Genomic DNA, 123101 nt, shown 5'->3' on the forward strand with positions numbered 1-123101 from the left:
CCTGGCGAAGAGAAGCACACCCAGTGTTAACCTATTACACGCATACTGCGTATATCCAGACAGACCAGCTTTGGGATCAGTGGTTCAAGAAAGTGAGCCCCCTTTCTGACTATGCAGTTTACCATCTGGTTTGGCCCCTCTTCTAGCCAAGTGATTTCAAGCAAGCTACTTCTCTTTCCTAAGCCATTGGTTTCCTCACCTATGAATGAAACTAATAAATGTCTTATATCTGTGAGGATCGAATTAGGATGAGTGTGAGTAGACTGGCTAAGAGAGCCAGCCCTCAATGAAAATTAACTACTGTGATTATTAATAACCATTATGAACGAACATGTACAGAGAGCCTACTATTGCCAGGCCCTGTGCAAAGCCTCAGAAAGATCTATTCCTACATTGGTAAGACATGTAGCCTGGTCTTTTTAAAAAATGGGTTGCTGTGCTCGCTTCAGCAGCATGTATACTGAAAAATGGGTTGCCATGAAAAATGTAAGTTGGGGGAGAGATTGTTCTAAAATAAAACAGCTAAAAAGACATATTCAAATACAGTGTGTGGCCCTCAAATGGATCCCGGTGTGTGTGTGTGTGTGTGTGTGTGTGTGTGTGTGTTTTAGCCAGTAAATATTTTTCGACAACTGCAGAAATTTGAGCTAGTGTGGATATAATTGATTTTAGTGAATTATTGGTAATTTTCATAGTGTAATAATAGTATGTGCTCATGTGAGAGAATGTTCTTGTTGCTATGCTATGCATCTGAAGAACTTAGGGCAAGTGTCACAGCATCTATGAGTTACTGTTTTTAATGGTTCAACAAAAAACCACATAAACACAAATGTACATGAACAGAAAGCAAATAATGCAAAATTTTAACAACTGTTGGATCTAAGCGATACTATCAACTTTGCTGTGTGTTTGAAATTTTTATAACAGAAAGCTGGGGAAACTGAATATAATATTGTATCCATGTCATGGTTACAACCACAGAAACATTACGTCTGTACATGGATAAGCGCTGGGAGGGATCTGAAAGCCCACCGGTGACTTATGATGGCTGGTACCTGATTTTTAGTATAATGGTGCTTCAATCAAAAATAAACATTGTGATAAATAAGACCGAGTTCTAACTTTTAAATTACTAACAGATATTAACACATGGTTTCAATACAAGGAGATAAATGCATTTAAAAGGAAAATATGAACAAGGCTGTGGGCTCTGCAGTGCTGAGCAGGCCCTGGTGCTTCCAATGGGTCTAGGAACAGTAGAGAAATCCAGAGTCAAAAGAGATGTAAATTAAAATCCTGACTCCCCCACTCACGGACTGAGTGAACTTCATCAGGTTACTTGACCTTTCTGTGACTATATTGTAGAAGGAGATATGGTAGGCAAAATAATGGCACTATACCCCCCACACCCCCAAAATATCCACATCCAAATCCCAGGAATTTGTGAATATGTTAAAGGACATGGCAAAAGGGTCTTTGCAAGTATAATTAAATTAAAGATGTGGGGTTGGGGAAATTATCTTTGGATTATCTCTTGGGCCCCATGTATACACAAAGTCCTTATAAGAGGGAGACAGGAGAGTCAGACAATGAGACAAAAAGATGACAGCAGAAGCAGATGGGAGAGAGAGTAAGAGAGAGAAAGGGAGAAGGAGGAGAGAGGGAGGGGGAGGAGAAAGAACGAAATGAAAATGCTTTGCTGCTGGCTTTGTAGATGGAGGTAGGGTCTGTGAGCCAAGGAGTGCAAGCAGTCTCCAGAAGCTAGAAAAGGCAATGAAACAGATTTTCTCCTAGAGTTTACAAAAAGAACGTAGTGAATCTTAGGGCCTAAAGATCTGTAAAATAAATAATTTGGGCTGGTTTAAGCTGGGAAGTTTGTGATTGTTACAGTAGATGTAGGAAGTTAATACAGGGGTTAATATCGCCTACTCTGCAAGCATGTTGCCAGGAGGCTAGAGCACATGGAATATTGTGCCTGACACTTTTAACCACCATTTAACAAATGCTGAGAGATTTTTTATTATAGCCCAGGGAAGGTGTAAGATTTCCCCAAAAAGGTAACATTTGAGCTAAGTCCTGATGAGTTTGTCTTTGTCAGGAGGGATTCATCTAAATCTAGGGGTACATGATCTGACAAGCAGGAATTCATTCCCAGCGCCAAACAGGCAGAACATTTCAATTAGGCCTGTCTTACATGGACAATTCTTCTCTGGAACTCTGATAGTACAGCGGAATACCACTCACTGTGTAACCTTGGGCCCCTACCTAATCTCTTTGGACCTCTTTTTCCTCATCTGTAAATTAATACCTGGCAGAGATAGAGTGAAAACAAATATATGTAATAACAAGATAACATTATGTAAATCACTTAGCAAGCTGTTGAGCATACAGCAAGAGCTCACTAAATGGTAGAAATGATCATTATTATTCCCAGACTCCTTGGGAAGGAAGGTGATATTTGCACAGGAAGGGCTCAGAGCATTTGACAAAAGTTATTGTCCATGATAACATTCAAACTTTCAAACAAAAATTAGAATTCTGGGAAAATCACTTTCACCATTGTGATCTGGGCAGCTTCCCAACACTGAAAACTTTTCTGGTGAGGTTGGTGGTGATAGTAACAAAATAATTTTTTTAACAATAACAAATCATGCAATGTTTCAACATTTGGAAGATCTTCATAACTTAGTGAATCAATATTTTCCAAATGACCCATGTGGGATGTTATAAAATCATGTGTAAGTAAAAGATGCATTCAGAATACAAGATAGACCAATGCATTTTGATCAAACAAGGTACAAAAAGTTCATTGACATGATTTTACATTCCACTTGGCAATTTTCCTTTAAGAAATTTGTCTTCTTTTGGCAGAGCAACAAAGGGAAACATCCACAATTACCTAAAGAGGCCACTCCTTTTGAGGAATAAACAAAAAAATAAACACCTCCCTCCCTCCTTTCCCAACTATATTATCTGTGGGAAGCTGGATTTTCTTCACCTACTTCAAGTAAAACAACATATCACAACAGACTGGATTCAGTTGCCAATAGGAGGAACCAGCTGTTTTCCAGACATTCAAGAGCTTTCCCAAAACAATAACAACAATAACAACAACAATAATGAACACCACACTTCTCACCAAATTTTTGTTTAGGAAAATAGTTATTTTTATTAAAATATGTTTTATATGTTAACATATAGAATGAATTTATGATTAATAAATTATCATACATGTTCTTTAAATGTCTCAGTTTTCCTTCCTAAATGGTAAATTGCAAGGGATACCTCACAAAAACAAAACTTTTCGTGGGGGTAGTCAGGAATAATTTTGAAAAATATCAAGAGGCCCCAGACCAAGTAGTTTGAGAGTGACAGCTCTAAGGCTCCAGGCAGGCTCCCAAGCTGACTCTGCAGGTGCCTTTCCACCTGCCTGGAACTTTCTGTCCCCTCGCTGGCTCAGGTCTCTGATGGCCCTCTCCTCCAGAAGCACTTCCCTGACTGCTCTATCTGTGATGGCCACCCACCACCTTCCCTCCCGTTATCCGCTTTACTTTTCTCTGCAGAATGTGTCACTAGCTGATGGGCTGCAGGGTGGTTGCCTTACGTGGGCATTGCCTGTCTCCTCCACCAGACTCTAAGCTCCATGAAGCCAGGAGCTTGGCCTTTTTCACTGATATTTTTCCAGCACTTTTGACAGTTCCAGACATTTGGCAGCTGCTCAGTAAATAGTTGTTGAATGAATGGATGTATGAACAAATGACCTCACTGAATACTCACAAAACCCAGTCAGGTGGAGACTATTGGTTTCCACATCATAGGGCTGAGGAAACTGAAAGAAGATCACCTAAATCATGATTTGCCTGAAATTGCATCTCTTATAGTGAGGCAGCAGATTAGGGTTTTAAAGATTTTATTTATTTATTTATTTATTTATTTATTTATTTATTTATAGGGGCAGGAAGGAAAGGAGAGGGAGAGAAATAGCACACCCCCAAATGGGGGACCTGGCCTGCAAACCATGCATGTGCTCTGACCAGGAATCGAACTGGCAATCTTTCAGTTCACTGGCCAGCACTCAAGCCACCGAGCCACACCAGCCAGGGCCAGGTTGAGATTTTAAAAATAAGTTTGCCAAATGTAGAGTTGGGATCCTACTTGGAAATTGAGTCAAACCAAGTACCATAAAAAGACATTTTTAAAAACAATCTTGGAGTCTAGATAAGGTCTGGAGGATACCAAGGAATTTTTTACCAATAAGTGTGTTAGATGTGCTAGTAGCATTGTGGTTATGCTAGAAAATATTGTTTCTTGTTTTAAGAAAAGTATGCTGAAATACATAAAGGTAAAATGACATGCTGTACGGAATTTGCTTTAAAATATTTGAGGAAAAAAACAGGAAAAAAAAAGATAGGTGAAGCAAATGTGGGAAGATCTTGACAACCATTGAATCTGTCATATGGGGGTGTCAGTCCAAGTCCTCTGAGAAGCCGCTTCTTTCCACCTGGGCAGGAAATGGAGAGGCAGTGGGTGGAGCCTTAGAGTGGGGCATAGGGTTGTCCCCTGTGGAAGACGAGGCAAGGAACGAGGGCTGGATAAGAAGAGTCTTCAGATACACACAGCACAGTCTTTAAAAGTTTCAGTGGCCCTGGCTGGTGTAGTTCAGTGGATTGAGCACGGGCTGCGAAACAAAGTGTCGCAGGTTCGATTCCCAGTCAGGGCACATGCCTTGGTTGCAGGCCACAGCCCCCAGCAACCGCACATTGATGTTTCTCTCTCTCTCTCTCTCTCTCTCTCTCTCTCTCTCTCTCTCTCTCCCTCCCTCCCTTCCCTCTCTAAAAATAAATAAATAAAATATTTTTTAAAAGTTTCAGCATGGCTGTCTGGGGGTCCTTGAGCCAAACTTACCCATCAGAGAAGTCCCGTGTCTCTCAGGAAAGATTCTGCTGGATAAGTGTTCTGTGGCTGCTGTAACAAATGACCACAAACTGGGGGCCTGGGGCAGAGGGCTTAAGACAATGCACATTTATTCTCTCACAGCTCTAGACGCCAAAGGTCTGAAATCAAGGTGTCAGCGGCTTCTGGAAGCTCTGAGGAAGAACCTATTCCATGCCCGTCTCTAGCATCTGGGGTTACTGGCAGTCCACGGCGTTTCTCAGCTTGTAGCTTCGCCACTCTGATCTCTGCCCCCATTGTCATATGGACTTCTTCCCTGTGTGACTCTGTCTCTGGGTCATGCAATAAAAACAACAAGGAGGGTTTTTTCATCCAGAGCAGAATCAAATCTCCAGCTGCCCCGTCGAGCCCCTAATTATGGCTTGCTCTGTAGGGCATGTTATCTGAAGTGTTCATCGATGGGCATCCACATCAGACTCCAGCCAGCAGTGTGCCCTGGGAGAGAAGGGCGCAGGCAGGGGAGTACAGATCGCTGTGTCTCCTGTCGCCCTCACTGAAATGCTGCCTCTCTCTGAACAGTGAGTCGTGTGGGCTTGCTCGCCCTTTTATTTCTTCCTGTTTTCTTTTTTATTTTTGGTGGCAGAACTCATGTAGCTGAAGTCTCTTCTTAAGTCAAATGTCTTCACAAGGCAGTGCCTCACTGAGACATTGCACTTATCCCCTTGTCTCTGACCTGCCCAGGGTCTGGCACCGACCCCAAGTGGCTCAGCAGCATGCAGACGTGACCATCTCAGAGGACGTTGGCCCGGGAGAACAACTGCCAGAGAACGGGAATAAAGAAAGTGAAGGATGTACCATGGGGTTTTTTAAAACATCTTTAAAATTTTACTTTTCAATTTCAGTTGACGTTCAATATTATAGTAATTTCAGGTGTACAGCCTAGTGACTATACATTTATATACATCATGAAGTGATTACTCCAATAAGTTTAGAGCCTATCTGACACCACACATAATTATTAGAATATTGTTGACTATCCTCCCTATGCTGTACTTTACATGTCTACTTCCACAACTGTCAATTGAGAAGTACCTTGGGTCTTGATTTCTTTCATTCTTAATTCTGACTGCAAGTCACTCTGAGACCTTGGCAGACTCACTGATTTTCTGTCATTCGGCTTCTATATAGTGAGGAGAATCCAGCGTGCCCTGCCTGCCACACAGGGGAGACACCAAGACCAAGTGGGATGATGGATGTGACAGCAATTTAAACAACATAAAATGATCCATTGACTGCAATGCGTTCACATTGTTAATGAGTTACAATGACAACATCGCTCCTTAATGCCTTTGCATTTTTCTTGATCTAGTCACCCCTACCAACCCTTCTTTTTCTCATTCATCCAAGAATTTCTTATTTTTCACTGATGTTCATTTAATGTAGGTTTCTCCTTTGTGCCAGACAGCTCAGGGTGGGGGTGGGGTGAGAGCAGAAAGCATTCTTTTAATCATCTTTAGACTATAAAAACACATACCTTTACTATTCTAAAAGCAAGATTGATTATTATAACAAAATTAGGAGATTTTGAAGAAAAAAATAATCCATGACTCCAGCACTCTGTCAGGAACATGATTGTTTGAATCCCCACCTCCAAGCTTGTTAACACGGATGTGACTGGAATCGGCAAAATTGACTTTGAAGTCTGAGAGGTCCACGCTCAATTCTCAGCTCCCACACACAGCAGCTGGCGAACCTGGGCAAGTCCAGTGCTGGAAGCCTTGGTTTCCTCATAACCTCCCCTCAGGGTCTCCCAGTGCCTTGGGAGCCAGACAACGCATGGCCATACCTGAGGATAATGCTGTAGTAGTTTGGTGTGATGTTGAAGACCATTTGGTGTCCCCATTTGGGATAACTGTGTGCATTGGCATGGAAACTAGTGGTGGGAAGGTGGGAAGGTGATGAGGCTGAAGAAGCACAAAAAGAAAGGAGGACATGGCTAGTTAAGAGCCTGTGACTGAATCCCAAACTGGAGATAACTTGCAGACTCCTGGATACAGCCATGCCTGAAACCAAAGAAAATTCACAGACGTCCCAATGAAGTCATCCTGAATAGGACGCTGCAGAGGAAATGGTTAACAGGGAAAGAAGAAGATTTTGAGATAATGGAATTTGTCAGCTGATGTGAAAGGTTAGAGAGAGGCAATGTTAACCTAATGCCATATTTCTTCTGATTTGTCAAACGGGGTAGATGAGACGGTTCAGAAGGGGGTGTTTAACTACACACAGAACCTCCCTGGTTGCTCTCAATTTGATGACAGAGAGAAGCACAGCTGAGAGAATGGCAGTGCTTGTCATTCTCTTCGTTTGCACCAACACAGCTCTGTGAACATCACAGCAGAGCTTACAGACACTGCTCTGCCAGCAACGCAGCATGGCCACTCAGATCCTGCTTCTGAGTTCAATGCTCCCAGGCCTGAATTCTAGCTTTGCCCCCTTAACGTGTGACTTAATTTTTCTCAGTCTGTTTCTGCATCTGTCATCTGGTGGTAACAAGACAAACCTCTGGCACAGCAGCGAGGTATGCACACTGAGACATCAAACACAAAGCGCGTTGCAGGATGCCTGTACGTGGTAAGTGTTTTGTCAGGGGTGAGCGTGATGATGGTCATTCTGGGACTCCAAACAGACAGATAGTTTTTGACTAACTGGCTTGTGATATGGATTGTTTCTTTCCAATTTAAGATGCTTTCTTTTAATGGAAGTTTGAAAAATAATAAAAGCGTAATTACCATTTGATAGGTAATTACTATGCTGTGTGAACTCTACAATTAAATAAAAGTAATTTGCATAGAAGGTGATGTTGCTATTGATACATTAGTTATGCAGTAATTTCTAATTTAACTTCATCGGCAGGTTCTGGGGATGGTGGCCTTCCACGAGAGGGAGAGGGACACCTCACCACCTGTCACAGGCTGCCCTCATTAGTACCATGAACACAAACAAATTGGATGAAGAGTCAGAGGCAGGAGACAGAGGCACATCCTACTTTTAAAAATCCAGTTTGTTTAAATTTTTCCGAACCATAAAGGCAGTAGAAGCTCAGTGTGGTAAAGCAAAAAAGAAAGAAGAAAAATCTCAAAAACTCGGTTCTCTTCAAAGACAAACACAGTTGGGTTTTTGGTGTATAGTCTCCAAGCATAGACAAGGTCTTTCTGGAAAAAGTCCAACAATTGCTAATGTAAAAAGAATGGTTTGCAAGACATCCATGTAACTTGGCAGCCAAGGCTAGTGAACTGGAATGCGCATATCTGAACAGTGATGACTTCACTGTACTAGTCAGTAGGGGTGGTAGAGGCTGTTGAGTGAATGTGTGCACTGTGTGGCCATCACATTCAAAATGACTGAGCGAGTACAGCAATGAATCTGCATCAAATTTTGTGTTAAGCTTGAACATTCCTCCGCAGAAACTATTGGGATGATTCAGAAAGCCACAGCTATGGGCAACTGGTAGCTTCATCACGACAACACGCCCACTCATGCATCATGTTTAGTGCAGAGATTTTTGGCGAAACATCAAATCACCCAGGTGACTCAGTCCCCTCTGCAGCCCAGATCTGGTGCCCTGTGGCTTCTGGCTTTTCCCAAAACTAAAATCATCTTTGAAAAGGAAGAGATCTCAGATTGTCAGTGAGATTCAGAAAAATATGATGGGGCAGCTGATGGTGATTGAGAGAACTGTGTGAGGTCCCAAGATATCTACTTTGAAGGGGACTGAGCCATCATTGTCCTATGTACACTGTTTCTTGTATCTTGTATCTTCTTCAATAAATGCCTCCATTTTTCATAGTACATGACTGGATACCTTCTGGACAGACCTCGTAAACATTTAATGCTGAGAATTTCGTTTAGTTCAATGTTGCATATAAAACTGCCAAGGCAGTGTCTGGCACTAAGTTGCATGCTTAGGAATTGAGAGTGTTATTATTATTGATTTTACATTCTGGATTTTTCTATAACATTAATACCAGTGTTTTTCCATTTTATTAAATAGAAAAACTCATAAACATTATTTGTGTGACTGTATAATATTCTGTCCTGTGCATGTTTCATGTACATAAACTGTTTCTAATTGTTTATTTTTAAGAATGTTAATGAACATCTTTGTGCATAAGGTCTTCTTCACATTTGAGGTTATCACATTGTATTAGTCAGGGCTCTCCAGACAAACAGAGCTCATAGGATATGAGTATATATTGATACATTACAAGAAATTAGCTCACGTGCCCTGGCTGGTATGGCTCATTGGACTGAGCACTGGCCTGTGAACCAAGGGGTCGCTGGTTCGATTCCCAATCAGGGCACATGCCTGGGTTGAGGGCCAGGCCCTCAGTGGAGAATGTGTGAGAGGCAACCACACATTGATGTTTCTTTCCCTCTCTTTCTCCCTCCCTTCCCTTCTCTGAAAATAAGTAAATAAAATCTTTAAAAAGAAAAGAAATTAGCTCATGTGATTAGGGAGGCTGAGAAGCCCCGCTATCTGTCATCTGCAAGCTGGAGACCCAGGAGAGCCAAGCGTGCGTTCCAGTCCGAGCCTGAAGGCCTCATACCAGGGGAGCCTATGGCGCAAGTTCCGTCTGAGAGCAGACCGAAGTGGTGAATGTATATCCTGACGCTGTGGGCAGAAAAGGCAAACTCACACCTGGAATATTGTTGATTCCAGTTCAGATGAATTGTTGCTGAGTCTTCCGGGGTGGGAAGGGTCTAAGGTAACCAACTGGCCACCACATGTTAGATGGGTGTCCTTGATGGATGGTGCCATATTGGCAGCTCAGTGTTGGCCTATGTCACTGGCAGTGGCAGCAGCTAGATGAGCCTTGGTGAGTGGGGCCCATTCACAATCCCTGTCCCTGCCACCATAACTACTCTATTTGTGTGCCCATGTGCCAGTACCGAGGTGGCCGAGGACAAACTAGCTAGCATCTACTGGTGAAGACTTTCTGCTTACTTAGTTGGTTAATGCCTCTTGTGTTGTGAGTGCTCCTTAGTGACCATTACATGTGATACAAAGACCTGCACACTCTGTGCCCATGTACATACACCCACTCACGTGCCTAGTCAAGCCAGCTGCCACTGCCCATGACTCTGTACACATTCTTATCTCAGCCTACTCTTCTTTCTTCATAAAGTGATGAGCAGCTGTATCTGCCAAACTCTACCTCTTGGGAGGAGTTCTCCTGAATGCATTCAGAGTCTGGCTCTTGTGGTGACTCCCTGAGTCTGTTCTCTTGTGGATGCCCTATTAGTCAGGGTTCTCTATAGAAAGAAAGCCAATAGGGCGTGTATGCGTGTGTGTGTGTGTGTGTGTGTGAGAGAGAGAGAGAGAGAGAAAGAGACAGAGACAGAGACACAGAGATTTTAAGGAATTGCCTCATGCTATTATAGAGCCTGGCAAGCCCAAAATTCATAGGGTGGGCCAGCAGGCAGGGGACCCCAGGAAGAGATGATGTGGTTCAAGTATGAAGGCCATTTGCTGGAGAATTCCCTCTTGCTCAGGAAAGTTTACTCTTTGTTCTATTAAGGCCTTCACCTGATTGACTGAGGCCCACCCACATAACAGAGGGCAATCTGCTTTACGCAAAACCCACCAATTTAAATATTATTCTCATCCAAAAAACAGTTTCACAGACACACCCAGGGTACTGTTTGACCAAATGTCTGGGCACTGTGGCCCAGCCAAGTTAACACATGAAATTAACCATCACAGATGCATTAACCAAATCAGGAATCTTGATCTGCAAATTTGGAAGCCAGACCTTAAAACATAGTAACCATATCAAACCACTTTCCTTCACGGGGAACATATCCCCTAAAATCAGCTGACCATCTTACTTGATGTCATCGCGGCATCTTTCCCTGTGGGTGATGGGATAACCACTGTATCTTTGACTGTCAGGGTTGATGGGATACAGGGATCTTTTAGCCTCCCTTTTCCCAAATGGCATTGTGTCTCACACTCTCTCTGTAGTTATTCATAGAAGGAGAAGGGGAGGGACCAGGGACAAACAAGCTTGGGAAATATACATTTAAGCAAACTTCGACAGTTACTTTTGGCGTGGCTTTCCGAGGTTGCAATATACACATGTGTACCCTCATGTAAATCTCCAGAAGGGAGGACACTGCGTACAGAGTTCCCCAAACATTTCCTGACCAGAACTCCTGTAGGAAGCTGCTTAGTAGACGAAGGCTATGCAGGTCACACCCTGAGGGACACCAGTTGTCTCCAACCATCTCATTCCACAGCTTAAGAAACAGATTTAAGATGTGAGTGCCCTGCCCACGTGGTACGCAGCAAAGCCAAGGCTAAAATCCTTGTTCCCGACCCATAGCCCATGCTCTGTCCACGTCACAGAATTGTGATCCGGTCCCTGTTCTGAAAACAGGACACACTGAGCGAAGGTTTGGTCAAGGCAATTGGGCATGAACACGGATTGGAATCTGGGTCTCTTAAATCTCAGTCTGGAACCAAAAAGGCCCACAGCACCAGCACACTTCACAGTTCAGAACTGCGTATAGGAATTACATATTTTCAGCGCTTTTAGATAACTGAAGGCGTGGAGCCGAGACTCCCAGGGAGGATGAATCACTGCTGTGGCTTGCCTGGTAAAAATGATTCCTTTGAGCAGAGCACGAAGTTGCCCAACCAGCGGACGCTTGGGACAATTCAAAGGGTTGGGTCACGCCTTGAGGCTTCCTGCCCTGTCAACAGGAAGTCCACAGACATGGTTCACTTTCTCTGAGAAGCAGCAGGTGTGCGGCCCTGCAGAGATGGCTCCAAGGCCTTTCCTAGCCTTTTCAGGCTAGAAGTTTCAGCTTCCCCCTGGATTGGGTTGTGCTTAGCCAGAGAGAAGCCTGTAGTTCAGGTTTTGGCAAATGCAAACTGCAAACCCGGCACAGCTGTTTGGCAGACTCCTAGCCCAGGAAGGCCTGTGGGCGGAGGAAGAAGAACCCCCTAGTGAGCAGTGGTCCCTGATGGAGCATGCTTTACACTCACCGGGGGGCTCCTGAAAGCACATATTGCTTGGGGATGATTCAGCAGATCTGGGCGAGGCCTGCAAATCTGCTTGTCTGCCACGTTCCCTGTGGTGCTTATGCTGCTGGTTCTGGGACCACCTTTCAGGACCATTGCTCTAGGGCACCCGTGCAGGATCCCCTGCGGTCTGCAGGCACAGAATTGCCCCTGGAAGTGGGCCCAAATTTTTGTCCCCAGTTTTAGGAACCAAACAGGGAGATCCTGGCTCTCAGAGAATGGGGCGAATTATTGCTTTAATATTTTAGACAACTTTATTGAGGCATAATTCACATAACATACAGCTCACCCATTTAAAGTGTACAACTCCATGACTTTTTGTATAGTCACAGGTATTCGCACCCGTCACCACAGTCAAGGTTAGGACATATTCATCATCACGAAGAAAAGCCCCATACCCATTAGCCACCCCTCCTTATCTCTATCCCAGCCTAAGCAACTACTATTCTACTCTGTGTTCCTATAAATTTGCCTGTTCTGGCCATTGCGTGTAAATGGAAGTGTACAGTAGGCGGCCCTGTGTGTCTGGCATCTTTGACTTAGCGCAGTGTCCTCCAGGTTAGTCCGTGTCGTCATATGTGTCCGTGCTTCATTCCTGTGTGTGGCTGAGCAATGTTCTGTTGTAGGGATGGACCACACTTTGTTCCTCCATGCATCCATTGCTGGGCTTTTATTTTTGTAGTGAATAATGACCTGGCTATTTGTTAAATTTCATGCACATACACAGAGTATACTTCACTGTATGTTAATTTTTAGAAAAAGGACATAGGCAGCTTTCACTTCCTGTGTCTTGGACCATTGTCTTGGGTTGCCTTGAGCTGCCAACTGAGAAGCCCTCAGACTTCTCTCTGAGACCGCCGTGCGGGGAAGGCCAGGTGTCCACTCGGCCCCTGCGGGGGCCAGCCATCCCCCCACAGCAGGCCTTTGAGCAAAGCTGTACCACTGAGAGACCCTGGCCGGGGCAGTAGAATCTCCACCTCACCCTAACTGGGTCCCACCTCCTTAGTTAAATTGTTGTCGTTTTAAGCCACCAAGTCTGGGTGTAGTGTGTGACTGGGGCAGCTGTGGCGTGTTGCCTACAGAGATTCATCAGGAAAGTCCCTGCCCCTGGCCGGCTTCATCCAGGGGCAGATGGAGGCAGAGGCCTGCTGATGCCTCCTGACAACGAGGGTCCCCCTACCCTCCCCCCCCACCCTTTCCCCTCACTACCCCCTCTTCGCTGCAGACAGCACTTGCCTTGAAAGATGGGAATCAGGTCCCTTCCCTCCTTGAATTGTCCCCAGCTCTCATTTTTCACCACTTTCTTATCCAGTGACTTTTGTTCCTCTCGCCTGCTATGCACACTCCCCAAAGACTTTTTTTTTAAAAAGCTTGTTGAGATACAGCTCACATACATAAAATTCATCCATTGAAAGTGTGCAGCTGGATAGGTTTCAGTCCGTTTGCATCACCTGTGTCCCTACTTGCCCTGTGTCTGCGGGTCTCCCATGAGGGGTCAGCCCACAGGCAGGCACCTTGCTCCCTCGTTCCGCAGCGCATCCCCAGCACCTACAGCAGTGCCTGCCTGGCACACAGAGCAGACACTTGGTGAATATGTGTCACCTTCATAAACAGAAAGTTGGCAAGCTCCATGGAGAAGGTGATAGAGAGCTGGCCTTAATTCAAGGATATGGGCAGGTCCTTGGGACAAGGGCCCTGGTCTCAGCCAACATGTGTGAGGCCTTTGTCTGTTCAGGGCTCTGGAGAGATGAGTTTCGGTCCTCTCTGTGGACCCAAGCCCCCTGCAGACTTGCCTGTCTTGTACCTGCTGCCTCTTGGCCACCTCTGAGTTAGGGGACAGCAATCCTGGCTGATGGTTAAGGATGAGTGAAAGTGAAGGACTGCCCCAGTTAACCTCACATATTTGTATCCTATAGGGGGCCTTCTGGGGACACCATAACCCACATGGGGACTTTAAATGGTGGTCATTTCCCAGTAGCTTACAGACAGGGATCTGAGCTGGCAGACTTGTATTAAAATCCAGCTCCCCGCAGAGCAGGTGCCTCTGGTGTCTGATCCAGCCACAGCCACAGCCACAGCCACAGCAGCGGCTCAGGGCAGGCTCAGCTGGCTGGACAGCATCATCATTCTGCCCTGAGGCCGCTCAGACACTGACCAGCTGGCTGGGCACAGAGCAGCCCAGGAGCGGGGGCGCCCAGGCTTCTGGGAGAGCCGTGTCCAGGGAGTCAGGGGCCAGTAAATGCTTCCCCTCCTTCCTCTGGCAGACGACACAGGAACACACCAGCTGCCCCCATGCGTTGGCACTCCTCCAGCAAGAGGTGCCATCTGTCTCCCCCACCCTAAACTTGGGGTACCTGTGTGATGGCCCCAGGACTGGAATGCAGCAAGCACTGCGTGACTCCCCTGGCCGTGTTAGAAGAAGCCATGCGGCTGCTGCCAATCACACCTGCGACACTCGCTCTGGGAGAAGAGCTTACAAGTTTGGGTAAGGCCGCCATGTGAGACCAAAGGAGTCGGGCAGGGTGGGGGCGGGGTGGGGGCAGACGGAGGGAGAGGGATTGGGAGTGAGGGACAGAGGGACCCTGAGGGGCCCCAGCTGTTTCAGCACCCCACTCAGGAGTCATCTTGCCGTGAGCCTCCAGGAGCTGCCAGGAGCCGCCAGCTAGGCGTATGGAAGCCCCGGGTGAGAACTGCTTAGCTGACCCAGTGAACCCTCAGATTGTCAGCAAAAATAATTGAATATTAGGGTTTTAAGCTATTACTTGGGGATGGTTTATTATTTGGCAATAGATAAGGCACATTCGTATCAGCTTTTGCTTCTTCTCTGTCTCTCTCTGGTTTCCTGGGGACCACCTCCCCCCGCAAAACCACCTGCCTTCAAGTCTTTGTCTAAGGTATTGCATTCAAGGGAACCTGGAGCAACTGTAGCACGGACCAGCTGGGTAGGTAAGCTCATTCAGCATGGGCAAGATCATTAACCCTAGCCTTGCATTCATCATCTCGAAAATGGGAAAAGTATCATTTCTTTTTGTAAACAAATATTTATTTATTTATTTTTAGAGAGGGGAAGGGAGGAAGAAAGGGAGAGAAACATCAGTCAATTGCCTCTCATATGCGCCTGGCTCAGGGACCAAACCTGCAACTCAGGCAGGTGCCCTGACCAGGAACTGAACCTGCGATCTTTCTTTGTGCGTCGATGCTCAGCCAACTGAGTCATACCAGTCAGGGTGAAAAGTATCATTTCTAACCTAAGGTTCTTCTGAGGTTGCAATGAAAGAATCCCAGCGACTTTAGCATCTGGCAGCCAGTGTCCCATTTGGGGCAGCTCACTGGCTCAGATGCAAATTTGAACCCAGTTTCCAGGTGTGATGGGCACAGCAGGTACCCTCACCATCCTGCCGGGGCTGAACTGCTGGAGGTGCCCAGTTGTGACTGGGCCGGTCTGCCGGCCTTGGAAAACCACAGCAGGGCAGGCTGCCCTCTTCTTCCTGGGCCCCAAGGGAAGTAAAGTGAACTCTGTTCTTATAGAGATGATACTATATCCTTCTCATAAAGATAATAAATTGCTTGTCATAAACATGTTTCCCTGGCTTCTGGTTTTCTTTTCTTCTCAAATTACCCCCACTGACACAAATTTGAGCAAACAGTTTCATTTCAGGTCAAAGGACTAGTGCTGCAATCAAGGATCTGAATTAAATTCCTGGCAAAATACAGTAATTAGAAGCACAATGAAAGCAGAATCAAAATGTCCCAGCATCCCACAACACTAAAAGGCAGTCTGGTTAATTTCCAAATTATATTTGGTCTCAACATGCAAGGGGTTCTTTTTTTATTTGGGCAGAGAAAATAGGACTAAAGATCATTACAATAACCACACAAGACTAGGAATGTAATTATAAAATAAGCCATACCCTAGCAGGCAAATCATTTTAATGTGTTTCAAGAATTGAGTACTCTGTATAGAATTAAAGAAAAAAACATGCAGGAAATTAATTAAAAAGAAATAAGACACAGAAAAGCTTTGAGTGTCATAAAGTTACAAATACAAAGGCAGCAAATTAAAAAACAAAAACACAATTACAGATTTTGGTAACATTAGTAGCCAGAACATACCCAATGAATTACTTCTCAAATATCTTACTAATTTTGACAGAAGGCTGGTGGTGATGATTAACTTCAATCTATCCAAAGGACTTTATTCATCCTTCAATTGCAAGGAAACCTGTAAAATGGCTTTAGGTAACTTTGAAAGGGTGGAGTTCTTTTTCTCAAAGAAAACTGACGTGCAAGGTTCTCCCTGCTGCCCTCCCCCCACCCCCCACCAGATTTGCACATTCATTCAACTCTTTTAACTAAGGCAACCAAAAACCAATTTGAGATCCCCAGAACATCCTTAGAAGCCACCAATTATATCCATGTTAGGGGGAAAAAAAAAAAAGAAATGAACAGCCTCCAACGCTGAGGGCAACACTTCTATAAAGTGCAGGATGGCTCATTCTTACAGATTTTGTGGACTTCGAGTTAAAATTTCTTTAAGACAGGGTGGACGAGATTGGATCCGGACCCCAGCCATGCCCTGGGTTGAGAAATGACCCGTATGAGAAAGGTGATCTATGAATCTGTCCTCAGGCATCTTTTCAACTCTGCGTGCACTGCTGAGGTAGGAGCTTTGGAAGAAGTGCGGGACATCTATTTAGGGAGTAAGAGTGTCCTCTTGGCAAGTCAGTGTCCTCTTGCTCAGCTGGGAGCCCAAGACAGTCAAGGTCATATTCAGGGGCCATGTGTGGCCTTACAAAATTCAAGAGTTGTATGAGATCACAGCCACAGAGAGCAAGATCCCAGACAAAGCCACATGGCAATATGCCAGCACTGACCACAGGACATTTGCTGTCTAGTGCAAGCTCAAGGGGGAGCGGGTAGGGGTGAGGTGGAAAACCCCGGCAGGCAACCTACAAAACGGTTATTAGCAAATGGTATCAAAAAGTATCAAAACATTTCAAAAAACTTTAAAAACTGCCCTGCTTGGCAGATGCGCTCGGCAGGATCTCCAAGTACCTACAGAGCTGCCCTGTACTACAAAGGTTTGTCCTAAACTGTAGGACACCACGCCCTCCCCTCTGAAGACATTCAGAATCTGCAGGGACAGCGAGGATGTCCAGGCCACAGCTGGAACTGCCTGTCCAGGTTAGGGACCAGCAGTTTGAGAGTCTAGCCCAAAACTCCAAGAGCTAACGGGCCTGTGAGGTGCCGCTCAGGCTGGAGCTGGCCAAGTGCATGCCATGGAGGACCAGGGCAGAGAGAGGCTAGTAACTCTATAAGGGACCCTCTCCCATCCAACATTGCTCACATTACCAAAACGTCATTCACTCCCGGAGGTGGAGCCAGGTGCTTTGAACCACAGGTGAACTCACTTGAACTCACAGAGTGAGACCCTGGACCTCAGGGGAGGGACTCCACCCTCTTTTGGCATTTGGGTTCACACCCTAAACTGAACACCCCTCAGGACTGGCTTCTGGGGTCTGCACTAAGTCACACTGAGGCCAGGTCACCTTACCCGTCAGGGGCAGGGGTGGAACATTCAGTATATAATACACACATGAAGTTCTCTGCTCAGCTCAAGATCTAGAAGTCCTACCTGGTGGTCTATCTAAAAGGGCAGAATGTTAAAAATACTGACTGAGCCATCCGTGCAAGCAAGTTGCTGAGACAGTAGAGAGCCCACCGCGAGGGGTACGGGTTTCTCCAGCTTTTCTATCCCCGTCCATTACTCCATCTATGTCTTAAGCAATCAGGATTCTAACTGAGGATCAAACTCAAAACCTACAACTAATACGAAGTTAAAACTCTAGTACTTTAAAAGTGAGAGGGGAAAAAAAACCCCACCTGGATAAAAGTCCACCATCCTCATTTTGAAAGACTAAAAAACAAAACAAAACAACTGATCCAGATATTCTCAAAGTTCAGCTTGAAGCATCGACAGCTGGATGGGACAAGAGTGGCTGTTGCTGTTTTTGTCTCTAGACGGTGGCCTGCAAGAATCCGGGTCTTTGTTACTTCGGTTGGAAACAACACCTTCAAGATTACGCAGTTCAAACGGCCATCGGCCTGAGCACACCCCCAAGCTCTGCCAAACGGAGTGAAAAGCCATTTTCTTCCATTCTTAGTTGGGCTGCACAGTGGAGTGATTTCCATCTGGAAACATGGGCAACGAAAACCAGCACGGGGCCCGCCACGTGGCGTTCCCATGCCCAGGCTCATGGTCACGCCGCTCTTTTCCACTGACCCTGATGAGCTTGAAAATGTTTCTTAGTGTAAGTGGAGCCACCACCAATTATTTGATGTTGGTCCACAAGAGTCCACTTTTAAAGAAATGTCCCTTCAACCTCAATGTCAGCTTCTAAGCCACGTAGGTTACAAACTGCCTTCAGAGCAGAACGAGAGACATCAAAAAATACTCGGTGCAGGACACTGTGATTGACGAAGGCACAAGTCAGAAAAGAGGCCGGAGGCCTGCATCCTGGGACGTGTCCTGGCAGTCAGAAATGCAGCTGGCTTAAGCTAAAAACTGACGGCTGCCCTCTCCCCAAGGTCAAAGTCAGGTATCTCCACGAAACACAAACAGTCTTTCTATGAGCTCTTCCCCACCTGCCTCTGGGTTCTGGTTGACCACCACTTGGTTTATGACTTGGGCCGAGCAGGGGAGAAAAGACCGTATTTTTTATGCCTTGTAGAGTGTTTTCAAGTGATGAAACCGCTCCTGGAATAGGAAGGTGCTAAGCTACCCCAAAGTTGGTAGAAGTTCTGCAAAGCGTGTTTCGTGGAGGGCTGAGCCTAGGTACGGGACAAAAAAGGGTTTCAGGCTCAGTGAAGTCTGGAGGTGCTGGTTGATGGAAGGTTAGCAGTTAATGCAGGACTTCTCAGAACCTTTAATACACAGAAGGGTTGTCAAGCCACAAGAGTGTAGTTTTTTGGTTGGTTTGTATGCATGCCCTGCAGAACTTCTCAACAGTTTGTAAGCCTCCAAAGACTCCCACATACAAGGACTCAGCTAACTACGCAGACTGCTTGCCCAACTAGCAATGGAGGGCACTGATGTGGGTACTGGAGGTTTTAAATGCCCAGGCACTCTCAGCTCTCCTGGTTGTTCTCAAAATCACGGTAAACCTTGAAGGCAAGGAAAGGAAGTGCAGTAGAGGCAAAAAAAATAAAATAAAGGAAACTGAGATCCATAGTCTAATATCAATGTTAACCACACACCTTCAAATTTTCCCCTCTTTGCAGTCAGATCACTGCCAAGGTACAGGTCATTAATGCTTCCTCTGGCTTGTGATTAAACCTGATCACATTCCTCTCCTCCCATCACGTTATATTTGTTACACAGCATCTTGGGCATTAGTCTCAAACTCTCCTTAAAGGGCATATACTCTGGCTGTTCTGGTGACTGCAGAAACCCAGGCATGGCGGTCACACATCTCAAAAGGAGGTGCCAAATATTTTAACAGCTTATGTAGACTGACATAGCTTAAACTCTGGGAGGAGCCTGGCCACGATGTCATCCAACTCTGTCACTTAATGAGTGAGGAGACAGCTCAAGACTTGTTACAGAATTTGCCCAGCAGCACAAAACTGCTTGTACTTAGCAGCAGACAGCTGGGACCAGGGTCTGCCCCTTGAGTGGGTGAGTTGGGGAGACACTCAACCTTCTGAGGGATTAACATGCGCTCACTCATGTAAAAGCCTTCAATGCCTCTAGGAGCCAGAGTCACAGAGGACAATGGCATATTCAAGGGTGCCCCCTTTTCCTTTCCTGACAAATGAATGTAGACTGAGGGGCTCAGCACATCAGAAACAGTGGGTGCCAGGGAAAAGTTTTAAAAAGGGCAAATTACAGAATATTTATAAAGAGCTTCATGCCTTTTCCCCACTTCCTCCCTGATTACCTATACCCTTTCAGCATTCAGGAAGAGTACCGACCAGGAAAACAGAGTATTCAGAAACAAGTTACCTGACACCTCCCAGGTGAGAAGTTCCAAGTCTCACTTGTTGTCTGGTGAGCCGGTGACCCTTGGTCGCTTCTCCACCCTCTCGGGGTCCCTGTGTCCCCACTTGTAAAAATGACTACACTTGACTTTGCCAGTGATTCCCAAACAATGCTCAGTCATTCCAGGAACTGGTTAAAATAGTTTCCAGCCACTCCTCCCACCACTCCTGGTAGTTTTAGACCCAATTATTCTGAGGCAGGGCCCAGGAATTTGCATTTTTAAAAAATCAGCCAGGTTTGGGGAGGCAGAGACCAGAGGACCTGAAATGTCCCACCAAAGCCTCCAGTTTCACTCCAAAAATTTCTACGTAACCCCTGCCCTAGCTATTCTCAGGGGGACGGTTGGGAGAACCCCCAGAGACTTGTAATGTGGGGAGAAGCCCTGAGCAGACATAAGGGGATATTTCCTGCCTGGGCCCAGGTTTAATTATTCAAGCAAGATAATATGTAAAGTTACGTAGAATATTTAATTGGTTACGGTGATATAGAAATACCAAGAATCATAAAAGTAAAAAAAAAAGCTGCTAAGTGGTGCATAATGGTTCCAGGGTTCTAGGAAGTTGCTGCTGGTCTACAGACACTCGGGAGGTGGCGGTGGGGACACGGCCCCAGCAGGCACGGGCGGGATCACTGGCCCCGGTCCTGGTGCCTCTTGGCCTTGCCCTTCTTCTTCTTGTCCTCCAGCCGAGGCTTCAGGGCGCAGACGCAGGCAGACACCCCGGCAATGGCCTTGGGCAGGTCAGTGCCTTTGCTCCACTTGTCCTTCTCGCGGTCGTACACCTGGACCGTCTTGGAGAAGGCTGTGTTCTCCCAGCTGTAGCCGCCCAGGATGTAAATGCGGCCCTGCCACACGGCCACGCCGGACTCGCTGTTGGCGTGCAGCAGCGGGGCCACTCGGGTCCACTGGTTGCACTGCGGGCTGTAGGCCTCGACACCCAGCACGTCGAAGCGCTCCATGGACTCCACGCTGTCGTCGCTGCCCCCGATGCAGTAGATGCGGTCCTCCAGGCTGCACATGCTGTGCCAGCCCCGCGCGGTGGTCATGGGCCGGCGCTCCTCCCACACGTCCGTCCGGTGGTCGTAGCACAGCAGGTTCTTGCGGTAGGGGCCGATTTGGTAGTCGTGGCCCCCCGAGATGTACACGAAGTCTTTGTAGATGGTGCCCGCGTGGCCATATGTGAACCTGTGGAGAGATGGACACATGGGTGGACGGAGACAATGAGGGGTGCCGTGCCGCCCTGGGCTGGGCCTCCATTGCCAAGGCCTCAGTCTTTTCCTCTGCAAAAGGGGACAACCCGTCCTCTCAGGGGCCCGTGAGGATTTGAGGGGATAACACAGGGGCAGGCACCCTGTGATTACTCTGTGGATGGTAGCTGTCACGGCACAGGGAGTGGCAGAGCAGGGCGGGTAAACAGACAGCTTTGCAGCCAGACTGCCTGGGAGAGAATTCCCAGCTGTGCCCCCTCTCCACTTCCCCTCTGAGAAATGGGCACTAACTACAGACTGCTGGCCTTCTGGTAAGGGCCGAACACAGCAACAGCACGCCCTGGAGGCCACACACGCACCTGATCAACTACATAACAAACAGGGGAGGAAACAAAGTGCCAACCTTCAGGCACTCTGGAGGAGTCGAGATCACAGGGACAGAAAAGTGTCAGCGGTGGCCAGCAGCACGGGGGAAGGGGAGGGACGAGGGGGTGGAGCACAAGGGATCTCAGGGCAGGGAAGCTCTTCTGTGCGGCTCTACAGGGGCGGTGGCCTGTGCCGTGCACTCGGGAAGTGAACAGACTCAGACACTGAGGGATGTGTCTCAACAGCAGAGCCGACACTTGCACTCGAATGGCCTGGAACAGGAGCCCCAACCCGTCACCACCAAGCCTCCTGCCTCTCATGGTCTGCCCAGCTACTGACAAGCAAGGACATTCTCCCTGGAATTAGAGGCCAGAAAATCCAGAAAGTGAGGTGGACTGAATTGTAACCCCAAAGTCATCACCTATGAAGTCTGCCACAAAATCCCCAATCACCTGGGCAAGCCGGCCACGTAGGACCAGGAGTCAGTCTTGGGACTGTAAGTCTCTACTGACGAGAGAGCTCCATTCTCATTCCGGCCACCGACGGCCACTAGCATGTCTTCGATGGAGGCAAGGTAGAAATCCACACGACGCTGGTTCATGGAGGCCACCTGTGAAGGCACGACACCTGTACCTTCCCTTCCCCAAACCCTGGACAGAGTCCACATCTAGCATCACTTCCCACCGGTGTCCTATGGAACACTCAAGGCTAGGAAGGGGAGGCAGCGGCCAAGTGAGTTTGGGGGAAAGGGAGTCAAACGTCCAGAAGGAAGGTTCTTTTAAGAGGCACTTCTCGGAGTTCCCAAGGACCCCTGAGACACTGCAAATCCCCAAGAAGGGTTTGGAGGACATAGCTCCCCAAACTTGGTTGGCCATGTGTCCAGCCTCGTGTACTTGAATTCTGTAGGACATGCAGTTCACGATTGCTAATTTAGTGATTTCCTGAAATAAAAATTCACTTTTCCTCTTGCCACTCCCATCAGATAGTTTTTAAATTAATGCTGATCACCATCTGTGTTAACAGGCAAAAAGTGGCACTCAAGAGGAAATTAACAAGCAGAAGGCCCACCTTTTTTTTTTTTTAATAATCCAAGAAGAACACACAAATCAACACAGTCCCATGGAGCCCATGCATTCAGGCTGCCATGGCTACGAAGCTTCCGAGGGTGGGCTCCAAAGCTGAGAGCCTCTTTCTTGTGGCAGCACTTATACCTTGGTGGGTGGGTTTAGATTTCTGAGAATTAAATCAAAAGATCACCAGAGTCCATTCTGAGTTCTGAGCTCAGAAAAGCACCAAGGTAAGTAAAATCACTGAGGTGCAAGTATCAAGACTGAGACCAGCTTCAATGCATGTGGACTGGAGAGGCATTCGTGGAGCAAAAGAACACCTTCCCTCCACCAGGCACTTGCCAATCCACGTGAGCTACTACCCCTGACACTGGAGGGTCAATGTCCCTCCGCCCATTCCAGAGAGGGAGAAGCTGAAATTTGCAGAGGGCAAGGGACAAGTCTGAACTTCCCAGCTACGATTTAGCCAAACTGGGATGTGAACTCAGGTCTGACGCCAAGACCTGTGCTCTTCCTGGAGTTAGCCGCCACACCTGCCCAAGGTGTGAGCCCTCACGACCTACTTAAACCAGCTCCAAACCCTTTTGAAAGTGGAGCTTGGCTGAGATTCTGAGCCACAGGGAAGAGTGTTTGAACTATGGGTCAACTCTCTAGGTCGGTGCTATCTGATAAGGTTGCCACCAGCCTCCTGTGGCCATGTACACGCAAATGTAAATGAGTTAAAGTGAAATCCAATAGAAAGTTCAGTCCTTCAGTCCCACTGGCTACATTTCAAGAGCCCAGTTGCCACAAATTGTTTGTGGCTACTACATCAGATACTGCAGATGTAGAATGTTTCTACCGGTGCAGAAAGTTGTAGGCTGACCCTGCAAAAGGTCAGTCCTCATGCGGGCACAGGGGAGTGTAGGAACTAGGTGGCTCATCATCACTTTATCATCACACTTTATTCAGAAGCGGGAACTGGCCAAGGCCAGAGAGAAGGGAGGGGCAGTCAAGGCTAGGTTAGAGAGATCGAAAGTCCTCAAGAGTAAAGAAAGAATCTGGCTTTAATCTCACCTTGATCCACTGTTTACAGCGGGGGTCATACCTATAAAGAAGATTGGACGCTGCGTCCCCTCCATTGTCCCTCGAGAAGCTGCCACCAGCGATGAAGATGAACCCCCCCAGCACGGCAACACAGTGGTGGCTCCGCCGGGCTGGCAGGGGTGTCTCCTTGACCCACTGCTCACTCTTGGCATCCAGGTAGCAGGTGTCGTCACTGAGCTCCAGACACCGTTCGGAGACCTCGCCGCCCACAAACAGCAGGCACTCCTCGTTGGTGCGGAGTGCCGTGCGCTTGGTCTGCATGACTGGCTGGGCTGCCAGGCTGTTGTGGTAGCGCACGGCCTCCTCGATGAAGCCTTCACAGTTGGCCTCCCGGGGCAGCAGTGAGCACACAGCTGGCTTGACTCGGTGCAACAGGTCATTCTTGGGGATGAGCGGGAAGTGGATGTGCTCCAGCACCTGGTAGGCGTGGGCCTCGCGCTCCGGCTGCTGCGTCAGCCACTGCAGGGCAGCCTGCAGCAGGTCATGCTCACATTCCCGCTGCACCTCGCTGCTGCTCAGGTAGACGCACAGCTTCTGCATGGAGATGTTCTGCAGGAAGTCAGGTGTGAAGGACAGCGTGCCAAAGTGGCTCAGGATAAAGCCATCAATGAAGGCATCCAGCCGCTTGAGGCTGTAGATGGAGGCCAGCTCCTGCAGATACAGGTAGTTGTCCTCACTCACCTCCTGCTCCAGGTACTCACAGCAGAAATCCACCACAGTCCAGATCTGCAGCAGGTGGGCCGTCTCCAGGATGTAATCAATGTTGCCGCCGTCCAACGCCAACTCTCCGCCATACAAGAAGTCCACCACAGCCTTGAGGCCAATGTAGGAGGCACCAATCAGCTCCACTTCCTTCTGGAAGGCCTCACGCATGCCCAGGGTGAACATGGAATTGAAGTAGTCACTGCACACAGCCAGCAGGTTGCGGTGAGCTGGCACGCGCTGCTCGTCGGCCACCAGGACAATGTCACAGAAGAGGCCATGTAGACGCTGATCATTCAGCCGCTGCAGCACTGTCGTCGAGTGCTCAGCCCAGCGGTACACCTGTGGAAGAGCACCTGATTGCACCTGGGCCCAAAGGGAGGAGGTGCACCAACCGCAACCCACCCATAGCTGCAGGAGTCCACCTAGGGGGACACGAACAGCATTTTAAATACAGTGCACTGAAGGAGAACAAGAAACAAGAGTGCATTGCAGGAAATAGTGTGTGCGTATATTATACATATCCTTCCTTCCTTCTTCTCCTTCTTTATAATGAAAATTCCTAAAACCAACCTTCCTTCCTTCTTTCCTCTCTTCCTCATTTCTCTCTTTTCCTTCTTTATAAATAAGATTCCTAGAAGTTTTCTTTCTTCCTTCCCTCCCTCCCTTTCTTCCTGTGGGTCATGAGCAAACAGATTGGAAACATGCTGTCCTGTCAGGATGGAGAAGTGGCTCCAGACGTAGCCTCTAGAGTCAGACAGAATCACGGTTTGCACCCAGCCCTGCCCCTTCCTGCTGTGTGCTCTTGGTTGGGCCACGAGGAGGCTCTGAGCCTCCATTTCCTCATCTCACCAGTGAGGGTGAGGGGGAGTCACCACTCGGGTTCCGGGGGGGGCAGGGAGTTGTCAATGAGACAGTCATGGCAAAGAGCCTGCTCAAGGGAAGCTGTTGTGATTGTCAGCCCCCACCGAGGCTCTGTGCCGAAGGAAGACAGCTTTCTCTGTGCCTTAGAAAGGCACACACACGGTCATGCTACAGAGACCCCCATTTCTAGTGATCCAAACTAAGGTGCTCTGGAGATCCTACTTCCAGAAACATGGCCTCACTGGCCATTGCCAGGGTTAAAGAAATACAATGCACGTAAAATGCAAAAACACTGTATTTTCCTGAGGGCTTATATGCACCCTGCACTGTGCTGTGCACTTGACCTGCACTCTCATTCAAGCATCACAAAAACCCTCCAAGGGAACGTCTATTATTATAATGCCCATTTTCCGGATGAGGAAAAATGAGGTCAGAGACTGAGGAACTTGCCCAAAGCCCCACAGTGACTGCGGCAGGGCTGAGATTAGAACCTAGGTCTGATTCCAGAGGCCAAACCTGTAATTGCTATGCTACCCTGGAATTTAAAAAATCAATGAATATGACTAATATGAATTAACTCCATAAATTTAAGTTAGGAGGCATTTACTGGGTGCTATATGCTTGGCATGTGCTTTTGAGGATACAAAAATACGTCAGACCTAGACAATCGTTTCTAAATCCATGGAGGGCTAATTATGCTTTTGGCTTTCAGGATACTGAGCATTTCCTTATTTCCTCACTATAAAAACAACAAGAAAATTCGATATAGAGAAAAACAGGCCATTCAGAAATATCAACTAGGGAGCTGGTTGATTAGAGGGCAAGTGAGGCGAAGGGCTGGCTGGGCACTAAGCCTGACAAGGGGAGATGGTGGGAGAAAGGAATACGGGCGGAGGGCTTAGTGGCTGTGAGCAGCGGTGTGACTGGCTCACAAGCTGCTGAATTCTTACAGGTTACTTGTCCACACGTGTCCTAGGGCAATGGGTCTCATTTCTTTCTTCCCCTCCAAATCCGCTCCTTACTGCCTCCGACACATCTGCAGCTGAGGTCCTTCATTTCCCTGTGGCTCCGCCTCATCTGGCTAATTCCAACATCAATTGCTCCATCTGCATTACGGGAGCGGACGATGACCTCACGCTCTGATGAGGACACCAGACAGATAACGCCCGAAGCTTCCTCCCCAGCCAAGTTTGGAGAGCCAGACTCGACTGCTCTTCTGTTATAGGGTGCTTTCTCCTAGGTCCAATACATGGATAACTCCGTTTATTCTGCCTGGTAGCAGAGAAAGCCAGGCTACCCTGGTTTTGGCTTCTAATTAAGCAGAAATGGCCTGGGCTCCAACACACGCTGGCTTGGGGCCCCTCTTGGGTATGGATTGAAGAAAGGAAATTAAAAAGCACCGCAGCAGTGGGCTGTCCTAGAAAAAAGCTCAGTGTCCGGAAAGAAGTGAGTGAGGGGCATCAGGTGGGCTGTCTGCCCACCCTGGGCCCCTGGTTGTCTCTAAGCTGACGGGCGTGCTGGGACTCCACACTGAAATAGGGATACGCATGACCCCAGGCTGCTGTATAAAAAGAGAAACAGCCCCAAGGGGCGGGGATCAGGGAAAGCCCCGGATGACAGCTGCCAAGGGGAACCATCTGCTCCAGTGAGCCAGGGCAGGGAAAAGGGCAGGGCTGCTTCTAAAGCTGGGTCTCCATGCTAACTAGGCACACTTAATTCTGTACCTGGGTCTCGATTACAGCCTGTTTCTGATTATTTTAACGTAGCTGCAGAGATGAGAACTTTTCAAAAACAGACAAATACGATCTCCCAATTTTAAAGGGACATCAATAACAGATGCTCCTTTTACAGCAGCATTTCGCACAGTTTCAGAGCCCCTAGCCCCCAACATTCTCTGATGGCATTAACCCTGTTTGCTCCTTCACTTCCTAGGTCAGTGACTTTATCAAAGGCAAGGCAAGGTGGGTGAACATAGGTACTCAGGAGCTAACACTGGACAGATGCAGCAGGAAGAGGGTATTTCATATTAAAAAAGCACTCGGCATCTAAATGGATCAACACGTTTTAGAGCAGGTAAATGAACAGGGGTGGTCACACAACAGGACACTGCTGCACTGAGAAGGGACAATCGACCACGACACACAGCAACTGGGGCGAGTCTCTGATCATAATGTGGAGTGAAAAGACCCAGGCACACAGGAGACCCTGCCTTCTGACTCATTTACACAAAGTTCAAGGGCGAGCAGACCTGCAGTGTTGGAAGTTGGGAGAGTGGCAATGTACGGACTGGAGGGATATGGCAATTATTATTTTTATTTTTATTTTTATTCTGGGTACAGGCTACGTGAGTGTGTTGATGGCTAGAAAATCAAGGTACACTTATAGTTAGGAACATAAATACAGTCAACCAAGAGAACCCTGCTTCTAAAAGCTTCGATTCAGAAAGAGAGCAACTCAGAATCTGGCTTTCAGGAACAAAGATTCCTAGCGCTATCAAACTTAGAAAGCTACACTGTCTCCTCAGCCAAGCTCTGAAACAAAGCCCCTTTGAGACAGCAGCGAGACCTTCCTGGGTTTTCACAGTAGATAAAGCCAGGCTTGGCAGCGCCTTCTCAGTGAGTGCAAATGGAAATAGGAGACTGTTTCTCCAGAGAACCAACCTCTTCTGAAAATTACACCCTGTTTTTCTTTTATGCACATCTGTAGAACCTCTTCCATTTTTTCCTCAAATCTACAGTCTGCTCACAACTCCCTTTATCTAATGAGGTCTTTCTCAACCTTCTTTTTCAGTCTTTTAAGGGATTTTTTCTAATAGCCTCCATGAATTATTAACACCACATATATTCTGTTTATCTATGCATGTACTATATGCATAGCGTGTTTTAATCATAACAAGCAAAATTCTTTCCATATCCCAAGAAGCAATTCCACTCCCTTGGGGGAAATATTGGTATCCCTAAAAATGATGATCTAAGATAACCATAAAATTTAATCTCCAAAAGAAGAAAAGATGGTGTTATTGATATGTATAAAGAGGCAGGTGTAAGCGAGAACTGTCCTGAAGGTTGGTCCCCCAACCCTTGTTTATAGCAGCTGTGGGGGCGGGGGCTGCTGCCAGGCCCTGCAGGAGTTTGTTGAAGGTATGGATTCCCAGGTGCAGCTCTCAGATTTTAGCTGAGCAGGTCTGGGGTGGGGCCAGATACGCATTTCTAGTGAGACACCTTCCCCCTCACCTTTTCCCACGGTGATTTTGATACAGCCAGTGTAACATAGTTGGTAGCCCAGCCCTGGGAAGCCACCCTCATGCACTCCTGGGACCTCAGAAAGTCACAGTAGGGTAAGATCCTGGGACCTTAACATCCACGTATGCAATGTTCTGCCCCCTGCTGTAAGGTCGGCACTGGCTTCTCAATGGACTTGCCCTTGGAGCAGGGGAATGCCCTTGGAGAGGGGAATGGCAATCCCACGGCCTTGATCCTGCCCCACCCACCTCAGGGGTGAGGTGCAGAATGAACGAGGTCAGTCATGTTTCTAACATCCCTCACACTCCCAGCTCTCTGATTTTATGGTTCCCCCACTTCTGGCCCGTGCTGCCTCTAAGGAAATTACCACCACCACCAAGAACAAAAAACTAGTGTGTCCGCTCAGAATGAGCTCATCAGAATAACGCCCCACTTCCCAGGCACTCTGCACAGGTGGTGAGCCACCATCCACAGACCTTTGAGGATTCGCTGATCTTGTAGGGTCGAGACACTCTTGTCTGCCGGCTTCCCTCCATCATAAAAGAGGTCACAGTCCTACAACAAGAACGGGATTTCTGAGCACACAGTGATAGTAACGACTCTAGGTCATTCATTAATTCCGGGCTCTGCTGGACAATAGCAACGACAAGGGTGAAAGCAGTCACACGGAAGACAGAGGGCGAGGAAGCAGTGTACTATCAATATAAGCAACTCTGATGCTGTGAGCGGGCAATATCAGGTTATTAGAATTAGAACATTTAACAAGGGTTCCTTTGGCATCCAAAATCCAACAAAACCATGTCTTTAGCTAAACTACCTCCTACAAATACCTACCTTCTGATGTCTGATCTCACAGAGGCCTTTGGCTAGACCAAGGCTATAATGACAAGAGTTATCATTTCAGGGCCCAGACAATGACCCTGGAACGAAGCTGTGGGGTTTATTTACATGTGCTGTCTCATTTAACCCCCACAACCACTTGGCCAGGCTGATGTCACGTGTCCCATTTTACAGATGAGGTTACTGAGTTAAAGGTCACAAAGCTAGTAAACGGCTGGGAACCAAACCTGAGCCCTTCTTTGTGATGCTCTGCTGAATGTGACCCAGTCTTTGAGAGTGTCATACTTCTAAAATATGAAGTTAAGGATGTGGTGCAGTGATGACACGTAAAACATGTCCTAGACAAAGGTACTGGTTTAAGTGCTTTCTTAAGCACTTAAGAGTGTAGGGTACTGAATCCCGACAACAACCCCATGAGGCCAGCACTATTGTTTCCCTCAGCTTGTGGAGGAGGAAACTGAGAGCAGTGAGGGGAAGTAACTAGACAGCGTCACACAGGAAGGAGCTGGCAGAGTTGGGATTCCAACCCAGAGTGGCTTCCATGCACTTAACCACTAGGCTATTCCACCTGGCCATAAAAAATTGAAAGAAAGACAGAAAGGAAAGAAAGTAAAGAAAAGGAAGGAAGGACGAACAAACGCACGCAAGCCTGCAGGCAGGAAGCCTTCTGGGCCTTTGCCCTGCCTGGAACATTCAGCGTAAACAAGCATGTTAACCTCTCTCAACCTCACGGTCAAGTCTATGAAATGGGCTGGTGTGCCAGGTGATGATAAGGTTTCTGCAAGCTTTGCAATGCCAAGCAACTCACTGACAGCACAGAGCCAGGCTCTGGGGGACTTTGGGGAAAGAGGGGCCACACAGGGGTAGGGCTAGGCCAGCAATGCGGGCACAAGTTACATACTGGGACCCAGGGTTTAAAGAGGATTTCTTCCCCTGCTATCTAGGTTGAGAAGAGTCCATTTGTTACCTACTGAACAAACAGCCTTTGCTAATAAAAAAAAAATGTAACAAAAAGTCACCATTGTTTCAAGATAATTGCTGACACAGGGGCTACAGTGTTCCCAAAAGAGTAACTTCGGGTACAGTCCATGCTGTCCAGCTGCCTGGGGGAAGGAAGAGATTAGACTTCTCCTGACAAATTAGCCACTTTGTGACAATGGCCAGCTACACCCACCCCTGTCCTTTCTGACAGACCCTCAGCAGCCTAGGGGCTCAGAGAGAGAAGGGAAGGAAACCACATTCGCCCCTGACTTCCTGGATTCACCTCCATCCTCTGAGGCGGCTGGCCCCATCATTTCAGACACCTAGGCTCCGGTGGAGGAGGGGCTCACCCAAGGTCAGACCACAGAAAGCTGCAGGTCCCTCTCTCCACCACTCCAGGCAGACAGCCAAGGCTCCGTTCGCCCTGAGTGCTAAAAGCTTTCTTTTCTAGGCCAAGATTTCTAGAGAGAGTTTCCCCTTGTGTAGGTTCCCTTTTGTCTCCGGGCAAGTGGGTTGGGGCCGATTTCTACAAGTGTTGGGTGTCCGCTGCATTCGTGCTTCCTGGAAGCAGACGAGGGGGATCAAGGCCATCCACACGGCCAGCGACGATCCCCAGTTATGCATAAAAGATCTTCTCGTAAACACGGGGACAGAGGGCACGTCCGGACGGGAGGGCCCCCAGGGAACCGCTTCTCTAATCTCTCTGACCCGGGTTTCGACCCTGAACCTGCCCGTCCTCAGCGCTCGGGTAAACACAGCGTTGTGGAGATGGACGCGGCTGCCCGCCAGCACTCACCCGTCACCGGCAGGGTCCCCGGGGACGCTGCTGCGGCTCGTTCGGACCCGGCACCCCCTGGCGGAACTGCCGGCACAACGGCCGCCCAGGCAGGCTCGAGCCGGCTACCAGGAGGCGGAGAAGGCGGAGTCGGGACGCAACCCGGGCCGGCGCCCGCGGCGGGACGCGGGGACACTCACCTGGGCCGCGGGGGGCCGGCCGCGCAGGCCGCACCTGTCCCACCTACGGGGGTGGCGGTGCCCCTCCCCCGGCTCCCCCCGCGCCGCTGCACACCCTCCCCCAGCACAAAGGGAGGCCGCGGGTGGGCCGGACGGGGGTCGCACTCGCGGGGGCTGGGGTCGTCCCCGAGCAGGCCCGCCCCCCGCCCCCCGACGGCGCGCGGCGCCCGGTCGGTCCCGCGCGGGAGGCGCGTTGGCGGAGGCCCACCTGGGAGGCGCGCTACGGGCGCGGCGCCGAGACCCCCGGCGGCGGGGCCGGGCTGGCGGGGTGGCGGGGCGCGGGCACGGGAGCCCCGGGGCCGAACCGGTGCGCAGCCATGGCTCCGCCAGGAAGTGCGAGGCCGAGGGCGGAGGCGCGCGCGGCCAATGGCGGCGGCCGAGAGGAGGTGGGCTCAGGCGGCGCCGAGGCGGGGCCTGCGCCCGGGGCGGGCGGCGGGCGCCGGGCTGTGGGGCTGCTCCCCGCTCGGTCCGCGGCCCCCCGGACTGCCACAGTCACACTGCCTACTCTGTGCCACCCACGGTGCCAGGCGTGGGGACACGGCGTGGACGAGACCAGAAAGGTCCTGGCCCCGGGGAACTGATAGTGTCCAGGAGCGGAGTGCTGGGAAGGGAACGTCGTGATGGCATCTCCGCTCTCACCTGATTTCAGTCTTCGCTGGAAAGTCCCCTGCGTTCGCCCTAGAGTGAGGCCTTTGCTGACCTTTCTATTCAGTCCCATTCTCTCTCTTCACCCTTCTAGCCTTACACCTTACTTTAGCGCCTACCATCACCTAATATTCTAAATCATTTTCTTTTGCCTTGGCTTATTGTCTGTCTCCCCCAGCAGAAACCCTCCAGGGCTGGGTCTCTCTGGCTGGGCTCAGCCAGGGCTGGCTCACGGTAGGCGCTCAGTGAATATTTGTGGAATGAATGAAGTTAACCATCACCAGTCAACCTGTCCTTTTGTGAAACAGCTCCTGCTACAGCATAGATGAGCCTTGAAACAATATGCTTAATGAAAGAAGCCGAATGGATACAAAAGGACACACATGACATGATCCCATGTGTATGAACTGTCCAGAACAGGCAAATCCATAGAGACAGAAAGTGGATTAAGTGGTTGCCAGGGGCTGGGGGGAGAGGGGGCAGGGAATGGGTGTGTGTGTGGCTGTTAAGAATAAGGGATTTCTTTAGAGGGTGATGAAAATGTTCTGAAATTAGACAGTTATTGATTATCACACAACTCTGAATAAACTAAAAACCACTGCATGCTATATGGGACTTCTATCTCGATAAAGCTGTAACAAAACCCAAACCTCTCTCTTCCTGTTTTTCTGTTCCCAGCATCTTTTCAGGGCCACAGAAAGCATGGCTAGATGCAGCCAATGGAGGTGGGCCAGAAAAGAAAAAAAAAAGGTAGGGAGTCAGTGTGACCAGGCACATCCTCAAGGCCTTTCTTTGTTCCTTCTCTTCTAGACACAACACTCAACTTGGCCCCCTCCATCAGATGGGTCCCAGCAAGGTACCACGGAGCCTGTCAGCAGGCTGGCCTGGCACTGTCCCCACCCTGTCCCTAGCACCTCTCACCAAAGGCTGCCGCCGGTGCAAAGCAAGGCTATAAAAAAGATTTGTGTGATGGTGGCAGGACTGTGTGTCTCTAGGATACAGGAGGGGCAGGTTGGCCAGGGGTAAGTTCCATCAATTTCTTCTGAGTGAGCTTTGCCTCTGAGCCTCAGTGGCTTCATCTGTGAGCAGGGCCTTCCCATTCCTAGTTCAGTCTGTTGCCCATCCACATCCTACACCTTTCTGAAAAGTGTTACATTTATGGGATTTTTTTTCTTTTTATGTCTGGGATTTGTACTAAATATTAATTTGTTCAGCCCTGACCAGTGTGGCTCAGTTGGTTGGGTGTCGCCCGAAAAGCGAAGGGTCATCAGTTTGGTTCCTAGTCAGGGCACATGCCAGGGTTGTGGGCCAGATCCCCTGCTGGGGCGTGTGCAAGGGGCAACCAATCAGTGTCTCTCTCACACATCAATGTTTCTATCCCTTTCTTTCACCCTCCCTTCCTTTCTCTCTAAGAATAATTAAATAAAATCCAAAACCAAATTTGTTTAGAAACAAATGTATAGGGGGAAAATGTATATGGGGGAATATATATATATATATATATATATATATATATATATTTTTTTTTTAAATTAAAGGGAGTGAGCCCTGGAATCACCTAGAGGATCTTTGAAATGATGGTGTCACTGCCCCTATCTCCCCACTTTTTAAAAAAGATTTTATTTATTTATATATTTTTAGAGAAAGTGGGAAGGAGGAAGAGAAACATCAGTGTGTGGTTGTCTCTTGCAGGCCCCCCACCGGGGACCTGGCCCACAACCCAGACATGTGCCCTGACTGGGAATCAAACTAGCAACCCTTTGATTTGCAGGCGGGCACCCAATCCACTGCGCCATACCAGCCTGGGCTCTCTCCACTTTTCTACGGGGGCAAATACATGTTCACGCTTCAGTACTTTATTTAGGAATCATCTGTACTCTGAAGCCTTACTTGCCCATCTTTGATCCTTCCTTGACCCCTCTCCACTGCAAACAAATCAAATCCCACATGTTGCTCTATGCCTGTGTCTTGATACACAAATCTCTATTAAATAAATTCATGTACTCCTTCATTTATTAGTTCATTCAGCAGACTTCTAGGGACTTCCTGCTATCTGTCAGGCACGGTGGTAGCTGCCAGGGAGAGGAAGAAGACACTTTCAGGGATCTCTGGGAAGGAGGCAAGCAAGTAAATGAGCAAATTATGGTTGGTCTTGCGTTAGAGTTATATTCAGAGTGTTTGGGTGGGATGTATGCTTTTATAGTTATAGTTAACGATTCCCTAGCAATGGATAGATATAAATGTGAATATATATCTGTATATATGGATCTATCTATATCTATCTGTCTAGAGAGATTTAGCTATAGATATTTTAAGAGCCTATAGCTTGGCATTGATATCTGTCTCCCAGATGTTGGGTTCTTCATGAATGAGAAGATGCACAACCTTGGCGGGAAGCCTGCAGTAAGGGCCTGGGACAAACTGAGGAATCCACACATGACCTTGACCTGAAAAACATGCAGACTTGGCTAACCCGACTTCATCCTGTTTTCCCCAGTACCACTTAGTGAACCACCCTTTCACTTTCTTTTCTTTAATTAGCATTTTCCCTCAAGTTAAAAAAGTAATACATCTTCGGTTGAGAAATACATAAAAATCCAAAAGGAAAAATGAACCATGTAATAAACCATGCAGTTTTGCACTATCCAAAAATAATAATTGGCAATATTGTCGTCTCTTCATCTTTTCCCCTTGTTTACTATGATAACACCTTCATGTAATATGCTAGACTGCTCTAAGCTCCCTGCGCATATTCACTCATTTAATCTCCTTGACCCTTTGAGGAAGGTACTATTAATTTCCCTGTTTACAGATGTGGAAACTGAGGTCCAGAGAAGTTACATCACTTGCCCGAGATCACAGAGCTCATAAAGAGCAGAGCTGGGCTTTGAACCTGGGCAGCTGGCTCCGCATTTTGCTGGCTTCACCTTGCTCTCTGCACTGTGGTGCCTCTGCACAAGGATAAAAGGGATGCACGCTCCATGCAGAGAACTTGGAAAACACAGACATGTTCAAAAGGGAAGAAAAGCACCCACCTGAGGAGACCAGCTGTCATTTAAGTGTAAATCAGCCCAGTATTTTCCCCATGCATATGTATTCTCCATGCATCCATGACAATGAAGTCATGCAGTGTGGGCCTTTTGGTTATTGCTTTTTTATCCTTTTTGCAAATATGAGTTTTTGTCATGTTAATAGGTTCTTTGCTACGATATGATTGTGATAGTGCATCTGACCCCTGGATTTGGTCATGCATTCATCCCCCCTCATCATTGGGCACACAGCTGGTTTCATACCATAAATAATGCCAGGGGAACATTCTTCCACATGCACCTTTGCACACGTGTCTGATGGTGAAGTGGGCTTGTGGGTCTGAGGAATACATATCTGTAAGGCTCTGACCTCCCCCAACCCCCAAAGGCCATACTAGTAGGAACTCCCTGACAGTGGCTTAGTACCCTGTCACTTCTGAGGTTGGGCACCATCAGATAAACCAGGGCCAGCTATAGAATTTGCAGTGTTCAGTACAAAATGAAAATGGAGGTCCCCTTGTTCATAAAGCAGGAAGAAACCTTTTTCCTTTCTTCCACTGTCTCTCTCTCAGCCTGTCATGGTGCATTTTATTTGCTGTTTCATGTCGTGCTCCCTGTGGTATGGGGATGCTTGTGGGACTCGTGCAGACCCTCACAGGCACCTGGGGCCCCAAGCTTTCCTGCACCTGCACCCAGGCCCCCTCTGGGTGACCCTGATCGTAGGGCAGGGACAGAGGCACAACTGGCCAATAACCATCCTGGTGAGGTGGAGGGGCGAGGAGAGATGCGATCCTATGTGAAGCAAGGCTCCAAGCCCTTAGCACATGCTGTACGGTCCCATCAGGCTTTGCTTACACAACAAATTCAAAAGATGGAATCATTAAAGATTTTAAGTCAACAGTCACAGAGCATTAAACCCCAAGTGTGGGGCCTTTCTGAGTATGGGGTTCTGTGTGACTGACCTTAGGTGGTTCAATTGGAACCGTCACCAAAGCAGAACATGTGAGTCTCGTGTTATTTCCACTGTCAATACATCAATTCAAAAACAAATGTCATACCTTTGTAAAGAAGCATGTCATCTGGACACACAGAATGGCACAAAAAAGGGTGTGGGAGGGGGTTAGGCAAGCTAGCCATAGGTTAATTGTGGGTAACCCATAGGCCATGTGCAAACACTCTCTTGATCACTTGTGGAGTCCTTGCTGTGACCTGAAGGGTCCATGCTATTAACCCCATTTTACAGATGAGGAAACAGGTTTTGAACAATTGGATGGCACATTAAATATCACACAACTGATAAGTGCGGCATAAGGAACCCAGGCCACTGTATGCCAGCATACAAACAGCTAACCAGTTACCTAGTATGCTGGCATGTTAACCGAAGGGCTGCAAGCTGCTTTTGTTTTTCAGGTCATCTAGTTGGCTCCGACCTGCCAGGTGCCCAGGTGGCGGCAGCTGGCCATCTAGTTGGCTCTGACCTGCCTGGTGCCCAGGTGGCGGCAGCTGGTACTAAGGTGGCAGGAGAGATTGAGTGAGCTGCCAGCAAGGCACCTGTGACCAACAGAGGCTGGGCCATGAGAATTGCTACTTTGCAGTTATACCCTTCCCTCCCCCCAGGGAGTTTCGTGGATCCCAATTCTCCTGGAGGAGAAGGGAGGGAGAAGGAAGTGGGGCTTGTTCTCTAAACACTCTGTTCTTCGCACCAAACATTGTCCTTGGCTCAGCTTCCCTCCCAAAGGCTGAGTAATCTAGAAAAATTTCAGCCTTGTGAAAAATAAAAAGAAAAAAAAAAGGCAGGCCTAGGAGCCAACCCGTAACACGTCCGTAAGCGGAATTCTTGGCCTGCTCATTCTTGTAAGTTTGTAACTGTTTAGACTAGAGGACAAGAAGCAACAGATGCCTTGGGAGAATCAGACCAGCCAATGGCCAGAACCACAGTGGGAGTCTGGGCCCCCGTCCTTGGGTCCCTAATCTCAAATGAAATAACAAATGTCTCCCTCAATTGGCAATTGTCAATTCCTCCTTCTTTCTCCTCCCCAATACTTTCCCCCCAAGCCCTGTCTGGAACTGAGCTCTGGCCTGGCTATGTGAAGTAGACCAACTACACAGCTTTGTCGTGCCTCAGTTTCCCTGTCTCCAAATGGGGCAGTATTTGTTCCCCCCTCATGGTGTTGGTAGAGAGTTAAATGACTTAATACACGATGACATTTCTGTCAGTGCCTGGTGCATAAAACTCCGTAAACATGAGTTTTTGCTGATGCTGCCCGACACATTTCCAATTAAAAAACTGTCCTTTGGCTTAAGCCTTTGCTTTCAGAAATCATTTGGAAATGGACCCTTTTCTTTGTTTTTGTTTTAAGATTTTATTTATTTATTTATTTATTTTTTAGACAGGTGGGAAGGGAGGAAGAAGGAGACGGGAGAGAAACATCAATGTGTGGGTACCTCTTACACGCCTCCTACTGGGGACCTGGCCTGCAACCCAGGATGTGCCCTGTCTGGGAATTGAACCAGTGACCCTTAGGTTCACAGGTCTGCACTCAATCCACTGAGCCACACCAGCCAGGGCATGGACCCTTTCCTATTTGTGATTCATACTTTAGTGTTCATCAGCTTCAGGCACCTGATCTTCCTCAAGGTGGTGTGGTGACTGGAGGGAGAAGAAGACACCAGCCCCGAGACAGAGGCTCAGAGAAGGAGAGAGGGGAAGCAGGTACCAGGTAAAAGATGCACAAGAGTCTCTTAGTACATCATGGTGTGACCTGGAGCTGTCTCTGTCTTAGAGCCCACTGGGCCAGAATCGCTCATCCCTTCCTGCTGAGGTCCCTAACTAAGCTGGCAGCGCCCACAGGCTCACTCCTCCATGGCATGCCAGGCTGACCACGTGCTGCTCCTTTTGCCAGCTGTTAAAATGAAGTGCTTGGGATTTCAAGGTTGCAAATTCGGCTGGGGTCCAAGGCCAGCAGGTAACCCTATCCTCCTCTGGAACTTCTAATCTCTCATGTGTAAAACTAGATGAGAAAGATAAAAGCCTTCCCAGAATTTTGTGGCTGGAAGAGCACTAATGTACTCGCCTGTGGGGTCTTGCATTGGTTACACCCCCGCCCTACCTGACGCAATTATGACTTACGATGTCTCCATGGAGAACCTGGTCAGTGCGTTCTCTCAACCCCACATTTAGTGTCAGCCCAGCGCAGTCAAGTCCTCGGGCTCAAGAACTGTGTTGTGCCCAACGGTCACCACTAGCAGCATGGCCATTTCAATTCCAATTAGTCAAGATTCCTTAAAATTAAAAATTCAGTTTTTTAATAACCCAAACCACATTTCAAGTCCCTAGTGGCCACATGAGCTAGTGGCTGTCGTACTGGACTGCAGAGGTCACAGAAAGTTCTGGCAGAGACTCTGTCCTAGAGCAGCACTTACTAGCTGCATGACCTTGAGCAAATTACTGACCTCTCTGGGTCTCAGTTTGCTCATCTGCAAAATGGGAGTTAATCTAGTCAACAGCACATACTTAATTGAGTGTGCCAGGTACTCGTGTAGGTGCTGGGGGTAAGGCACTAAACAGCACAGGTAAATAAAGTCACGGCCCCCATGGAGCTGACCTTCTAAAGGAGGGACAAAGGCAACACTTATCTCCTAGGGTTAGTTTGAGAATTAAATGAAATAGAGCAGGGAAAGCATTTAACATGGTGTCTAGCACAATTTAATTGTTTAATAGATGTTAGCTGCTGTTATTACTAGTAATATGCCCAACTCCCTTCTCCCATTGCCCTACTACCTGCCATAGTAAACATGTAACACTTGTGCCCCCTCTTCCAATCCCATATCCATGACAGACATAGCTAATCAATTACAGCATGCTTTCCCACAGAGCCCAGAAGTACCTGTGAGATTCTAGGACCAGAGCAACAGGCAGCAGTCTCAGACACATTCTCTCAGAACTCATGATCACCCTCTTCCATGTTACCTCTGAGTTCCCCTGCTAACTGCCTGGCACCCACCATCCTGGATGCTGGGGCCCCCGGGTCCTGTGGAAGCTCAGACTCCAGGCCCAGGTCTGCCCCTCCTTAGGGGAAGAGCACGTGCCTGGTCAGTACCTTGTCAGTTGAGCAGCTGGTCCTGCTCTGACCTCGTGCCAGCAACTGGCTTCTTGCTCCGCGGCCTGTTGGAGCGGAGTCTGGTTGTATTCTCACCAGGGCTTCTGGAGTCTCGAATGCTGTCTCTCTCCGTTATTCAAGAAAAATGAGTTGTGTTGAGGCTGGGCAAACAAGTTCTGGCCAAAAAGGGCGGAGTGAAACCTAGCTGCGCATCTGAAGTGGGAGAGACGGACACGTGAAACGCAGTTGCAATACGGAGAGATAAGGGGCCGGGTGGAAGACGGCCCTTGGCTGTGGGCTCCCAGGGGAGGAAGGCACACTGCGTCCCTGGGAGTCCGCTTCACAGAGGGGAAGCCCATCCTGGGTACCTTCTCCACCATTGGCAGCCAGACCCTTCGGAAGGTCTGTCCTTCCCTTTCTCTCCCCTGCTGCGAGGATTGACTTGAATGGCCTGACTTGACTCAGCAGAGCTGTCCTCTCTCTGGATCTTGTATCATTTGATTTTTGGCAATGACATATGGTGTAAATGGTCTGAATTCAACACTTGCTTCTGCCATTTACTGGCTGTGTGACCTTGGGCAAATTACCTAGCCTCTCTGAGCCTAGCTTTCCCCCTCTGTGAAGTGCGGTTTATAGTACAGCCTGCCCCCAGGGGTTGCAGGGAAGCGCTAGTGAGATATTGCATGGAGAGGGTTTAGCGTGGTGCCCGGGGTGCTGCAGTCGGTGCCTGATACTGGCTCACTGCTCCTGAGAGATTTCGGATTCTCTTGCACTCTGTTGCCACGGTCAATTCTATGAACTGAAAAATTTTTCAAACACTAAACTTTTCTGGCACCTTTGTGATAAAGCTTATCTGCTCAGGACATATAACTATGGGGCAGAGTCTGAGCGGTGTTTGGAAGGATAAGCGGGAGATGCCGGCAGAGGAGAGAGGACAGGGGAACGCAGACAGAGGGAACAGCACGTGCAAACGCCAGGAAGAGATCAGGCTGGCTGGAACATGGGTGCTTGCAGGGAGCAGTGGGAAATGGGGTCACCGGGGAGGCTGTAGACTCCGCAAGGACAGAAACCCTTCAGCACTGAGCTGTGTGCCTGGGATGGGGTGGCTATATTTTAAATTCCACAAGTGCACCGTGAACTTTGGGAAGATGCACGTCATTTGTTCTAATTCTTTGTTACGCTCAATATTTAAAGCATTTGTTGTCTATGTCAAAATTTCAGCAGCTTTGAGGCTCCTTTTTCTATAACCCACAATCCGCGAGCTGTCTGAGCCCCATGCAGATCCCCGCCCTCTGTGAATATTGGCACCTCCTGCCCTGGAATGTCTGACAGGTTTCAGCCTCCTCTGGTGCAGGGCAGCCTGTAGCCAAGGGCTGACCAATATCAGGGTATCAAGGTCTGGCTCCCTTGCCTCGAGGTAGAGGGGGGTAATTTTGTGGCTCTATCCATGTTCCAGAGCCCCTTCTAGAATTAAGCGAAGATGACCCTTAGCCAGGCTCTCTGCCCTGTCCTGCTTCCTCAGCTCCTGAGAGCTCCCAGTAAACCACCGCCAGCGAATCCAGGTCTCAGGGGCAGTTTCTCAGACACCTGACCTAAGACACCACAGACGAACAAGTGATTAAAGGGGTGGAGCTGTGGGTGACAAATCTTGTTTTTGTCCTTCCTATAAAACAATAATCTGCCCCTACCAGTCTTCCCCACCCCAGCCTGGGTTCCCCCAGAAATAGACCCTGAGGCTAGGATTCAAGGAGTTAATTCGGAAAGTGCAGGAAACACTGACTGAGAGGAGGAAGACGGCAAAGTGAAGGGGTCCTAAACGTGCAGACGAAGCCAACCACTTCTGAGGGCGACTGGAGCTTTAGACACAGGGAACTCTGGGGAACAGTAAAAAACATACCACTTAGAGCCCTCCCACCCAAGGGGTAGGGCTGACAAGGTACATAGACATCCTTTCTGGCTGACAGCTGCTCAGGAGAGCTCATCAGCTCGCTCTTCCTGCTTCCTGGGCCAGTAGGCAGAGCGTGTTCTGGGAATCTGGGATAAAGCCCTCCACCCTGAGCTGCAGATACTGGCAGCTGGAGAGGTAAGCACTGAGGAATATGGATGGGCCCCTGACAGCACCTGCTGCACCTTCCATTGGGAACTATTCCTTCCCAAAGTCCTTTCCAAAAGCTTCTATTGAAGCTGTCAGTCTGAGAACCCCACACGACCCACTCACAAGTGTGGGCACATGATGTACTTCTTAGCCAAACATAGTAGCTGATTCCTTGGCTACCGGGATTGGCTCAAGGGATGGACATGTTATTTAAGCAGGGCCAATCAGAATCCTTTCCTGGGATTTTTTATTTACTTGCTGGGGAGAGTTCTCTCTTCTCTCTGTCACTAAATGGGTAGGATATAAGCTCAAAGTTCTTTGCACGAAAGGAGCTCATCTACGATAGAAATGAATTCAACCAGCATGTAGACAAGCAGAACTGAGAGATGAGAGAGATGGAGGGAGAGGATGACAATGATATGTTGGTGCCCTGGTCCCATTGTACCTCTGATGTGCCAGTAAATTCCCCATCTTCCTCCCATCCTAAACTATTGGCTTTAGCTGGTGTGATTTCTTATTTCCTCGCTAGCAACAAGCGAGTCCTAGCTATTGCAGAGCCCGATCATGTTCTAATCTCTCAAACTCAGAAGTGGAGGCACTTCAGGGATGAAGACATTTGTTGACAAAAAATCTTGCTTGGATTATGAGTCTGAGCACTTGAGGCCAGGCCATTCCTATGCTGTTGGTTCCCAGAAGGCTGAGCTAAACTGGAAAGCTTCATATTTTTCTTTTCCAGGTTACATAACACATATGATTCCAGGAAGTAGGAATGCAGGATGGGGTTGGGAAACAGGGAGTCAGAGGTTGCTGGGCTGGGGACATACCAAGTTGCCCAATGCTGGGGTGACTGTGTGGCCGGTCCCGTGAAACTTCCTGGGGAGCCCAAGAAATTCATCTCAAAACGGTCCACCCAGGAGATGAAAATGGACACATTTGTTTATCATTTCCTACAGCCCCGAGGGTCAACTGTAGCCCACGGGGGTCAACCCCACGGCCAAGTTCCGGGTGTGCATGTGTGAGTCCCTAGAAGAATCTGCGGCACCGCACACCATGATGCCTGAGAAGTCCCGGGACCAAAGGCAAGATGTACGTGGTTCTGGCCTGGCACCCCCATTATTTTGCTTTTGCGCAGAATAGCTGAGGCCTGTGCAGACTTGCTAGCTGTGTGGTATAACAAGAGTGAAGGGCGTGGAGGATCTGAAGGGTCTGCTCCTCACTAAATGACCAGTTTTCACCTAACAGATTGAAGACCACTCACCAAAACTTTCTTGAATCAGACTGAAAACTAGAGAGTTGTTTTTGCTACTCCTTGTTGAACTCCAATCTCTTGCAAAGTCCCTTTTCTGGTCTAGGTGTCACCTCCTGGGAGTCAAGAGGTTTTGCAGGGCTGAGTCTGCTTATTGGTTCCCTGGCCCTGCCCACTCCTGGCCCCCTTGGGCTGGCACCAGTACTGCCCTTGCTGGCATAGCCTCCCTCTGTCCCCGCCACTTCTTAACATTGCAAAGGATGGATATTTGAATTTTTTAAAAAATCGAATTCTGACCTTCTCCATTACACCACCCAATGGAAAGCAGGGTGGGCTGGTTATTTCCCACGTACTTGCTCCCCAGATCCATTTTCCGTCTGCTCTGTATCCTGGAAGTCTGACTTTGATGGATGGCCTCACCTGGGCTCTCTCCCTTATGACTGCCTGTTGGGTTCAGCCAGGAGATTGGAGGGAGGTAGGAGAGAAGTCGGGACGTTTCTTCCCCTGCACACTCCCCGGGGCTGAGGTGCTGTCAGTGGCTGCTTCCTTCCTCCCACCAGGAGATCCTGCCAGGAGAACATCTCCCGCCAGGAGATACTGTTAAAGAGAAGTTATTCTGACACTTGTTAAGGATGCAAGATAGACTTTATTCAAGACTATTGCAATAGGAGAGAGAGAGACAGAGACAGAGAGAAAGAGAGAGAGAGAGATCAGTGTGACAGAGAAACTTTAATCGATTGCCTCCTGTACGTGCGGACCGGGCATTGAACCTGCAAACTTCTGGTGTATGAGACGACGCTCCAACAAACTGAGCCATGCAGCCATGGTTTATTTAAGTTTTAATTCATTGTATTTATTGAATTCAATGGAGTATTCTCTGTTAATTAACTTAAACAAGATTTCTTTATCCACTGCATGCTGCTGATATAGGTCCCTTAAAGCCAAAGAGATGCTTACTTTAACAAATATTACAGACAAGTATGCATTTTTATTTGCATATTGTCCATATTAAGTTCCTCTCTGTGGACCTATAATAATTTCCCTTCTCCAGCATGGAATAAACGTCTCAGAAAAAAAAATCTTACATAAGCCTGAATGTATATTTTAAATGTTCTAGGGAAAAGTACTGTTTAAAGGACTTCTGTGGTAGATTTCCTTTTTGGTCTGTTTATAGTAAAACCAAGAACCACGATTTTTATATTTTATGTTTTATATATTGTGTTTGCTTCAAGTCAGGCAGATCTGTAAACACATTGCTATCTGTGAGGAATCTACAGCCTGTGAAAGGGAACTGAGAGAGAGTTTTTACAAAGCAAGCTGGAAAGGTTAGTGGACTATACAAGATCCTCTGTGTTACCCAAACCCATCCCTCTGACATGTCAAAAGTGGAAACTAATTCAGAACAGCAACGGTCACTAGATGAAGAATTCACCCTCTTGCTGGTTGGGTAGCTTAGTCGGTTAGAGCATCGTCCTGCTACACCAAGGGTACGGACTGGATCCCTGGTCAGGCTCATGCAAGAAGCAACCAATGAATGTGGTGAATAAGTGGAACAACAAGTGGATGTTTCTCTCTCTCTCGTTCTCTCTCTTTTTCTCGCTCTCTCAAAAATCAGTAAATAAAAATTAAAACAAAAAAATTAACTCATGATTCCTTTGCTGTGAGGAGAACTCACTACCGCACAGAGGAGCCTAATGTATTCCATCTCCATCAGAAAGAGCTTCTTCATGCTGATGCCAATTCTGTCTTCTTATGACAGTTGGCTTTGCTCTGCTCTTAGGGGGTCCACATAAGAGACCCTCATGGGCTGCAAGAGAGAGCCCCTTCCAAGTGGAGAGGCAGTTCTGTCGTCACTGAAGTTCCTCTCCTGCGGGATAACCTGAGTCTGTGCTTGTCGCCCCCTCCCGGACCGAGCACTGCCCCAGCTGGCCAGGGTCCTCTTTGAAGCGTGACTGCCAGCCACATCGGAACACAGCTCTCAAAGTGTGGTCTGACCAGCTCTCAGAGGAGAGCTTTTTCTTTTCCTTTCCCCATTTCTCCCCTAAGTTCTCAGCACAGCGCTGCTCTAGAGCCTCCTGGATCTGCTTCTCCCTCTTGCCCCGCTCTACTCCGAATCACGGTGGGGGTGGGTGCAGGGAGGGGAGGGGCACTTCCTGCAGGCTGCATTCCCCAGGCTCCCTGGTCAGTGGCTTCTTGTCACTGGGTTTGGCCAAGGAGACACATTGGTGGAAGATTGGAGGTAGGAGGGAAATATCCACCCCCATGAGAGCAAATCTCCAGCAGCCGCACCTACTCTGCTCCAGCTTCCCCTGGGTGTCCCCAGCTCAGGACTCTAGTCTCCCCCCGCCATCTCTCTGTCTCCCCAGCCCACAGTTGGTCACCAGTCTCTGCTGCGGCAAACTTCTAGGTACTTCACCAACCTGCTCATCTTCTCCCTGGTGCAGCCAATACTCTGCATTCAATTACTCCTGCTTATACACTTGACTAACTACATATACTTACATAGTTTTTTTCCCCCCAGTAGGTTCCAGTGCAGTGTGCTACTTCTAGTAACGCAATTGGAGACTGCCTACAGATCTGGGGGCTGGCACTGAAATACTGGCTGCTGTTGGTTAGATCCTTTCACACGCATTTTCTGCATGGGCTCCCACCATTGTAGCTATTTCATGGAGGAGGAAACGAGGCTCAGGAAAGGTAGTATCAGCAGAGCCAGGATTTGGGTAAGCTGAGGTCCAAATCCACCACCAGGAGACCGCACTGCCCTGCTCTGCGACTTGGGACCACACTGCCCTTACCCACCGGCAGCTGAAACTCCAGGTTACATTAGCCCTTCCAGTGTCTTCTGGCTGTACGCCTGGAACCCAAGCAGAGTTCCCCCCGAGAGACTCATCATTCCCGAGATGGACCACTCAGGAGCTCTGTTTTACGCTCTCAGTCAGCCACGCAGCATCTTCATTTTTTAAACATTCCTGGGAGCCTCTTTTCAGAGATTTGACGATCAGGGAGCACTGCGCTGATGCTATAAATATCACCTTCTATAAATACCCATTTCGTGTAAGGCACCTGCTTCAGAGTGACAACCACCTTGCTGAGAACAGCAAGTCTCAGGGTTATGTTTTATTCCCATCTCTAATTACAGCTGAGATGGGACTTCTTTTCTGTTTTCTTTTCAATTTATAGCCCCAAGGAAAATGTGGAAACCAGGACACTGACCTTAACATTTCTGTAAGGTTTTTGCAATCAAAAAATAAAGCCTATGTAAAAATGATGGTTTTAAAAAGCCAGTACCGATTTTTCTAGTCATCTCAGAGCACAGATAGCTGAGCTCCTCTGGTCCAATGTCATGGCTCCAAACTCTGCTTCTTGGTGGGGTGGTGGGGCAGGGGAGTGGGGAAGCTGAGACCCCTGAGCTCAGGCTGCCTGGGTTCAGATAGTATCTCTGCAATGTTCTAGGTGTGCAGCACTGGGAGACAGCTTCACCGCTTGACACCTCAGTTCCTTCACTTATGTCGAGGGATAGTGGCAGTGTCTCCTCGGGCTGAGGTGAGAATTATCTGCAGTGGCAGTGGCACAGCACACAGCATGGTGCCCAGCACCTAGATCACAATCCATAGAGAGATGGTACTCTTACTAACACTGTATGATCTAGTTACTATACAATGCACATGACACAAATGATTATTACTAGTAATAATACAATATTATCTTGCTTCCATATCTATATTATTTAACTTGCCCACCTGGTCAGGTGGTGGGACTCAAAAGAGGCAATAATACCAGGGAACTCAGGTACTTACGCATACTAGTCTCTGTCCATTGTTCATTTCCCGGGTCACCAGCAGGTTTAAACATTTACTGTGGACTTCTCCCTGCCCCTCACTTGTACACACCCCTCTTCTCCCCTGGCTGATTTACAGAGGTGGTCCTGGCTTGCATGATGCTGATCATTCCCTCTTTCCTGAGATACTGCCTCCTTCTCTTCTGGAAAGTTCAACTCAATCTACTTTGTAGGCTTCTTTTCCTTTAAGTGCTGGTCATCCCTTGGGCCTTTGGGCCTGTGTCATAGGCCTTTTTCTCCCTAAGTGTCCTTCCTCGGCCATACCAAACACCCCTGGCCGAATCACCAGCTGCAGACCACCCCTCCAGATCTGCGTCTCTGACCTAGTCTCTGTCCTCTGTCCATCTCCACTCTGATGTCCCCCCAGTAGTTCAAATGCCACCTGTCCCAAACTGAACTCATCTCCTTCACCCACCCAGATGATCAGGCCCCCAAACCCAGGAGTCTTTCTTTGTTCTTTTCAAAAACTTCCATGAAACGTTTTTTAAGTGTACAGTTCAGTGGCTTTTCAAATTTTTACAAACGTGTGCAACCATTATCCTTTTCTCATTGCAGATCATTTTTAACAACCCCCAAAGGAGCCCCGTGCTCATTGTCAGTCACTGCATGTTCCCCTCCCCCAGCCCCTGGCCAGCACTCATCTACTTGCTGTTTGCACGGACTTGCTTCTCTGAACCCTACAGTATGTGGTCTTCTGTACCTGGCTTCTTTCACTTAGCATGGTGTTTTCATGGTGCATCGATGGTGTAGAATGAATCCTTGCTTTTTATGGTCGAATAATACAATATTCCATGATACGGATAGACCGAATTTTGCTTATCCATTATCAGTCGATTGACCCTTAGGTCTTTACTTTTGGTTATTATGAATAATACTACCATAAACATTCCAAAGTAAGTTTTTATGTAGGTGTATGTTTTCATTTTCCTTGGGTATATTCATAAAACTGGAATTATTGGATCATATGATATCTCTATGTTCATTATGAGGAACTGCCAAACTGTTTTCCATAGCAGATGCACCATTTTACATTCCCACCAGCAGGGTATGAAAATTCCAATTTCTCCATATCTTCACCAGCGCTTGCTATTGTCATTTTAATTGTATAGGGTGTCTTAGTGGGTGTGATGTGATATCTCATTGTGGTTGTGATTTGCATTGCCTTAATGACTAGTCTTGTTGGCCATATTTTCACATACTTATTGGCCATTTGTGTATCTTCTTTGGAGAAATGTCTATTCAACTCCTTTGCCTATTTTTAAATTGGGTTACTTGTCTTTTTATTGTAGAGTTGTAAGAGGTTTTTAAGAATATATTTCTGGATACTAGATCTTTATCAGATATAACCAGTGGTCCCCAACCTTTTTGGCACCAGGGACTGGTTTCATGGAAGAAAATTTTTCCATGGACTGGGAGTGGGGAGGTGGTCGGAGGTGGAGCTCAGGTGGTACCTGTTCCTATGGGCCTCGGACTAGTACCAGTCTACGGCCCGGGGGTTGGGGACCCCTGAGATATATGATTTGTACTTATTTTTACCATTCTATGTACTTTCTAATTTCTTGATGGTGCCCTTTAAATCACAAGATGTTCCCTTTTGCTGAAGTCCAATTTACCTAATTTTTTTCCTCTGCTTCTTCTGCTTTTTGTGTCACATCTAAGAAATATATCTGTGATCCATTTTGAGTTAATTTTTATATACAGTGTGAGGTAGGGGCCAGCTTCATTCTTCTGCATGTGTCATACAGTTGTGCCAGCACCATTTATTGAAAGGATTATTCTTATCCCATGAAATTATCTTGGCACCCTTGTCACAGATCAATTGACTATAAATGTAAGAGTTTATTTCTGGACTCTCAGTTGTATTCCATCCATCTATGTGTCTGTCTTTTTGTGAGCATCATCTTCCTTGACTCTTCTCTCTCCCTCACTCCACATCCGGGCATGAACTGTGACCCTGTCCAGAACGGGTGCTGTGTGGTTGGAGATAGGTATACTATTGTGAACAAGATGGATGTCATTCTTGCACTTGTAGACCTGGCATTCTTTTGGAAGTGGATCACAATATATGAATAAAGAGACAAATGAAAAAGGTGGTTTCGGATAGCAACATCTGCTGTGGAAAACAAAAGAAGGTTGTGTGACGGAGAGTGGTTGTTGGAGGTTACAGAGTCGGCTACTTTATATTGGGATGCTAGGGAAGACCACCCTGAAGGGGAACATTCGAGGTCCAAACGGGAAGTCAGACACGCAGAGAGTGGGGTAGGGTGTGCCAAGAAGAAGGGCAGAATTTTCCCGAAGATGAAATGGCTAAAAGTCTGATTAACACGTGCCTGAATTCCACCTAGCTCTGGGCTTCTCAGTCATGGAGCCATTACTCTCCCTTGAATATTGTTTAAGTCTATGTTTTTTTAAGTTGTATTTTATTGATTATGCTATTACAGATGTCCTGATTTTTCCCTCTTTGCTCCCTTCCATCCAGCATCCCCCACTCCCTCAGGCAATCCCCTCACCTTTCTTCATGGTCATGGGTCATGAGTGTAAGTTTTTGGCTTCTTCATTTCCTATACTGTACTTTACACCCCCATGGCTATTCTGTAACTGTCTATTTATACTTCTTAATACCCTCACCTCTCACCCATTCTCCCACCCCCTCATCTCTTTATCATTAGCCTTTGGAATTTTAATCATGACGTGTCTTGGGGTGGGCCTCTTTATGTCCATTGCTTGGGACTCTCTGTGCTTCCTGGACTTGCCTGTCTTTTTCCTTTACCAAATTAGTGACATTTTCTTTCACTAATTTTTCCAAAATAGATTTCCAATTCCTTGCTCTTTCTATTCTTCTTCATAGCCATCCCTATGAAGTGAATGTTAGATTGCTTAAAGTTGTCCCATAGGCTGCTTACACTATCTTTGATTTTTTTTGGATTCTCTTTTCTTCTTCTTCTGATTGGTTGTCTTTTGCTTCCTTATGTTCCAAATCATTGACTTGATCCTTGGCTTCATCCCCTCCACTGTCGGTTCCCTATAAATTGTTCTTTATTTTGATTAGTGTATCCTTCATTTTGGACTGGATCATTTTTTATGCTGTTAAGGTCCTCCCTAAGTTCCTTGAGCATCCTCATAACTAAAGTTTTGAACTCTGCATCTGATAGATTGCTTCTCTCCATTTTGTTTAGCCTTTTTCTAGAGTTTTGATCTGTCCTTTAATTTGGGTCATGTTTCTTTGTCTCCTTGTTTTGGCAGCTTCCCTGTGTTTATTTCTATGTATTAGGTAGAGCTGCTTTGACTCTGTGTCTTTGTAACGTGGCCTAATGTAGTAGGTAACCTGTAGGGTCCAGTGGCACAGCCTCTCCTATCATGCAAGCCAGGTACTTGAGGTACACCCTTTGTGTGGACTGAGCACACCCTCCTCTTGTAGTTGAGCCTTGGTTGCTGTTGGCATATCAATGGGAGGGATTTGTCCAGGTCAGTCAGCTGCAAGAACTGGCTGTGACCACTGACCACCAACTTCTGCCTTCTGTGAAGGATCATCTGTGTGGGGGCAGGGTGGTGGTGCTCCGACATGGTCTGCAGCTGTCCACTGGGTGCTCTGGGCCTGGGGTTTCCCAGGTAGTGCAGGCCGAGGTCAGTCCCCAACTGTGTTTTGACTGCTCACCCCACTGCCTGAGTTATAAACAAGTCTGAGATAACTACTACTTGTGCTGGGCCTGGAGATTTCCAGCCAAAGCCAAGCTATGAATCTAGGCTGCTAGTTCCAGTCTTGAGGCTTGCTGAGACCAGCTGCTGCTTGTTTGAGAGGATTTAGGAAGTTTCCCTGGCTGGCGTGTCTCAGTAGATTGAGTACCAGCCTGAAAACCACAGGTTTCATCCTAGTCAGGGCACATGCCTGGGTTGCAGGTGGGGACCACACATTGATGTTTCTCTCCTTCTTCTCCCTCCCTTCCCCCGTGTCTAAAAAAATAAAATAAATAAAATCTTTTTTGAAAAAAGGGTTTAGGAAGTTGTAAAGCATGAGCCAAGACCAGCCATTCATATGGAAAAGCAGCTTGGGTCGGCCTATAAGTTGGGTAGGAAGGATACTCTGGGCATCTCAAACAGTGTTAGCCAGGTTGATGGAGACTCAGATAGGGCACCAGTGTGCCAGCTCTGTGGGGTGAGAGCCCAGAAAAATGACACTGACCTCTGCTTGCCTTGATGCCAGACACCTTAGCCTCCCTCTGCATGCCACTGGTGCTCCTCAAGCTGCCTCTCCAGTGCCAGGGCCCAGAGAGAGTGAGTCAGAGTAGGTGAGTCTGTGTGTGGGTTCTTGAAAAGGGACTGCTTGGTGCTCCAGCAGTTTCTTCCCCCAACTTAATCCCTGCTGGTTTTTGTAGCCAGAGGTTGTGGGGACTTATCTTCCTGGCACTGGAATCCTGGACTGGAGGGTCTGGTGTGAGGCTGGGATTCCTTACTCCTGAGGTATCTCTTCCAAATTGTTATCCACCATGTGTGGATTTGGGACCAGCCCATTGTGCATCTGTGCCCCTCCTACCAGTCTGGATGGATGTGGTTTCTTTAATTCCATAGTTGTCAGACTTCCATTCAACTTGATTGCTGTCAGTTCTGAGTGATGGTTGTTCTATATTTTAGTTCTAATTTTGTTGTGGTTGCATGAAGGGGTGAGCCATGTCTGCCTACGCCACCATCTTGACCAGAGGTAATTTAAGTCTATATGAATCCAATGTTCTGTTTTTAACAACCTATAGTATCCACATGGAAGCAACTGCTTACCTCCCTTACTAGACTGTAAGCCCCAAGCAGGCGGCAAGAGTTTTTGTTTAGTTCAAATTTGCAAGCCAGCATCTCTTACATGTCACTTTCATTGCCCAAGTATAATAATCAAGACATTTCCAAGAGATTCAGATCGTTTGCATCTCTTAGATTATTGGAAGGCTTGTCACTTTCATGCTAAGACTCCTGCATGGCCATTAGAGCAGAGCCAAGAACCAGCAGCCCCCTGTGGATGTCAGTTTTTAAGAAGAAACTGACACCCAGAGACAGTGGACCAGAGGGGATCGCCCACTCCAGAAAAAATTTTCTTACAAGATGAATTCTTGGATGATTTACAGTACATGTCTGCCCCCTACAGGCAAGTGAATCTGTGAGCCTCTTGGATGCATCATAGGCCCAGTGCCAGAAATGAATGAATGAATGAATGAACCAACGAATACATAAATTTATACTACTCCCTCAATTCTTAATGCAGTACATAGCACATAGTGTATGTCGAATATTTTGATTTCTTTTTAAAAAGAAATGAATTGAACTAGATTGATTTATATATTGTCTGGATCTGAATTTAAACAAATACTTACACATAGCATTTATTTCTGGTGCACAGTTAATTTTTCTGCCTTAACTAGGCAAGTTGACTCCAGGGTGCTCACAATCAGGGTTCTCTATAAAGCCAACTCTTTACATTTTGAATCCAGCAGAGGGCAACAGCAACAAGGAACAGAAGGAGAACAGCAGTTACCACTGGAATACATTCAAGGTCTTCCTCCAGGAATGTCAGGACTGGGCCACTTTTTTCTTTTTGTTTGCTTGTTATTTAATATTTTAATAGATAGTGCATTTATATGGTTCAAAAATAATAAAGATAAAATAAAATAAAATAAAATAAAATAAAATAAGGTGAAAACTCCCTCCTACCCCTCTCTCCCTGTGCCTGGTTTCCCACCTAACCTCCCCCACAGGTACAGCTGTTATTTTTTTCCTGTGTGCTCCCCCAAAAGTTTTTATGCGCATGTAAGCAAAAATAAATATCTATTCATACCTTTTTCCACTTTATCCAAAAGGTAGTGATGATAAAAGGTGTTCTGAATATACTGTTCTATATCTTGCTTTTCTTTATTCATGATGTATCTTTTTAAAAAGATTTTATTTATTTTTAGAGAGAGAGGAAGAGAGGGAGAAAGAGAGGGAGAGAAACATTAATGTGTGAGAGATACATTGATCAGTTGCCTCTTGCACACCCGCAACTGGGGACCTGTCCAACAACCCAGGCACATGCCCTGACTGGGAATTGAATGGTGACCTTTTGGTTCATAGGCCAGTGCTCAATCCACTGAGCCACACCAGCCAGGGCTTGTGAGGTATGTTGTAGAATGTTCCATAGAGAGATATTTCTCTTTCTCTCCATCATTACCTCCTTCACAGCTGCATAATTCTCCATGGCATACTTTTATTATTTTCTATGCAACCAGCCCCTTACTGATGGGCATGGCATTCAGGTTATTCCTAATCTTCTGCTACTACAAATAAAACTCAGTGACTAACATTGAATATATTTTGCACACACGCACACACATGAGTGTATCTATAGCAGTGGCCGTCAACCCCAGCTGTACATGAGAATCACCTAGGGGGCTCTTAAAATCCCAGCACCCAGGCCATGCCTCAGATCAATTACTTCAGAATCTCTAAGAGGGGGACAAGGGCATCCTGGTGTTTCCAGTGTCCAGCCAGGAATGGGCATCACTTACCCTGTAGGGGAAATGGATTAGTCAAGAGCACATAGATTGGTAAATTTTCTAGATACTGCCAAATGGTTTTCAGAGGCGGTTGTGCCAACTTCCACTCCCACCTGTTACGTACTCATGTAAGAGGGCCTGGGTCTTCATAATCTCACCAACAAAGCAGGCTCGTCACACTTTGATTTCTGCCAACCCACTTATTTTTTTAAAAGTATCTCAGTCCTGCTTTAATTTGCATTTCTGTTAATTAGGGTTAATATTAAGCATCTTCTTCTTTTGATTGGCTTCTCTCTACGTCAGCAAGACTAATTCATTGTGACTTGAGTTGCAAATACTTTTCACTGTTTTGCCTTTTGTTTTTACACTTTACACATGAGGTAATATTTTTTTGCCCTTGAGGAAGACTTTTTAAAAAATATTTGAAATGTATCCATCTTTTGGTATGACTCCTGAATTTTAATCATGGTTAGAAGGTCTTTTTCCTTTTCAGACTTATAACAGAAGCTTCCTGTGTTTTCTTCTGGAACTTTCGTGGTTTCCCTGATTTATACTTGAATCCTGGATCCTTTTGGAACTTGTCCTGATCAATGGTGTGATGTACGAATCCATTTTTGTTTTTCTTTCCAATGGCCAATTGTCCTATTACCTTTATCAAGGAGTCAGATAGGAGCTGCTTTGGGCTACCTGACATTGGAATTTTTTTATTGTTGTCTTTTAATTATAGTGTGGGGGTTCAGAACAAGTCACCCCAAGAGTGCCTCTGTGGAGCGCTGATTGTTTTGAACTAAAGGCAACTGTAGCCTCGGGCTCAAGAAAAACTTCTGCCCCTCCCTTAACTACCTAGAAGAACTTGAATTAAGGGTCTTAAACCATTATCAGAGATGACCTTTTCTGACCTATCTATATGGCAAGACAAACCTCTATTTGCCAAGCATCTGCTCTTCTTAGCACTCTTCAATAATGCTTTGAAGCCTCCAAGGCACCTTACCTCATCCCTAGCTCAGAATGTCTTATATACCCATGTTCTCTTGCTGTCTCTGAACCTGCTGTGTGTGCGGGGTCCATGCATATGTATGTATTAAATTTGCCTATTTCTCTTGCTAAACTGTCTGATGTCTATTTGGTTATTAGACCAGCCAAAAGAATCTTGAGGGTAGAGGAAAGTTTGGTCCTCTCCCACAAAAAGTGACACCTGTGCCTACTTTCCTGGAAATGCGGTTCCACCTACCCATTGATGATTGATTGATTGATATGTTTGTTTGCCACTGAGAAATTTATTATGAACTGGACCTCATCCCTGACCTTTTGGGTTTCTATTTAGGGTTTATTTTAATTGCTTAATCAACATCAATGACCTTTTGCCGAATATCTAATATATTTGTTTACACATATTTCAGCTAAACCATAAACAATGTCAGTGCTTGTATTATTCCCTCCAGGAAAGTAATCTCAGAGTTTCTGAGGCTTGCCCAAGGACCCATAGTTAGAGAGTGGCAGTGCCTGATGCAATTCAAGAGTCTGGTCTCCAGGGCTGACCCCTTTACCTGTTTTGACATTGTAATTGGTCTTTGTGGAATGACTGGGTGAGGGAATGAATGAGTGAGTCAGTGAGGAAATGAAGACAGAGTGAGTCAGCTCTTGCACTCAAAGGAACCCAAAGGGGGAGATAAGACCTGAATGCAAATAACCAGAATACAAAGTAAACAGTGATCCCACCAGCGTTTTGGGTGGGATCCAAAAGCAGTCCACTTTCTATCCCCTCCTATTTAAAATACTTAATTCTTCCCAATTCCTCCCCACCTAGAAATCTCGGAGCCAAACACTAGTGAGGGGATGGGGCTGTCTCCTTTGGTCTGATGCATTAAGTCACCCACTTGGAGGTTCCATGTGGAGCTGTGGAGCTCTGCAGATTGGGGGCGGGGCGGGAGAGGAAAGAGGGGGAAGAGGGAGGAGGGAGATGCAAGGTAGAGGAGTGAAAAGTAGGGAAGGAGAAGGGAAGGGGAAGGATGGGAGGAGGAAGACGGTGTAGAGAGGAGGAAGACGGTGTAGAGAGGAGGAAGGAGCTGGGGGTGAGGATGAAGAAAGGAAAGGAGGAGGGGAGAGGAGGAGGTTGGAAAGAGGAGAGGGTGGAATAGGTAGGGGGGAGAGGGGGACCAGCAAGAAGGGGAGGGGAGGAGGGGAGGGGGAGAGAACAGAAGGAAGAAGGAACAAGGAGGAGGAGGAAGGAGAAAGTAGAGAAGGGCAGTGGGAGGAGGAAGAGGACTTGGGGAGGAGGAAGTGGGGAAATAAAGAGTTGGGGCAGTGGGAGAACGGGGGTGGGGTTGGGAGGAGAGGAGAGGGAGGACTACGGAGAAGAGAAAAGGAGGGAGGAGGGAGAGGGAGGTGCAATAAGCCCCTTCTTCAGCCCCCCCTGCGAAATTGCGCAACCCACCTGAGCTGAGATTGGCCACCAAGGAGTAGAGATGCCCCGCCCCCAAATCTAGGGGACCAATGACGAAGGGAGGGCGTGTCGGCCGTGGTTTGAGCGACGAATGGTAGGAGGGGGCCCGGGCTGTGCGGCCGGGGGGCGGTGCGGCGCGGCCTTGGTCCAGGAGCGCGCTTGGACGCTCTCGCAGCTGCCGGGGCGCTGGAGCTTGGAGCTTGCCACTCCGTGTCTCTCTAGCCGCCGTTGTCGTCCGCCGCAGCCTCTCTCCAGCTTTCCGCGCTACCCCGCAGTGCTCCGAACCCTGCGACTGGCCCAGGGCGTGCTCAGTTTCTCTGGACAGAGTGTCCCCGCTGCGGCTCCGCGGCGATGGCCACCAAGATCGACAAAGAGGCTTGCCGGGAGGCGTACAACCTGGTGCGCGACGACAGCTCGGCCGTCATCTGGTGAGGAACTTTCCATTGCTCTCCAGGCCCCGCTCCCCGAGCTCGCGAGGGGCTGGTGCACTGAGCCGTCTTCCAGACGGGACGGATTAAGGGTCATCCCGTGCTGTCTTCCGCAGCCTTAACCCAGGACAGCGTGGAAAGCCAGCGCTGGCTTCTCCCCAGCCAGAGCATCTTTTAGATTGTCCTGCTGGAAGCTCGGCACCATGCAGCTACCAACGCTGATGTGTGTGTGTGTTTTTTCTTCTCCCAATCCAAAGGGTGACTTTTAAATATGACGGCTCCACCATCGTCCCAGGCGAGCAGGGAGAGGAATATCAGGACTTCATCCAACAGTGCACAGGTAGGAGACATGCCCTTTGGGGGAATTCCTGAATTTTGGGGAAATTGTCTACCTCGTGGGGAGGAGCCTGTCGCCACCTTTTGTGCCTCTGGCCCTGGAGGAACCAGTTTTGAGTATTTAAAAGCCTCATAAAGCCTTCTCCCTTCTGGACATTCAGAACAACCAGAGGTGACTTCCTGGCTTTTTGTTTCTCATTAGCTTTTCCAGGCGGGACAGCTCCTTTGCCCCCTGCGGATCACTGGTTTTCCACAGTGAACTCACAAGGTTCCAAATGCCAGTGTTCAGCCCTCCAACCTTCTTGCCCTTCGGTCTGTCAGTGAGCCAAGATAAAAATCCTGGAGCTTACTGCAAGAGAAACAAACGATCAGCTGCATCCTCCTTCCAGCCATAATCATGTCAGTGTTCCATGTATATATTATTTGAAGAATATAGAACCAGGTGTGAAAGAGTACGCCCCATATGATCCCATTTGTGTGAAGTTGTAGAAAAGGCAATGTGAATCTGTGGTGTAGAAAGTCAGAATAGTGGTCATATTTTGGAGTAGATAGCCACTGACATGGCTGGGGGCACATGGAAGGCTGGGGTGGGGGTGGAAAAGTCCTGTATTTTCATCTGGGGGGTATTACACAGGTGTGCACATATGTAAGAAATCATTAAGCAAAATACTTAAGATGTTTAAACTTTGTGCACTTTCCTGGTGTGTGTTGAACCATTAAAAGGAAAGAGCACGTGGTGTGTATAACCATAAACCCCTCAAAAGAAGCAAAGGCAAAGCATTATTGGTGATAGGGCCTTTAAAAGCTGAGTTTGGTGAGCGGGTTCTCTCTGGCCTCTGGTCTCTACCTTGGAAACAGATATATTCAGACAAAGACAGTGCAGCCTGAAGGTTTGGGTGGGGACTCCGAGCCAGCCTGGTGGGTGGGTTTGAATCTCCAAGTGGCCATTTCCTAGCTGTGTGGCTCAGGGCAAGTCACTTCACCTCTCAGTCCCTTGGTTTCCTCACCTGTAATCTTGGAGGGCTGTTATAAGTGAGTCGGTGTATGCCAAATGCTCAGGACCGTGTCCATGCAAATTACACGGTTATTTGTGAAATAAATAAAAGTACAAAATCGTGCCAAGGACCACATGGCTGCTCCTTTCCTTAACTGCTCCCTTAATATCAAACGATATTTTGCATTTAATCTAATTCAGAGAATATTTATGAAGTATATGCTATAGGCTGGGTGGTACTGGGTTTTTTAAAAAAATGCTTTTCCATCTAAAATGTCTCCCTGAGAGCTTCCTCTAGACATTCACTCATTGCTTTTGTAAAGGATTCGTTTCAAATACCAGTTGCATAAAATGCTCTGACAACTCACATTTCATAAGGCGCACAGGGCCTCTTGTGGAGAGTTGGTGGGATTGGGATTTGGGCCCAGGACCCTGACTCCGGACTTCTATCCTCCCACCACCCTGGTGAATGCTTTTGCAAGTGAAACAAGTGCAAGCTCTTGACTTTCCCCATATTTTGTATACAACTTGGAGATTCAGCAGTATTTTTTGTCTTGCCGGCTCTGAAGCTTTGTCTCACAGGCCAGCTTCCCTCCTCCCTGAACTTGAGGACAGTCAACTAGCAATTTCTTTCCTCCTGTTGGCCATCCATCACCCCACCCCCTATCAGAATGGGTTCCACCTCTGAAGCTATTGTTTCCTCCACCAAGTAGGAGCAGGTGACCTGGGGAAGACAGACCATCCCGTCAGTGGATTCCTAACAGACGCTCCTGGGCGGTGGGCCTGCAGAGCTGGAAAGGCTTGCTTGGGTCAGAGAACACTTCCTTCCTCCCTTGGGCTTTGTGGTTTTCTACTCTGACCCTTCCCCCAAGCAGGGGGATGGGAGTAGGGAGTGTCTGGCAGGGGGAGCTAAAAATGCTTTCCCTGCTGCTTGTTGATCTTATGAATGGACCATGGAATCTGAAGACTCCGTCTGCTTTGGCTGGAAGGCTGCCTTCCTTCCTGACCCATCTGTTGGACAAATATATAGGCGAGTATGGGTGATGTGTCTGCTCTTGTTCCTCTTGGAGAAGCTTGTTCCTTCCCACTGCTGTGTCCTCATAACCCAGTGACAAAGGAATCGGAACACCAACTAGGAACTTTATACCTCGGTCGCTGCACTTGGCATGCCTTGTTACTGAGATTTGTTGCCCTTCCACAGATGTGTAGACCAAAGCCTAGAGAGATTAAGTGACTCGCCCGAGATCACACAGCTAAACTGGCTCCAAGGCCCATGCTCCTGGCCTCTTCGCTCTAAGGAAGTGGTTTAGATTCTCATCTCCAAGCCATGAGGCTTCCTAAGTGGTACAGCAGGTTCTCATTGGGGCTTGTGTGATTGTTTGCAGTTACAAAAGACATGTTTACCCACTTTTGCGATGCAGGGAGGGCTCTTTGTGGCCCTAAGTAGACTTCCTGTTTCCAAACATCTCACAAGGCGCACAAAGGACGGGGAAGTCTGGAAAGCATACCCGGCCTGTGTCTCCATGGCTCCGGGACTGTAGGGGTAGGAGTGGGGGGTTTCTGCCCGGGCTCTCTCCCCTCTCCCCTGACAGTCCCTCCTGGGCCATTATCTCTCAAACATCCCCCTTCTCCTTCTCTTCCTTCTCTGGCTACTGACTTCCTTCTTCCGTCCTTCCCCACCCAGCATTTTCTAGGATGGAATATACCTGTCCGGCCTCCCGCTCTCACTGTTCCTTAGCTCCCAGCCTGCTCTCTCCTTGTCCATTGCAGCTGTTTCCTAGAAGGCTGCTGATCTGGAAAGGCTGCCCTCCTCTGCTCTGCTGACAGGATTTGGACCCTCTGTGGCCCCGCCCTGGCTCTGCTGGCGTATGGGCACACCTGGCCCCTCCTGTGCCAGTTGTTCCAACACCATGTCTGCTTTTGCTTCTGCCCTATGCTTCAGCCCGTGCGGGTGGTCAGTGGTCAGAGATCTTTCAGGTGCTGTGAGAGAAGCCCTATGCAGATTAGCTTAAGCCAAAACCCCGCACAAAAAACTAAAAACACCCCCCCCACAACACACAACACTTGTCTGTAGCTTCTGTGGTTGGAAAGCCCAGGGGAAGTGCTAGCTGCAGGTGAGGTTGCCTGAACTCAGGCCCCTCTCCTCCTCCTCCCAGCTCTGCCTTCCTCCTTTATTGCCCTTCTTGCAGTCAGGAGGGTAGCTTCTCCCTGAGTGGTGATACAGATGGCTGCCAGCTGCCCCAGCTTCCAGGCCATCCCAACGGGGGAAGAGAGCCACTTTGCCAACGATTTCAGAAGTCTCCAGGCTGACAAACTCTCCTTGGCATGGCTGGGTTCCTGTGCCCATCCTGAGCCAACCCCTGGGACTTTGGCTGGCTAGGCTTGGATTAGTGCCCACCCCTGGAGTGGGTGAGGGGCAGCCCCACCCAACACCAAAATCAGGAGACAGAGCGGGGGAGAGTGGTGTCCTAAGGGAAGGTCAGGGTAGTAGGTGAGTATTGCTTTTAGAAGACGGGCAAACCGAAAGCAAGCCTGTTGCCCCTCACCCCACCATTTTATTGCAAGTCTCTTAGCCCTTGCTCTTTCTTATCTTATGTTCACTCTACCCTCCCCACCTCCCATTGCTGGGTTAACTCTAATACACATCTCGAATCAAGTCACTCCTCTGTTCATTAAACTTCTATAACTCCTTTCTGCCCATTGAAGTAGAGCAGGCTGTCTGATTGCTGTTCCAACCAGTTTGTCTCAACCCATATCTCCTGCCCAATAGCTCCCCACACCCTTCTGTGTGCATCCACAGCCTCAGACTAACATTCCCAGCCTTCAGGACTTCAATTTTGGAGATTCCCTCCAGGCGGAATTCTTCTCCAGCTCAGCCTAACTAAACAGGATTCAGCCACCTACCCAGCCCAGGGTGAGCCCTTTTATTTCAACAGCCAGGATACTTTGTGGTCAGAAAAACTCTAGTTTCACATCCCAGCTCTGCTTCTTGCAGGCTGTGTCGTCTTGGGCCAGGACATCCCTTCCTCTGTGCATCGGTTTGCTGATCTGTAAAACGGGGATCCTGATAGTCCTTGTCTCTTAGGGTGGCTGAGAGGGCTAGAAATATTACATCTAAAATGACAGCACAGGCCCCTGGTGTACATTGACTATCGTTACTGTTATTTTGTGTCACTGATTTTACTCTTATTGCTCTTATGATGACATTGTGCTTTCTCATGCCCCAGCTCAGCACACAGTAGGTGCTCCATCCTCCTAGGCTGGCTGGCATGCAGTAGGCATCAGGCCCCATGTAGGCATGCATTAGACATTTGCCCCCAGTGCACAGGCAGTAGGTGCTTAGTGCCCGGTAAGAGGTGGTTAGCATAGTGATTGAAGGTTTGGGCTGCACTGGACGGCCTGGGTTTCAATACTTGCCAGCTATGTGACCTGGAGCGGGTGAGTGACCCACCTGGACATCCCTTCTGCTATAATGTGGTCATTAGGAGGAGTAAGGAGGCAATTCTGTGGTACCTAGGACAGAGTTATGCTCCACAAATGTTAAATACTACGGTTGTTATCTTACTGGTGGAACTTAATCAATGTTGAAGTGGTGTATGTGGTCTGAGAGGTGGGAAGGTGAAGAGATGGTGGGGAGGAGATGGGTCAAACTGCTGGAGGGTCTCTGGTTCCTTTGAGAGAACCACCGGGAGGCAGGAGGAGCCAGTGCTTCGCTGACAGAGGTCGCAGGAAAGGAGCCATTTAGCAGACTGACTGGACACACGATCTCTCCGATTGAAGCAGAAAGGGCTTATAGACCACATACGTGTGACGAGGCAGTGGCCTGGGCTACCTATGAAATCATGTTCTGTTTTTGCGCCTTAATGTAATATCTGTTCCTTGTAGAATATTCAGAAACCAAGACTAAGAGAAAGGAGGAGAATAAAAATCAGATATAATTCAGATATAGCCATAGTTTCACTATGTGAAATTTTTTGCTTGTTTGCTCACTCCTTCCTTCATTCTCTTCTTCCTTTCTCTCCCCTCCTTCTTATCTCCTTCCTTCCCATGGGCATGACTAGCTGCTCTGAAGGGCACTGTTTACAGGCACTGAGAACAGAGAAGCAGAGAAGGCCCCTGTCCTCATGCAGCTGATACTTTATTGTCATCACCCAGCTTTTAAAGTGACTGTTCCCTCATATAAATGTAACACTGTTTAACTGGTCCTCTATTGATGGACCCCAAAGTGCTCTGTTGTAAGCAGTTTTATTTTGGAAAGAATCCTGGCATCTGGGAATGAATCCAGTTTTCTGTTGATGCAAATTTTAGAGCTGATGGGTTGTGAGCATCAGTGGTGGAGCCAGGGTGTCTTGCCTTGACTTGTACCCTTGCTGTGCTGTGTGACCTTAGGAAAATCTCTGAGATTCTCTGTTTCCTTGTCTGGAAGATGGGGATTATGATTGCAAATAATGCCCAGGTTATTGTGAAGATAAACTGACATACTACATATAAAATTTGCAGGGCAGTTCCTGGTATAGAGTCAGTGCTCGATGAATGTGGTTATTGCTAATGCAGCACCTTCTTGGAAGGTGTTGCACCTCAATGGATAGGTTGAAAGAAACTTGATGTATGGGGTGGTTACCAGAAAAGGGGCGTTCATAGAGGGCAATGTCAGCACGAAGTTTTATTTGGGGTAGATACCCTGTGATGTTGGCCAGGTGATGATGGTCTGGGTGCAGATAATATTCCCGTGATGCTCTGGTAAGCCTGGAGTGTTCAGCTCAATCATCACTCGCAGAGAGGTGTGGGGGTTGATGTTTTTGTCTGTTCAGCATCCCATAATTTAGGGGAAACTTCTCCCTTCTGTTTCGCAATAATCCTGCTCAGCCAATGTAGTTCCAGGATGTCTGACTGATCCTCCCCACTGGGAGGGCACGTGACCAAGACCTGGACAATGAGAGTAATCTATCTGCTCTGTTAACTGATTGGTTCAGGATTGGGTCCATGTGACTCAAGTCAGGCCAGTCAGATTCATCTTTGGATAGAGTTATTCAGAAAGAATCTATGTTTCTCTGGGGTTAAGACCTATAAGCATAAAAGGCTTAGTACTTACAGGACCCATCTGCCGTTTGGAGAGGGAACCTGTCTGAGAACTCAGGAACAGAGCCAAAGGTGGGGAATGGAGACCGGATGACATGGCTTAAACCCTTGGTGCCAGCCATTGGAGTTTTTTTGAGCCAGCTGAATTATTTTCCTTGAGCCAGTTTGACTGAGTTCTTTAACATTTCCATCTAAAAGAGTCCTGGCCATAGTTCCTAGGGTATGCAGCTGGTAACAGGCTAAGAAAGGAGACTCCAGATTGGGCAAGGAATTCAAAGCCTTTCATGTGAGAACTGACTGAGGAAATTGGCATATTTAAGCTGGAGGAGTGATACTTCAGGGGACATGAGTGTTGCCTTCAGATGTCTGCAGAGCTGTCATTTGAATGACATGAGCTTCTTCTACCCAGTGTGGTAGAGGAGAACCAAATAGTAAATATTTCAGAGGTAGATTTGGGGTTCACAAGCAGGAGAATTGTCCTTAAGTTAGAATGGGCTGTCCCTGGTGGTAGTGAGGCCCCCCTTGTGGAAATGATGTCAGGAGCGGTTGCTCAGCCACGTGACATAGACGTTTAGGAAAGGGATCAAAGGAGGCCCTCCTTGACTGTGCGCTCCTTTCTCTCGCACAGCCCCTTCTCTGGTCTATGCTGCCTCAGGAAGAGTGACAAAAGCCATTAACTTGGGCCTGGGCGACCCCCCTTTTGGATGGGGTCAGCCCGACCAGGCACTGAGAGAGGCAGTGGGATGGGTCCTAAGAAGAATGGGGGTGTGTTTACTGTTAAGGGAAAAATTACTTGTTCTGATACTTGTTGAAGAATGGTAAGGCAGACTTTATTCAGGGGGACTGTTGTGGTCAGTGTAGGGACCACTGCAATGAGGTTTTGTAGTAGGGAAGAAAAACTGGGCTCGACTCAATACAACAAGGAAAGGTGGGAATTTATACTCAAGGAGCAGGTTGGGGGGGTCAGTAGATGGAAAATTACCAAGAGGAAACATCAGGGGTAAAGGGCATTCTGGCTAAACCGACCAACCTAACACAATTGTTGCTGAAGGTGGGCCAGGGTGATCAGAAATCCAGGGGATGGTGGAGAATGAAGAACATGCTTAGGCATCACAGGTGATTGATCAGATATGGAATGTGGAGGATTTTGGCTACACTGAGTTGAGGAGGATTGTTGCTAAAATCAGATAATGCAGAGATGAACACAAACACACAAGCCCACAAGTTGAAACTTGTTGAAAAAGCTCTGAAAAGCCAGCCTAGAGTTTGGTCAAGCTGAGAATCTTGGCCATGACTAAAAGAAGGGGGGTGGGATTCCATGCTCTGTGACAAATAGACTCGCTCTCCACGGCGCTGCATGTATTGCACAACACACGTGCAATGGGCAGCCTGTGTATCATGCTGCTCTGCGCTAGGATTTTTTGCCCCTGGCTTCACATATGCATATGGATTTCAGAAATTTGAGTGAGAATGGAAGGGGAGAAATCCTCTTATGAGTCTAAGGGAATGTGAGGTGAAAAGGAAGCTTTAAATCCGTGGCAGTGCTTTGGACATTGTAAAGTGCTAAATAGTCTGTCAGTGGTGCATTTAACAAACATTGCTTGAGCATGGGCTTTCTTCAAGGAACAATGTTGGGTTATGACTTTTACGAAGAACTCCGAAGGGCTATTGAGCCATTGCCTTCATAGTTTTCTGCAACGTTCAGTCTTCCGTTACCTTCTTTCCACACACCTGTTCCTGGGAGGTCCGGAGCCCCACTGCATGGTCTGTGTCATAAGGTGCACAGGCTTGGGACAGCTCTTTTCTGGATTGCCTCTTGGTGACATTTGTGCCTGCTTTTGAGTTTGTATCCAGATATGCCATGGGAAAGTTGCTAGCTGTCTATCTTCCCGGTAGGAGGGTGTCTCTTGTTCAGAAAAACTGTTCAATTAGTTGAATTGAATTGAGTTTTTAATCCTTGAAAATCTTTAGGAGTTAACACTAACTTTTTGAAAGTATTGCTTGTGGGTTGTATAGATATTATGTCCACATGCTTACCTCCCCTCCTTTCTTTACCTCCTTATTCAGAGTCTGGCAGAAATAAGGCCTGCTTGAGTGTGGCTGGTAGGGTAATAATATGGATGTAGTAATTTATAGTTTTAATTTGAACATTTCACCTAAAATATCATATGGTGTGCTTGAGTATGATATTGTTATATTGTTATATTCCTATCTTCTGGAGGGATAAGAAGGAAGCATGCTTATGATTTTGTCATAAAAGATTTTGTAATAAAAAAGCGATGTTATTTGTGCGGGACCCAGTATTTTGATATACCCCCACACCCAGAGTTTTAATTTGAACATTTCACCTAAAATATCATATGGTGTGCTTGAGTATGATATTGTTATATTGTTATATTCCTATCTTCTGGAGGGATAAGAAGGAAGCATGCTTATGATTTTGTCATAAAAGATTTTGTAATAAAAAAGCGATGTTATTTGTGCGGGACCCAGTATTTTGATATACCCCCACACCCAGAGCACGGAATCCCACGAATAGGTCTTTGTTATCTTCTGGTTGCTAAATTTAGTGGCAATCCCTTTGTCTTAATTCTACTTTACCTCCCTCAGGAATTTGTCAGTGACCTGTACTTACTGGAAGTATAATTTCCTTCCCTCTGCTCCTGCCCTGCAGAGCTTCCCTCTGCGTCTCTCATCACTCATTCCTCGTTCTCACTTCCTTCTGCTGGTTCTCCTTTCCCTTCCTGCCCCATCAGTGTAGGTGTGTCCTAGGGCTCCACCCCCGCTCATGGTGTTTCCTTCTCCAGGACCTTTGTTGAATGCCTACTGTGTGCCAAGCCCTTTGCTGAATTCTGAACGGGGTGCTTTCCCTGACTCCAGTGAACGTGCGGTCCAGGCCCATGGTGGCTCTCTAAAGCAGACATCAGGTTGCACCAACTTCTCTCCCCGTAAGGACTTTTTGTAACTTTCATCCATAAGGTCCAAATGCTTAGAGATGACATGGGTGCCCCTTATGGCAGGATGCTATGAGCCAAAATGGTTTCTAGTGCTTGACGTGACCAATGTCACTTTCATTTTAAGAAGTAAGTTTCTTCTAGTGACTTGAAATCATCTCAGGGTGTGTGCGTTTTGGAATATACAGTTCTTTTTTTTAAGATTTTATTTATTTTTAGAGAGAGAAGAAGGAAGGGATAAGACAGGGAGTGAAACACTGATGGGTGAGAGAAACATAGAATTGGTTGCCTCTTGCACAGCCCCAACTGGTGACCTGGCCTGCCACCCAGGCACGTGCCCTAGCCAGGAATCAAACCAGTGACCCTTCAGTTCACAGGCCAGCGCTCAATCCGCTGAGCCTCCCCAGCCATAGTGGAATATGAGTTCTTAACAAGCATGTGCTCATTGGCTACAAGCCTTCTGTGTTCCTGGAGGCTCAATATATCAAGCCCCTGTCCCCTTTTGGGCTGTGGCCATCCACTATCTTGCCGCTGCCCAAGTTGTCTGTAAGTCCTGTTTGGTTTAGCTCTGGAGTTGTCAGGCTCTTTCTTCCGTCTCTTGGCAGTGTCCTGCTTGGAGTTTTCCAGTGCATCTGGGGAAATTTCCCCAACAGATGATCATCAGCTACCTCTACCCCTCAGGAAGGCACATCTCCGACACCTAAGATTCTGACCCCAGGGATGACCTAATGCTGGGCAGTATGAGGATGTTGTGCATGTATTACCTCTAACATCTTTTTGTTCCATGAGGGATGTGGGTGGACTGAGTGCAATGACACCCGTAAGTGGGAGTTGTCCCCATTTTACTGATGGGAAAACTGATGATTTCCCTGGAGAGTCGAAATTCACTTGCTTGAGATGGCACAGTAAGTGGGAAAATGGGACTTTGAACCCAGATCTGTCTGAGGTTCCCAGCTTTACCCCTGTTCTGTGCTGCTCCCACCCGCCTGTTTTTTTAATCCTCACCCAAGGATATGCCTGTTGATTTTAGAGAGAGGGGAAGGTGGAGAGAGAGAAACATTTGTCAGTTTTCTCCTGTATGTGCCCCAACTGGGAATTGAACCCTTAGCCTTTTGGTGTATGGGACAATGCTCCAATCAACTGAGCCACCCAGCTAGGGACCCTTCCCCTTTCATATGATTTGCGGATAGCCTTCCTGCACTGTCCTCATCCATTTTGCTTTCCTGGAGAACTTCTATATATCCATCAAAGCCCAGTGTAAATGCCCCCTCAGCTCACATGCCTTTTTTGCCTTTGTGATGCCACCACGTTGTGCAGTGCTTGTGTGTTTGTCTGTTTCTTCAATTCCATGGGGAGGTCCTGGACAGAGGGACTTTGTCATTCCGGTCACCTTGGTGGAGAATCCTTACCCCTTATGGCTAACGAGTCCCAATCTCTTTTTGGTCAGGGGATGTGTTGCTCCCCTGTGTGGGCCCAAGCTATGGGCTGTAGCACTTTCCAATTTCTCAAGTAATATGCACGTGAGCATTCCTGTATCTGTTTGTCATCCGTCTTCCTGCTGGAGTGAGCTCCTGGGGTGAGGGCGGGGACAGAATCCGGGTCTGCTTGGTTCTCCGCTGTGCTGTCAGCACCTAGAACAGCACCTGGCATTCTCCCCCAAGGCATTTGTTGGGTTGATGGATGTGCATACATGAGTGAATGCCAGTCCCCTGATGCAGGCCCCTCCCCTCGGCTCCCTGGCTGATGTCCCGCCCCCGCTGGCCTCTGGCCCGGGTCTCCTGCCCAGAGCCATTGTGTGGTTGTGTTCCTCACCGATTTGATTTTATGCGTTTGGCTTTTCAGATTCAGTCCAGTGGCCACAGCAGGGACAGGTCCCCAGAGGCCCATGTCTGAAGGCGCTGTCATGTCAGCATTTTGTATTTTATTTCATCAGTCTATTTTGAAATTAATCTGTTTTAGATCCTGTGTTAGTTTTGGACTTAGTTTATGGTCATCTATCTCACTTTTTTCTTGTGCTTTATTCTTATTTTATCTTCTATGCATTTGTGTAATCTTCTTTGGTGATAATAATACTTTAAAAAATAATGGTGAACTCTGAACCTTTAATATGCCAGCCATTGTGCTGGGTCATTGTATGAGTTTCCAATGGCTGCTGCAACAAATGTTCACAAATTTGGTGGCTTAAAACAACATAATTTTATCATCTTATAGTTTGGGAGGTCAGAAGCCCAAAATCAGTTTCTCAGGGCTAAGACTGAGGAGTCAGCAGGGCTGGTTCGTCCTGGAGGCTTGTGGGGAGAGTCCATTTCCTTGCTCTTTTCGGCTTCTAGAGTAAACCGGCATCCCTTGGCTCATGGCGCTCCCCTACCCCCTGCCCCACTGTCATCCAGGTCAGCAGCACCATCTCGGTGGTTCCTATTCTCCTACCGCCCTTTTCTCCCTTTGAAGATGCTTGTGGGTCTGCCTTTGAGGTCCTCCAGGATCATCTCTCCATGTTGGGATCATGAACTGAGTTACATCTCCAAAGCCCCTTTTGCCGTGCCAGGCACATCGTCACCGGTTCTGGAGATCAGGGTGCGGGCATCTTTGGGGCCAGCGTTTTGCCAGCTCCTGTCATCTAGTCATGATTTCATTTAATCTACACCATGACCGGTGTGGTCGGCCCTGTTGTTACTCCCATTTCATAGACGGGAAAATCGAGGCTCAGAGATGGGGAGGCACTGGCTCAGGGTGGTACGGAGGCTGAGCAGTGGTGCCTCACCCAGTGCCTGACCACCTCTCCTGACACCCTGCTGCTTTCTGACCCATCAGCTGAAATTCTTTTGAAACAAGGAGGGAAGGCCACAGGCAAGCTCTTTTTCCTGTTTTTCCAGTTTTATTGAGGAATAATTGACATACATCATTGTGTATCTTTAAGGTACAGCATGATGGTTTAATTTGCACATAGTATTGTGAAGTGATTACCATAATAGGTTCAGCTCACATTCATCATCTGATACAGATACAATAAAAAGAAACGGAAAAATAATTTCTCCTGGTGATGAGAACTGTTAAGATCTACTCTCCTAAGAACTTTCTACACGCTCTTTTCTTGACCTCTAAGGGACAGCCCTAGGTCTGTGCCTCTGGCTGGCATCACGTTAGTGGGAATACACAGCTCAGAGGTAATTTTTCTGCCTTTGTTGAAATGGAAATCCTGGGATGGTCTCTGGGGAGCAGCACTCTGTAATTCAAATACCTTCATCCCTCCCAGTGTGAAATTCTGACTTCACTACTTTGGTCTGAAAGGATCTCCCTTGGAGTCATCTCATCTGACCTGGGAGTGGTTTTCTTCTCTTTCTGGCTATAACTCTACCCTGGCTACAGAGTAGAGCATATTGTTCATGGTTTGCAGATGAAGGACGGTGCTGACTCAGGCAGGCCAGGGGCCCCTCTGGGTCACGCTGGGGCTTCTGGGAGGAGTGAGAAGCACCAGCCCCTGTGTGAGCCCAGGCGCCCCGTGCCCCTGGCCTCTGCCGGCCGGACAGAGGAAGGCCTGTGTTCTCTCTTGCAGGCTGAACTGGATGCCACTCACTCTGTTCCTGATTTGGCAAAACCTACTGCCATGTGTCTGATTCCAGGAAAGTGACCTACTCTCTTCTTTGGTGATTTGTAATTATTCATTCATCCAACAAATTTAAAATGAGGACCTACTGTGTGTCAGGAACTCTGGGTCCTGGGAAATTAAGGGATCTAAGTCACAGAATTTACATTCTGTTGGAAGTGCAGGGACAGGTGGTAGACAAGCCAAACAGTGAGATCATTTCAGGAGATGAGCATCATAAAGAAAATAAAATGAAGCAATGGGCTACAGACGGACTGCAGGGAAGCCACCATTAGCAAGACTGGTCCAAGGAGGAAGGGGAGGGGACACCAAGAAGAGGCCTAAATGAGAAGGACACAGACACGCAGGTATCTGGGTGAGGAGTGGGCCCAGCAAAACCCTCAAGTCATATATATGGTAATTGTCTGATGTCCAGAGTATATATAAAGAGCTCTTACTGCCCAACAATAACAAGACGACAACCCAATTAAAAAACGGGCAAGGGATTTGAATATCCCCAAAGAAGATGTACAAATGGCCAATAAACACATGAAAATGTGCTCAGCGTCATGAGTAGTAGGGAGATGCCAATTGATCCCCAGTGAGAGAACGTGTCCAACATTCTAGGAGGCTGTAACTACTGGTGTTGGTGGGGATGTAGAGAATCGGAACCCTCTGGTCGGGGTGGAAAATGGTACAACGGCTGTGGCAAGTCAGTTTCTGGAAAGGTGAAGCCTAGTAATTCTGCTCCTTAGTATACACACCCTAGAGAAACGTGTCCACAGAAACACTTGCACATGAGAGCTCACAGCAGCGTTATTCACAATAGTCCCGAACTAGAAACCCCCCAAATGTCCATCAGCTGATGAATGGATAAACAAAATGTGGTCTGTCTGCACAATGGAATATTACTCAGTCATGAAAAGGAACGAGGTACTGATTCACGCTACAACATGGATGAACCTTAAAACCATCATGCTTGGTGAAAGAGGCCAGACATGAAAGGTATGGTTCCTTCACACATTGTATGGTTCCATTTACTCGAAGTCTCCAGAACAAGCAATCCATGGAGATAAAAAGCAGGTTAGTTAGTGGTTGCCAGGGGCGGGGACGGAAGGTGAGGAATGGCGGCTAATGGGTACGAGGTCTCATTTTGGGGTGATGAAGTGCTGTGGAACTGGACGGCGATGATGGTCACACAGCTTGTGAATGCACTAAAAACCAATGAATTGTACACATAAAGGGTATAATTCACAAAAGATGAATTTTATGGTATGTAAATAAAATCTCAATCTTTAAAATGTAAAGAGAAGGGGTGAGCAGGGGGCAGAGGTCAAGAAGGCCGGTGATACCAAGTGTACAGGGTCAGGGGTGGGGCAGGCAAGGTCCAGAGCACGGCTGGCTCCGCAGGCCACGATGAGGACTCTGGATTTTATGGAGCAGCATGCATATTATCCCCACTACTTATGTTCTGTGGCCTTCTAGAATTTCACCTTTGTCCTTTCCGCAGTTATTCCCTAGGTCAGCATTTTTAGTTCTGTCACTTGCCCCTCCCTGTCAGACCTGCCTGCCCTCAAGCCCCACTGCCCCCTGGCGCCACATGCTCTGCGTAGGCTCCATTGTGTGCACTCTCGTTTCCCCGCGCTGCCATTTGCTCCGTGATACTTACCATCCTCCTTGTCAGCATCCCTGTCTAGCGTTTTTGACCACTTGTCTTGTTCTGAGGGCTTTACACCATCTACTGTTTCCGATGAGGACTGACATCCAGGCACAGCATGGTTCCCTTGGCTGTGTTTCCATCTTCCCATCCAACCCGGTGCAGAGCTGGTGCCGAGGATCTCTTTCATTGCCTTAATCCCCTGAGTCAGAAATGAGTACTTAAAGAAGAGCGAAGGGCCCTGGCCAGGTAGCTTAGTTGGTTAGAGCATTGTCCCAGTACCCCAAGGTTGTGGGTTCAATCCCCATTTAGAGCACGTACAAAAATTAACCAATGAGTGCATAAAAGGTGGAATAACAAATCAGTGTTTCTCTCTCTCAAATCATTAAATAATAAAAGAAAAGAGGAAATTCTGCCTTGGATGTTAGTGTGGGTTGATAAATAAGTGAATCAATAGAGTAAAATGAGTCAGCTGTACTTGTGTGGGCACACTCAAGGGCTGGGAATGTCGTTAGCAGCCAGGGGGGTGGCAAGCTGTCTGTGCGTCTGTCCCCAGCACTCAGGGGGCCCTGAGGCAGAGATGGAGAAGCCACCCTCCAGCCCAGAGAACCGAGGGTCTGAGGGGGCAGGGCAGCTGGGACAAGAACCCAGTCTGGAGGTTCCCTCGGGCTGCTCAGGGTTGGAGTGTGCTTTGCCCCCCTGCGCATCGTACTCGGCGAGGTGAGCGTGAAAGGTCAAGAACCCCCACGTAATGCAGACATTGCTGATTCTAGGAACACCCTGTTGTCGCTCTGCCCTTCCCACGCACTTTCATTTGTAACGGACAGATTTGTCCAGCCCAGTTATGTGTTACCTGTCTGCCCACCTCTGCTCTTCCCTGCAGGTGGAAGCCACACCTTTAAAATCCAGGAAATTTGTTTTTCAATCCTTACGTGAAGATATGTTTATTGATTTTAGAGAGGGGGGCATAGAAAGAGAGAGAGAGAAAAACATCAGTGTGAGAGAGAAGCATCAATCGGTCCCCTCCCGAATGTGCCCCCACTGGGGATCGGACCAACAGCCTTTTGGTGCATGGGACAACGCCCAACCAGCTGAGCCACGCTGCCTGGGCTGGCTTTATTCTCATAAAATGGCATCTCCCACTGAACTGAATGCAGCCAAAAACTGGGGACTCAAAAGTGGCTACAGGAGATGGAGCAAAGATTCTTCATTTAGTTGGGGAAATAAATGTTTTTGATCATGGCCAGTGTGTCAGGCGCCATTGTGGGCACTCGGATACAGTCGGGACAAGGTGCCCACTGTCCTGGAGTAGGGGTGAGCAGGCTGGAGGAGCCCTCGTGGAAGTCATTTTGAGCCTTTAAATTCTTATTTTACACACAGTAATGATAAGCTAATTTATATGCCCTCCCTCCAGCCTGTGGCAAGTCAAAAATGGAAGGGCTGATGGAGGCAGCCGCTTTGAACTTGTCCACAGAAGCTGTTGCTTTTGTCTGTGTAGTTCTGTCAGAGTCTCACCCCAGCTGTAATATGAGCCCCCTGTGTACTTACCCTGTTAGCTGATGAACTCCAAGCCACTCTTCAAGTCCCAGGTCAAACATCACCTCCTCTGTGAAGCCTGCCCTGATCACCAAGCCCCAGGCAGAGTAAATTTCCTTTTTTCTTAATGTTCTTATTCACCCTGTGCTAACTCTCATTGCTACGGCACTGACTACACTGTGTTCACATACTTTTTTTTTCCAGGCTGGATTTTGTGTGCATATGTTTATATACGTGTTTTAATCCCATCCAAGGATATATCCATTGATTCCAGAGAGAGTAGGGGAGACAGAGAAACCTTGATCGGTTGCCTCCCGCATGTGCCCTGACAGGGGACAAAAGCTGCAGCCTAGGCGTGTGCCCTGACCAGTTTATGGGACCATGCTCCAGCCAACTGATCTGCACCGGCAGGGCTAGATTGCATATTTCTGAGCACAGACATTGTCTCTGGACCACAGATTGTCGATACACATTTGTCAGATTACTAACTGTCAGCAACAGAATGGAAAAATTATGAAAAGCAGATGCAAGAATGCAGAGCAGCGCACACCAGGGGCATTTCCTGCGCAGGCCGCCTGACCCTGACTCCGCCAGTGTCCCCAGAGTGTCTCACTGTAGACGCTGCAGGGAGGGACTCAGAGCCTCCAGCACTCGGTAAGGCCTCTGATCTCCAAGTCAGAAGGTGGAGTCGCATAGAACACACTGACTGCCATTTAAGGAAGTAAAAGTCATCATTAGAGAAAAGGTTCTGGTGCTTTGTCACTGGGGGAAAACCACTGGCTGTCCGGTAGTCTGGGGATCCAGATCAGCCCGCCCCCTGAGGGTTCCACTGGGGTAATCATCTTTCTTCTCCTTCGGCTGGCCTGTACTCCGTTTTCTGGTGTTCTCCGTCAAACTAGGGAAGCTGGGCCATTCCGCATTTAATGTGGATTCAGTGAGGGAGGAGTCGTTTGTGAAGCCCATGCTTTGAGGATGGGTGGAAAAAGTATCAAACTGCATGTAGAGGGTGGTCTCAGCGCAGACTGTGTGTGTGCATGTACGCAGGGAGCGTAGGTTGCATCAGCAAGCAGACTCTCCATTCATCCTCTCTGAAGAAGGGACATACCAAGATGTACACGGGGGCTGTTATCCCTGGGATGAGTTGTCTTTATTTTGTATACTCTTTAATTTTTTCAAAACATGTTTTGAGTGGGACAGGAGGTTTTTTGTTGTTTTATCCATTGGGGCAAACAATATGAGTCACTTGGAAAAAGAGCGAATGCTATGGGCCTTTTCGATCATGGTAGCTCTCCCTCCAGGAGAGAAAGCCAGAAAGCAGGCTCCTGTCACCCTCAGGCTGTGGTCCCCTGGGCAGGGTGGGGGTGCACCCAACAAGACTCCTGGGTCCTCTTTGTCCCTGAGAGGAAGGACATTTTCTACTTCCGAAGTCCCCCTCCTGTCCTGTGGTCCCTGCCTGGGCCCCCCGCCCGTGTGCAGCCTGCTGGAAAGTGAGCGCCGTGTGGCTACCGCCCCGCGGTCGCCTGGCCCTGGGTGGCAGGATGTTAGAATGCTTTCCCATTTCCTTTCATACCTCCTCCGGGGAGCTCACTTGGTGGAAGCTGACAGCTCAGCTTTTTGGTGTGTGGGTTGTTTTCTCCTTGCTGAGCCGTGTCTGCATAACTTCTTAGGGAGACTGTGTAAGGTCAGGTCAGCGTTAGAGCAACCACAGGCTTACAGAGCCCGGGGGCAGTTTCCTCCCCGGTCTCCTTCCCTCTTTCTTTGTCTTGCTCTGAAGGTCAGTGTTGGATGGAAATTATGAAATGATTACTTCTCTTTCTCACTCTCTCTTTCTTTTCTGTTGACCAGCAGATATTTATCAGGTCCCTGCAAGTCATTTCGTACACGGTGCGATATAACAGGAACTAGAAAATGTGAAAGTAGTTAGAAAGGCCAAAAGGACATGCATCAAAATATTTATGGGGTTCCGTGGGTGGTAAGACCCTTATTTTCTCTTACTCATACTTCTGATTATTTTATACTCAGTATGTGTTTTGTGCGTAACAAAAAAGATTGTTCAAAGTATTTGTGAAAGTGTGAAAAGTTTGTACACCGCTTGGTCCATTGCAGACACTTAGTCTCTGGGTTTTGTCCTTCTCCAGCCAGGGCTGGCTTAGGGGGCAGGCAGAGGGGAAGACTAGGTCCTTTTTAAGAGAAGGCAGGGGCCCCCATCAGTGTGGATCCTATTTATTTTTTATTTTTTATTTTTTATTGAGAGAGAGGAAGGGAGAAACAGAGGGAGAGAAACATGGATGTGTGAGAGAAACATCAATCAGTTACCTCTTGCACGCCCCCAACTGGGGACCTGGCCTGCAACCCAGGCATGTGCCCTGACTGGGAATCGAACCAGTGACCTTTTGGTTCATAGGCTGGTGCTCAAGCCACTGAGCCACACCAGCCAGGACAGGATCCCGTTTTGAGGTCACCCTGATGAGAATAATGGCAAGGTTTGGGCAGAATCTGCCCCTTAGGGATTCCCGGAGTCTGGGAGATGTCAAGGGTGGCAGGGGAGGCGAGGAAGGTCCCTGAAAGGTTGGTGTGGATTATATGCCATGATAGTTTTTGGGAAAGCATTGAAGCATCTCATCCTGGTGGCCTTGGTGACTCCAGAGAAGTCTGACTCCCTCTTTTCTCCTTTCTATTCTTCTCACGCCCTTTTGTGGTCACCTCCCCTCTTTGTGTTATTGTTTCTTCCCACAGTCCCTTGTATAAGGTTTAGCATCAGCTCCAGCCTTCTCTGTCTCTCTTCCTAAATTCCTCCCTCCTGTCTGGTCTTAGACAGAGTGCAGGAGGAGGGAGGAGAGGGGGGAAAGAGGCACAGATGGTGGGGAGGGGAGGTGGTGGGGAGGCACGAGAGAAAGAAGGAAAATGTAGGGTCTTAGAGGGAGGGGGTTAGAGGAGAGCTAGAGGGAGGAAGGGGCTGCAGGGGAGAGAACTCAACACCGTGGCAGCTGGTGCTTGCGAGCACTTACCCTGTGCCAGGCACTTACCCAAAGCCCAGGCTGAGGGCTTTACCTGTGATGACTTCATTCTGCGTGTTAACTTAGTAAACGAAGGTGAGGGGCCTGGAAGGGAGAAGTAGGACATTGAACCGACTGGGCCCTGCCTAGGGTTTCTAAGGGGTCCTTGAGGCTGGTGGGACGGGCTGGTCCAGGAGCTCTTTCAGGCTGATAACCCTTCATTGCCTGTGATGAGGCTGCATAGGCCACCCAAAGGGTCAAGTTCTTTTGAGGGTGGAGTTTTACGAGCATCCTGTGAGGACCCATCTTTTCATGAATGAGACTCTCATGGGGTGGGAAGGGGAGGGTGCCCACAGCCTCAAATCAGGGACACTCAACATGCATTCAGCCTGGACTGTGAGCTCTTGGCGCTGGCCGAAAGGCAGGCCAGTGGTGCTGGCCATCCTCAGAGACGGGGCCCCTGACCTCACTTTGTCATTGGTTGACATTTTCCCTAGATGAGGCTCCATGGGATTTTGTGATGCCTTTGCGAATCCTTGTTAATGACAGCTTATGTCAAATAGATGATTTTACCCAGTGCCGTGGTTCAGCAGCTTTTTTCTTTTTTTTAGAGAGAGAGAGAGCGGGAGAGGGAGAAACATCAATTTGTTGTTCCACTTATTTATGCATTCACTGGTTGTTTCTTGTATGTGTCCTCACCAGGGATTGAACCTGCAACCTTGGCATATCAGGATGATGCTCTAACTGAGCTACCCAGCCAGGGCCTCAGTTGCTCTTTTTCTAAATATGTTCTGCTCTTTCTTGGGCTGTGGGATTTGGGCAGAGAGAGAGTCTCTGGGGGGATAGTCCTGATGGTCTTTGATGGTGAGATACTCAGGAACCACACCTAATATGTCTAATTCTGTAAATTACAATGTTGAGAACTAGGCCACACAGGAAGCTCCTTTACATGATCACTTCCTTAAAGTGAAAGGTGTGCAGCTGGGGAGGAAGGGGGTGGAGGCTGAACTTTGAGCACTTCAGCTTTTCTGCCCACGAGGCCTTTTGCCTCACCCTCTTGCCCTGCTAGGCGTGGAGCAAGTTCTCCATGCTACAAGCCCGGTTGTTCCTCTCCTCTTCCTCTGGGTCAGTGGTTCTCAAGGTTTTGGGGCAGAAGGATGCCCCTGGGGGCTCATTTAAACTCAGTCCACAGGCCTCAGTCACAGAGTGTGTGAATTCATGTTCGGATGTGTCCTTGGGCTTGCTGGTTTGGAGGGCCACACGTTGAGAACTTCTCCTTTAGACATAACCAGGTCTCCACCAGGCAGGGGAGGAATCATCTGGCTCTTTTGCACTTCACCTCTCTGAGCCGTATTTCTTCGCCTGTAAAATGGGACTGTGAGCAGTGCTAAAATGCGCAAATACGTGTAAGTGCCTAGCACATTGTGCTCAGTAAATACTGGCCTCTATTATCTTCAGGACCCTCCTTGGTCTTATCTGTACCCCTGTGCTTAGCTGGGCTTGGCACATAGTAGGCCCTCAAGAAATACATTATGAGTGACTAAATGACTGTGTGCTCCCCGAAGAGCTGCTGCTTTGAAACCCAGGGCAGAAAGCCTGTGAAGAAGGCAGAGGCTAGTGTGCTCCATGTCGGGCTCAGCAGGTTGGAGGCCACTGCTGATCTCGGAGAGCAGTTTCACTGGAGAGGTGGGGTAGGAGGAAGAGAGCAACCATCCCATCCGCCAAGGCCTGCACAGCCCATTTCTTTCATTTAATCCTCACAAGTTCCTTATGAGGCAGGTATGTGGCACATATCAGATGAGGAAACGGAGACTTACAGACATTCCAAGTCACAGAGCTGGTACAAAGTGGAGGAGAACTCCTAAGAGGTTTTGGAACTTGGACTCAACCTGGATGCCATAGAGCCGAAGGCGGAGGGCAAGCGGCCCCGGAGCAGCAGGCACAGACAGCCGCGCCGAGGCCTCTGACAGCTGGGCTTGGGGTGTCTGCTCCTGGTGTGTGTGTTTGTGCTTCTCCCATTGGGGCCACCCAGACCTGCACCCTCAACTCCTGAACCTCTTCTGGAAACAGATGCCATTGGCCCTGTTGGGGACTGAGTGACACAACGAGGGTGACAGCAACCTCAAGTGTCAACTGTCTCCTGGCCAGTTTTGCCATCTTAGTGCACAAACACATACACGAATGCACACACACACACACATCCAGACACGTGCATACGCAGGGGCACATGCACACAGATGTGCACAAGCACACCATATACATGCATGGTGAGGCATCACTGTGCCTTTCTCAGTCGGTGTGCCCCCATTTTCCGGGGTGAGAGAGTAACACTAGCAGGCAATAAATGAGGGGGTGCAATGTTTGCCATTCCTGGTGTGGCGCTGTGGCTGTGTGTGCGTGTTTGCTCTGCCTACTTCATCCAGAAGAGAGAAGGCCTTCCCCCCAGTGTCTAAGAACTAGAACTTCCTCCTGCACAGGCCAGCTTGAGGTCAAAGTGGCCTCACAGCCTCCCTCAGGGTGAGTGTGGGGAGAGAGGCTTCAGGTCTGTGTGGGCGGCTAGGAAAATGACTTCTCAACATTGGGCCAAAGTTTGAGCAGCAAACATTCATTAGCATCACATGATTCTTGGATTTTCAAAACATCAGCAACCGTCTGGGTTAAACCGTTGTCAGATAAGTGCCCCAAATCCACTCGGGGAAACAGCCTCGCCTGCCACAGTGACTTAAATGACATTGGCCTGCAGTTCTGGGAGATCCATGAAGGCCAGGTCCCCCGTGTCCTTGAGGTGGAGGGTGTGACTTAACCGACATTGTGCCAGGTCCTGACTTGGTCCTTTACAGCTTTGGGCAGTTGGGACCCAAATGCTGTCACAGAACCCAAATGTCCAGGCTGATCTACGTGGAAATGGTAGAGTGGTTCCCATGGAAGCAGACTGCTTGCTTTTTTGTTTGTTTGTTTGTTTGTTTTTACTGTGTTGCCTTGGCATCTGATGTGTGTCCCCACCTCCCCCTCAGGTCAAGGCTGCAATTTAATTAAACAGTTTGGTGCTAGTTCTCCTTTTCCTCCAATAACACTACTCAAAACAGAGCGCTGGCTTCCCAGACACTGCTGTGAATGCTGGGAGAAGCTCGGAAGCTTACCCCCACTCTCTGTGTCTTCAAAACCCACATGTGGCTGGCTGTGTGAATTTCAGTTCCTCAGTCCCACTGGCCTCATTTCCTGTGCTCACGACCCACCTGGCAGCTCCTCCCCGTGGCTGCCGCTTCAGGGGAAAGGTTCTACCTCATCAGATAGAGCCTTGAAATGCAGGCGGGTTTCACAGTTAACATATTTAATCCTTATGACCAGCTGATGAGGGTGGTATAAAATCTTTGCAAACATCCCGAATGTCCATCAGCAGATGAGTGGATGAACAGGTTGTGGCATATCCGTACAATGAAATAGTATTCAACCGTAAACGTAGTGAAGTACTAACCAGGCTACAATGTGGCTGAACTTGGAAACCATGCTGAGTGAAAGAAGCCAGACACAAAAGACCACACAGTGTATGACTCCATCTGTGTGAAATGTCCAGAACAGGCAAATCCAGAGACAGAAGGCAGATTCGTGTTGCTTCAGGCTGGGGGAGGGGAGGGTATGGAGTGATTGCCACTGGGTACGGGCTTTTGTTTTGGGGTGATGGGAATAACCTGGAATTCGATATTGGTGATGATGCCACAATAGTGTGAATTACGAAATGCTACTGAATTTTATGCTTTAAAATAGCTAAAATGGTGAATTTTATGTTATGTGACTTTTATGTCAATAAAGAAAAAAGTGGGAAGGACAAAAAATAATCACCTCATTTTACAGATGAGGCAGCTGTGGCTCAGCTATCTGGGGACTAAGCAAGTCGGAGGCCTTGGGAGTGAGACACAGAGCTCTCGCCCCCACGTGGGAGTCTCCTTCTTTACTCCCCATGGCTAGTTGGCCACGAAGCCCTTTGATTTGGCCTGTGACGTGCCCTTGAGACCATCTTTCCTCTCTGTCCCACTGTCTTGTGGTCTTTTTTAAAAAATATTTTTTAAATTTATTTTTAGAGAGAGGGTAAGGGAAGGAGAAAGACAAGGAGAGAAGCATCAATGTGTGAGAAATACATAGTTCGGTTGCCTCTTGCACACCCCCAACTGAGGACATGGCCCTCAACCCAGGCATGTGCTCTGACTGGGAACTGAACCTGCAACCTTTCGGTTTGCAGGCCGGCACTCAGTCCACTGAGCCACACCATCCAGGGTCCCGCTGCCTTGTTATCTTCTGACCCCATGGTCAGGTCTCACGTAGGGCACCCACTGAACTCCTGTGGCCAGGTAGGCAGACATACCCAAGCTGTCTAGGTCCTTGGCTTCAAGGCTGGCTTTGTCATTAGTATGTTCCTTTGGGCGTATCACATGACTTCTGAGCCTCCTCTATCCAATGGTGATTTGGATGTTGATGAAGGTGATGGCAGTAACCCCGCCCCACCTGCACCATCAGCACTGTAGTGAAGACCGAATGAGATAGTGAAACGTAAGTGTGCTTTATAAACTGAGGTGCTGTGCCAGTGCGAATAGTCATAATGATCTGTTTCCTTTAAGAAATAAACATTGGGAGTCCCCTGGCCTAGACTGTAGAGTCCAGATCCGGAGTCTGTGGCTTGCTGAGAACTGCTTCTTAGCTTCCATGGTGCAGGTGGTTCCACATTAGAAAGCAGAGTTGTTGTTCCACAGTGCTGAGGCTTGAGGTACTAACCAGGCAATGAACTTGATCAGCTCTGTACTGTGTTCCCATTACACTCAGAGGGCTAGTGGTCTTAGTGTAAACCTATCCACATGTGGGATTCAGCATGGAGGCACCTAGAAAGATTCTGGGAAGAAAGGCACCTTGATTTAGAAAATAATTTTAAAACCTCATCAGCATTTCAGCATTACCATTGCATCAGTGCTACCTGGGTGCTAGTTAGAAATGCAGACCCCAGGGCCCCATCCTAGATTTGCTGAATCAGAATCTGTATCTTAGCAAGACCCCTAAGAGTCAAATGTACACAAATATATTTTTTAATATTTTATTTATTTATTTTTTAGAGAGAGAAGGGAGGGAGAAAGAAAGAGAGAGAGAGAGAGAGAAACATCAATGTGCGGTTGCTGGGGGCAGTGGCCTGCAACCTAGGCATGAGCCCTGACTGGGAATCGAACCTCGATACTTTGGTTCACAGCCCGTGCTCAATCTACTGAGCTACGCCAGCCAGGGAAATATACACAAATATTTGAGAAGCACACCTCTACACTGTCAACAAGTGCCTGAGAAATTTTAAAGCCATCAACCAAAAGCCATTAAGAATATCAATGCTGAGCAGAACAGCTGGTACAAAAATAACCCGAACTAGGGATACCCAGTAGTATCCCTATGTGCCAGCCTTCGCCTGTTAGGGACTATAATGAGATCTCATAATACACACACTAGAATATGAACTATTTAGAAACTAAGCGGAGTAAGGATATGTGACTTCTCAATGAAGAGCACAGAATGTTGGTGGAAGACACAAAGGGGGTCCTTATTAAGTGGGACACTAACTGTAACTAGAAATTTGTTCTTGGCTAGGGGTGGCTCTGCCTCCTAGCAGACATGGGGCAACGTTTGGACACATTTTTGGTTGACGTAACGGGTTGGGAAGTATGCTGCTGGCATCTCGTAGGTAGAGGCTGAGGGTGCTGCTTAATATTCTATGAGGCCCAGGGCGCCCCACAACAAAGAACCCTCCAGCCCACTGTCCTCGTGGGACACACACACATGCACACGCACTTTAAAAATTCTAGGATGTTTTGGTGACACAAGGAATGGTGGTCGGGGTAACTTCCCCTGTGGAAGACATTCTAAAGTGACGATAATGAAACAGTCGTGGTAATGAAATGAAATGTAAATGTAGTTCCTGGGAACAAACTAACCTCTAGAGCAAGGGCATCAAACTCATTTTCACCGGGGGCCACATCAGCCTTGCTGTCACCTTCAAAGGGCCTAATGTAATTTTAGGACCGTAGAAATGTAACTACCCCTTAACAGTTAAGCGAGAGCTCAGCGCTGCCCCCTGGGTGGAAACAAGGTGGCGGGCCAGATAAAACACGGCCGAGGACTGGATTCGGCCCGCGGGCCTTGTGTTTGCCACCTGTGCTCTAGAGTCGTTTTAATACAGGTGAATATATAAGCTATAACAAGCAGAATGCACCCAATGGAGGAACACTCAGAATTCTTAGTGGTCTAGTTGTCTCGCCACAAGCTAGACATGCCCAGTGGGCCCAGAGCTGTATCCCAGGCCAAAGTAAGGGCCACTTCCTTTGCATCCGACTCCTCCCCAACCCAGTTCTCATGTCCATGTGGCTTCCCTATTCCTAGTCCTAGTGGGGTCTTGAAGACTGGGGATAAGACAAGTTGACGAACTTCTCCCTGAGTAAGATGCAGAGCTTGAGCCTTGATGGTGTGAGAGTCGGGAGGGTGGCAGGTATAGCAGCCAGAGAGGCTGGCTTCACATCCCATTGTGGCCTCCTACTGCCTGTGTGGCCTTGGGAGTGTCAGGTGACCCTTCTGAACCTTCATTGCCTATCTGTGAAATGGCATCAAAGCCGGGGTGCTGTTGTCGTGATCAAATGACAGAATGTTGGCCAAGGTCGGTGTTAGGCCCCAGCTGCGCTGCTCTGGGTGCACCCATGGCTTATAGTCCCTCCTTGGAGATGTGGTTTTGGGGTATTTTAACGCGACCCTATGCCTTCTTTTTGCTTTTGGCTGCAGATGATATCCGATTCTTTGCCTTTGTGCGCTTCACCACCGGGGACGCCATGAGCAAGAGGTCCAAGTTCGCCCTCATCACATGGATCGGTGAGAACGTCAGCGGGCTGCAGCGAGCCAAAACTGGCACAGACAAGACCCTGGTGAAGGAGGTTGTGCAGGTAATTGGCCTTGGGTTTCCTTCTGGACCTGGGGGTCACATCCAGAATGGATCACCAGCCAGCAGGGACTGAGAGGGCTGAGTTTGACTCCTGGGTCTGTGACTTAGCTGTGACTGCAGGCAAGCTGTGCTTTGTCTCTGGACCACATGGCTACTGCTGCAATGCTACCAAAATTGTTTTCAGCATGCAGGCTACGAGGCAAGTGGCTGCGTTTGTGATCCCGCCCATCCATCACCTGCTAGAAGCATGGTGGCTGGGGGTTTACCTTTGAGGTTGGGCAGGTGCCTCATGGAGAAGGGGGCTGGAGGGAGGGCTGGAATGGTGGCCACTACCTGTTTGCATCGTGAATGATCATGGTTGACTTCCAGTGGTGGCCATGAGGACCCAGTGTGAGAATTCATGCATGCCCTCTCTGAACGGTGCGTGGCACACAGTAGGCACTTGGTAACACTTGCTGAAGGAAAAAATGTCAACCTTCTGAGGGCCAGCAGGGACATTATGGTAATCCTGGTGGCTGTAATGACAAAGGCTGTATTGGGATGGCACAGATTCCAGACTGGATAGCTGGGTACTGCTCAGGGCTGGCTTATTCCCAAGTCTGTCTTTGCCTGAAAGGAAAGAGGGAAAGGCGGGCTTGCCCTCGGTTTTGCCTCTGAGCTTCTGAACAATTCTATCTGTAGAGTTCCCAATTGTAAAATATTTTTCATTCTGGACATAATGAAAACTGACACTTGGAAACTTCAAAGGTTGGGGCTAGGGCCTGTGGGCATGTGAGAAAAGAAGATGTGAATTCCAGAAAGAAAAACCAAGGACAGGGAGCCGAGGGAGAAAGTTCTCTTCTTACCAAAGGGTTCTCCATTTTGCAAAAAGATTTTTTCAAAACCCACGCGAGGGAGGTGTGGTAGCTATTGGTTAGGGGCTTCCTTCTTCAGGCGATGAAAATAGTCTAAAATTGACTATGGTGGCGGCTGTACATATCCGTGACTATACCAAAAGCCACTACATTGTAAAAAAACAAAACACATGCACAAATAGGCTGTGTTCCATGTGGCACCCTGGATTGGACCCTGGAACAGAAAAACCGGTGGAATCAGAATGAAGCCGGAGTTCAGTCACAGCACCATTCCAGTGCTGGCCTCCTCATTGCGACAGGCATGCCACAGTGACACCAGAGGTTCGTAATTGTGAAACTGGGTGCCGGGTACGGGAGAACTTTTGGTACTGTCTCTTGCAACTTTTCTTTAAGTCAAAAATTATCCCAAGTTAAAAGTTTATTAAGAAAATAAGAAGAAAGGAAAAAATTCCTGTCATGCCATTATCACAGCCTATTTTTCCATCCTCCCTACCAGCTCTGCAGGCGAGCTCAGCACCTCTGTGCACTGATGCAGACACAGCCTGCAAACCACGCTCTCACTGGCTTCTGTTTTATTTTTTCACTTAACATAATTTCATAAAGTATGGGACCGCAAAGCCACAGCAATGAACGCTTTCTGGAGGCCGGCTGTCCCCTGTCCCAGGTGGGCTGCAGTGTACTGAGTGTTCCCCGGCTGTTGGCCTCCTGAGTTGCCTCCCATTCTCATCTGTATGAATACTGTTTCACCACTGGTCTCTTACACGCAGCTCCTTCCTCTCTGCCGATGGGTTGTTTCTTTAGAATACGTTTTCAGGTGGTAGGGCTCCAGAATTAATAGGCGTGATGATCGCTTTAAAAAGGTATGGGTTATTAGCTCTGGCCTAATGGCTCAGTTGATTGGAGTGTTGTTCTGTACACAAGGTTGTAAGTTCGATCCCCGGTTGAGGTGTGTATGCGAGAAAACCAATTGATGTTTTTTCTCTCTCTCCCTTCCTCTCTCTCTGAAATCAATAAATATACCCTCAGATGGGGATTTAAAAAATAATAATAAAAATAAAAAGGTATGGGTTGTCAGATTACCTTCTAAAAGGGTTAGTACCATGTCTGGGACATAGTAAGTACTCAATAAATGGTTTTAATGGTTAACCAGCTCTCAGGGGGTTTCTTTTATGGCGGCAGAATGGACAATGCAAACAACGCATGTCCCCTGGCCAGCGTCTCCTGCTGGAGTCTGCCATCCACGCCCGGTTAGCTCTGTCCGTTGGCCAACCCGGGGAGTGGCCGGGAGATGAGGGAACAAGCAGGGAGAGAGCCTTTGCCAGGATGTGTCCAATGAGGGCAGTGTTTTGAATCTTGCGAATTGCGTTGATAAAATAGAACCACATACAATGGATCATCTTATCCATGGTAAAGCATACAATTCAGTGGCATTAAGTACATTCACTGTGTTGTGCAATCACCACCATTGTTAGCACCAGAACTATGTCACCACCCCTCCAAAAAAGCTCTGTGCCCATAGCAGCCTGTGGACTCCCTTTTAATCTAGAACTCATCTCAGGTTGGCGAAGCGGGCCGGTGAATGAGAGTGATTTGGGGAAATAGGATTTTTTGGTGGGAACCCTCAGTTGATAGTATTGGTTATAATTATTTTGTTTGTGAACTCAGTTACCTTGCAGCAAAAGGGGAAATTGTCTGACTCTCTTGACTGGAAAGTACATACAGAGTTTTCTGGCTTTAGGTATGGCTGGGTCCAGGGCTGAAGCAGGATCTTCCTTTCATCTCTCTTTTCTCAGGGTTTGGCCTCAAGTGGCCTCTGAATAGCCGGAAGAATGGTCCAGGCATGATGGTTCTTCTTGCCTTGATCCCTCCTCCCCCAGTGTCCATCATTCCTTTAAAATGACCCCGATTGGCCCAACTTAGGTCACATGTACGTCCTGTGGGACAAGGAGGTGGGGCTTCATAACTGGCAGCTCTGGCATGATTCCAGTTTAAAGAAAGGGATGCTGGTATGTGGATGGAGAGTGCAGATGTCCCCTCCAGAGGGGGGCTTGGGTGCATCTGGAACTGAAGGTGCAATGTAATATTTTGACCATTACCTTTTGCATTTCCACCTATGCATTTGAAAAGGTTTATTACCTGAAAGTATTACGAAACCTCACATTATACTATAGTTGTGAATATAGCCATTTAAGTTATAAAGGGTCTGTTTTGCTGGCATAGTGGTGTCTTTTGACAGCCACAGAAATCAGGCCGATCCTGGTGTGTATGTGTGTTTCCCCTTTGTTTAACGGGCACTCGGACCCGCCGTCCTCTAAGGGACCCTGCAGGTGAGCCATTCTGGATTCCGTGTTTTGGGGACTGGACCCCTTTCCCAGCTTTTGCCATGATTTCCACATGAAAAATAAGTGGGTTGACTTTTAGTTTAAGATTATTAATACACTCTTGGTTTTTAATGTAGCAGAAGTAGTATGCCCACATCCTTACCCTCTGTGTGAAACGTAGAGAATATGGATTGGTGTGGATACAGTGGAGTCAAGAAGGCGGGTCTCCTGCCTGCCTGACTGTGAGCAAGTCTTTCTTCCCTCCTGGACCCCCGTTTCCCCATTTACAAAATGAGTTGGGTGAGTTGACTTGCTGTGTCATATTATGTTTTGACATGTTCTGAAATTTTGCATTTTTTAAGAGGTGCTCTGACAACATCTTACCTTTAAAGGAACCTTATTTTACTTTGTTGGTCAAAAAGACAGGGTGTGCAGTGGTCTGGAGTGCAGTCTTTGGAGCCAGATGGCGTGGGTTCCGGTTTCAGCTCCACCACTTACTGTGTGGCCTTGGGCACACTGCTCACCCTCTCTGGGCCTCAACCCCCTGAGATCCAAAACACGGGTAATGTAGTATCTGCTTCTTTGGGTTGCTATATAGAGAAAGTGTTCAGAACCAGGTTTGGTGAAGACCCAGAAGGAGTAGTTATAGTTATTCCAAGCTGTCCCTTTTAGACCCCAGGGTGATGCCCAGTTTAGTATGCTGTGAATTATTTCCTTCAAAAATGGTAGGCCCACATGGTGAGCCATGGGTGTGGGGCACGAATCTTGACCCAAGTTGCATAATTCTCTTGCAAATGGCTTAGACCAGAGTTGAAGCCATATCAACATGCAAGGTCCTGGCCTCACCCACTCGTGCCAGTGCTGACCTCAGATGACCTGTACCTCCCTGAGGCCTGCCATACAGGTGCATCAGCATATGGAGAAACTGAGGCCCAGAGCAGTGCACAGCACTTGCCCCAAACCCGCGGGCTAGCAAAGCAGCAGGTCCCGGGCTGGAGCCCAGAAGAGTTAAAAGTAAGAAGGTTTAACTTTGGGTGTCTTGGTCTGTGTTCAGAGCCAGGCTGAGAAACTGAGCCACGTTAGTGGCGGGGGGCGGGGGGGAGTGGGGGGGCGTGGAAACAGGCTGCCAGGCTGGTCGGGCTGGAGGAGGATGGCAACACCGGACTCGAGTCCCGGGAATGTGATGATCACACAGCACGCACGGCTGCTTCTCTGCTGCTGTCATCTGCCTCACAGAAGCACCAGGCTGGTGCTGAGGACAAATTGCTCATCCCATTGTTCTGGCACCTCTGTGGGATTATGGGGACAATGCAGTTGCCACCGTTGGAGACCTGCCTGTGCCAGGCCAGGCTGCCTTGATTTGGAGCCAGCCTTGGTCAGTGATGCATCAGGCTTGCCTTGCAGGATGGCTTTATTCATGTGATCTTTTTATTTATTTTTTAACACGTATGAATGTCTATGGGGCCAAGTAACCAGAGGTTACAACTCCTCCTTCAGAACTGGGAAAAGAGTGGAATATTTCCTCCAAGAAGCCATGGAGGAAGGAAGGACAGACATGCTCAAGACAGTGGGCAACTATCAGCTTAATATATACCTGATGGCTTCTAAACCCCAGGAGCAGGGTTGTCTTAAATTCTGGACCTCATCCCACCCCTCAGGGCCAGATGTAGCCAGTACTCCTCCAGGAGAGTCACTTTTGTGTACCAGTGTGGTAATAATATTAGTAGCAATGGTTTTATTGTATCCCTACCATGTGTCTGACACTGTTAAGGACCTTTCACATGTTAAATCATTTATTCTTGAAAGCAGCACCATTACTGTTATGATCCCCGTTTATAAATGACAAACCTGGGTCCTGGGAGAGTTGGGTGACTCGCTCCAGGTCCCCGTGCTTGGACATGCAGAGCTCTGCCTGGACCCCAGACTGTCTGGTCCCAAAGCCCCGACTCAATCATATCACCTCATCACACGCTTCCCCAAAGGCCTCCAGCACCAAGTAAAACTCTACTGTGTAGACTCACATGGCACAGCAAAGGCTCTGTGAAGTTCTGCAGGAAACAGACTTTTAATGTTTTTTTAAAAATTTTACTGCTTCTCAATTTTACTTATGGTTGAAACTTTTTAATTTTTTTAGCCTTACCCAAGGACACTTTTCAAGTGGACACTGAACGTGGTTGCTTTGTGCTTATTTTTTAAAAAATGCCGAGCCCTGGCTGGGTGGCTCAGTTGGTTGGAGTATTGTCCTGTATACCAGAAACATTGTGGGTTTGATCCCCAGTCAGGGCACATATGGGAGGCACCTGATTGACTTTTCTCTCTCTGTCCTTTCTTCTTTCTCTAAAATCAGTGAAGTGTATCCTTGGGTGAGGATTAAAAACATTATTTTTTTAAATGCTACTGTGTCCAATAGAAAGATAATAGGCTTAGGGGGAGTGAGGCCCACGCTGATACTGCAGCTCCATCAGCTGTCAGTTTGAGGACTTTGGGCAAGTAACTTGATCTCTAGAATCTGTTCTCACTTGTGAAAAGGAGAATATAAATTTCCACAGAGCTGTCGGAAGGACTGAAGAAAAACAATGGCTGTGAAAAGAGGTTCTCCATTTCGGTAACTGGTGAACTCCTATTCATTCTTCAAAAGCCCAATCCTTTACCCCACTCTACCAGCCTCAGTCAGAGTTAATTACTTCTTTATCTGTGTTTCTACTAGGATCCAGATTCCATGAATTATAAATTATAAATAAATGTCTCTAGAAAGTAATCTTGAGGGCAGGGACCATGGCCACTCTTTATTCTGTAGGAGGCACATAACAGATACTAACAAGAAAAAACAACAACAAAAAAAAAATGAAGAAAAGGATCTCTTCACATGGGCTCTAGACTGTGTCTTATTCTTTGTATATTCCTAAGACAGAGGCTAGTAACTCTTCCATAAATGTCCTTGGGGTTGAATTAAATTGTGGGAGCCAGTTACACCCGGGGAGGGCTATGGGCGTTGGTTGGGGTTCCCAAAGGCTCTGCCTCTGTTTCAATAGAAAGCAGAGGGGAGCCCTGGCCGGGTCCACTGGGAGTATCTGCACTCCTCCGTTTAACGAGATTTGCGGGCTGCTGCTCCCCTGTGCAGAGAATTGGCTGTCACCCAGCACTCGGGGACTGTCCACGACTCCTCGTGTCTCTCCTGAGGATTTCAGCTGTTTGTGTTTATGCTTCGTCAAGCCCTGGTTCCTGGTAAGGCCCTCGCTCTCCTCAGAGCCAGGAAAGGCCTCCGTGTTGGTGCATCTCACCTGGGCCTGGGCCTGGGCTCAGGCAATGGGGCTTTGCCGCTTGTGTCATTTATGTATAATTTTTAAATTTTATTTTATTTATTGACTGATTTTTACAGAGAGAGGGAGAGAAATTTTGACTCTTGCCACTCATTTTTATGCATTCATTAGATGACCCTTGTAGGTGCCCTGACTGGTGATCAAACTGGCAACCTTGGCGTAACAGGATGACACTCTAACTCACTGAGCCACCCGGCCAGGAGCCATGTAAAACACAGGCGCCTGATGATGACAAGCGCGGAGCTCCTCGGCAGCCTGTGATAGGTGATGCCAGGTGGCATGTTTGGAGTGCCAGGCTTATTCATCATGAGCCATGTGCTGTTAGTACCCCCAACATACAGAGGAGGAGATAAAGGTTTGGAGGGATGAGTCCTTGAGCCAAGGGGAGTGTCGAGTCGGAAGTCAGGTGGTGGGGCATGGGAGACCTCTTTAACAGGGGGCTGGCCAGTCAGAGCCCTGCGGCCGGCTCTGTGCTCCAAAGTTCTTTTAACCAAGCTCTCTGAAAATTTGGGGTCATAATATACCTCATGGAATTGTAAAAACTAAATAAGATACTGTATATATATATACAGTGTTCACTGTAGGTACTATTTACTTATTTATTCAACTTCTGTTGAAAGTGAAAATAGTTCGGTATTTACCGACAGTGAACATCTGTGACTATGAGTTGTCCTTTAAAAAAATCTGTTGACCCTGGCTGGTGTGGCTCAGTGGATTGAGCGTGGGCCTGCAAACCAAAAGGCTGCAGGTTCATTTCCCAGTCAGAGCACATGCCTGGGTTGTGGGCCAGGTCCCTTGGTGGGAGGGGCTCATGAGAGGCAACCACACATTGATGTTTCTCTCCCTCTCTTTCTCCTTCCCTTTCCCTCTCTCTAAAAATAAATAAATAAAATCTTTTAAAAAAATAAGAAACTTTAAAAAATCTGTTGAATTATTGCTTTGGGAAAAGTTCCCCAAAGTGGGCGTGGCTAGGGAACAAGAAATGCTAGGTACAAATTAGACCGGATAGAAACTGGAAGGCCTAAACTTGGATTTAATCTTGCTTATCAGCTGATTGCTAGCAGGGGCTAGTTGGAGCTCTGGGTTAAGAGGATTTGAAGGTTAAGTCTGAACTTAGTGGGAAGGTGCATAATTGATTTGTGATGTCTGCCAAGGATATAGGAGGAGAAAGGTGCGAATATTTTCCCCATTCTTGGAATGGGGGAAACAGCCTCCCATAGCTGGAGCCATAGTCAGAAATCAGGTGAGGCGGAGTCAGATTCCAAGCAGTCCCCTGAATGCTACTGAGGTGAGTGGCCCTGCAGGGTGAGGATGTGAGGCATATGGACGGCTGCCCCTGTTTGTGGCCCAGACCTACCCACACCATGCTTTAGGATGTCACATCCTCTGCTCTCCTTCTGCATTGGACGGTCACCCTGTGCCCATCAGAAATGGGACTGCGTGCCCCTCTCCTGTCCTTTGTTCTCTCCTTGGTGAAGTCGGGTCTCGTCACTGCTGAACTACGGCGGTGACACAGATGCCTTTGTTACTGAATCTGTCAAACACGAGACCACAGCATTTTGATGTTTGTTTTTTCGCTTTTCTGTGATGACTCATGCCTATTGTAAGAACTTGTTCTTTCTGAGTAAATTACACCTTGCTGGAAGGATTTTTCAGACCTTGCTCTTTGAAGCACTTCGGAACAGTTGTAGGAGGGACGTGTAGGAGGCCCAGGAGGGGTTGGCAGCTGAATGCCCAGCAGGTCTGACGCTGCGCTTTTCCATCCGGCTCTTGTTCCAGCTGCTGGTGTCCGACTGCTTTTCTTCAGCACACCGAGGTCTTTGGTTTATAATATAGTCTTTGCCCACTCGGGGAAAAATACATTTTTGTGGCCAGCATGTGTCCTGTCCACCCCTGTTCCACCTCTCACACGTGGGAGGAGAGAGTCCGTCCCCTGCACTGTTCTGCAGGGGTTTGGGACGGGCCTGCCACGAGCACGCAGCTTTCCTGTAGAAAGCCAAACTCTGATCCCAAAGTTGACTTTTCTGTGCCACTTTCCTCCATTGCCCCTTGGATTCTGGTGTCCAATTCTACGTGCTCTGGGTGCAAATCCATGGGTGACTGGTGGGAAAAGGGCCCGGAGAACCAGTTGTCCAGCACTCTTCTTTCATGGAGATGGAAACCAGGGCCCTGAGCCATTGACTGCTTCCTTCAGGACACTGTAGAGCCCCTGAGTTCTCTTCTTCTGCTCTCAGAGAGACCCCTAAGAACCAGAATTTTGACTTCTGAGGACTTTACAAGTGCCGGGCATATAATAGGTGTTCGGTAAGCATGTGTTTGCTGGAAGAATGAATTGCATTAGCTCATATTGTCTTTGGATACAATGAAGGTCATGCTTCCTACCTGGCTCAGCTTTGTAGAAATGTGCATTGCTGACATCACAGATGCATCTGTCAAAGCCTCCCCACTCATTTTAATTCCTTCCTAGACCTCCCCCGACATTCTCTAGCCCCCCACTTAGACCTAATGTTCTAGGTGGAAGACCTGACAGATCTTCTCAACAGACCCTGTCCCAGTCTTCCCATGGCTGAACCCTTTCCCCTGGTTCTGGGTGTGCAGCTGGACTTGGCATCTTCTCTCTGCATGGGTGAGGAGGTGGCATTCCCCAGTCTTCCCTTCGTTAAAAAAATCAGCAGTGGGGATGGAGACATCAGCGTGGGGTGAGAGAAGAGGAGCCAGCCACTCCCTGTGCCTTCATGCCAAGTGGTTCAGAAAACTCCTTTATAGCTTAGACTCTGCTAACAATCTGGAGAATGAAGGCAAACCTGGGGTCATTTAAAAAGTGCTTGAGCGCTTACTCTAAGTGGACTGGCACGCTTGCAGAGTGCCCCGGCACTTTGCACACTCATCAGATCCTCACAGCAGCCCTGGGATATGGGTCCTCTGATTGTCCCCATTTGCAGGTGAGGAAACTAAGGCTCAGGGCAGGTCAGTAAGGCTGCTGGAGATGCACACGGACAATTGTCCCTATTTGTCTTTGGCTCAAATCTACTCCCAGCATGCTTTGGAACTGAAGCTGGGGTTTCAACTCAGGCAGTTGGGAGCTGTTTAAAAAATGAGATGATTTAAAGCAAAGAATAGGAAAATATTTGTGCACTTTGAAACCAGCCTTGCGAATAGATTCTTGACTGTGTACAGAGTCCCGGTTCCTAAACCTGCTCCTTCTCTAGAGTTGCCTTCCTCGGAAGCAGGCTGGTGTCTGTCTCACATCTCTGAAGCGTGAGCATATGTGCACTTGAGAAAAGTCACAGGGACAAAACGTGTCCTGAACTTGGTTGGTGTGCGTTTCCGAACCATCTTGGAGTCATGTTTAGCTGGATGGGGACTCTTCCTTTGACAAGCCCTGCTGTAGCAGAAAAGGGTGAGACCCTGCCTGAAAGCTATTAGCCAGGGACACATCATTCCCGGACATGACAAAGATCTTTCTAGAACCAGACTGGTTCATTTGGCTTAGAAGCGTGTGACGTTTGGCTTAGGCAGCTTTGACATGCTGACGTGGGCCAGGCAGTCGGGTGCAGCCAGGGAGGTGGGTTGCAAAGCAGAGAGGATGTGAGAGAGACCAAGGCCAGGCCTCACCCTGGGCCCTGCCTGGAGGCTGCCCTGGGCCTGGGGGGAAACGATCCCTGCCTCTCGGTCTCTTGTAGTTTCTTCTCCATCAAATGAGGTAGTGACTATCAGGGTTTTGAAGGTTCTTTCAGCTCCACCCCCGCCCCCCGCCCCGTCTCTTTTTGTTAATGAAGGTGTAATTTACATAGAGGAAAATGCATGAATCTTAGGTGTATAGATTGGTAAAATTTGAATTTTACAGTTTTGAATTCTTGTGCATACCTGTGAAACCACCACTCAGATCAAGACCTGGCACATTCCCAGCCCTCGGAAGGGCCCCCCCCTACTCCACTGGGGTCGGCTCCGGTGTTTTATGACTAAAGATTCCCCGTGACTGAGCACGGTAACCTTTCAGACTCGCTCCTGTTCTGCCTAGACCAGCACTGTCACCAGCCACCTGTGGTTGCCGTCCTGCTGTGTGATGCACGAGTACAGGGTGCACTGGCTCTGGGAGACTCGGTGTGGAGGGAAGGGGGTAGAAGAGCTCGTTGATGATTTTATACACTGATCACATTAAAGGGGCAATATTTTAAATATAGAGAGTTAGACAAAGTATTTTTACAATCAATGTCACCTGTTTCTCTCTTGCTTTCGTCATAAGGGGCTCCTGGAAAACTTGAAATTCTCGACATGTTAGTGTTGTCCTGGGGCCTGACAGTCCCCTCCCTAGTAAGGAATCGTCTCTTGAGTAGTGTTCCGTGCACCTGCCCCAGTCACCATTTGACGGCTCTCTGAGAGTGTCGGGGGCAGTGGCTGAGGGTGTGGAGGTGTGAGCGTGGTGAGGAGCTGGCCGCGCTTTGCAGACGTGTTCTTGCGCTTTTTAGTGTGGGCAAGTCCTTGCAGGCTTCTGCAGGTCTCAGGTCTTGCCCCCAGGTCAGGGTCTGGCTGTCTACAGACCCCTTTTGGCTCATATCTGTCTCTTTTAATTAATTAACTTATTTATTTTAAATCTTCACCCAAGGACATGCTTATTGATTTTAGAGAGAGAGGAAGGGAGAAAGAGAGACAGAGCAACATCAATGGGTCACCTCCTGCATGTGCCTGACCAGGGATCAAACCCACAACCTTTTAGTGTATGGGACACCACTCCAACCAACTGAGCTCTGCGGCCAGGGCTCTGCCTCTTTTTAAAAACACACAATGAAGTCCATGTGTGGGGGCTCTGGTGTCTCCATTGCCAAGTCCAAGGTCCACTTTGCGAGGACTGCTGGCGGTGGAGAAATGTGAGGGTCTTTTTGAGTGAGTTGGGTTTTAGGATGAATCAGACCTTTTGGGGACTTTCGAAGAGTCCACATCCTGAGGGGAAGAATCGACTCAGTTTTGAAGCCCCAGAGGGTGCGTGTGCATCCTGAGTGCGGGGAGGCCTGTGAGGTCTCCTGGGACCGCCCCTGCGTGGCCGTCACCTCCCATCTGCCCTTTGGGTGCTGGTCCCCGTAGTAGGGGGTGGATAAGGTTGCTTTTCTAGGTACTTTTGTTTGGTAGAATAATTTGTTGCTAATTTCCTGGTTTTAAACATGCCTCTGGTATGTAGCATCGGGTTTGGGGTTGCTTTTTTTGGAGTTTGAGACAGCCTTTTTTAAAAGGTAGTTTTGTTCATTTGCATTTATTGATTGTTTTCATTAGTCTCTTTTATCCTGTTTGGTTCCTCATTTCAGCCATACTTTGATTTCCCATATACCTGTGATTTAGGTTGGACTGTGTGCTCCCTATAGACTTCTTAGCCCTTATCAGACTTACTTCTTAATCTAAACCTTCTAATGGCTAATCCACACACACAGGAGTGTCTGTCCTTATTGCTCTAGATTGCCATATATAGCCATCGCAGGCAGTGAGACTTTGGGCTTCCTTCTCCCGAGTCTGCCCTCTGCCCTTCCTCCGTGCCACTGGGGCTCTGGGTTGAGAAACACACTCATTCCCAGTTCTCCTTTCTGGCCCCTTCACCCAGCTAGGGTTCCCTTGCACTGAGGATGTGCACAGACCCGGGGCAGCGCAGTGGGGAATAGAAACAGTGTTAGTCATCCGGGACGAGTTACACAATCGCGCCAAGCCCAACTCGCGGGTCTTATCACGAATAAAAAGCTAATATACTGAGGGAGGGTTAAGTGAGAGAAGGTGTGAGGCCGTGCCTGGCCCATACTAGCTGCTTGATAAACAGTAACCTCCCCCTCCTCCCTCCCTGTTCATATTCTTAGTGGCTTGGCATGGCAAATGGTTTGTGTTGATACTGTAAAACTTGACCTTGAGTGCTCTCCTGGCTTAGTCATTCTGCCTGGAGGGATGGTGACTTATGTTTGTATTCATGTTTTTTTTTAATTGAAGTAAAACTCACATAACATAAAATGAACCATTTTAAAATATACAATCCAGTGGCACTTAGTACATTCACAGTGCTGTGCAACCACCACCTCTGTTTCGTCCCAGATATTTTCATCAGCCCCCAGAAACCTCAGACACTTTAGTAGTCACTCCCTGTTCCCCCTCCAGCCTCTGGCAGCCACTTACCTGGTCAATACTTCCTGTCTCCATGGACTTGCCTTTTACGGACATTTTATATGAGTGGAATTCTCCACTACGTGCTCTTTCATGGCTGGCTTTTTTCATTTACTGTGATGGTCTTGAGGTTCATCCATGTTGTAGCATGAATCAACACTTCATTCTTTTCATGGCTGAGTAGTATTCCATTGTGCGGACAGATCATATTTAGCTTATCTGTTCATCTGTCGATGGACATTTGAATTGTTTCCATTCTTCGGCTGTTATGAATAGTACTGCTAGGAGCATTTGTGTGTCAGTGTTTGTGCAGATGCACGCTTTCGTTTCGCTTGGGTAGATCTCTAGGAGATCTGTTGGGGTTTAGTACAGGGTTTTAAGAATTAAGTTTGCCAATGTGTGGCAGTGTCTGGCACACACAGGTGCGTAATAAATGGTGGTTATTATTGACGTTATGTCCTTGTGGAGTTTGTTCATGAGGTTGATTTTCTGATTTTTAGACTCGTTATTTATATTTTGGTAAAATTTTCTGTATCTGCCACCACTCTCAGGTTTACCTTGTTTATTAAAGTCTTATGATCCACATGTTAAAATAGCTGTCGATTCCTCATGGCTCAGAGTTATCTGATAAGCCAGATCACCTGCTTCACTCATTCATGCCATAGGTGTTTACCGAGTGCCTCGTGTGTGCCTGGCCTGTGGAGGTTTGTGGTTGAAACGTGCACCCGAAGAGGGCACAGTGCCCGAGTTGAGCATATCACTGAAGCCCCGTCACATGGCATGATGTTTGTTAAATGAATGCAAACCTCTGCCCACAGGTAGCTGAGTGTGGCTGAGCGCTCAGGACATGCTTCGTGCACTCGGTGCCTGGGCTGATCACTCAGACCTGGGACTGGAAACCCTGCCCCATTGTGACGGGGGCCGGGGGCTAGCTTATACCAGGTCGTGAGAGCCAATCACGTGTCTCCTTTCCAACTCCATGGACAGTGATGTCATGTTGGTAGCTTGAAATCAACCACCGCAGGGATATTTACACCATGGAAATGGGCAAAAGCTAGAAATCAGGGCTTCTCTCTGCTCTCTCTCTCCCTCACTCTCTCTTTTTGAGAGCCTGGTGTTAAACATTTACTAGCATAACAGCCTTCCTTTCTAATCTTATCTCCTATTATTCTCCTAATGGTGGCTTTTCACAAATGGGGCAACTGAGGCACAGAAAGTTGGAGCAACTTGTCCAAAGTAACATAGTCAGGAAATGACAGAGCCGGAATTCAAGCCCACATCTGATGTTGGCCCATCTCCGTGGTCTTGGGACTACATAGTACCTTGACTTTACCCATTTCCTGATCTTGAGTCATTTTTTTTTCTGCCAAACTATTTTGCCACAAAATTTTTATTTTGATCATTTCTTAGCATTTTAGGTGCCAAGACTTCCTGATGTGTTGCCTGAGCAATGCGTAGATCCTGTCCCTTCTCACCAGGAACTCTGTTTTATTTTGTTCTTGCAGAATTTCGCTAAAGAGTTTGTGATCAGTGATCGGAAGGAGCTGGATGAAGATTTCATCAAGAACGAGCTCAAGAAGGCTGGGGGAGCCAATTACGACGCCCAGACCGAGTAACCCCAGCCCTCCCCCTGCCCCTTGCCAAAGTCATTTGCCTGCTCTCCGGGGGAGGGGACCTCGGCTTCAGCTACCAGCCCATCAGGGAGAGGAGACGCAATGAGAGGCAACAACCCACCACCCCGTCTGCAACCCAGCTCCCCTGCCCTGCTTCCCTCCTGAGTACTGATATGTCCTATCTTGCAAAGCTCATGGAACATCTTTCTTTTACCTTCTTTCTCTTTTGTCCCCGCCCCCCCTTTCTTGTTCTGAAGAAAAATCATTGTGATGCCAAGATCAGATCTTGGTGCCTCCTGCGGTGACATCATCAGATCTGAGGCACCTCCTGTGGTGACCCCTTTCCCTGGCATTTCTCCTAGCCTGCCTGGCCTCCTCTGCTGCAGCCTCGTGTTGCTCTGGAGCCCACACCAGTGCTGCCGTCTTGGTTTTCCTCGGCTCGCCCACCCGCCCAGCGCCGAGGAGGCAGCTGTGCCCTGAGCCACGCTGTCACCGGCGGCCGTCATGAGCACACGCGTTCGCCCCGCATGTCAGGCTCAGACCTCCCAGAATGTGCTCCAGGGCCCCTCCCCCACCTCATTCAGAGTTGCCTAAGCTGCAGAGATGGTGCTTGGTGGTGAGAGGTGTAGGCCTGACTCAGACCGAAGGAGAAGAGAGAAAATTTGCCTTAAAAGTTGCCTGGTGTTCGCTTTCCCACCCTTTTGATTGGAGTCCCACTACGGCACGGAGGGGGGGATAAGGTCTGAGTCCAGACTCGACAGAGGGAGTCTTTCAGGGTCAGTTCAGAGGCTCCCCAAGGGACGAGGACAGTAGGGAGAGAGGCCCGGGTGCGCAACAGGAACGCAGGCAGAACTGGTTCTTTACTTTCGGGTCGTCTGCCGACAGCAGGGGCCTCTCGGGCCAGAGGTCCTCTCTGCCACCTTCGCTGGGTGTACAGCGGCGCCCGGCCTCGGCCTCGGGGGGACCAGAACACCTGTGGTTTTGATCCTGCGTCTGCACCACGCATTCAAAGGGTTATTATTATTTTTTTCAAAGAAAGATGAGATTGGCTTGGTTCTTCATGAGCATATTTTATATTGTTCTCTTTCTCTTTTTCCTTGTTTGTTTTGTTTGTGGGGAGGAAATCTGTGCTGTGTTGGGGTTGTGAACATCTGCACTCAAACAGTTTACAGAAATAAATTTTTTTGTTTTTCAAAAAACAAGTTTGTCTGATTTGCCTTATAAAGCTTTTTTTTTTTAATTACAAAAACAAAGGCCATTGTCATCCTCAGATTTAACAGGCATCTATGGAGCTAGCGGTGGCTGAGCACATTCCCACTGAGAATCTTATTTTAGTTTTTAACAGCCACCTTAAGAAATTGGTGCTGTTTGTGTCCCCATTTTCTGGAGACAGAGGCTCCGAGAGGCTGATTCCCCTGAGGCCACCCAGGTAGAAAGAGGCAGAGCTGGGATTTGAACCTAGGTCTCCTGATGCCCCTGAGCTGAGGCTTTTGAGGGAAGTGGGGAGGCCCTGGAATTGAGAGGGCGGTGCGACAGCAGGATCTGGATATTTCCTGCGTGGCCAGAAGCCTCCCCTCTGTCTTTTCAGGAAAAGCTGGGCTGTGACATCCTTTCCGAGGTTGTCGTGGAGCTTCAAACCCAGACTTCCAGCACGCTGGACCCACTGGGACCTCAGAATCAGGCCGGAGGAGTTTCTGACTCAGGCAGCTGGGCGGAGTGGGGAGGGTGTGGGGACAGGGCAGAAACCAAAGTCAGCGCGGGAAGGAGTCCTGCCATGCGTGGCTAAGGCCACGATTAAGCTGCCCTACTGCAGCACAGAGCTGAAGGTCGGCTCCTGGCCCATGCCAGCCGTATCTGGGTTCTAATACCTGCTCCTCTGCTCTCAGCTGTGTGGCTTTAGGCAAGTTAGTTAACCTCTCTCAGCCTTAGTTTCTTCATTTGCAAAATCAGCAACAATATTACCCTCTCTGATAGGTGGGAAGGCCGAAGCAGCAGCACGATTCTGAGGGTGCCCAGTAGGTGCTCAGTCATTACATCATGCCTGCCACTAGTCTTACCAATGCTGCCTGTCCCGGTGTTTCCTACGCACAGAACACAGGGGGCCAAACTGGGCCTCTGGCTTCCTGGCCTGTGGGCTTTTAGCTATGGTCAGAGAACTTGGGACAATCACAGGTAAGGATAAACCCTGCTTCGAAGAAAAGCTGGGTCCTGTGGGAGAAAATGACAAGGGGACTAGGCCTGGCCAGAGGCATCAAGGAGGGCTTCCCCCAGGAAGCGACACCTCAGAACTGGAGGAGAGAAGGGGTGAGCAGGCCAAGACCAGGGGACTACAGACAAAGGCTCCATGGGGCTGCTGCTGAGGGGAAGAGCAAAGAGGGTGGAGCTGGGTTTGTGTGTCAAGGAGCTTGTTTTTATTTATTTATCCTAAATGTATTTTACTGATTATGCTATTACAGTTGTCCTGATTTTTCCCCCTTTGCCCCCCTCCACCCAGCATCCCCTCCACCCCCTCAGACAGTCGTCCCACCATTGTTCGTGTCCACGGGTCATGTGCATATGTTCTTCGGCTTCTCCACTTCCTATACTGTGCTTTACAGCCCCGTGGCTATTCTGTAACTACCTATTCGTGCTTCTTCATCCCTCACCTGTTCACTCATTCTCTCCTTCCCCCCTCTCATCTGGCAACCTCCTGGTAACTAACTTCTTTTCTCTTGCTTTTAAGAGTTTCTCTATCTTTAACCTTTAGCCCTTTAATAATTATGTGTTTTGGAGTGGGCCTCTTTGCATCCATCATAATTGGGACTCTGCTTTTCCTGGACTTTCATGTCTATTTCCTTCAGCAAATTAGGGAAGTTTTCTTTGACTATTTTTTTGGATAGAGTTCCAATTTCTTGTTCTTTTCCTTCTGGCACACCTATGAGGCAAATGTTGGAACTCTTAAACTTGCCCTAGAGCCTGTTTATGGTATCCTCATTTTTTTGGATTCTTTTTTTTTCTTGTTCTAAGTGGTTGTGTTTTGCTTCCTTATATTCCAAATCATTGATTTCTCAGCTTTATCCATTCTACTGTTGTTTCCCTGTAAATTGTTCTTTATTTCAATTAGTGTATCCTTTGTTTCTGACTGTATCTTTTTTATGCTGCTGAGATCCTCACTAAGTTCCCTGGGCATCCTTATAACCAGTGTTTTGCAGTCTGTATCTGAGAGATTGCTTATCTCCATTGCATTTAGCTCTTTTTCTGGAGTTTTTACAGCTCAGGGTTTTGCTGAGATTCCAGAGAGTGTTTGATGGGATCATGAGGTCTTCAAAGGCAAAGAGACCTTGACTTTACCATCTCTTTATCCCCTGTAACCAGCACCTGCTAGATGCCCAGTATTTCCTGGCCTCCATCAGGGCCTGGTAGGGGTTAAGGATGAAGCTCTGGGTGCTTGAGTCACCTTGCTAAGACACAACTCTGAATTACTTCATGCATTGCTCACTTAACCGCTGTTCCAGATCACCCAAGTGGAATAGTGCAAAGCCACCATTTTATTTTGCCTTTGATATTGTGGGACATGAGTTTAGGAAGGGTTCTTGCTAGCAGGGGTCTCTCGTTTGGCTGTGTTCAGATTGACTGGGCAGGATGTCCAAGCTGGCCCACTCATGTAGCCAGCAGCTGACACTGTGGTCCAGGAGGTCAGCTGGGCTGTGGATCAAAGCACCTGACGTGGCCTCTTCGGCAAGACAGTGTCAGGGGTGTGGACTTCTTAGATGGTGGCTGCTGCTCACAGAGAAAGTGTCCCAGAGGTCAAGGGAGAAGCTGCATAGCCTTTTCTGACCAAGCCTCGAGTCACGTGGCAGCATTTCCATAGTACTGTACTGGGGAAAGTGGTCATGAACTCCCAAGGTCAAGGGAAGGGGACATTGACTCTTCCTCTCAATGGGAGGAATATCAAGACCTGTGTGACCTTTTTAAAGCACCACACTTGATGTGACCAGGCCCTGTGCTAGGCCTGGGGAACCCTCATGCTCAGGGGCTTGCAAGGGGGTTGGGGCAGGGCAGAGCAGATCTACAGTAAAATAAGCCAGTAATTGCAGTGGGTATTCCTGTGTCCTCAGGGAGGTAGCTGCTCCTGGCTGACAGATCCCAGGGGAGGCATCTGTTTCTCAACCTTGTGGCCCTCCTGCTGGGCATTTACTCTCCAGGGGACTATCTGAGCTGGAAAGGGGAGCCCAGCCCCAGGTGCTGCCCCAGTGGAGGAAGGCCTCCTGCTGCCCCCACACCCAGGACAGGCTGCCCTCATGACAGTCTCCCTGCTGCTTCCTGTTCTCTGTTTCTCAGTGAGCAAAAACAGTCGCTGCAAGGAGATGACTCATTGAGGGACAGGAGGCAGCCTAGCGTGCAGGCTGAGTCAGGTCGGAGGTGGCCAGCCAGGCAGCCTCAGTTTCCTCCTCTGTGAACTGGGGCCTTACCTAAGTTTGCGGCACTGCTGTCACAAAATACCGCAGTCTAGGTGACTAATAACGGCAGAAGTTGATTTTGTATAGTTTGGAGGCCGGAAATCTAAAATCAGGGTGTCAGCATGGTCAGGACTGAGCCCTCTTCTGGGTCACAGATATCTTACTGTGTCCTCACAGGGTAGGGCCCGGGGAGCTTTGTGGGGTCTCTTTTACAAGGGCACTAGTCCTATTCAGGAGGGTTCCACACTCGTGACCTGATCACCCCACAGAGGCCACACCCAGTGCCATCACATGGGGGTTTAGGATTCTAACATGTGAATCTGGGATACACCTTCTGACACAGCCTTCCCTTACATATTTGTGTGAGGACTAAGCGAGGTGAGCGGTGCAAGCTGCTTAACGTGATGATGGCTGCCCTCTGCATAGTCCTGGGAGACCCTCCTTGTTCTGGGGAAGCGCTGGCCCTGAGCACCTCCCAGCCTAACACCAAAGCAGTGACGGATTTCTAGATCCTTCTGCCCCTGCTTGTCAGCACCACCACCTTGGGCCCACCACTAGAGCTCTGGGTTTGGCAGTCATCATGTTGAGGACCAGAGCACGCTGACTGACATTTGCATGAGCTTTGGGAAGGGCTCTCAGAAGCCCTGGTGGGGCAAGGGGGCTGGTACTGGGCACCACCAGCACAGGGTGACAGGAAGGGTTCAAGTCCCACCTCTGCCGTGTGGCTGTGTGACCTCACATAGGATATTTGACCTCTCTGAAGTGTACCCAGGCATTTCAAAGGTGTGTTAACGCAGATCAAGAACAATGGACAAGGCTGGCTTAAAACCTTTCACTAAAAATGTCATAGGCCTAAGGGGTGACTGCCCACCATGACCTGCCTGGTTAGGAATTTATGATCGATCACCCTGTGAGGTTACTGTCCACAGAACCCTTTTTTTTTTGTCCACATATTTCTGTTGTTTTCAGCCCCCTAGACAGTGGCCATTTCTTTTTTATATATTTTTTAAGATTTTATTTATTTATTTTTTTTAGAGAGGGGAGGGAGGGAGAAAGAGAGAGAAACATCAATGTGCAGCTGCTGGGGGTCATGACCTGCAACCCAGGCATGTGCCCTGGCTGGGAATCGAACCTGTGACACTTTGGTTTGCAGCCCACACTCAGTCCACTGAGCTATGCCAACCAGGGCTTTCTTTTTTATTTTTTTAAAAAGATTTTATTTATTTTTAAAGATAGTAGAAGGGAGGAAGAAAGAGAGGGAGAGAAACAACAGTGTATGGTTGGCTCTCATGTGCCCCTACTAGGGACCTAGCCTACAACCCAGGCATGTGCCCTGACTGGGAATCGAACCAGCAACACTTTGGTTCAAAGGCCAGCACTCAATCCACTAGCCAGGAGCCAGTCATTTCTTACAGGAGCCCCAGGAACCTTCCCTGTCTCGTTGGCTTTACCATTCCCCTACTAACTGAAACTCGTCAGGGCAGAGACAAGTCCTCAGGGCCTGGCACACAGGTGCTCAGTACACAATCCATGAGCGGGACCTTGCTGGAGCGGGAGGGGCCCTGCCTGGCTCTAAGCCCACAACCCTCTCAGACCAGGATCAGACCTGTTCTGTGCTGAACTGGGCAAAGAAGCTGGGGGCTTCCTCTGCCTGGGAGCTGCCTCCCACCTCTATCTGTCCCCAGTCTTGTGCCTGATGGGTAGGAGTGTATCTTGTGTACCTGTCCACCTGCTTCGAGTACCTGTCCAGCTCCTCCACCTTCAGGGTCTAGAACCTGTTACTTTGACTACTTCCCCCTTTTAACCATCTCTGGAGACACCACTGGGAGGGTGGTGTGTGCTCTAGGGCTGGGGCTGCTGTGGGGCCAAGGGCAGCACAGGGCATCTGGGCCTCCACAGGACTTGGCTACAGAGGCCTGCTAACCTCCTTGGGAAGGGGACACCTTCCTGCCTGGGGAGGAGGCTGTGTCTGCCTGTGCTGAGGGCCTGGTTTGGGGGGCTGCCCCTGCAGCTGGGGGTGAGAGAGAAATGAGGCCCTCATGAACAGAGGGCTAACAGTCTGCCAGGGGTTATTTTTGGTAAATCCGAGAACACTGGCGCAGACCTCGACATGGGTGCTTTCCTCGTTGGCAATTCCCGAGTCTCCTGTTGCTGCCGAGGACGTGCAAAGCCGTGGGTGGTATGCACAGGCAGGACAGACCGCCATTCTTCCCACAAATCCCAAAGCTCAAGGGGGGTGTAAAAGGCAATTTGCAAAATGGTGATGATTACAGAATGAGAATAATGAAGCTAAATTTTCAAACAGAACAATGTGCATATATATATACACAGGAGCGAAATTACATGAATGCCATGAGAACGAAGGGTGAGCCCTGGGGAGGGAGAGAGGAGGGAGAGAGAGCGTCAGAGTGGGACTCCAGCTGTGTGTTTGTTTCATTTATTTTTTAAAGAGCTGGGGGAAATGTATACAATAAAATGTAAGCATCTATGTAATGGGCAGGTGGGACTTTGTTAGGCTAGTTTCTGTTTTCCTGTTGGTTTAGACGTTTAGAAATGATTTTGCAACGGGCAAGCGAAAGAATTTACACAGTGTCCCCAGTGACCACAGGGAGGAAGGCGAGGCTGCTCACTGGCAGCTGAGGACCCGGTTTAAGTAGAGCTGATGGAAGGGGCCAGCGGCTGCTAAGGAAAAAGCGATGAGTGCTTGTGGAGGTCCAACCCCATGGGTGCTGCTCAGCGGCACGAGTTCTGAGTTTGAAGATTCAAACGCCAGCCGATGGGAACAAAACTGTTGGTCTGAAAGATCAAGAGGAAGAATGTCCCCAGATACTTGCAGCACCCTCCTCAGGGTGCCTCCCTCAGTAACACCCGGGGTCACCCGCTACCCAGGCCCCGCCTCCTATCACCCTGCATCCCCTCTCATCGGCCTCCTCAGAAGACTTCCACCTGGGTACTAGCTGCTCTGGCATCTGCCTGGCTCTCACAACTCTTAACATAGTGCCTGGCATACAGTAGGAGCCCAGTGAATGCTCACTTAACAAATGGGTGCCACCTCAGTGGGTTTGCTCCACAAAGTGTTCTGCTCCTCAAAGGGTGTCCTCAGATACCCATAACAAAACCACCCGGCATATTTGCTGAAATGTAGATTCCCAGGCCCCACCCCAGGCTTACTGAGTCAGGATCTTTGGGATCGTCCCAGAATCTGTTTCTTTAAGCAAATTTACCAAGCAATTCTTACATACTCTAACAAGAAGGTCTTCGCAGAGCATAGAACCCAATGATGCCTTTTGACCATGGTTCTTCATGTGTCTGGTTGAGACTGCATTAGTGTCACCTGGAACTCGACGAAAGGCGAACTTCTCAAGCCCTGCCCCTGGCCTGTGGAGGCTGAATGTGGGCAGGTGGGCTGGAAGTCTGCATCGAAACACACCCGCAGGGCAAGGCTGAGGGGTGTTTGAGTTTGGGAACCACTACTATTGACCACACTCTCCTCCCTTTGGTTGAAAAAGAAACTGCCATTCCATTTTACAAGACTTTTGGAAATAAACTTGAATTTTTCCATTTTATAAGTATTACTTGTCATCATAAAAATATTTAGAAAGCAGAGATAAAGAAAATAAAAATATGAATGATCTGAAACTCAGCCTCCTAGAGGTAGTAACTCTGTCACATTTAGGGGGACAGCCTTGCAGACTTTATTAACAGAGCATACACAATTTCATGTTCAAAAATCGAGGTTATATTGTGTTCATGTTTTATAACCCACTCTTTTCCCTTACCAATGCAGGATGAGCTCTTCCCACATCCGTGAGTACTACCATAGTCATCTTTTGTGTGTGTGTGTGGCTCATTCTGGGCAGTGCACAGTCATTGTTGGTTCAGCCAACCCTCTATGTCTAGATAGCTGGAGTTTGAATTGGCAAGCCAGGGACTCATGAGCCGGAGCCGGCCCCCAGTGTGATCGGACTGAACGTGCAGCTGCACGATTTGCCGATGCGCAGTGGCTGGCACGCTGCCCACTGGGGCTTATGTGAGACCGGTGACCCCTGAGTTGTAGTGGGCACAACCCACACAACAGTACTCACAAGCCCCCCTCCCCAAATTTTGAATTCGTTGCTAATGTTTAAAAAGGAAAAGTTTTCACGTAAAAGTCCAGCTCTTGATTTTTTTTTTTTTTGACAAATCTGGAGTTCCGATAAAATGTGGACTACATTCCTGCCAAGCAAGGAGGGGCTGGGACTGAGTCACGCCTGCCTGTACAGACCGTGTGGGGTGCGCCCCGCGGCCCCCAGCTCTCCAGTTGACTCCCCTGCCAACCTTTGACGCGAACTCCTCCATGTTAACTGTCTGATTCCTACACGCATTTGTTTGCCGCCCCTGGATGACACTTTCAGATATTTGTTGGATGAGGGAAGGAATCCCTCTTCAAAGACACAATTGCCTAGAGACAGAGGATGCTTCCTCTATGTTATTTAGACAGCCCATATGGGGAGTTGCTATGGCAACTGTGAGACCGTATAATAGATTGCTTTTGGGATGATCTGAGTATCCTCCAAGAAACGGCACCCCCGCCCCCCACTCCCTAACCCCGTGGGTCGGGTCGTCACTTCCAGCGGGGATCAGGTTGCAGTGGTTCGGCAGGGTCAGTGGGCTTGCTCTCAGAATGGAGTTAGCTCCCAGCAGAAGCACAAGCGCTGTCTACAGTGCAAATTCTGGTTTCTCCCCACAATTCCTTTTATTATTTACCTCCCCGTGTTTTCCATATTCTGGAACAATTGTGTGAAACAAATCACATTTAGGGAAGCACCGATTCGTTTCTCATTTAAAAAGAAGATCAAAGGCGAATAGTGGCAGCTAATGTCATGTCATGGTTAAGTACATGGGTTCTAATTCGGGCCCTGCCATTTGCTTGCTGTGTGGCCATGGGCAAGTCACAAAACCCCTCTGAACCGCAGTTTCACCCCCTTTCCCAGGCTCCCGTCTAGATCCTTGACCTCCCGTGGCATGTGGCCCAGCTCCTGGGCCGTAACTCTTGGCACCAGCGTTCATTCTCACCTCCTTCTAGTGCTGCCGATGCTCTAAGTTAACAATGAATTCCCCGAACTCTCTCAGAGCCAGGGTCTGGGTGCAGATGTGGTTGCACCAACTAGATGCATCCATGTCAGATTTGGAAGGCAGGAGAGGGGGCGAGGCCATCTCTCTGTGGCCTGTTTTCTCTTGGCAAGTGAGCTCCTCAGGATGCTGGCGTCCAGCCTCCAGCTCTGTGGGTGTTCCGAGCACGTGCGGGGCAGCGGAGGGGCTCTGACCCTGGGTTGCAGCTCCGAGGGTGTGTTCTGGACCCAACCGTCCCCTCATCAGCTCTCTGGTTCTCCACCCTCCTGGCAGTGGCAGCTCCCTGGGTGGGTCGGCTCTGCAGCTGATTACCGCAGATGAACTGGAGTCACTCTGACTCCAGCCCTCAGGGTTGTAAGCACCTTGTACTGCATGCTTTCTGCCTGAAATACTTAGATCATTTCTGCACTGAGCCTGACCCTTGCCACCTCCCTGGGTACCCATCCCTGCTGGCTGCCTGCTGTGTGTGCCGTCCTGAGCTCCCATCTCAGCGGGGGTTTGACTCCCAGCCTGAGTCTGATCTCAGGGGCTCTGCGTACCTACAGTGTGGACTGCTTAGTTCAGACTGGGCGCTGCAGGCAGAGCCACTGGGGCCCCTCCTCCAGGAAAGCGTCCTGTCCTGTTCCGGGTTCTCCCTATACTTGGATTCCTGGGATCTCTCACTTAGCACTGAGTAAGCTCAATAGCTATTAAGGAATATTTAAAAATATTTCAAAACTACAATAACGAATCTGTCTTGAAAATGACTCCCAGGGTCATGACATCGAAAGGCCAGCGAGGGCAGACCAGTTCTCCCTTATGTGCCTTAAAAATGTAGTGCTTAAACTCGTGGTTAAATTGTGAGCTTTTTCTTCTTAGTGTAGTCTTTTTAACTACAGAAGTAGTACTCACTGTGGGCCAAGCACTCCCACCCCATGTGACAGGGAGATGTCCCAGGCGGGATTATCCTGGTGGAGTTATAACACCCGAGCAGATGCTGTGGGCGGGCTCTGGCCTCCCCGCCCCCACCCCCGTCTAAGAGATTGTGCTGAGATGGCACTGGGGGCTGGGCTGGCCCTGGGCTGAGGGAAAAGCCTAACTGCCTTTCGCGGGGGCAGGGAGGCTGGGGACCCACCAGCTGCGAGGGAGAATACCCTCTAGTCCCCAGGGTCCGCGGTCACAGTGAGTCAGGATCTCAGGTTGCATTTACGTGTGGGAAGGACTAGCTCTGCACCTCCCAGGGAGCCCTCAGCCTTAAAGCCTCAGTGCTGAGATGAGAAACTGGTTGGGTAGTTTGGGGAAGGGGAGCAAGAACCCTTCCCTTGCAGGAGGAGTTCCCACTTTAATTGAGGGCCTGCTGTATGAGAAGCACATATCATTTTCATGTACAAGGGATGCGATATTGCCAAACCATTTTATAGAGGAGGAAATCGAGGCTCAGAGAAGTGAAGCTACATGCCTAAGATCACAAAACTAGGAAGTGGCAGAGCGGAGATTTGAACCCAAGTCTGTTGGCTCCAAAGTCTATACTTCAGTTTTTTGTTTCCTTCCTCCCTTCTTCCTTTCCTCCCATCCATTCTTCTCTCCTCTTCTTCCTCCTCCTCCACCTTCTCCTTTTCTCTGTCCCTCTCTCCCTCTCCTTCTCTCTCTCCCTTTCTTCTTCCTTTCCTCTCCCTTTCTTCCCTCCCTCTAGAATACGGAGGCGGCATGTGCAGCACCCAGGGCCCCAGCCTGGCCTCCAGGCCTCTCTGCCCCCAGAGGGCTTTCTTTTCTTTGCAGCCCTGCTCCCTTCCTTTCTCTATTCCTAGCACCTAGGAGGGCACCCGGGCCGTAGGGCGTGCTCAGTACATGGGGCTGTCTTTGTGCTGAAATATCGGCCATGTGACAAGGCCTGGGAGGGTACATGGGACATAATCAAGACTTGTGTTGATTAAGCTTTGTGACATGCAAACAGGGGGGAACTGAGAACGGCCGTGAATAGATTTCTCCAAAGACCAACCTGGGGACTTCGATAGTTACTTGTACTGAAGTAAAAGGAATTTTTAATGAACCTGGAAAGAGAGGGTGGGGGATGGGTAAGAGCACCAGGTCGGGAAGAAGATGCTGCAGATGCTTGTAATAAACATCCCCCCTTGGGGCCCCCATGGTGACAACCTCTCTTGGGGACCCCGGCAATGATGAACGACTCCTGGTAGTGACAACCCACATCAGGACACCCCCAAATGCTCTGAGAATCCATCATAAGACCAGGACACGACAACTCTTTAATTATTCATGATTTGCACTTTATTCAGTTTAAAAAAAATGCTAATGGCAGAGGCCATTTTCCTGGTATCCTCCTAGTCCAATCTTGAAACGCTGCTCTGGGCTCTGGTTTCAGAGTTTCCGATTTCAACTCTGGGATGACCTTAGGGCCAGTGTGCCCCCGGGTGCCAGGTGTTGGCGCAGCCTGTCCTGGGCGAGCCAGGTGTCCCCACCTGCTGGGTGAGGAGCTCAAGCTGGGAATGGCCTGTCCACCCATCCGAGGTCACACAGCCGGAAGCGGTATCACTGGCATGTGAAAGCTGTCTGAACCCCTAGCCTGCGCTTTCTCACATGAAATCATGTTGCCCTCACACAGGGGGCTTTTGAGAATTGACAAACCCCACCACCTAAGAAAAGTCAGAAGGCCAAGAAAGGCATCAGATGAACCCCAGCAAACACTGGACACAGGGTCCCCAGGCAGAGAACAGAGGGAGTGTGGGTGCCTGGCTCTGATTCCAGTTCTGCCTCCGACAAGCTCTGCTGCCCTGGGGCTGTCCCTCTGGTTCTACGGCTCTCAATGTCCCCCAGTATTAGGACCGTCTTCCTAAAAGGTGATGAATATCAGACTGGGAATTTTTGCAGTGACTTCAGGGCACACAGAGAACAGTATTTCCGTTAATTGCTGTGCAATTCTTGGAGTGTACTAAAATACACAATACCAGAAGCTAACCCTCCCATCAGCAGCTCTGCCACTTGAACATGCACCAAATCACCTGGAAGGCACGCCAAAATGCAGATTCCTCAGGCCTATCCAGAGCATTTCTGATCCAGCGGGCCTGGGTGGAGCCCAAGAATCTGCATTTCTAGCAAGGCCTCAGGTGGTGCTGATGCTGCAGGTCCAAGGCCTCCACTTTGAGAACCACTGACTAACCTAACACTCCCAGGTGCTCTGTGCTCAGTGGTATGCTGGATTCAGCTATTACTGATGGGGGAGTTCAAGAGTTAACGGCTTTAGCTTTAGTTATAGTTGATAGGCTTAAGTGATTGAAGCAGGTGGAAAGCTGTCATTCCAGGAACTGGAATTTGTGACCTACATGACTCCAGGAGATGGACAGCAATTCAACCTTTGTGCCCTGGGGGTCTGCCAGCAACAGAGGTGGCGTCTGAGCCGCTGTGTCAGAACCGTTGATCAGTAGGTAAAGAAGTGCTAGGAAAGCCTCTGGACTACACCTCTTACCTGATTAACCTTTTTTCCAAACCCCTTCCCTACCCTTTTCTTCTCCTTATAAAAAGGCTGGCTTCAGATGGGATGTTATCATGGTTTTTAGATGGTGGGTACTGAACCCATCTTCTCAAAACACCAACATCTGCATAAATCGCCCATAAAGATTCATAAAGATTTAATCCTTGTCTCTATTTACTGGTCCTGGCAGTGACGGGCAGCATGAATGCCGACTTTCCCAGTTTCATTACTACTGGCTTACAGGAACCAAGTGTGTTCATCCCTTCCCAGCTCCATGTCTGGGGACTTCACCTTGGTAGCTGAAACCAGCCCTGATGGAAGCATTTATACCAGGGAGACTGGATATCAGCAAACACTGCAAAGCAGGGCTCACCTTAGAGCCAGTTGTTAAAATAGCACAGGGCAGTTCTAAGCACTTCACCTATACAAACACATTTTTAATCCTTTCAGCCACCCTCTGTAGTACATGCTATTGCTAGTCCATTCTGCAGATGTGGAAATGGAGGCCCAGGATGTGTAAGTATCTTGCCCAGGGTCACACAGCTGTAGAGGACCCAGGCTTTCCACATCGATGTTCTGAATCATTGATCTACACAGCTCGCCCAAACTCCAGTTTCATAGATATTGCCTGGGATAAGGCTAAGAAGAGAAAAGCCACAGGAGGTTGATTTTTTAAGTATGAACTAAATGATAGTGCTGCTGTGTGGTGAACAATAGAGTTGGCACAGATGGCAGATAGAGTTTCCTGGGTTTCTTTACAAGGGAAGGGAGGGACTCCCTTGGGGGAAGAGGTCCCAAAGCACTCCCGCAGTGGTAGAGGGTCGTACCAGGGGTAAGCTGGGGCTCGCGTCAGGAGAGCAGTGCCCGCCCGACGAGCAGGGGACTTGGGGACCAGCATGTTCAGACATTGTGTCTGAGATGTACACTGTGGCTTTGGCTCTTAGGTAGCGGTGCTAGCTCCAACTCAGCCTAAAATTTCTATGGGATCTATGCACATCCCTTCAAGGTCTCCTCATTAGGTAGATAGAAAACAAGGAGACTTTAGAAATCCGCCCTCTGGTAGCACCTGGAAATGGGAGGACCTGCCAAGGTGGCCTTGAATGAAGAGGTCTGTGGGATGCCACGTGCTCTCTGAGTCCTTCCAGCTCTGCTGGTGTGCGAAGACCCCAGCTGCGGGTTTTCCGTGGGGGAAAGTCAGGCCAGGACCAGAACCGGAGTTGGTGGCGTGCCGAGGGCGTGCTGGGCGTTCTGTGGGCATTAACCGCATACATTACATTTTATGGACTATCTGAGGACAGAGGCTGAGGGAAGCTAAAAATAGAGAAATAAGAAAGAAATCCATAAGTCAAACTCAGGACTTTCTGACCTCAAATGCCTGAAAAGCCCCTGTGGATGATGAAGATTAGGCTGAAATCTGAAGGCCTGGGCAGGTGTTGTGCATACAAGATCTGGGGCATTTTGGGAAAATCTGTGATGGGTTGAATAATGGCCTCCAAAGACATCCAGGTCCTAATCCCTGAAACTGTGGCTGATTTTATATGGCCAAAGGGACTCTGTGGTTGTGATTAAATTGAGATTCTTGAATGGGGGGATCGCCCTAGATTATCCAGATGGGCCCTCTGTAACAACATGTGTTCTTATAAGAGGGAGAAGAGGGAGGTCTGACTACAGAAATAGAGACGGCTGATGGGAGTGGGGGCTGGGGGGAGAAGAAACAGGAAGCAAGTCTTCCCTGTGGCCACAAGCCAGAGGCTAAACACGTGGATTTATCCTCTAATCCCTCATGGGTTTATCATCTAATCACTCACCTCCTCATTCACTCCTTCACTCCTTGCTTCCTGGGCTTTATCAGGCATTTACTCACTTCATTCATGTATTTGTTCTGAGTGCACTCTCAGAGCTAGGCACTGGGTGAGTGAGGAAACACTCTTCCTGCTCTCAGAGAACTCATTCCTGTACGGTGCCAAGAGACCGCTGGGGTATAAAGGTGTGTGAGGGATACAGGGGCCACAGGAGCCCAGGGGATGGAGCAATCAACGGCTCCAGAGAGGAGGTGCCATTTGAACTAGACTTGGAAGGTGCATCATTCATTCATTCATTCATTCAGTGTCAGCAAAGTACTTACTGAGTGTCAGCTATGTGCAGGCACTATTCTATATGCTGGAGATACACTGAGGAGATAAGAAGGTTCTAGTCCTCCTGGGGTTTCTAGGCTAGGGGATTGGATTGACCAAGTAGAGAGGGGGTTATAGCCTGCTGCCAGTATCTGGGCCAACAATGCTTCCTGGGTAAGATTGTCGGTGAAAGCCACTAGCCAGGGGCCAGCTGTAGGGACAACCATAACACCTCCTCCCTCTGGCATTTATTGAGCACCTATTGTGTGCCAGGCACTGTGCTTAGTGCCTTCCTTGACTTTCTCATCCAGGCTTCACAACAGTCCTCCTCAGCAGGCACCTGTATCCTCGCCCCGCTGACCTCCAGTGCCTGGCCTCCCACCTTGGAGCACTTGCTCTCGGTTCCTTCCCCACCCCAGCGAGGCACCAAGGATTGGGAAGAGAAGTGCTAACAGAAATGGCAGCTTCCATGGTGGAATTTCAGGCATCGGGGAAGGAGACTATTTTAAGGAACCTCCATCTTTGCTCCCAGCAGTCTCCCCCTGGAATTGGTTGCAATAGGAGGACACAGGTTGTGGAAGGAGTCGAACACGAGACTTTCCACTTCCCTGTCACTCGGAGTTGCCCGTGGGACACCTGCCTGCATTAGTGCCCATAGGTCTCGCCATCTTGGGGAGGTTACCCAGGGCTCCTGCTCTCAGCAAAGTCTCCCCTCAGCTTAGGCCTCAGCAGGGGGTCAGTACCCCTTTCTCAACAGGTCCCAGTTGCTTTGCACATGAGAGAAAGATGGAGAGCAGCAGGCCTTGAAACCACGTGCCCTCCCAGTAGTCAAGGGGTTTAGAGTCCGGGAGCAGGCCCCACTGGCCTCCATTCCCGTTCACCGCAGCCACAACAAGGGGCCAGCTCTAATCTGAGTGCGCCAGTTTCCTCCTTCCAGCCCCCATGGAGTTGGCCTGACCCACTTGGGGTGATGGCCTGGAGGCAAGCCACTTCCTCCCTCTGGGTCTCAGCTTCCTCGGCTCACACGGGAGAGAATGCAGACACAGGTTTCTTCCAGGGCCGGGGTAGGGGAAGCAGATAGGGAGGCTGTGCTGGGCTAGGGTAACCTGGGAGATCACGTAGCCTTCCCGGGTCACAAGCGCTTAAGTTTCTGGAGCTTCGGATTCTTCAAGAGAAACCAGAACTTCAGATTTTTTTTAATGTTAAGGTTTTATCATATTGACTTTTGTCATTTTAATAAAATGTCATTTTATTAATGTGTGACTTTCATGCCTAAACAAGTGTTCACTCAGAAGTGTACAGTTGGGCCTGACTGGTGTGGCTCAGTTGGTTGGGCATCATTCTGCAAAACAAAAGGTTGCCAGTTTGATTCCCAGTCAGGGCACATGCCTGGGATGTGGGTATGGCCCTCAGTTGGGGAGGGCACAAAGGCAACCGATCTACGTTTCCCTCCCTTTCTTTCTCCCTCCCTTAACTTCTCTTTAAAAATCAATAAATATGTATAATAAAATGACAGCAAACTCACAATTATTAACAACCACACCTAAAACAAAAACAAACTAAGCAAACAACTAGAACAGGAACAGAACCACAGAAATGGAGATCACATGGAGGGTTAGCAACAGGGGAGTGGGAGGAGGAGAGAGGGGGAAAAGGTACAGAGAATACGTAGCATAGATGGTAGGTAGAAAATAGATAGGGGGAGGGTAAGAATAGTATAGGAAATGTAGAAGCTAAAGAACTTATGACACATGGACATGAACTAAAGGGGGGGAATGTGGGTGGGAGAGGGTGTGCAGGGTGGAGGGGAGTGAAAGGGGAGAAAATGGGACAACTGTAATAGCATAATCAATAAAATATATTTTAAAAATAAATAAATAAACTCTTTTTTTTAAAGAGTGTACTGCTAGATGGATTTTCAGAACCTGAACACACAGTCCAGCAACCGGGTCAGGAAACAGAGCAGGTCTGATCCCGCAAATTCGCCTCCCCTCGGGGGGGTGAGCACGGCCCCAGCCTCTAGCACTGGGCATCTGCTCAGTGGGTATGGATTCACGCTTCACCTGCAGGGCGTTCTTCTGCGTCTGGCTTCCTTCTCTCCATGTTACAGTTTTGGGACAAGTTGTGGATTATCCTCTGCCAACTTCTGTGCAGAATTCCACGGTGTGAATGAATGCACCACGGTTTGTGTAGCCACTGTGCTGCGGTGGGCATTTGGGTGGTTTCCGGTGGCGGCCAGTAGGAGTGGAGCTGCGGTGCACGTTCTCCGACACACCCTTGGTGTGCCCATGACCACGCTTCTGTCGAATCTATCCCAGGAGTGGAACTGCTGGGTCAAAAGAAGGCAAGCATTTTGAGGAAGATGGATTTCATCTAAAGTCATTCTATTTTATACTGACACAAAACAATGAACATTAGTTTAAACGAGGATTCAGCCAAGGAAAACATTCCAAGGGCCGATCAGACCTGCTGACGGCGTCTCCAGGCTCTGGTCTGGATTGGACTTCGCATTCCCTCCCCGCCCTCGCAGCCTGCAGTTAGCTTCATTTGTGTGCTGTCTCCTTAAATTTTTATAGCTGTTTTGTTAAGTAAGAACTATACTCACATTGTAGATGATTCACAAAATGGAGAAAAGAAAAAAAAAATCACCAGTGCAGCCCCTAAAGCAAACACAGCAGTATCTTTGTATGTGTGTTGTGGTGCTCTTTTTCCTGTGTGTATATGTGTTTTATTTCTACAAATTTGCAATATTTCTCTGTATAAAGTGTGTATTTTGCCTTTTGACTTAATTGTAAACACATATTATTACACAGTTTTCCAGCTATGATCAGTTTTGGACTCGTTTAATTTTCCGGATGGAGAGAAAAATAGACAATTCCTGTCTATCTTTAGATTTATTATTATATCTATTAAAAATGGCTGGTAAGCATGTTTTTGTTTTGTGATAGTCAGGCTTTATCTGAGGTGCGTAGGAAAGTGGTTTCAGGAGCCCCACCAATTGGGTTCAGATTCCGGCTGGACGGACTCCCCACCCCAGGCCTCAGCTTGCCTTATCTGGAAAACGGGGATGTAAATAAAGTGCACTGCCTCATAGGTCGTTGTGAGGATTCAATGCGGTGGTAGAAGTAATGTGCTTAGAACAAGGCTTGGCATTTTGCAAACAAATTGCAAGAGCTAAATATTTATTCTTAGCTACAGCAATAACTATTTTTATGTTTCTTTTTTCTCCCTATGACAGTAATTCTTGTTCATTATAGAAGCTTTAGAATATGCAGAGACAACCCCTGTGAATGCTTGTGGTGTACAAGAGGCGTTCCCCCAAAATGGAATTTATTTATAAAAAGTTGTGTATTTATTCTTACATGTTTAAACTTCAGCTGCCTTCAAAGTACTCTCCATTTGATGCAATACACCTATCAAGACATTTTTTCCACTGCTTAAAACAGTTTTTGAACTTGTTGATACCTTTTAGCGCTTCTGCCATTTTTTGTTTTGCCTCTTTCTCATGGGCAAAACATTTCCCTTTGAGGACTTTTTCATCTGGGGAAACAGAAAAAAGTCCCTCGGGGAGAGATCGAGTGAATAGGAGGGATGGGGCATGGGTGCTGTTTTTGGTCAAAAACTGCTGAACACTCAGCCTGGTGCAGGGCAGGTGAGCTCATAAATCACTCATCATGAAATGGGCAAATGTATGGAAAGAGTCTTACAAAAAAATTCACAGAAGCTGAACACAGCCTCTCACAACAACACCAGCTGGCACATGGCTACAGATGGGTTCCTAGAACACTCACCAGGCAGGGAAAGCCTGTACTGCAAGGGTCCGCCTTGGTTCCCCCTTGTATTTTGCCAGTCTTGTGTTAGTGCTTACGTGATATGCACGTGTGCGTGTGTCCTCACGCAAGATTATAACACAGGGACTGTTTTGTAACCTGTTTCTCAGTGACCCCAACATTTCTCTCTAAGTCATTGATGGGACACAGTCCTCTGTGGGTCTCTCAGGTTTCTGCATGTGTTACAAGCAGAAGCACTGACCGTCTTTGCAAGGAGGTTTGCATAGCGAACAGCCTTGGTGATCAGACACGGTGTCCCCGCCTCCCCAAGAAAAGAGCAAGTTCTTTTCTGCCTCGTGTCATATAGAGCCTCTCAGCAGGACAAAGCCCAGGCAGGCTTCCTGCCCAGCAGAAGTCTGGGTGCCCCAAGCTCAGCGTTTCTCAGTGGGGAGGAACATGCCATGTGAGTGACACCCACATCAACCCCTGGGGCCCGGGGCAAGGACAATTGATGGGACCCTAGAGCTTACACTGCCCACTGCTGTTAATCATGAGGTCCTTTGTCTCTGACCCAGGAGTATTGTGTCTTCTGCCAGCAGCCATGGACCTTGCTGGCTAAGGGCTGGCTTGCACGTAGGGCTCAAGCCCTGCTCATTCACTGTCCTTGACACTTTTCAGCAGTTTTCTCAGCATTAGCCCCAGGTTCCCTCAAAAGCACAGGTTTCCCTCATCTTGCTTTTCCATCACTTCCAAGATCAATCTTCTGTGGTTGGGAGCATACACTGTTTTCAACCTTCTCACTACTTTAAACAATGCTACAATGAGCAATGTAACAGCTACACTTTGCTCTCAGGGGACTCTCTCCACACCACAAATCAGAAATTCCGAGGAGTGGAGGGACGGGACCGCTGACATTGGCACGTCAGGACGCCCAGTGTAGATTGAGGCCTCACTGGGGTTTTCTCTGTCACCAGATCCTGAGCTCCTTGTGCTCCTAGTACCTGGCACACAGTGAGTGCTCATCCAATGTTAGTTGAACTTGAACAGGGACCATCAATAACATTAAGAGGATGCCGAATCATTTCATGGCACAGGACCTGCTGGTTTTCGCTCATCATTGCTGTACTCCAAGAGATGTTCCAAGGTCACCAAATCACAACTGGTGTAAGGAGATAGGCACAAGGCAGAGGAAACCTAGGGCATGGGGGCTACCCAGGGGGAGGGTTCTGAGTCAGTTCCTCAGCCCCCTAAATCATCCCCGCAGTGAGCCCCTGGGAGAGGTGATTATAATGTTTCACTTCCTATTGGGAAGTGTATAGATTTTAGAGGCTCAGCTCAACGAATCCTCACACACCCAACACAGCCATGCAATCAGCGTTGAGATCAGGAAAACTAACATCCCCAGGCCCCCAACCTCACCTCCTGCCCCCTGAGTGTCCCCAGTGGTAAGTGTCACCCTGACTCCAAACAGCATAGATTCCTTGTCCCGCTTTTATGCACGAACCACACACCTTGTGATCTCCGTGGGTTCCGCTGCATAGGCAGGCCCCGTTTACTCGGGCATGCTACTGCTGATGGGCACTGGTGGCTTCCAAGGTGGGCTCCGGTGAGGACGATTGCTAAGAACATCTGGTACACGTTCTCTTCCCTGTACACTTTCCTGCTGGGTGTACACTGAGGAGTGGGATTGCTAGCTTAAGGTGTATGTCTATGTTCAGCTTTATCCCATAACCCAGATAGTTAGAAAATGCTTATTCAATGAATGACTTTCTTGAGTCAATCAGAGTGATGGATAAATCAAAACCAGGGCTGGTGTCAGGAGCAATCGGCCTTCTGCTCAGACAGGCCTGTGCTTGAGATTCAGTGCTCTGCGGTAGCTTCTGAAATTCTCGATAATTTTATCGTTACATTTGCGTTTTGCGAGTGAAGTGTGATGGGACAACAGACATGTGCCGGGAGCCTGGTGGGCGTGTCTGCCGCCACCTCCCTGCCTCCCAGGGTGAGTTCCCAGCCACCTGCTCCCTGCCACGCCCCTCGCTGCCGCTCTCCACCCACTGGTCCTGTGAGCATCCTGCTCCCAAGGCAGCATGTCATTAAGTAACAAATAAACACCAGGATAGGGAGAGAGAGAGAGAAAGAGAAAAGAAAGACTGCACATTTTCATTTTGCCCTGGGCCCACAGATTATATAGCCATCCCTGGCTAGAGTGTATCCCACACCCAGTGTGGCCTGGGCCCTCTGCAAAATGCTTCATACATGTGATCACGCTTACACTCTCACCACCATATGATATCAGCGTTATTGTCATCATCTTCTTGGAAGTCACCCTGCTGTGTGGTATCTGGGAAGTGGGCATTGGGCAGAGTTGAGGGCTGCTGTGTCTGCCCCCAAAGCTCAAGTTCATTCTCCTTTTGGGGTACTAGGCCTCCCTGTAGGTCCAGGCCCCGCAGACCGGGTGAGATCGTCAAGGGGAAGGGAAGAGCCCCTAGAGAAGGGGCCCCACAGCCCTAGGCGTCAGTCAGGGAGGCAGCCACAGAAGGCCTGGCTGGCATTTATGGCTGGGGGTTGGCCATCCCCTGGGGCTGGCGAGGGGGCAAGCGGGGGCACAGCAGCCCGAGGGGCCACAGGAGCTCCTGCAGGGTATGGCAAGGACGGGCCGGGGCCATTTTCGAGCGTGGCAAGCCTTATGAAATGATCATGAGGTCATGATTCATAATGCATGAGAGGTCAGGTGGCGCTGCCCCACCGGACACAGGGCCTTTGTTCCCGGTGAGGACTGCGGGAGCACTTGCCTCGTAATCACCCCAGAGAGGAAGGAAGCAAAGAAGATTTATTTCCCAGAGTCTAATCAGCTTCCTTTGGGGAGGCCGCTATCTGTCCTGCACAGACCTCTGCCCCCCGGGGAATGCTTCACATTGAGTTGCTCAGGGTCAGACTTTGAGGGGCCAAAGATATATTGCTTACAGCAATATACAGCGTCTTAGAAAATACACATTCTATTGTGCGTGTGTGTGTGAGAAGCTTCTTTCCAGACCGTCCATTTTCACAGCTGTCTGCATTGTTCACCTCCCAGCTTCTTTGTGAAGTTTTGTTTGTTCGGCTCGTTTCTTTTGTTTTTAAACAGAAGGAAAAAGAAAATGACCAGAGCAGGCAGGATCTTCCCCAGATCAATCGCTCCGCTGGAAATGGACTGAAGGTCAAAGGTCAATTTATCCCCCACCAGATCCGTTCTGAGGGCCTCCTTCTTGGAAGGGGTGCTCATGGGAGAGTGAGCCCGAGACGGTTAAGCAGAACATTCCCGGTGGCTGCGGCCAGGGGGTTGTTGAGTGTGTTTCACAGGAAGTTTCAAGGCAGACTTGTTTTTTGCCAACTGCTGACTCTGTTTTCTGCTTCTGTGTGGAAGCGGTGTTGGTACTGAGGCTTCTGTCCGCTTAGCCAGAGCCGCCTGCAGCGGGGCTGGAGGCCGGATCCAAGCCGGGCAGTCGGCGCTGTCCTCCGGAATCGCTGTTGAGACTGACTCTGGAGCAGAGCAGAGGAAATCTCTGGCGGGGCTGGCACCCGTGTTGTCTCACTGGCAGAGAGAATACGGCAGGAGGTGTGGGGTGGTGGTGGAGAGGCAAAGAGACAGGGACAGACAGACACACCATGGTCTCCAGAGCACCTTCTGCTTTTTCCCAGCCTCTCTCTGGCCCTGTGGTGCCTAACCACATTCTTTACGTAGGGCCGGCTGCACAATGTGTGGGACGTAGTGCACAAGGAGATCACAGGCCCTTGTTCGAACATTTTTAAGACTTTCAGCCCTGGCTGGTGTGGCTCACTGGATTGAGCACCGGCCTGTGAACCAAAAGGTCACTGGTTCGATTCCCAGTCAGGGCACATGCCTGGGTTGTGGGCCAGGTCCCTAGTTGGGGGCTTGTGAGGGGTATCCACACATTGATATGTCTCTTCCCCTCCTTCTCACCGTCCCTTCCCCCCTCTCTAAAAACAAATAAATAAAATTTTTTAAAAAGACTTTCAAGGTGACATTAGCAGAGAATGAAATCAAGTGGGGACCCTTCCAAGCCGGGGACCTGCTGTGCCACCGGGCAGGTTGCATGCCCATGAAGCCAGCCCTGGGTCGGTGGGCCCTGTAGCCAAAGAGCCTTGAACAAGGCAGACCAATTGGAAAGGTGGCCTTTGCATGTGAAAGAAAGGTATTTCAAAAATTTTCCTAGAACTGTATCCAAGGGGGCAGCCCCAGTCTGGGAAAACCCAGAAGACAGAAAAAGTCCAGGATGACTAAAGAAAGTAAGAGAAGAGGCATTCCCAGTGCAGGCACCGAGCAGAGGGCCCCGGGCAGGGTGGGGGGTGGGGGGAGCTGGGAGCAAACTGCTTTATAGGCCCTGCTGCTCCGGCAAGTTCAGACAGTGTGGGCCCAGGGGCGAATGAACCCCAGCCCAAGAACCCCAAAGGGGCCTAGAGCAAGTTGACCACAATGAAGAAAGGGAGTCTGGACCAGATCAGAACAAAGACAGAGAACTTTCTCTTTGTGCAGTGCAAGTAAGGAGCTCATCAGCAGAACAGAGGGGAAGGCTGAAAATCATCATTGGCCCCTCTCATTAGTGTATCTATCTGCACATCTGCCCTTTGGTGTCTATTTTATGTTTAATTAACTGCACAGTTAGCTGAATGCTGTTCTCATTCTCCATTGTGAGTTCAAATATTCCCATCCAATCCTTTGTAAAATCTCATTAGCAGAAGAAGCAATACCACGCCTCACCCTTTGAATTAGATCAAGCCCATCTGTGTGTGGTGGTATAGCTGTTGGGGCTCGAATGGACGGGAGAGATTGGCAGTATCTGTAAGAGAGGCTCCCGTCCTGGCCTGTCTCTGCCCCCTGGGGAGACACTCACATCTCAGGCACTGTGCTGGGGGCTGATGGGGTGTCGGGGGTTGGGGGGTTGGCTGACCAGGGCCATACCAAGCCTTCTTCCCAGTGACCTGTCACTCCCTTCATTGTCATTGGTCCTGCCCATGCATCGGTAAATTCCTGTTGACAGCCGTCTTGTAGTAATTTGGAATACACTGGGTAAAATGCAAGGACATCATGAGAGTTCTTTCACATGCAGCTTTGGTGTGTCTGTTGCATTTTCCTGATGTGCGGCCCTGTGAATCCTGCTGGAAAAGGAAGTGAGTGCGCTGGACCTCAGTGGAATGGTTGGAGCAGGCCTGGATATGAACCGCAGCATCCCCACTTATGGGCTGTGTGACCTTGGTAAGTCACCTGACCTCTCTGAGCCTGTATTCCTCAGCTGTAACATGGGAATAATAAAATTTCTTACGCCACAGGGTTGCTATGAGGATGATAAAAAAGCTACCAAGCATGTAGTGATGCAAATTATTGTTGTTACTCTATGCTGGTTCCTAAGGAATACTAACTACTTATTTCCCGTGTGTTCCTAAACCATCCGTTCCAGAATCTTGCCTGAGGTTGAAAGGAGGGGACTCTATGGATGTGCTAGCAGGGGCGTGGTTACGGCTGTGTGTGTTGGTGCAAACAAAGAGTTAAAAAATATGGCAGGCCCGGGAGGCTCTCCTTAGAAAGGCCTGTGTACAAGGCTGGCCCTTGGCTGGCGTCTGGGAAATGGCACTTGAACTAACTGTTCCCTGCATTCTGTAACTGATAAGGATGTTTTATTATTGTACCAAAGCTGTTTGCACAAACAGTATTATTTATGCTGAACACCTGTTTTCCTTGTGGGACTCTGGCATTGCGGTTCGTGCCAGGCTAGGGGTGCCTCCGAGATCAGCCCCAGTACAACCCTGGACCTGTGTCTCTAACGGGCCTCCCGGGCCCTAGTGGAGCTTGCATTTTGCTGAGGGAAGGTGTGCTCTGGGTCACAGCTCACGGAAGAGAGGGCGCGGGAAGCCGGTACATGGGTCCCTCTCCACTCCACATCCCAGTCAGCTGGGGCTCCTGTAAGGAGATACCAGGGACTGGGAGGATTAAACAACAGATGCTTGTTTCGCACTGTTTTGAATGCTGAAGACACAAGGTCAAGGTGGTCCCTGGTGGAGGCCTGCTTCCTGGCATGCAGACGGCCACCTTCTCCCTGTGACATCCCACGGAGGAGAGAGAGGAGCTGCAGTCTCTTCCTGTAAGGACAGCAGTCTCATCGTGGGAGCCCCACCCTCCTGACCTCGTCGGAAGGCCCCCGCTCCGAGTGCCTTCACACTGTGGGGCAGGGCTGCAACGTATGAATATGGAGGGGACGTAACATTCCGCTGATACCACTTCCCCCGTGGGTTTCCCCCACATAATCTGGCTGTGCATCCCAACTCTGTTGCTGAAACAAATCTGGGCCATGAACACAATGGTATGCTGAAAAGGAGTCCTTTTAGTGAATTTTGTGGATGTGGGAGTGGTCTTGGGGACCCCTGACACGATGTGTGTGTGTGTGTGTGTGTGTGTGTGAGAGAGAGAGATTTCTACCTTTTGGTTTCCTTAGGGTAGTGATATTACTTTCATGATGAACAAATAAATACGCTGTAAAATTTTGCTGAAGGAACTCGAAGCCATGGTGTTTTCAGTAATAAGATCACGTTCTTGGTGCAGTATCCTCAGGGACAGCTTCCAGCAGCTGCTCGGCTGTGTGGCTTCCTTCCTGCCCCTGGCCCTTGGCCCCAGAGTAACTCCCCGTGATGATGAGATTGTCAGGACCCACCCCCCTCTCCTCCAGGGGCTGCAGGCAGGAAACCGGGGGTATCCTGGAGAAAGGCCTCATGCCAGAAGGGAACTGAGAGTGAGTGTGATGGGAAACTAGAACTCCCAAGTGTCGAGGTGAGATTTTGAGCAGCCAAGGAAGGGGCTTCCAGAAACGGTACCGGTACCGAGGTCCTCAGCCACTGCTGGGGAACTCCGCTCAGCAATGCTGAGATGACTGGCCGTTCTTTTCAGAAAGGTCACTGCTTGTGTCACATTCACTGTCCCCACGATTGTCTTGGTTACGCTCATGAATGAGGGAATCAGAATGGGGTGATTTCAGCCAGCAGACTGGACAAAAGGACACTTGGCCAAAAATGCAAATCCAGCAGCCAGATTGCCCATAAATTTGCAAGCTGGTAACACTCTGTGTTTCTTTGTTCAAGTTCTCGCCTGTCTGCTTGGAGGGCGTGTTTGTCCAGAGTTTCCAGAACTGGCGGGATGGGGGCAGCATTCACCAGGGATGATGCACCTCTCCCAGCCTGTGGAAGTCAGGGACAGATGAGCGAATGAATGAGAGCAGGAGCAGCTGTGACTGTCAGGAATGCAGCCCGGGGTCCCAAAGGCCAGGGGTTTGGGTGAAAAGGGAGGAGAGTGTAGTGGGTAGAAAAGGTCTGGGGTGTCAGACTCGGTCCCTGGCCTGCCTTGGCCACAGTGAACTCGGGACCTCTCTGAGCATCCGTTTGCTGGTCTGTAACACAGTTTCCCCTTCAGTGGGCGCTGGGAGGATGAGCACCATGCACATTCGTACAAGCACAGGCACTGCCCGTTAACTACCAGCTCCTTGGGGTCCACCACAATTATCACATGCTGAGGGTGTGGTGCTGCTTCCTTCCTGTGGGCACAAAGAAGGACAGGGAGGGAGCTCACCTATATCTAGGTCAATAATGTACCTGAAACTTTACTTTTTCTTTACTTCCAACAAGTATCTTGTAAAGCAAAGCTCTGCAAACTTAGACATGTACACCTATTTCTTGGGGATCTTGGTTAAAATGTGGATTCTGACTCAGCAGGTCTGAGGGTGGGGGGCTAAGATTCAGCATTTCTAATGGATTCTCAGACGATGCTGATGCTGCTGGTCCACAAGTACACTTGGAGTGGCAACGAGGTAGGCAAGGCTTACTGTGCCTATTTCACAGGCGAAAAACTGAGGTTCGGGGGTGGGGAAACCCAGATCGGCCTGCCCCTAAACCTGTGCCCCGTCTCCCATGCTACTAAGGGTTTCTCGGTGGCTGGATGACATTCTGATTGCCATAGGACAGGAGAGTAAATCGGAGAGGAGTAGGCAGCATGGATTCGAGGTGGAGAGAATGAAGGAGGAGCGCGTGTTGGAACATTATTGAGGTAATTGAGGTGGAGAACATACAGTCTGAGAAGAGTGTGTGAATAGAAGGGTAACA

At 48.5% G+C, this 123101-nt stretch overlaps 2 protein-coding genes and 1 long non-coding RNA gene across 4 annotated transcripts; 2 read left to right on the forward strand and 1 right to left on the reverse strand.

The window, feature by feature from the left end:
• Window positions 1-20469: 20469 nt before the first annotated feature.
• KLHL36 (kelch like family member 36) lies at window positions 20470-31729 on the reverse strand. 2 transcript variants are annotated; one of them, XM_045818493.1, is made up of 5 exons: window positions 31598-31729; window positions 29031-29109; window positions 23717-24790; window positions 22046-22203; window positions 20470-21204 (listed from the first exon to the last, which is right to left on the reverse strand). In XM_045818493.1, the coding sequence occupies exons 2-5, from the start codon at window positions 29091-29093 to the stop codon at window positions 20649-20651; spliced, it is 1851 nt and encodes a 616-aa protein (XP_045674449.1). In that variant the 5' UTR covers window positions 29094-29109; window positions 31598-31729; the 3' UTR covers window positions 20470-20648. The 2 variants fall into 2 exon arrangements, with proteins under 2 accessions (XP_045674449.1, XP_045674450.1); XM_045818494.1 differs by lacking the exon at window positions 31598-31729 and adding an exon at window positions 31172-31570.
• Window positions 31730-31813: 84 nt separating this feature from the next.
• On the forward strand, window positions 31814-34668 carry LOC123805763. Its single transcript, XR_006783370.1, has 3 exons — window positions 31814-32072; window positions 32845-33056; window positions 34385-34668. It is a non-coding gene; the product is annotated as an uncharacterized LOC123805763 (long non-coding RNA).
• A 20736-nt stretch (window positions 34669-55404) lies between these two features.
• Window positions 55405-97260, forward strand: COTL1 (coactosin like F-actin binding protein 1). The gene is made up of 4 exons (XM_045818619.1): window positions 55405-55725; window positions 55983-56065; window positions 81659-81816; window positions 95951-97260. The coding sequence occupies exons 1-4, from the start codon at window positions 55649-55651 to the stop codon at window positions 96059-96061; spliced, it is 429 nt and encodes a 142-aa protein (XP_045674575.1). The 5' UTR covers window positions 55405-55648; the 3' UTR covers window positions 96062-97260.
• Window positions 97261-123101: the final 25841 nt, after the last annotated feature.

This window comes from Phyllostomus hastatus, unplaced genomic scaffold, assembly GCF_019186645.2.
Source record: "Phyllostomus hastatus isolate PE091 unplaced genomic scaffold, TTU_PhHast_1.1 phas_scaffold_345, whole genome shotgun sequence".
In the NCBI taxonomy this organism is placed as follows: Eukaryota; Metazoa; Chordata; class Mammalia; order Chiroptera; family Phyllostomidae; genus Phyllostomus; species Phyllostomus hastatus.

Bases quoted from the DNA above. Each gene is read 5' to 3' on its own strand.
- KLHL36 (XM_045818493.1), bottom strand. From the start codon at position 29,093: ATGATGGAGGGAAGCCGGCAGACAAGAGTGTCTCGACCCTACAAGATC. The intron at 24,791-29,030 runs GTCTGTGGATGG...GCTCTTCCACAG, and splicing joins AGATCAGCGAATCCTCAAAG to GTGTACCGCTGGGCTGAGCA. The intron at 21,205-22,045 runs GTGATTGGGGAT...ATCTCTCCACAG, and splicing joins TACGTGGCCGGCTTGCCCAG to GTTCACATATGGCCACGCGG.
- COTL1 (XM_045818619.1), top strand. From the start codon at position 55,649: ATGGCCACCAAGATCGACAAAGAGGCTTGCCGGGAGGCGTACAACCTG. The intron at 56,066-81,658 runs GTAGGAGACATG...TTTTGGCTGCAG, and splicing joins CTTCATCCAACAGTGCACAG to ATGATATCCGATTCTTTGCC. The intron at 81,817-95,950 runs GTAATTGGCCTT...TTGTTCTTGCAG, and splicing joins TGGTGAAGGAGGTTGTGCAG to AATTTCGCTAAAGAGTTTGT.